Source organism: Canis lupus, chromosome 27 (assembly GCF_011100685.1).
Source record: "Canis lupus familiaris isolate Mischka breed German Shepherd chromosome 27, alternate assembly UU_Cfam_GSD_1.0, whole genome shotgun sequence".
NCBI lineage: Eukaryota > Metazoa > Chordata > Mammalia > Carnivora > Canidae > Canis > Canis lupus.
The window spans coordinates 8530346-8649933 of NC_049248.1; the positions used below are offsets into that span (position 1 = coordinate 8530346).

Consider the following 119588-nt stretch of genomic DNA (forward strand, 5'->3'; position numbering starts at 1 on the left):
ATCTTGCAATCTATAAATGTATCAAATCAACATGTTGTATACCTTTAACTTACCCAATGTTATATGTAAATTATATCTCAATAAAAATGTATGAATTGTTTAATTCCTATGTGAAATCCTATGTGTAGACAATGTGCATTTTTCCTTTGCTCTACTTTGTAAATTCAGGAAAAGGCTGTCAGAATTCCACGACTGCTCTTAAATCCAGGGTCTGTGGCCTTTTGATGGCAGACTCTGTGAAGGCCACTTTATTTTCTCAACTGCCTTTGGGAGAAAACCTACTCTCTAGTAAGGAAGCAAGCAGGAAATAGGGGGAAAATGGCACTAACCACTGAAATGAGAGGTCTGGGTCTTAAATCTTGTTCTGTCACTCAATATTTATGATCTCCAGCAAATAATCCCTCCTATTTGGGACATAGTATCATGTTTGTGAATGAATGTATATATTAGATCACTGCATTGAGCTCCGACATTCTCCTCCATTCCCTGTGCATTTGCCTTTCTCTTGGTAAATATCATAGAGCTCACATAGTAAATCTCAAACATTTAAGGCCACTGTTGATTATAAACTGAGGAAAAAGATGATAATTGAATTTGTGATAGGAAATAACACTTTCCTTTATTGAGATATATAAGAAGCACAAGGGCAACATTATCAACGTATCAAAGATAGCTTCACAGAGAGGTTCTATTGCCAGAGGAAAGAGATTTGATTTTTCAGCTGCCAAAATACAGTGAGAGCTGACTGAAGCCCAAAGCAGAATTTTTAGAACCAGAGGCAGTAGCATCAAATTGGGACCAGCATGGGAAAAAGCAAATGGATAACTTGTTCTTGTCCCCCAAATAGAATTCATTAGGCCTTAGAAGATGCTTGCTTCTTTCATGTGTTTTACATGCTATTCCCGTGACTTTGCTCATCTCTGACTGAGTCTTCAAGAGACCTGTAGCAGCCTCTTCCCAATCTGCTCCCAACAGAACTAAACTGAAAGGGAGGGGATGGGAAAGGAGAGGTTGAGGGGGAAGGGAGGGTCAGGGAAGAGATAGCCCCACTTAATTGAAGGCTTGGGACCTGCATGCCAAGTAATTCACTAAGGAATGTGCATTATGATCTAATCATCATTACAGCTACCATTTCAAATAGTTATATCTTCATAATCTCTCTTCTAAAGTTCTTTTTTTTTTTTTAATTAAAAAATACATAGGAAAGTTGGTAGTGAATACAAATACTAAAAAGGAGTGCAGATGTACCTGGGTGGCTGAGTTGGTTAAACGTCTGACTCGGTTTCAGCTTAGGTCATGATCTCAGGGTCATGAGATGGAACCCTGTGTTGGGCTCCCCTCTCAATGAAGAGTCTGCTTAAGATTCTCTCCCTCCCTCTCCCTCTGCCCCTCCTACTCATGCTCTTTCTCTCTCTCAAATAAATAAATAAATAAATAAATAAATAAATCTCTAAAGAAAATGAGGAGTACAATGTCTCATAGCTTTAATAAAATTTTTCAGAAAAATTTAAATAATATGCTTCACATACATTTATAAAATGTGAGCTAATAATACAAATGTAACAGAAATTAATTATAGCATTTAATCTTTGCAGAATACCTCTGAAAGACGTTAAAATCTTTAAAGATGAAATAAGTCATTTGTTTTGTTATTTAACTTCCATTTAGGTGACAGGTCTTTTAAGTTAAATTCTACATGGGAATTTTTCACATTTTACACAGATGAATTAACAGCAGAATATCAATTTTGCCATCTTGCAATTTCATAGGCAGAAAAGTTCCAAAATCTTGCTTAACAAAATTCATGGAAAATCATATTTGAAACAGAAAGAAATTCTTATTGTTGTTAAAGAGTAGCAATAAGAGATTCCAGAAGAGTAAAGTGTCCAAAAATATCTTGTTCTCTATTCTCCCACAGTGAAGAGGAAGTTTATATCACACAAAAATATAGCAGCATACTGATTGCATGAGTCATGTACCAGCTGCTCTGTCAAGCAATCAGTGCTCCCAAATGTAATGCCATTGTGTTACATTTACTTAATAAGGTTTAATATTCAATTGCAAAGAAAATTGCCTTCAGATAAAATTTTATATTTATGGTTATGGCTTATAATGTTATTCTATGATGAAAGCTCAAGTCAAATAATTATTTTTAACATTTGGCATGTATCATTGAGCCAAAAGATGTGCACCTGCAAATATATATAAAGGTAGCCATGACCTCATGTGTAAGAGGAAGGAAAAACTATAAATTATTTGTGCCTGGGTTATAGATTACAGAAAAAGTTTAAACAATAGAGTTAAGATAGATACCTAAATACATTGGTGACTATAAAAGTGATTTTTAAAACATAAAAATATTGCAGGTATGATCTCATTTGACCAAAAATAAGCAATATATTATATAAACTTGACTTAAGCTTGGAAAATGTCTCAAGGTATATACTTTAAGCATGTATACACATTGAGACATTAATGTATAGTATTAAGCTTGGTTGACTTTAGAAGGGTGCACTTAGCACAGATGGGAGTTCTTTTACTTGCCACATTTTTCTCGTACTATTGACAATAAAAATATTGCTTTTATAATTTGGAAAAAGTGACAAAGGATAAAATATACATGTATTTTGACTAGTAAGATATTAATTTGTTGATTATTAACATTAGTCAATTGCATGTTCATAAAATTAACATATAATTGTTTCTTGATATTTGTTATTACAGATTGATCATAATTAATAAATCATGGACTGTAGTCACTATGATTCATCATTTAATAATTCGTTTAACCCATCCACTAGATAATTTCTTTTTACCAGTCAAAAGCAATTGGCTGATAAAACCCATGTTAGATATGCATATCTTTTATAAAATATACATGTAGAATTTTTTAACTTTTAAAAAAAATCTACATAACTGTAAAATAAAGGATGCAGAAGAAATTGCGTAATACATCGAAACAATAAAAAGTCCCTTTGAGAACAAGGATATTTTCTAAGATGTGAAATCTGTGAGTCACAGTGTACTGATTACCAGGTCATATATGTATATTACTAATGCCTCCTGACACTTGTGAATTTTCATCAATAGAGACCAGTTTGATCCTGTTCTTAAGTATTTTTATGGAAGGGAGTGGAACACTACTACATCTACCTAACCTTCCAGAGAAACATTATATTTTCATGTCTAATTGAATTTTTTAAGATATAATTTATTTATTCATGAGAGACAGGGTGGAGGGGTGGGTGCAGAGCTATAAGTGGAGGGAGAAGTAGGCTCCCTGTGGGGTTCCTGGGATCATGACCTGATCCAAAGGCAGATGCTCAACCACTGAGCCACCCAGGTGCCCCCCTGTCTAATTGAAATTGCTTCTTCTGACATTCAAATTTATTTCTCCTAATATAGGCACCAATACAAAACAAAAATCCTCAAATAATTCAGTAGAATAGAATGACACTATCTGCTGAGTCTTGAAGTTTCCGGAAGCTGTGTTTTGACATAGGAATGGAGCTGAATTTCAAAGTAGTCACACCACATGAGGTGATTCAGCTGGGATGGACCTGTGAGATTGCATAGTGGTGAGCACTTTGATAGAAGAGATATAAATCCACAATACAACATACACAAGCGTGAGAGAAATCAAGAAGGTTCAAGAGATGCCAGTGAAGGAGAAAGAAAAAACAAAGCCATAAAATAGGAAAAGGAATTCACATGGCTAAGTTGTAAATGCATGTACTGTATGCCTAGCTCTGTGCCAAGTGTGGTTCTGTCCCTTGTTAACAAATGTGTGGTGGTAAGGATGGAAAGTGAAATTGGAAATGTAGAGGTCGGCCTCACAAATGTCAAGGACAAACTAAAGGATGGGTGAGGTCTGAAGGAAAGTAGAGACATTTTATCCACCAAAACAAAACAGTATTTTTAAGCCCTTGGTGTATCTACAGGCTCAGCCCATTTCTGATGCTACTTAACCACCTCACCATTTCCCCATTTTGTGTTTCCTAAAATGAGAAGACAGACATGTCATCCAGTAAGTTCCCTTTTCTTTTCATCCTTATGCAATAAAGGAAACACTGACTGAAATGCAAAACCACAGAACATGTTCATATTATTATGTCTTAAGGTCACACTTCCTAAAAAAAAAAAAAAAAAAAAAAAGAAAAGAAAAGAAAAAGAAAAAAGATTCGTTTTCCTTGAATCTTACTAACAAAGTACTTCTGGACTCAGAAACTGACAAGCGAAGGAGAGGGAGAGAGAGAGAGAGAAAATGAATTCATCCCAACCATCTATATCCCAAGGCACAGGTAAAATTTGCAACTCTCCCTTTCTATTGTAGATCTTTCCTTTGGGAAGAGGTGATAAATATTTTGAGGGATGGGACAATAGAAAAGTCTCCACCAGAGCAAAAGAAGGAAGACAGAGACAGAACCCAAGAGAGAAAGCTGAGGCAGTGGTCAGGGATGGTATATTATACTGAGGATCACTGACTGGATTCCAGGGAGAGCTAAATCAGACTGCTCTGCCCACCTTTTCCCTGTGTCGCCTTGGGCAAGTCACCTCACTTCTCTGGAACCCACTTTCCTTGTCTGTAAAATGTGTGTCAGGAAGGAGGAGGAGGGGAACCACTAGAAGATGGCCTACATTTTATCTGAATTGATTTACAGAGGGCTTGGGAAACGAGACACCAGGAAAAGGAGAGTAGGGAAGAAACAAGAAGAACAGAGAAGATGAGAGGGAGAAAGGGAAAGACAAAGAAGGGTCGAAACCTGAGAGGCTTAGGAAGGAAAAGTTGCACATCTCTCTCGGGTCATGAGTCTTAAGATTAGCAATGGTTTAGGGCAGCCTGGGTGGCTCAGCAGTTTAAGCGCCTGCCTTCAGCCCAGGGCATGATCCTAAGTCCTGGGATCAAGTCCCATGTTGGGCTCCCTGCATGGAGCCTGCTTCTCCCCCTACCTGTGTCTCTGCCTCTCTCTCTCTCTCTATCATGAATAAATAAATAAAATCTTTAAAAAAAAAAAAAAGATTAGCAATGGTTTATTCTAGTGGTTCCGAAAGATGGTTTCCAGACCAGTAGCTTTTGCAGCTTCTGGGAACTTGTTGGCTCCCTACCAGGTTTAATGAATTGTTAACTCTAGAGGTGAGGTGCCATCATCTGTGTTCCAACCAACTGTCTAAATGATTCTGATGCATGCTGAAGTTGGAGAATTACTCCATATAGAACAGTGCAAGTGGAAGGAAAGAAGTGGTTGAATAAGAATATCTTTTGTAAGGGCACCTAGGAGGCTCAGTGGTTGAGCATCTACCTTATGTTCAGGTTGTGATCCCAGGGTCCTGGGATCAAGTCCCGTATCGGGCTCCTCACAGGGAGCCTGCTTCTCGCTCTTCCTGTGTCTCTGTGCCTCTCATGAATAAATAAGGTTTTTTAAACTTATTTAATTTAAAAATTTAATTAACTTTTAATTTAATAATCTTAAAAAGAAAAAACAAATCTCTTTTGTATCTTGCAAGGGGAAGATTGACCATGTTTGCATATTTATTTCTACAGAGAGAGGATGCTTCTCTTCCCAAGTGCTCTTAAGGACAATTGCTGGGGTCTCCATTCTACTGCTAAGTGTCTGTTTTATCACCAGATGTCTTGGTGAGTTCTAAAGGGCAAGTTTAATCTCCCTGGTGAATATTAGGATAAACCTTTCTTGTTGCCTGGGGGTTCTTTTCTCCCCCAAAGGATATTTCTGTTCCACTTTCTTCCCTATTTCTCTGGAGATTATTGCTCAACTAGAATCCCAAATACTACAGAATGGTTACCCCATCTCAGCAACCTCTGACACATTTCTCATGATAGACATTTTTTTTCATCTCTTTGGTGGCCTTGAGTCTTCTCCTTTGTATTCCCTCCTATCATTAGGGTAAACTTCTCTATGGGATCCTAGCCAGAGACATGACAAAATCACTTTCTGAAAGAAAGGAAGGAAGGGTAGGCATAAGAGTGAAAACGTATTTGTTTTCTCTGGGTTTTGGGACCACAGATTGAGTACGTTTGTCTTCATAAATCAGGAAAACCATAAAATGTGAATTCCCTCAGGACGCCTGGTTGGCTTAGTGCTTGAGCATCTGCCTTCAGCTCAGAGTGTGATCCTGGAGTCCTGGGATCAAGTCCCACATCAGGCTCCTGCATGGAGCCTGCTTCTCCCTCTGCTTGTGTCTATGCCTCTCTTTCTGTGTCTCTCATGAATGAATAAATAGAATCTTTTTTTTTTTTAATGTGAATTCCTTCTTCTTTCTTTGAGTAAGTAAATCTCAGTGCCTCTCCATGTAGAAGGACAAAGAGTGTAAAAAAAGAAGGGAAAAAGAAAGAAGGAAAAGAAAAAAAATCATGATTATTGATACTTTTGTTTTAAATACAAAAATGATCAAATTTATTTTTTTTCAAGAGGAATGAACATTAACGCTGCCCCTTTCCTTACAGTGACATATCATAACTTTCAACTCTGTGACGAGAATAAGTTCCAGCTACATGAGGCTTTCATGGACTTCTCCTGCTCCAATGACGGATTGGGTATAATAGTCCTCAAATTTGAACATCAACATTTATATATCAACACTTTTTTTTTTTTGGCTTCTAGATTGATTTGAGGATGAGTAAAGTAGTTGGAGGATGTCCTGTTTTTCAAAAACAAAATGTAAAATCTTGCCTGTACTATATGAGAATGCCGAGGAATTGGTGGTAAGAAGTTCAAGGAGATTTGGGGGATATGATAGAAAACTTTTAGAATAAATTTGATGTATGTCTGAACAGAAAATCTAGAAGTGGAAGATATTATCTTCAGAAATGCACTTTCATTTTACTCCTCACTTGCTTCCAATGAGGTGAAGGAGAAAAAATATATATATAGAATAGGGAATTTGGAAATCTCAAAAATATACTCCCAAAGTTCCTATATATATAGTCTTGTTCCAAGGCTTAGAAGAATGCTACATGGCGCTCCTCTGGGCTAGGACACTCATGGAAACTTCTCTCCTAGGTTCAGTCAAGAATTGCTGTCCGTCAGACTGGGTACATTTTCAATCTAGCTGCTACCTCTTTTCTACTAATACTATGTCCTGGACATCGAGTTTAAAAAACTGCTCCAACATGGGAGCTCATCTGGTTGTTATCAACACACAGGAGGAGCAGGTAGTTGGAGTGCATTGACTCCTCTGGTGTCAGTGTAACCTTCTTCATAGGATCTATTCTTTCTTCGTACATGTATATAGTGTTTAGCCCGCAATTACTATTTGTTAAATAAATGTATTAAAATGTGTGCTATTCCTACTATTTCTGTAAGTAGATACTACTCTATTTTCATTATCAGAAGAGCTTTTTTTAAAAAAGGCATTTCTGTGTTTAGCTTCTTTATCAGTAAGATGGGGAAAAAAGGGCTGGCAGTTCATTTTATGTTTTATTTTTCTTAAAGATTTATTTATTTATTTATGATAGACACACAGAGAGAGAAAGAGAGGCAGAGACACAGGCAGAGGGAGAAGCAGGCTCCATGCCGGGAGCCTGATGCGGGACTCGATCCCGGGACTCCAGGATCGTGCCCTGGGCCAAAGGCAGGCGCCAAACCGCCGAGCCCCCCGGGGATCACCTGGCAGTTCATTTTAGAATGGCTATTACGTTGATGAACATATCATATGATTATGTCAGATATGTCAAGGATATGTCTACTATCTTTAAGCTGCGATTAATAATGTTTATGATGTATATATACAGTAAATTTTGCTACAAATAACAGTAGATAAACTTTGAATGAGATATTGAGAACCTCCTTCTCTGTTAAAGATGTACGTTATGTATGTTTTTACCACCATAAAAAAAATTAGGAGAGAATTCTCCATGATCTTACAATTTCAGAGCCACTTATCTATCATCTGTAGTCTGGGTCCTGCTTTATCACTTTTAATAACAATTACCTTCCACATTTGTTCAAAATTGAAACAATTGATCTTTTTTTTTTTTTTTTAATGTGTTGCTTCCATAGGAATTCCTTTTCTTTGCGAAACCTAAGAGGAAAGAGTTTTATATTGGACTGACAGACCAGGTGAAAGAGGGTCAATGGCAATGGGTAGATGGCACACCTTTCACAGAATCTCTGAGGTAATTTCTTTCTCGCAGAAGAATTTTAACGCTGTCTTAAATCTCGAAGTTAGACCATTGTTTAGGGTAGTTCTCAGAACCTCCTTCTGTTCCATGAGATATTTTCAGGTCAACTCTTGGTGATATTACATGCAAGAAGATAGATGAAGAAAGCATAAGGATCTAGTGCTCCCACTTTCTGAGACTATTTGAATAAAGGGTAAATAACAGATGAAAATAAGGAGAGGGTTAGAATTAAAGACTAATTCACTGGAAATGCAGCAGAGAGAAAGAGTGTAGTTCAGAGTCTTATGCCCCAAACTAGTAAATGAGACAAAAATAGTGATTTGAGAAAGCAGATTTATGGAGTGAAAGCATGGAAGCCCCTTGAAATAATGTCTCTTTTCTCTTTAATAATGACCTTACATCATTAGAGCACAACACTTTGGAGTTTTCAGTTTTTATCTCATTCATTATTTCATTTTTTAAAAAGATTTATTTATTTATTTATTCATGATAGAGAGAGAGAGAGAGAGAGAGAGAGGCAGAGACACAGGAGGAGGGAGAAGCAGGTGCCATGCCGGGAGCCTGACGTGGGACTTGATCCCAGGACTCCAGGATCTCGCCCTGGGCCAAAGGCAGGCGCTAAACCGCTGAGCCACCCAGGGATCCCCTCATTATTTCATTTTTACCTAAATTACACCATTCTGAGATACACTGACATTATCAATCTTCACTTAGCATTTGAGGAAATGAAAGGTCGAGATGGTTCAGGTCAGTCCTAAGAGAATAGTCCAGTTGGATGGAGACTTTAGAAAGTTGCTTCACAACAGCCCTGGAGCACCACTGAAGCATGTACCAAAGTTAACACCAACTTGATGTGTAATAAAGGGAACCAAATGTAAGATGTGATATTGAGTGCGAAGGAAACAAATCCATCAGAATATCAGTAACTTCTCATTATGAGCCTACATTCATGAGGGAGCATGACAAAATAGAAAGTCAGGAAGATCCAGTTCAGCTTCGCTACTCATAAACTCTATTGACTTAGACAAATGGTTCAGCTTTTCTGGGACTCCTTTTTCTCATCATTAAAATGGAGATTATAATGCCTAACTAACAAAACTGTTGTGAAGTTACACAGAACAAATGTAATTTGTCTAGCACATTAGGTCACTTGGATTCTTGTAGCTGGGATTTTAAATCTCCTGCATTACTCTCTTTTAGCTTCTGGGATGTAGGGGAGCCCAATAATATAGTTACAGTGGAGGACTGTGCCACCATTCGAGACTCTTCAAATCCAAGGAAAAACTGGAATGATGTTCCCTGTTTCTTCAACATGTTTCGGATTTGTGAAATGCCAGAAATAAATGTTTCAAGCAACAAAAAAAATTCTCTAAGAACAGAAAGCACAACTTAAATGCATAAATACGGAGGAAAAAGAGCATGAATATAACTCCAGCATGAGAGAAGTATGTGCTGCATGTGCTGCACTTAATGAGGACTTCATAGGGACTTCGTAAGGACTGTGTTGCTTTTGATATAAAATAAGTAGTTTTAAATGTTATAATTTGTGATACTGATTGACATGCATTTTTCTTCATATTAGTTTCAGGACTTCTCAAAACTCACCAAGCAATTCTCTAACAAATACTGGGAAAAGAAAAGAATGCTCCTTTTGGCAGGATTTGCTTCATTCATTTTTACCCCTGCCCAAGCATGTACCCTCAACTATGCTTTCCTGTACAGTGAGTAAGACTCCTTCAAGTCATGAAACTTACTCCTGCTCCAAAGACATGTGGACTTCTAGCTAAAGACCTTTACTGCGTCTCGCTAGGAGCAGGCCATGCTAAGCTTCAGCTCCAAACAGACTATTACTCAGTCTATTCAACACAGCACCTCCCTTTTCTCTTTATTCTCTTCCACTGAATAACTGAATCTCACCTGAATTTGTGGCTATTCCTCAGCTAGGGCCAGGGTCCAACAGTCAAATTGTTCTAAGAGAACATTCAGCTTGACAATTTCCTACCTCAAGCCTATTCACTTCTTGCATATTATTTTTTCAATACTGATAAGGTTACTCAAGAATATTTCAGGAACATAGCACCTTTAATAACCATGTTTCTTGCACACAGCTTGACAAAGAGACCCTCAAAATTCATACATCATTAATTCATGGACATTAATATAAAATATATTTTTCCTTACAAATGTTTATTCCTCTAAGGTATTAAGTGACCATATGTGGTTTTGAAACCAAAATGCCTTTAAACCAAAAGTCATTCAACCTAAAAGTAATCCAGTGTATGTATCTTCTACTTTCTAATTCCCTTTTTTCAAATTATAAACATCAATGAGGACACACTGAAAGACCTATGGAAATACTTTTGTTCACCATTGTTTCTCTGTAGGGTATAATTTGATATTTTAAATTTTACTTCAATACTGAAAGATATATGCAAGTATCAGTACACATTATTTCACCATACATTTATAATTTATTATACAATTAACTTTGTCTTCAAGTTCAGCAAGAAAAGAAACAATCAGAGTTTCGTGCTTAAAGTTATTTATCTGGAAAATTCTGAGGGGTAGATCATCTGGTTGAAACTATTTTAAAATATAATATTTTACAATAGGGCCTACAAAAATACTTAGATACCAGAAAAGCCAGAAGTTACAAAATATAAAAGAGTAAGTAATTATCTGTATTCCCAAGACAATATTCCCAAAGTAAACTATTGTTAAGATATAAATATTACCATTTGGGCCTCTGAATATTTTAAAGAAAAATCATTCTAATACATTTGGTAAAAATGATACATACTCATTATCAAAAATTTTTACAGATATGTTATACATATGTAAATATTATTCACAGCTGAATCTTGTACTGTATCATGATTATATTATATACTTCCTTAAAAACATTTTGCTTAGGGTGGGATCTGGAATGGAATCTTTTCTCTATGGAATCTTTTCTCTTAATGTATTCAAGAGGGTAATGTGACCTTGGCATCCTTTATTAAAAAACTGATTTTTGGTGCTGGAAAAAAAAAATTTTGCTTTTTGTATAGCTAATATTGGCAGTATTTGTTATTTATCCAGTTTTCTATGTACTGATTAATAATGCATCCCTTAACTATGCAGAATTGTACATCACCTCTTAATGTATTCAAATACAGTTTATCAGTCCCATATTTTCATGAGGAAAAGAAATCCTCTTGAAACTGTCTTCTTTTTCTGATCTGAACTAGGATTGTTCTCATGGTTTGTTTCACAGCCATTATTTTATTGATTTTTATTATATAATGGAAATATTTTTGCCACTTAAAGATTATTTCAGATTAGGATATACTAATATAATGAAATACTATTTGCTTATACGGAACAGGGTATAAAATATTTTCCAAACGGTATTTTTAAGTAAAAAATGCCAGATGTTTACCAAAAAAAAAAAAAAATCCAATTAAAAATGGGCAGAAGACATGAATAGACATTTCCCCAAAGAAAGAAGACATCCAGGTGGCCAACAGACACATGAAAATATGCTCAAAATTGCTCATCATCAGGGGAATACAAATAGAAAAAAACAATGAGATACCACTTCACACCTGTCAGGAGGCTAAACTCAAAAACAAAAGAAACAAGTGTTGGCAAGGATGTGGAGAAAAAAGAACACTTTTGCACTTTTGGTGGGAGCACAAACCGGTGCAGCCACTGTGGAAAACAGTATGGTGGTTCCTCAAAAAATTAAAAATAGAACTACTCTATGATCTACTAATCACACTCCTGGGTATTTACTCAAAGAATACAAAAACACTAATTCAAAGGTATATATGCATGCCTATGTTTATTGCAGCATTATCTACATAGCCTAACTACAGAAGTACCCAAGTTCTAATGGTACAGATACATTCTGCCCAGGTCTAATTATCCAGTGATAAATGGATAGTGAAGATGTGTCATATATACAACAGAATATAATTCAGCCATAAAAAAGGAAATCTTGCCATTTGCACAAGTGGATGGAGCTAGACAGTATTATGCTAAGCGAAATGAGTCAGCCAGAGAAAGATAAATACCATATGACCTCACTCATATGTGGAATTTAAGAAACAAAACAAATGAACAAAGGAAAAGAAAGAGAGAGAGAAACAAACCAAGAAACAGACTCTTAACTATAGAGAACAAACTGATGGTTACCAGAAGGGAGGTGGTAGGGAAAAGGGGAAAGAAGGGATGGGGATCAAAGAGTATACTTACCATGATGAAAAAACAAACAAAAACCTCTGAGATTTATGGGAGAAAAAAATGGCAAGATGTTTAAGATGATGTAGATAATGTTTCCATCAGTGTAAAAATAGTAGGTTATATACATACATACATTTATCTAACACATATTTAAACATATATGGAAATACATATAAGAAACTGATAATCAGGGGTGTCTGGGTGGCTCTGTGGTTGAACGTCTGCCTTTAGCTCAGGTTGTGATCCCAAGGTCCTGGGATCGAGTCCTGCATCAGGCTCCCCGCAGGGGGATCCTGCTTCTCCCTCTGCCTATGTCTTTGCCTCTCTGTGTGTGTCTCTCATGAATGAATAAATAAAATCTTTAAAAAAAAAAAACTATGATAATCATAGTTTCTCTGAAGAGGCATTTAAGAGACTGGAATTCAGTGTGGAAGATTTAACTTATACTTTTATTTATATTTTTTCCTGTTTGCCTTTTTAACACATCTTTCTTTTTCAAAGACAAAACCAGTTTTTAAATTTTGTAAGTGTTTCAAACTTCTAGGACTACCACAATGTCCTAATAAATTTTGCATTTATTTTTATGAAATTACTATCAGCTGCCTTAAAGAAATTATGAAGAATAGGAGAAGTGCTGTGAGACTTGGAAACATTGACAGGGGCTGAGGGTAGAAACAGGGAGACCAGTCAGAAGTCCACTGTAATAACCCAGGTAAGAAAGATGGTCTGTGCTGGTCACCATGAAGGTAATGAAAAATAATCAGACTGCAAGACATAGATTAGGGGGAGCCTGAGTGGCTCATTTCGCTGAGCATTAGACTCTTGATTTCAGTTCAGGTCATGACTTCGGGGTTGTGAGATTGAGCCTCACAATCCCATGTCAGGACTTGTGCTTGGTGGGGAATCTGCTTGAGATTCTCTCTCTTCCTCTGCTCCTCCTCTCTTTCTCTCTCTCAAATAAGTAAATATTTTTTAAAAATTTAATGAGTTTGTCATATTTGGAGTAAAAAAAAAAAGGCATACCACTACCAGTTGGAATACCTCATGTTTGAATCTTAAAAGCTAAGAATCTGAGTAGAGGAAAACAAAGACTAAGAGACTGCATCATTGGAGCCACTCTGTTCAATATGTAATTGATGCACACCAGTTGAAAAGTAAATGCTCTGATATAGTATCAAGAAAGCAAAGTTAATGAAAACAAATTCTCATAGTAAAGATGAGTCCCGCCACCATACCACACAAAAACACATTATCTTGAATGAACAGAACAAAAATAAATAAGGCTACCCTAACTGAAAATGTTCTACTCTCCCAGCATGTTTTCTCTGTTCCAATGGTACAGGTACATTCTGCCTGAATCTAATTGGTTCTTCTTTTCTGTCCCATCACAATGACTCCTTTGGAAGTTTTTAGTTGAATGCTGTTCCAGGTAACTTACAAATCCTTCTTGTCTCAAAGTTACAAGGAAAATCATTCAAGGCCCATTTGTCTTGAGCATTAACAAGGACAACACAATTTTCTTTCTGATTGTTGGGTTCATCCTCATGCCGAAATCTGAAATGAAAAAAAAAAACAAACATATATATGTGTGTGTGTGCGTGTGTGTGTGTGTGTGAGGGTCAGGGGACATGCATAGAAAATCCCTCTGGTGAAAATTTTAGAGCTGCACTGTCTGATAGAAGTATTGTAGTATATTAGTATAAAGGTTACACAACACATGGTGTTCTATTCTGAGTAAGCATTTCTACATCAGTATACTCCAGCCCAAATGATTTCTGCTTACTATTTTCTCACCTTTACCTATAAAGCTCTTTCACCCCAGTCAATATACTCACAAAATATCTGGTTTAAATGGTGTTTTGTCCACCGACGACCACAGGCCTTCATGGTTCTCATCTATAAGTCCCAGGAAATATGAAAACTGTCTATCCAAAAATTGAATAATAAAGTTCTGCATAAAAATAGAAATTTTTATAAGTATATTTGCATTTGTTATTTAATAACTGTTATGTTAGGAAAAGAGGGAAAAGATCTAGATTACCAGCTAAGCACAAAAGCACTGTCTTCAGTAAGATCTGCTTTCAAACCCTGCCTCTCCCATATATTGTGTAATGTTAGTAAGTGCTCTAATCTCACCAAACCCAACACTTCTCATCTTCAAAAGGGACCACTCTACTACTTCACAGAGTTTCTGTGAAGAGTTAGTGAGATCAGACTTGCAAATCCCTTAGCACAGTGCTTAATAGGATCCAAATTTTTAAACTTTCATTTTTAAAATTGCCTTCTTTAATTGCTTGTGTATTAAATTAAGTTCCATTTTATTCAAAGAGTCAGTGAGCCTATAGGTTGCAAAGCCATTGGAACAGAATCCTCCAGGAAACCCCCCAAACTTAGGAAAGGGTAGACTATGAGCTCTTGTTCATATATGGATGTATATTAGATGAGGAAACACATTTGTTTTTAAAGAACTGAATTAAACTTAAGAATTCTTTTAAATTTAGAATTACAACCATACGACTGAATTATTTTTCCTATGCTTTCTCCTAAGAAGCTATTTCAGTCCTGATTAAACCATTCATTTATTCACTTACTTACCAAACATTTTATCAAGACCTATCCAGTGTGCTTAGCACTGTGCAGGACTTTGGAGATGCAAAGATTAGAAAAGCAGGGCCCCACCCTCTACCAAGTGAATGGGCAGAGAACAGATAAGCTCAGAGCTATTATCACACAATGCACAAAGTACACGGAAGCATCTCCAAATTAGAACAGGGAGGATGGAGAAGGGAAGGTGGTCAGGATACTTTTCTGGAGGAAATGACACAAAAATCATATCTGGAAAGACCAGACATTGGCCAGATGAAGAAAAAGGAGAGAGAAAGATAAAAGAGATGAAGCAAAGGCATAGACGCAGAGCAGAGAAATTCCTTTTTCTCTGCAAAGAGATTCAAATGAACAGAGAGACAGATGGGAGCCTCCTAACATACCAGCTCAGCTTCTGTGCTGATGGTGGCCAAGTGAGCCCCCATACTCGTGCAGTTCCTTTCACTCTCAGCCCAGGTCTTGTTGTCATTAAGAGGAAGATAGCAGTTGGACTGGAAGGCTCTCCAGCCAAAAGGACAGCAACTGCCCCTGCTCCCTGGTGAGAAATTAAAACAAAAATCACTTACAAAGGAGCATTTCATCTGTAACAGATTGCATAGCTATGCTGTTAACTATACAGTTAATATTTTGGGGAATAATACCAGGATTCACAAAATCATTCGTTCCCCCTCTTTCAAAAATCCTGAAAATTACATTTCTAAATATTTTTTGAACAAAAGTATCTGAATCACATAGTGACTATAAGAAAATTACAAGATATTCTCTTAGAAGACATCATCATTTTTCAATGTCCCTACATCTATTTGCTTCATATATGAAGTGTTTCTAAAACAAAGCCTTTTGCAGGAAATTTTATCTAAAGGGGGTAAAGAACCTATAGAACTCTCAAGGGTTTCCTCATCCTCCCAAATGAGGTTTTACAAGTTCCCGCATAATAAAAGAGAGAAAGTCACTTCAGCAAAGCTCTCTATTCTAGCAGGAAACAGTCCTTAAGATACACCTGAATCAAAAGAAAATAGAATTAAATTAGTATTATGTTTTGGATTTCTGGAAATGGACCTTAGACGTGTAGTTATATTCTCCAGTTATACAACTGATTACAGTCATGAGAAATCTATTCCTATTTATTGACATTCCCTCTTGCACCAGATACTCATCTTATGATTTAATCTCTCTTGGTTTACTACTGATAACTTTATTTATTTTTTTTTAAGATTTTATTTATTTATTCATGAGAGACAGAGAGACAGAGAGAGAGAGAGAGAGAGAGAGAGAGAGGCAGAGACACAGGCAGAGGGAGAAGCAGGCTCCATGCAGGGAGCCCGATGTGGGACTTGATCCCAGGTCTCTAGGATCAGGCCCTGGGCTGAAGGTGGTGCTAAACAGCTGAGCCACCAGGGCTGCTCAGTACTGATAACTTTAAATCCAGATCATGAACCTGAATGGAAATGGAAGAAAGAAATAAATTCTCCTGTGCCCTTTGCTATCTGTACCTTTCAATTTTGATATCTCTCTGGTACATATCAGCTTCGTGTGGTACTCTGGTAACTTGAACACTCCCATGCCTTTACTGCAGCGTAGAAAGTTGTGATGAGTCACTGTCAAAAGGGAAAAGAGTTAGCTTTTTTGGTTTTGTTTTGTTGTTGTTGTTGCTTTAGTTTTCTTTTCTTCTATAACCATTTAATTAGGGAAATGGGAGTTGGTCACTCTGATCTTTCTCTTCTCCTGAGTTAAGGTAACTATCCCCTATTCTTACTTCCCAGGTCCTTTGTTCCAGCTCCAGGTGAATAGGTTGAAAAGAATTGTTGAAATTTAATATTTTTAGTATCATATTATCCATGTTGTGCTTTATGGTAGTAGTTCTGCAAACCTTCATGTGTATATGCTTTTAAGCATATTTTTCTATCAGAATATGTGTTCGAGTGGAGATTTTTAGTGAACACCAGGATAGTTCTGCCAAGTTTTACGAGCTATATACATTTATTGGTCTTTTACGTATTTTTACTTTGAGGGGTGCCTGGTTGGCTCACTTGGTTGAGCATCTGACTTGATTTTGGCTCAGATCATGGTCTCAGGGTTGTGTGATCCAGCCCCACATTGGGCTCTGTGCTGGGCATGGAGCCTGTTTAAGTTTCTCTCTCTCTCTCTCTCTCTCTCCCTCAACCCTCCACCTCTCCCCACTCATACACACTCTCTCCCTTAAAAAATATAAATAAATATTTTTACTTTGAAATATAACTGAGTGCAAAAAAAAAAAAAGAAATATAACTGAGTGCAAAGAAGTGAAAAACACAAATGTACAGTTTATCAAATTATTGAAAAGTGACCACTTCAGGTAACAACAACCCAGCTTAAGAAACACAGTATTGCCAACACCCCCAGATGGCCTTCACATCCCAAATACAACCCACTTCCTCTCTCTTAAAGATAACTATGCCATGGCTTTTAAAGTAATCACTTTGTGCTTTGCTTCACAATTTTACCACTTAATAACATATCCCTAAGCCATACAGATCACATTTGACTACTTTTGAACTTTAAATAAATAAAATCATAAAATATGTACTCTTTTGGTTCTGCTTTTGCTCAGTGTAATTTCTGAAATTTATCTATATTGTTACATACAACCATAATCCATTCATTTTTATTGCTATAAAGTGATCTACTGTCTTAATGAATTAAAATATATTTATATATTCTTCTGGTAGATATTTGCATTGCTCCCAGTGTTTGACTATTATGAATTATACCACTTTTGAACATTTTGACCATGCATCCTAGAGCACAGAAGCATGCATCTCTGTAGGATACATGCCTAGGAGTGGAATTGCTGGTTGTAGGATATATATATTGCCAACTATGATAGTGGCAAAGTTTTCTTTCTTTTTTTTTAATTGGAGTTCAATTTGCCAACATATAGCATATCACCCAGTGTGGCAAAGTTTTCCAAGCTGGTTGTACTGCTCTATGCTCCCATCGGCAGCAACTCATCAGAGGTCCAGTTGCTCCACACCATCATCAACATTTCATAGTACCAGACTTTTTAATTCTTGCCATCCTAGTATTGTGCAGTGGTATCTCATTGTGAGTTGAATTTTCATTTCCCTGAAACCTAATGAGGTTGACATTTTTGTATGTGTTTATTAAACATTTCCAATTTCTTTTCTATAGTACCTGTTCAAAATTTTGCCTACTTTTCTGCTGTATTGTCAGGAGTTTTTCCTATTGATTTGAAAGTATTGTTTATATATACTGTACACTAATTTTTAATCATTACATGCATTACAAACACCTCCTATGGCTGTTTTCCTTCTTGATATTTCTTTTTTTTAAATTTTTATTTATTTTTGATAGTCAGACACACAGAGAGAGAGAGAGAGAGAGGCAGAGACACAGGCAGAGGGAGAAGCAGGCTCCATGCACCGGGAGCCCGACGTGGGATTTGATCCCCGGTCTCCAGGATCACGCCCTGGGCCAAAGGCAGGCGCTAAACCACTGCACCACCCAGGGATCCCCTTTCTTGATATTTCTGTTGCACAGTATTCTTACTTTATTTTCTCCATTGGCTAGCACGAGTAAGAAATCATTCTCTGCCTTGAGGATAAATATATTCTCCATTTATCTTCTAAAAAGCACTACTGATTTGCTTTTCACATTTTGGCCAATAATCCACCTCGGGTTGATTTTGTACATAATACAAGACAGGAGACCAATTTCACTTTTTGAATAAGGATACTCAATGGTCCTCTAGCACATGAACTGAACAAAATTGTCCTTTCCTGATAACTGCAGTATCCCCTTCTGTTTTATATAAAGAGTTCATACATGCAGGATCTGTAACTAAGCTCTCTATTCCTCTCCTCTGGTCTATTTATCTGTACTTGCACCTATACAATATTACCATAATTATAATAACTTTATACAAGGTCTTGCTATTAGAAAGAACAAATCTTTCAATTGTTCTTCTTTTCAAAACCAGACTACAGTCCATCTGAAAACTGGGTTGTTGCTGGTTACTGTTTACTGATAAGATGCAGCCCTTTATAATCTCAGTCAAAATGGGGCATGATTTACTACAGTCACCAACCTTCGTATGTATAGAAAAGAGTTTGACTCCCATTTTTCATTCTCTGACACGAGACAGTACCATCAAAGGTTAAAAATGCAGCTCTGGATTTTAAAGTCAAGACCCTAAAAAGCAGTATGGATTGAAATATTGGGAGAAAATCAAAATAACAAAAGGCTTAGAGAAACTTTTTGAAAGTTGTTTGGGGAAATAATTCACAGAGTTTCATTTCTGTTAATAACTTACCCAAACAATTTGCAATAAAACAAGCACTGAGAAGTGAGATGAAAAAAACAGCAGTGGCCCAAGGGATCAGCTGCAGATGCTGGCCTCCTACTAGGATAAAAGGAAAGATAAATAAATATATTGTCTCCTCAGCCACAAGAACTCGGGAAAATATTCTACTGAAGAGCAAGCTAAATATGAAATCATAATACTTTAGATCTAGAGGAGAGCTTAAAGATTTCCTCCTGAATAAATCAATTTTAGAGCTTACTGATAAAAACATACATACATACATAAAAATATGAACAATTTTTTAGAATGGAAAGTCTTTATAAGACAGAAAACCTGAAAATCATAAAAAATTGATAATTTGGGTCCATAAAATTAAAACATCTATATAACACAAAAAAATGTTGAAACACAAGGGACATATGAAAGAAAAATTTGTCACAATATTAATGTCTAGACTGTATAGAGAATTTCAAAAATCAGTTTGAAAACTAAGCAAAAATCTGACCAGGAAATTTGCTGAAAATTTAATTTGCTAAAATTATAAACAGTCATTAAACAAAAAAGTATGCTCAAAGAAATGTAAACTACAATATTATGGTATAATTTTTCACATATGAGATTTTTAAAAGAAAATAGAAAATACACAGTGTCAGCAAGATTGAGGAGAGATAAACTCTTCTGGTGAGGAAATACATGCTTATGCTAAACTATAAATTAGAAAGCCGTTAGATCAAGTTAGCAGCACTTACCAACTTTTTTTTAAAGATTTTATTTATTCATGAGAGACACAGAGAGAGAGGCAGAGACACAGGCAGAGGGAGAAGCAGGCTCCATGCAGGGAGCCCAACGTGGGACTCCATCTCAGGTCTCCAGGATCATGCCCTGGGCCAAAGGCAGGCACTCAACCGCTGAGCCACCCAGACATCCCAAGCACTTATCAATTTTTAAATGAATTACATTTGCCACAACAATTTCAATTCTAGAGCTCTATCATTTAGAAATAAGTGAACTGAAAAAAATTAAAATAAAATAAAATAAAATAAAATAAAAAAGAAATAAATGAACTGGATGTCCGGGTGGCTCAGTTAGTTAAGTATCTGCCTGAATCTCAGGTCATGATCTCAGGGTCCTGGGATGGAGCCCCACATCAAAAGTCAAAAGGTGGGCTCCCTGCTGAGCAGGAAGTCTGCTTCTCACTCTCCCTCTGCCTCCCTCTCTCCCACTTGCTCATGTGTGCTCTCTCTCTATGTCTCTCAAATAAATAAATAAATAAATAAATAAATAAATAAATAAAATCTTTTTTTAAAAAAGGAATAACTGAACTTATTTATATGGAAGGATATTCAATGTAGCACTTTTGGAAGTAGAAAAAAGCACCAGAAACCAATTATTGCATGTGCATTATTAATAGTAAATATTCTGAATTATGATGAATTTCTATGATGGAATTCTTCACAGTGATTAAAATAATCCTATATATTTGTGTGTATTGACAGTAAAAGTCTTCAAGACATTTTATATTGTTACATAAAAAGGTGTATGTCAGGGCAGGCTGCGTGGCTCAGTGGTTTAGCGCCGCCCTCAGTCCAGGGCATGATCCTGGAGTCCCAGGATCGAGTCCCTCTGCCTGTAAATAAAATCTTTAAAAAAAATGTATTTCAGGACCAGTGTACAATGTGGTCCCATTGAAGGCTGCCATGGTGGAGTGATGAGGTGAAGCAAAAATATTAATTTAAAAATTACGTATTTCACATTTTTCCTATTTCCCAAAAATATGGCTTAATATTCTTGTAATACAAAGATATTGTGTCCTTTAAGTACAGCTTAAAATGGGATAAAGTCAGAGCCTCAGGTAAACTGAGCCTTATTCAGTGTGTTTTGTATATCTTCCTTCTTCCTCTTGCCTTTAAAAGAATCTTCCTAAATTACTCTCTTTCTTCCCATCTTTTTTTTTCTGTATAATTTATCTTCTTTCTTGGCCGAATTTATGTTTCACAAAGAAGTTTCTCTTACCCACCATATTTGAATCTATGAGCTTCCTCTTCACCAAAGTCTTTGACATTTCCTTTAACTCTTCCTCCTCATCATCTTCAATCTTCACAACTATTAACTACTAACAATTCGTATTTTTAAATCTTAGTTGTAATGATATTTGTCTCCTTAAAACTGAGAGGAGAGAATGTACTCACGTTTATTTTGAGGTTCTGCTTGCCCCATCATGGGTTAAATCTCTTGCTGTCCTGTGGTTGGGAGAACTAGAGCTTCTCTTACTTCTTCCCCAAGTGTGTGTTTCTGTGGGTAAAGGAGTAAACCATCAGAAATACTTGAGACCGAACACTAATGTTACTTATTCTGGTAAGATCAGAAAGTTCCCTAAATAAAAGACAAGTCAAAAGAAGAAGTATTTTCAAAGACAGGTTCCCTTGATTCACTCTGGGAGACAGCAAAGGCAAAAGGAAATTGGGAAAGCAACACCCAAAAACTGCCAGTAGAAATTTCCACTAAGTATGTTGAGATCACTAGATGAGTGTGTAATGTGACATTTCTCAATGTGTTTTCACTCATTCAAACAAAAAGTTTAGCAATTCAATACCCTAAGAGAATAATCATTATGCCTAATGAAACTTTAATAAGCATTCCTTCATCTCTCTTTTCTCATTTATGGATGCTATATTTTCAAAGGTAATTACAGGCTGGAGGTAAATTCTGCCTTAAAAAGTACTCTGAGGGATCCCTGGGTCGCACAGCGGTTTAGCGCCTGCCTTTGGCCCAGGGCGCGATTCTGGAGACCCGGGATCGAATCCCACATTGGGCTCCAGGTGCATGGAGCCTGCTTCTCCCTCTGCCTATGTCTCTGCCTCTCTCTCTGTGTGTGACTATCATAAATAAATAAAAATTAAAAAAAAAAGTACTCTGAAAAAAAGCTCTCTGAGCTGAGTAAGTTGTGTGCAAGATAGCAAAAGACAATGTGAGCATCGAGCTGAAGCTTTTATTTTTATTTTTTTTTTTGAGCTGAAGCTTTTAATGTACACAGTGTACATATATTGTATGGAAAGACACAGGAACTTTTGTTTTGGAATTGAGAAGAGGATGGTGGAGCTATTGATTAAATCCCCAAATCCTCCTACAGGAGAGAAAAATAAGCTTGTTAAGGCAAAGGCAAATGAAATGTAACATTCTGTGATAAAGACAGCATCAGGGTCCCTGACTTCTTCTACAGTACTGTCCTAGACTGAATGTTTGTGTTCCCATCCATGCTGGCATCATGATCTCAAATGTTCCAGCCTCTAGAACTGTGAGAAATAAATGCCTGTTTTTTAAGCCACCAATCTATGGTATTTTGTTAGAGCAGCCTGAGATCACAAAAACAAGTATCTAGCATCTTAGAGAGCCTTCCTAAATTCCGTCTTCAGAATATGGCCCTTCTCCTGCATTCTTGCTTAAGCTACAATATTACTTTAAGTATACCTACATATATATATTTAGTGAACTTGAATGACGTACTACTTTGCTATGTTAAGCTGGAAATAGGAGGAAGTAAAACTACATATTTGACAACACATATATTTTTCAACACTGTCACAACCCAAAGTATTCCCACAGCAATAACAGTATTTACCCACACACTCTCATAAACAACCCTAGAAACTAGATCTTTGTCTAAAGTAAAATGTGTTGGGACACCTGGGTGGCTCAGTGGTTGAGCATCTGCCTTCGGCTCAGGTCATGATCCTGGGGTCCTGGAATCGAGTCCTGCATCAGGCTCCCCACAGGGAGCCTGCTTCTCCCTCTGCATATGTCTCTGTCTGTCTGTCTGTCTCTCTCTCTCTCTGTGTCTCTTATGAATAAATAAATAAAATCTTAAAAAAATAAAGTAATATGTGTTTGTGGCACCTGAGTGGTTCAGTGGTTGAGCATCTGCCTCTGGCTCAGGGCATGATCCCAGGGTCCTGGAATTGAGTCCTGCATCAGGCTCCCTACAGGGAGCCTGCTTCTCCCCTCTGCCTATGCTCCTCTCTCATGAATAAATAAATAAAAATCTCTTTAAAAAAATAAAGTAATATGTGTTCTTTATTAAAAGAATCTAGAGTCCTAGAGGATATATAAATCCCACCTAGAACAAGAAAAAATAAACCACATCTGGCATATTTTGTGTCCCCAGAAAACAAACATGATTTCAAACACATGAGAGACACTCTGCTCTAGAAAGTTTCCTGAGCCAAATGAAACGCTGTGTCCAGATATAGTTAAGATCACAAAAATACAGGGTTGCCCACGTGGATCAGTTGGTAAAGCAAGTGTCCGACTCTTAATTTCAGCTCAGGTCATGACCTCAGGTTGTGGGATCGAGCCCTGCATTGGGCTCTGCACCCAGCAGGGAGTCTGCTTGAGATTCTCTCTCCCTCTGCCTCCGAGCTCTCTCTCTAAAATAAATGAATATATATATTTTAAATAGCTATAGCATCAACAACTTCTAAATCGATGGAGACACAATAAAAATGTAAATGATGACATCAAAAATGTAAAAAGAGGGAGAGTAAAAGATGGAGTTTTGGCATGGAAGCAAAGTTAAATTGCTATCAACATAAAATAGACTGTTATATATTCAAGATATTTTATGTAAACCTCATTGGAATCACAAAGTAAAAATCTAAAATATAAACTAAGATAAAGAGAAAGGAATCAAAGCATACCACTACAGAAAATCACTGATTGCAAAGGAAAGCATAAAGAAAGGAAGAAAAAAAATGGAACCATAAAACACAGAAAACAATAAGATGGCATTAACAAGTCCTTGCCTATCAATAATTACTCTCATTGTTAATGAATTGAGTTCTCTAATCAAAGGCATAGAGTGGCTGGATGGTTAAAAAACAAGACCTAACTATATGCTGAGTACAAGAGATTCACCTCAGCTCCAAACATATACAGAGATTCAAAATAAAGAGATAGCAAAAGATACTCTATGCAAGCAAAAACAAAAAGTATCCATCCTAATATAAGACAATATAAACTTTAAGCCCAAAATGGTAACAAGAGACAAAGATAGTTATTATATAATGGCAAAAGGTCAATACATCAAGAAGATAAAACAAACAAATATACATATATGCACACAACATCAGAGCATCTATAATATTTCAAGAAAGTATAAAAAGACCCAAAGAGAGAAATAGGAAATAACACAATAATAGTAGGGTTCTCAATTGCTCACTTTCAACAAGATCACTGAGACAGAAAATCAATAAAAAAACAATGTACTTGAAAATAACTTTAGAGCAAATGAACCCAAGAGACAAATCCAGAATTTTCCATCCAATAGCAGTAGAATATACATTCTTCTCAAGTGCAAATGGAATACTTTCTTCCAAAATTTAAAGAATTAATGGAAATCCTCAAACTTTTCCAAAAAAAATGAAAAGGAGGAAACACTCCCAAATTCATTTTATGAGGATAGCATTACTCTGATACAATAGCCAGATAAAGATACTACAAGAAAAGAGAACTATAGACCATTATCCCTGATAAATATAGATACAAAAAAACTCAACAAAATATAGCAAACCAAATTCAACAGCACATTAAAAAAAATCATTCATCATGATTAAATAGGAATAATACCTGGGATATAAGGATGGTTCAGCAAATGTAAATCAATAAATGTAATGCACCATATTAATAGGATAAAAGATAAAAATCATATGATAATCTCAATAGATGCAGAAAAAGCATTTGACAAACTACAACATTCTTTTATGATAAAAATGCTCAAAAATTAAGTATAGAAGGAATATACTTCAACACAATAAAGGTCATATATGACAAAACCATAGCTAACATCATAATCAATGGTGAACAGGTGAAAGTTTTTTCTCTAAGATCAGAAATAAGACAAAGGTACCCCCTCTTACCACTCTTATTCAACACAACATTAGAAGTCTTAGCCAGAGCAATCAGGGAAAACAAATCAAAGGTATCCAAAGAAAAGGAACAAGCAAAATTGCTTTTATTTATATTTGATCCCATATATAAAACAATCCTAAGAATCCCAATGAAAAACTTCTAGAATTAATTAACATATTCGATAAAGTTGTAAGATACACAATTATCTTACAGAAAATAATTGTGTTTCTATAGACCACCAACAAAACATCTGAAAAAGAAATAAAGAAAACAATTCCATTCACAATAGCATCAAAAACACTAAAATAATTAGGAATAAATCTAACCAAGGAAGTAAAATAACTGCACAGAAAACTACAAGACTTTGATGAAAAAAATTAAGGAGGACACAAACAAATGGAAAGATACCCTGTATTCATGGATCAGGAGAATTAATATTGTTAAAATGTCTACACACATTTTATACATATAAATCATCTATAGATTCAATGCAATCCTTATCAAAATCCCAATGACATTTTTCACAAAAATAAAAAAATTATACTAAAATTTGTATGGCACAACAAAAGACTCTAAATAGCCAAAGCAACCTTGAGAAAAAAAGAACAAAACTGGAAAATAACACTTCCTGATTTCAAATTATACTACAAAGCTAAGTAATGAAAACTGTGGCACTGGCATTAAAATAGACACATAGATCAATGGAGTCAGATAGGAAGCCCAGAAACTCCTGCACCTATGGTCAACAAATATTTGACAAGGAAGCCAAGAATAGTCAATGGAGATAGAACCATCCCTTCAAAATAGTGTTAGGAAAAGTGGATAGCCACAAGTGTAAGAATGTGGTTCTTACACTTATCTTACACTACTTATAAAAATGAACTGAAAATGGAGTAAAGACTTTAAGAATATCTGAAACTATAAAACTCCCAGAAAAAAAAACATAGGGATAAAATTCCTTGACATTGTTGTCAGCAATGATTTCCTGGATATGAAAGCAAACACACAAGCAGCAAAAGCAAAGGATAAATAAGTAGGATGACCTCCAATTTAAAAGCTTTCTGCTTTTTTAAAAAGCCTTTTTTTCAGATATTCAAAAACATTTATTAATAAAATGAAAAGGTAACTTACAAAATGGAGGAAAACATTTACAAAACACATATCTAGTACAGCATTAACATCTAAAAAATATAAAGAACTTGGGACGCCTGGGTGGCTCAGCAGTTTTGCGCCTGCCTTCGGCCAAGGGCATGATCCTGAAGTCTCAGGATGGAGTCCGCATCAGGCTCCCTGCATGGAGCCTGCCTCTCTCTTTCTCTCTCTCTCTCTCCGTGTCTCTAATGAATAAATAAAATAAAATAAATAGATAGATAGATAGATAGATAGATAGATAGAACTAATACAATTCAATAGCAAAAACCCCTAACAGTCCAATTTAAAAACAGGCAGAGGAACTGAATCATCTCCAAAGAAGACATACCGATTGCCGGGAGGCACATGAAAAGGTGCTCGACATCACTAATCATCAGGGAAATGCAAATCAAAACCACAGTGGAAAAAAAAAAAAAAAGCACAATGACATACCACCTCACACCTGTTAAAATTAAGGTTATATAAAGAAGACAAGAGATAACGACTGTTGACAAGGATCTGGAGAAAAAGGAACCCTAGAGCACTGCTGGTAAGAATGTAAATTGGTACAGCTACTATGGAAAAGTGTGGAAGTTCCTCAAAAAATTATAAATAAACCTACCAATGATCCAGTAATACCACTTATGTTTTCATATCTAAAGAAACTGAAATTAGAATATTGTAGGGATATCTATAGCATTACTCAGAACAGCCAAGATATGGAAACAACCTAAGTGTCCATCAACAGATGAATGGATAAGGAAGATATGGTATAAATATGCAATGGAATATTATTCAAACATGAGAAGGAAGGAAATCCTGCCATTTGCAACCATTCGGATGGACATTGAGGACATTATGCTAAGTGAGTTAAGTCAGGTAGAAAAAGATAAGTACTATATGATATTACTTATGTATGGAATAAAAAACTGACAAACTGAGGAACAGAGAGTAGAATGGTAGTCACCAAGGGTTGGTGAGTGGGGGAAATGGGGAGATACTGGTCAAAGGTACAAACTTCCAGTTATGAGATTAACAGTCTAATGTACAACATGTTAAGTATAGCTAAAAATATTATATATACTTGAATGGTACTTAAAAAATAGATTTTAAACATTTGCCACACAAAAGAAATGGCAAATATGTGACAGGATGCAGGTGGTAGCTAACACTACAGTGGTAATCATCTTGCTATTTGTAAATGCATCAAATTGTATACCTTAAAATTACACAATGTTCTATGTCAACTATATCTCAATAACACTGAGGGGAAATTTTTGCATCCATACAACAGAATATATTTGGCAATAAAAAGGAATGAAATACTGCTACATGCTACAATATGGATGAATCTTAACAACATTATGCTAAGCGAAAGCGAACAACAAAAGACCACATATTGTGTGATTCCATTTATATGAAGTGTCCAGATTGGGAAAATTCATAAATACAAAAAGTAGATTAGTGATTCCTTGGGCAGGGCATGGTGGTATAGATTTTGGAGTAATGACTAAGCAGTGTAAAGTGTCTTCTTGGGTAATGATATGTTCTAAAATTGATTGTGATGAAAGTTGCATAAATCTGTGAATATGCAAAAAAGCCACTGATCTATATACTTTAATTTTTTTTTATTTATTTATGATAGTTACAGAGAGAGAGAGAGAGAGGCAGAGACATAGGCAGAGGGAGAAGCAGGCTCCATGCACCGGGAGCCTGATGTGGGATTCGATCCCGGGTCTCCAGGATCGCACCCTGGGCCAAAGGCAGGCGCCAAACCACTGTGCCACCCAGGGATCCCTGATCTATATACTTTAAATGACTGGGTTATATGGAATGTAAATTATATCTCAATAAAGCTCTAAAGAAAAAAGATTTACTCTACATCTGAATGTCTACCGACTCATGAACAAATAAATAAAATGTGCTGTATTTATAAATGAAATATTACTTAGCAATAAAAAAGTATAAAATATTGACATATAAACAACCTCAGAAACACCATGCTAAGATAAAAAGTCAGACACAAAAAATACATATTGTTAATTTTTTAAAATGAAATATCTACAAAAGGCAAATCCATAGATTATATAGTGAGGAAATTAGTGGTTGCCAGGGACCAGGAGTGGGAATGAGGGGTAACTGTAAATAGGCACAAGAAATCTTTTTGGTGGGCAGCCTGGGTGGCTCAGCAGTTTAGCGCCGCCTTCAGCCCAGGGCCTGAGCCTGGAGACCCGGGATTGAGTCCTACATCGGGCTCCCTGAATGAAGCCTGCTTCTCCCTCTGCCTGTGTCTCTGCCTCTCTCTCTCTCTGTGTCTCTCATGAATAAATAAATAAAATCTTTAAAAAAAAAACTTTTTGGAGTGATGAAAAAGTTCTATATCTGTATTGTGGAAATGGTTTTACAACTCTACAAATTTTCTAAAAATCACTGAATTATATACTTAAAACACCTTATGGTATATAAAGTATACCACAATAAAGCTGTCTTATAATAATAATAATAACAATAACAACTTTAAATGGAATAGACTAAATTATCCAACCAAAAGACATAGGAGTAGCTAAATGGATAAAACAAAATTACATGCGGCCTCTAAGAGACTCCAGCTCTAAGGACACCCTCAATCTGAAAGTAAAGAGATGAAAAGAGATACTCCATGCAAATGGAAATGAAAAGAGAGTAGGTTGTAGCTATTCTTAGACAAAATAGTTTCTAAGACAAAGACTATAATAAGAAATAGCAAAAGTCAAAATAAAATGAATAAAGGAGTCAATTCAACAAGAGGATATAACATTTGTAAATATATATGCAACCAACACAGGCTCACCTAAATATATAAAGCAGATATTAACAGACCTGAAGGGAGAAATAGGCAGCAGTACAGTAATAGCTGGAGACTTCAATGCCCCACTTTCAACAATGGATTGCTTACCCAGGCAGAAAATCAATAAGGAAACATTGAACTTAAATGACACATGGACCTAGCACACATGTACAGAACATTCCATCCAAGAGCAGCATAATATACATTCTTCCCAAGTGTACAGGGAACATTCTCTAGGAGAAATCACATGTTAGGCTGGCTACAAAACAAGTCTTAATAAGACTGAAATCATATTAAGCATCTTTTCTGGCCACAATGGCATAAATCTAGAAATCAATTGCAAGAAAAAACCTGAAATTCACAAATATATAAGGTTAAACAACATGTTATACATACGTACTATTCTTTGAGCTACTCTATGTATTTTGATTGGGGAATGTAGTTCTTTTCTTTTAAAGAAATCGTTATTATTTGATTGTGGCATACTTCACATACCATAAAATAATGTTTTAACCAATGGATCAAGAGGAAATTAAAAAAAGAAATCAAACTAAAAATTAAAATGTCTTGAAACAAGTGAAAATGGAAATATAACATAAAAAACTCTTGGGATGTGCAAAAGCAGTTTTAATATAGGGAAGTTCACAGCAATAAATATCTACATGATAAAAGATATTATTTCTTGGAAGTAAAAGCAAGAACAAAAAAAGGATAAACATCCTTTAAAAAGTGATATGAAGGGGCACCTAGGTGGCTCAGTCAGTTGAATGTCCAACTCTTGTTTTTGGCTCAGGTCATGATCTAAGGATTGTGAGATTGTCTCACATCAGGCTCTGCACTAAGTAGGAAGTTTGGGATTTTCTCTCTCCCGCTCCTTCTTTCTCTTCCACTGCTTACACTCAAATAAATAAATAAATAAATAAAATCGGTTTTTTTTTTTAATGATATGAAAATCAAATCAGGCTACTAAGTTCATTAAGATGTTGGTCAGACAACCCTTCCAAATAAGCAAACCAATGTGTGGCAATCAGGCCCAGAAATGGAGATGAGTCTATGGAATGCAAGCCAGAGAAGTTTGTTAGAGTGAGGGATCCAGGATAATCTGTTATTCAGAATGTCACCATGCATTATTGCAAAGCCTGTTAGTTGAGAAAATTCTGAGCTGCACATTCTTTTGGGTTGTACAATCTCTTCCATACTATGGGTTTCAGTTTTTGCCATTTTCACTATAATGGCTTTAGTCAGACTGTCCCACAGTATCTCATAGATGAATTATTACTCTAAAGTGAAAGAAACATTTCAACTCCAAATCTTGTGTCAAAACTTAGCAAAGAAATAGTTGTTTGCATTCAAAGTGTCTGGACTCAGCCTGATGATGAAACCTGAAAAAGAGAAATAGGAAATACGTAACAGGGAAATTCCTGATGAAGAAACCAGGGCCAGGAAGGTAATGGAAATAAAAACGAATCAGTTGATTAGTTGCAAATATTTGGAAAGTATCTACTATGTGCTAAGCTCTTTGTAGTTTGTGGGAATACAACAGGGAATACAACAGGAATACAATACAACATTGTCTTTCACCAGTTCCACAGTGTACCTATTATGTACCAGGGACTTTTCTAGGCATTGGGGAAAAGGCCATGGGCAAAATAGGTCCAAATTGTCCATCCTCCTAATGCTGACACTGTATTATGGTAAAACAGATTTTCAACAAATGCTTATATATTTAATGAATACTGCCCAGAAAGAATTACCAGGTAATAATGAAGAAAAATGGGAACACATGGGATCCCTGGGTGGTGCAGTGGTTTGGCGCTTGCCTTTGGCCCAGGGCGGGATCCTGGAGACCCAGGATTGAATTCCACATCGGGCTCCCGGTGCATGGAGCCTGCTTCTCCCTCTGCCTAAGTCTCTGCCTCTCTCTCTCTCTCTCTCTGTGTGTGTGTGACTATCATTAAAAAAAAAAAAAAAAAAAATGGGAGCACATAACTCAGAATGGGGCTGAAATAGGGATGTAGAGGAAGGAAAGAAGGCACCCTGAAGGAAGGGATGATGTAGAAGTTTGAATAGGACTTGTCTGTCCCACCACATCCCACAAGTGCTGGGAGATTTAAAGACAATATGAGATTGCATAGTTAGTAATAACCCACTAATTAGATGAAACAGGATCTCATTCAAATGTGACAGAGACTCAGTATTTTTCAAGATATTTCTCTCATTCTTTGTCCTAAAATAATACAAGAAGTGAATACGTAAAAATGGCAAACTAATGCTCACAGACTCAAAGTATTTTTAAAAGATTGAGCATCAAGAAAGGACCCTAAACTCTACCAGAGAGAAAAAATAATGCAGATTTACTCAAAAGAAATACATAAAGTTGATCTTTGACTTCTTACCATTATAACTGGGTATTAGGAATAATGTAATTACACCTTCATAGGTCACTGGGCCTACGTTTTCTCACTTCAGGGAAGGTATTTGGTACAGGGACAAAAAGAAAAAAATCCTGATGATATCTCTTTTTCCCCTTTTTTTTCAGAAGATGGTGATACTTAGAGTGATTCATCTAAAAGGCAAATAAAGAGATAGAAGGGGAGATTTCCAAAGACTTAGATGTGAACACAAGTTGTCACATTCCAGTAACCCTAAGGACTTGTACTCTGCATCTTGACAGAGATACCCAAAGTGGATAGACCTCAGAGAAGAAAAACTGTTTAGTTCACTGAGAGAAACTGAACTGTTGTCACAGAAAATCTGATGCCATCCACTACCCAGATCCCAGACAGATTCAAACAATGGGACAAGCTGTGGTGACCCCATTGCACTACCGATTAAGAGTCCCTCTTTCTTTTACTGCACAACACATAAGCTTCCTGGATCCTTCTGCAATAGCAGTGAGGGAAAAGGAGCCCCAAGATGACTGAGACTGAGTTTCCTACCAGGCTGGCATACCAGAATCTCAGAATCAGATTTATTTGTACTTAAAACTGTGAAATTACTCACACATTTAAGTTTGTAGACAAAGAGTTATGACCACAACAACAAAGAAAAAGGCACAATGTACAAGAAACAGTAGGTCTAACCAGGAAAGCCAGGAAGGGAAGTCCTTGAATGGCCACTGTGAATAGCAATGGGTCCACTATGGGGCAGTAGGAGGAGGGCTCTGGAAACACCAGATTAAAGCTGAATGCCATGTAAGAGGCACACTAATTGGAAGGGTTGAAAAATAAGAGCATAACAGAAACAGGATATCTAATAAAAGGCAATTAACAATACTAGGGGGGAAAGCTGTATGAGAAAGTAGAGTCCAATTAGGAAGCAAATTAAAATGTAGCTCGAGTTAAAATAACTTCTAGAATCTAAGCAAGTAGAATCCATTTGACCTGGGTGAAAGGCTCAATCTCCTCTAAATAAATCAGAATTAAGACATAGGACCCATACATTATCTTAGCATTCGTCATGATTTACAAAATGTAAATGTAAATTATTCTTAATACTCTGTTTTGATGAAGATAGCCATTATAAACAAGGGAGTAAAACAAATTTGGCTTTTTTTACAGTCTTCAGTTATGACAGTTCAAAAACCACGGGCTTTTCACGTTAATGAAGAAGATGAACTATATCCACAGTTTCCAAAGCAGGAAATACCTCAGGGATTTCTCAAACAATAAAGTATTTTGGGCACCTGGGTGGCTTAGAGGTTGAGCCACTGCCTTTGGCCTGATTCCTGGGTCCTGGGATCCAGTCCTGCATCAGGCTCCCCACACAGTCTACTTCTCCCTCTGCCAGTGTCTCTGCCTCTCTGTGTGTGTGTCTCATGAATAAACAAAATCTTTAAAAAAAAAAAAAATTTTTTTTAAAAGAGCCTACTGTCAGAGCGTGCACGGTCCCAGCTGCCCCAACCAACATACTTCAGCACGATCCACATTGTGGCGGTGCCTGGAATACCGATGCATGCCAGAATAGGAGACTCATGTGGCTGTATCTCAAATGTTGGGAACTGATTGTTGCACAGAAGTGTAAGAGAGCGGAGAAAGCCATGCTAGAGAAGCTTCTCTAGAGAGCAAGAGTGAAGTCCGTCTGCAGCGATGCTGTGGCATGGACCTTTGCCTCTTTCCTTCTGCGACGTGCACAGGCGGCCACCTTTCAGCACAGCATTCTGCTCCGGCCACCCTCTGAGCAGGACAGGGGGTTTCTTCCTTGACCCTCTCTCTTTAGGTACCAAGGATGCAATTTCCAGGGAGGATTTTTTTTTTTAAGCTGTACTATTTTATTAGGCAGAACAATATAACCTCATAGCTGCAAGGAAAGATTGTTTTTAAGAAAGTCAACTACAGTATTGATCCTCGCTGTAAGTAGTTTTCTATTTTTATCACTCCCTAAATAAATTCCGGTTTTTTCCTCAAATTACTTTTCTCTCTCCTAGAATTATATTTAGAAGTTGACAGGTAATGGATAAAACTGCCTAAAGATAATAACAGAAAATAACAATATTATTGAGGTTTTGTGCTGGTGGGAGGGTCTCTCTTACCACAGGGGAAGGATGTGTTTTTTGTATCCAGTTGATACCTTGGTATGTGTTTGGGATTTGACTTGTGTCTGTACCTAGTAAGCACATATTATTTATTAGCAATGATATAAAATTTAAAAAAAAGTTTGCCATTTTAAAAGCAAAAGAAAAAAAACATAAAATATTTGTATCCATAAAATATTTATTTTTAAAAAACTTCCATAAAAGATTTATCCATAAAATATTTATTTTAAAAAATTTCTTCCAGCTGATCAATGACCATCGTTAACACTCTGACTGTGGTCTTGAAATGCTATTTTCCACTAAGAGAAAGCCGAGTTTCTCATAAGAACGGATGATTGCATGTCTGGGGGAAGGAATGTAGAGATGAACCTGGAACCATTCCAAATAGCAAGGAAGTTACCAAACAGTTCTCCACTCATGTTAAAAATATTCAGAAGTCAACCTAATGAGTCTTTCTCTGGTCAAAAGTTATTATTTGACCTTTAATATGAAGAATTCCAATGGATTGACACCCATCAAATATCTTTAAATCCATGAGTTTAAAATGTTAACATATGAACTAATTGAACTATCTTATAAGAGTTCCAGAGAACAAATTCATGAACGTTGATAGTAAGTAAATTGAAAGAATCAAGTATACATCCTGTGTTTCTTAGATGAAATGTTACAGGTACAATAGTTAAAAGGGAAAAATCTCTTACTAAAAGCATTCCAAGTGATAAAGGACAAAGAAATTATACACTTACAATATCAGCATTTTGGAACCCAGTGAATTAATGGATCTAGTCATCAACAGCCACCAGTGGCCACTAGTGACTACTAACATCACAAAAAGAGAAAAAATGTGATAGAGTAATGTCGCTGCTGGGTAATGAAATTCTTACTTTTGAAAAGAAAATAAGTCACAAAATTATTCATTTTGAATAGAATTATGGCTTTTGAAAGGGTTGATAGTATAATAAAAGCTAAAGATAGAATGACATATTAAGACAAATTACCATAATTTAAGAATACCAAAGATAGAAGGAGTATTTTTTAAAATCCCAGAGAAAAAGAACAAATCTCCTACAGAGGAAGAAAAGTCTGATTTACCTCATGTTTCTCAATAGTAACATTGGATGCAAGAAGACAGTGGAATAATATTTTTAATTTATTTTTTAAAAAGTATTTGGGGATGGGACGCCTAGATGGCTCAACAGTTAAGGATCTGCCTTCAGCTCAGGGTGTGATCTCAGGGTCCCAGGATCGAGCCCAGCGTCATGTTCCTTGCTCAATGGGGAGCCTGCTTCTCTCCCTCCCTCAGCCTGCCCCTCCTCCTGCTGTGCTCTTTCTGTCAAATAAATAAATAAAATCTTTTTTAAAAAAAGTATTTGGGATGCCTGGGTGGCTCAGTGGTTGAGTGTCTCTGCCTTTGGCTTAAGGCGTGATCCTGGAGTCCCTGGATCGAGTCCCACATTGGGCTCCCTGCATGGAGCCTGTTTCTTCTCTGCCTATGTCTCTGCCTCTCTACGTGTGTGTGTCTCTCATGAATAAATAAAATCTTTTAAAAAAAGTATTTGGATTCTAAAATTTATATCCAGCCAAATAGTCTTTTATATACAAGAACACTATAAGAATATTCTTACCCAAATACATCTATCACTGAAAATACTCACAAAGATACCCTTAAAATATAAGTAAATGCAGCCAAAGGCTGCCAGAGATATGAGAAGGGAGAATCAAACATTTTAATAAAATTTATTGTTTTATAAAATGACCTGATTTTAGTGAAGTTTGTTGTTGTCTCAGAAAAACCTAAGACCAAAGAAATTTTTAAAGGAATATATATCTGTAACAATCTAAAAGTTTAATTACAGACAATAGCAACATGGAGCCCAGGGGGGAAAAAAAGCTAGAATGTGCTGACATTGCTTGTCTTTTTAAGGAGAAATATAAAGACATTGATAAGTATGTTAGTCATTACTTACGTTTGTCAAATATTCTAGTTTTACTATCTTCTGATCATATGAGATGATTTTACTTCTCAGTCTCTGAAGGTAAGTGGAGCCTTGTAGCTCATTTTGGCCAATGATATGTGACATATGTCACTTTCAGGCCAAATATTTAATACTGATGAGAGACCCTCCAGAGCTTTCTTTCCCCAAGAATTATTGCCATTATTCCATAGAGTGGATCTTCTATCTGTTCTGGCTGCCAAGTGAAGAGAATGATAATGTAGAATCTAGCCAGTTGAAATTGATACATGGCATGAGAAAGAAACATTTTAGTTTTGTTTTGGTATAATTGTTTTCCACAGTATAATATTCTCTATCCTGACTAACACAATGTCTAAAAAATTAATAAGAGCAATAATCACAAGCATGAATCTGAGGTTAAGAGTATCCACCACAGGCCAAAAATAGAATGTAACTTTTTAAAATAAGAAAATATTTTGGGGCACCTGGGTGGCTCCGTGGTTGAGCATCTGCCTTTGATTCCAGTCATGATGCCAGAGTTCTGGGATTGAGTCCCACATCAGGCTCCCCACAGGGAGCCTGCTTCTCCCTCTGCCTATATCTCTGCCTCTTTTTTCTGTGCCTCTCATGAGTAGATAAATAAAATCTTTTAAAAAATATATTTTGACTAACCTAATGAAGAGCAGGAAGCACTTTTTAAAAAGAAATAAAATTGAAAAAAGTACACTGGAAATATGAAATAACAATGATAATTCAGTATCAAATGATCACAATAAATAGAAATGGGTTAAACTTACTATTTTTTTAAAAACAGAAAAAAGAAAGAAACGAAAAGAAAACTTCAAGTTGGATCTAAGGCTGATGTCTACAAAAGACATGTAAAACATCAAAAAATATTGAAAGAATGAAATGAAAGAAAAAAGACAATAGAAAGAAAGATATATTCAGGCAATGTGAACTAAAGAAAGTTTGAGTATCAGTTTTAAGTTCTAATAAAATAGAACTCAATACAAAATAATATTATAAGTGATAAAGAAGTGTTACAAGTGTTAAAGTGTTATAAGCATTAAAGGAGCCATAGAAGAAGATTTAATACTAATAGTAGAAAGAGAGAGACTCAAAATATATGACAGAACAACTGACAGACGTAGAAGGAGAAATAGATAAATCAAAACTTGTAGTTGGAGACATTAGCACGTTTTTCTGAACTGGTAGACTAAGCACACTAAAACTAAGCAGAGACATCAAATATCTAACCAATCCAAGTAATAAGCTTAAATATTAACCCATTCTTATTCACACACAGCAAAGAATTCTTTTTTAACTTCTATAATTTTTTTGTAGATGTTATTTTTTAAAGCAGTTTTAGTTTCACAGTGAAAATACACAGTTCTACATATTCCTTCTGGAAACATACATGCAACCTTCCCCATCATAAACATCCTACACTAGTGTGGTACATTTATTAAAATCAATGAGCCAACATTGCCATATAATAATCAATGTCCATAGTTTATATTAGGATTAGCTCTTTGTGTCATATACATTTAAAGGATTTTGACAAATGCATAATGATGTGTATCAATCATTAAAAGATGTATAGTTTCACTGCTCTAAAAATCTTGTGCTCCATTTATTTATCTCTCCCTCCCCTCTGCAACCATGGCAACCACTGATCTTTTTACTCTCTTCAAAGTTTTGCTTTTTTTCAGAATTTCATATAGTTGGAATCATATAGTATATTGTCTTTTAGGATTGGCTTCTTCCACTTAGTAATATGACTTCAAGTTTTCTCCATCTCCTCTCATAACTTGATAGCTCATATCTTTTTAGCTCTAAATAATATTCCATTCACTGGCTGTACCATAGTTTATTTATCCATCTGCATATTGAAAGGGCATCTTGACTACTTCCAGGCTTTGGTGAGTATGAACAAAACTGCTATCAACATTTGTGTGTAGGTTTTTGTATTCACAGAAGTTTTCAACTTATTTCAGTAAATAACTTGGAATGTAGTTACTGGATTATGTTTAACTTTATAAGAGAATTCCAAACTATCTTTGAAAGTACCCAGTAACAGGGTCACCTGGGTGGTTCAGTGGTTGAGCATCTGCCTTTGGCTCAGGGCATGATCCCAGAGTCCTGGGATCAAGTCCCACATCAGGCTCCCTACAGGGAGCCTGCTTCTCCCTCTGCCTATGTGTCTGCCTCTCTTTCTGTATTTCTTAGGAATAAATAAATTAAATCTTTTATAAAAGAAAGAAAGTGGGATCCCTGGGTGGCGCAGCGGTTTAGCGCCTGCCTTTGGCCCAAGGCGCGATCCTGGAGACCCGGGATCTAATCCCACGTCGGGCTCCCGGTGCATGGAGCCTGCTTCTCCCTCTGCCTATGTCTCTGCCTGTCTCTCTCTCTCTCTCTCTCTGTGACTATCATAAAAAAAAAAAAAGAAATGAAAGTATCCAGTAATAAACCTTTGTATATATAGTCAGATGATTATTAGTAAGGGTGCCAAAACCATTCAATGGGGGGGGGGGGGTTCAATTTTCAACAAATGATGTTGGGAAACTGGATATCCACATGCAAAAGAATGAGGTTGGACCCCTACCTTACACTGTACACAAAAATTACTCAAAAGTAATGAAAGACCAAAACATAAGAACTAAAACCATAAAACTCTTAGAATAAAATGAGGAAAGCTTTATGACATTGTATTTGGCAATGGTTTTTTTGGATATGACACTGAAAACACAAGCAACAAAAATACATAAATTTAAGACTATTGTACATTAAAAGACATAATCAACACAGTGAAAAGACAACCCATGTAATGGGAGAAAATATTTCAAGTCATATATCTGATAAGGGGATTAATAGTATAAAATACTTCCTTCAATTCAATAACAGAAAACAACCCAATTAAGGGATCCCTGGGTGGCGCAGCGGTTTGGCGCCTGCCTTTGGCTCAGGGCGTGATCCTGGAGACCCGGGATCGAATCCCACATCGGGCTCCTGGTGCATGGAGCCTGCTTCTCCCTCTGCCTGTGTCTCTGCCTCTCTCTCTCTCTCTCTCTCTCTCTGTGACTATCATAAATAAATAAAAATTAAAAAAAAAAAGGGTCATGTCCCCATTTAAAAAAAAAAAAGAAAGAAAGAAAACAACCCAATTAAAAAATAGTGGATGTGGATAGACATTCCTCCCAAAAGGATATACAAAGGATAAAGAAGCACTTGGAAAGCTATTCAACATCACTAATCATTAGGAAAATGCAAGTCAAAACCACAGCGAGGGGTACCTGGGTGGCTTAGTCTGTTAAGTACCTGCATTCAGCTCAGGTCATGATCCTATAGTACCAGGATCAAGCCTAGCATCAGGCTCCTTACTCAGCAGAGAGCCTGCTTCTCCCTCTGTCCCTTGTGCTCACTCACTCTCTCAAATAATAAATAAAATATTTTGAAAAACAGAAGCAAAAACCACAATGTAAAGTATCACTTTACACCCATTAGGACAGCTACTACCAAAAAAGAAAAGAAAAGAATATGTGTTGACAAGGATGTGGAACCTTTGTGAACTACTGGTGGGAATGTGGAAAATACATGGCAGCTTCTCAAAATATTAAAAATTGAATGACTGAATTATGCACTTATTTGACTTGTGAGCATATACTCAAAAGAATTAAAAGTAGGTCTCTAAGAGATACTGGTACACCCATGTTCGTAACATCATTATTCACAATAATCAAAAGGCAAAAACAACCCAAATGTTCATCAGTGTATGAATGAATAAACAAATTGTATATGCATACACTAGAATATTATTTAGACTTTAAAAAGAAGAAAATTCTATTAGGGCATCTAGGTGATTCAGTTGGTTAAGCATCTGACTCCTGGTTTCAGCTCAGGTCATGATTTCAGAATCCTGAGATCAAGCCCTGGTTTGGGCTCCATGCTCAGCAGAGAGTCTGCTTGAGATTTTCCTCCCTCTCCTTCTACCCCTCACCCACTCATGCTTGCTCTCTCTCTCTCTCTCAAATAAATAAATATGGGCTCCTGAGTGGCTCAGCTGGTTAAGGGTCTAACTCTTGATTTCAGCTCAGGTCATGATCTTAGTGTCATAAGATTGAGCCCATGTCCAGCTCCGCACTCAGGGTGGAGTCTGCTCAAGATTCTCTCTCTCTCCCTCTGCTCCTCTTCCTGCTCTCTCTCTCTCTCTCTCTCTCTCTCTCCTTCTTTCAAAGTAAAAAAACCTTTTAATTAAATTAAATTAATAAATAAAACTAAAGAAAGAAGAAAATTCTGACACATACTACAACATGGATGAAACTTGAGGCCATTATTCTAAGTGAAAATAAGCCAGTCACAAAAAGACAAATACTGTCTGATTCAATTTATGTGAGATACCTAAAGTAGTGAAATTTATATAGACAAAAAGTAGAATAGTGGCTCCCAGAGGTTGGAGGATGGGAGGAAGGGGAAGTTATTGTTTGATGAGTATAAACTTTTAATTTTGGAAGATAAAAAGCTCTGGAGATTTATAGTGATAGTGCAAAAAAAAAATGTAAATGTATCTAACACCACTGAACAGTACACTTAAAAATGGTTAAGATGAGGGGTGCCTGGATGGTACAGTTAGTTAAGTGTCTGAGTCTTGGTTTCCACTGAGGTCATTGATGTCAGGGTCCTAGGATCAAGCCCTGTGTTGAGCTCCATGCTCAGTGTAGAGTCTGATTGAGATTCTTTCTCCCTCTCCCTCTGCCTCTCCCACTTGTACACTCTGTCTAAAATAAATAAATAAACCTTTTCTTTAAGTGGTTAAGGTGAGTACATTTTATGATATGTGTATTTTGCCACAATTAAAATTTGTGGGGTTTTTTAAAGACTTATTTATTTATTATTTTAGAGAGAAAAAAGAGTAGGCAAGTAGGTGGGGGGCATAGGGAGAGGGAGGGAGAGAATCTCAAGTGGACTTCCCTCTGAGCACAGAGTCTGACTGGGGATTGATCTCATGACCCTGAGATCATGACCTGAGCTGAAATCAAGAGTCAGATGCTCAACCAACTGAGCCACCCAGGTGCCCTGCAATTTAAGAAAAAAAAAATCTAAATTACAATACATCTCAAAATTTATCCAAGGAAGTTAAAATGCACTTAAAGGAAAATTTATAAAATACTTAAGGTGATCATTAAGAGAAATTTATAATATAATGATTGAGAAAACAATTTGACACCAAACAACACTAACTGGACATCTTTGACTCTAATTAGCTTTACCCTGGATAATTTAAATATATTCATCAAAAATTCATTCATTCATTCATCAAGAAACTCAACTGAGTAAAACATTCTTTTTAACAAGTTGAAAAAATGAAGGAAGGAGGGTAAGAGAGAGGGAAGAAGGGAAAGAGAAAAGAAAGAAAAGAGGGAAAGAAGGAAGTTGGGAAGGAAGGAAATAAGGAGGGAGGCAGGGAAAAGGAAAGAAAAATACTAAAGATAAGGAGAGAAGTCCATACAATAGAAAATAAAAGTGGAGAAATTAGCGAAACTAAAAGGTTATTTATCCAAAAGGTTAATAAGATAGCAGAATTTCAGTAAGACTTATCAAGAAAGTAAAAAATTAAATTAAAATGGAATAAACAGGAAAAAAATAACTATTGATAGAGATTTCAAAATAATTGAATCTCTTTGGAGTAACAATTTGCTAAAGCCTTTTTTAAATAGATGAAATGGAAAAAATTCTAGGCAAATATAGGATGTTAAACTTGAGGCAAATATAAACAGAAAACTTGAATGGATAGATATGGACGTGCCCTACCAAATACTATGAATATGACAAAGCTGTAGGAAAACAACAACAGTATTTTATTGGCACAGAAAAATAGGGCAGCCTGGGTGGCTCAGTGGTTTAGTGCTGCCTTCAGCCCAGGGTGTGATCCTGGAGACCCGGGATCAAGTCCCACTCAGGCTCCCTGTATGGAGCCTGCTTCTCCCTCTGCCTGTGTCTCTGCCTCTGTGTGTGTGTGTGTGTGTGTGTGTGTGTGTGTGTATCTCATGAATAGATAAATAAAATTTTTAAACAAAAGAAAAATAGATGAATGGAACAGAATGGAAAAGGCTTTGAGTTACGTATATGAGAATCAATATATGATAAATGAGCCACCACATATCAATGGAAAGAACACAAGTTTTATTATAGACTATTGAGATACTTAGTTATCTAACCAAGTAATAAAGTCAAGTTCTCAAGATTAGATATAAATCATTACCTCTCCACAGGCCTGGAATCAGAAACCATGAAGACAAATTGCAGATAGGGAAATTGAAAAGACAATCATAGAGAGTTTCTAAAATATAAGAGGGAATTTTAAAAGATATGTATATTTAAGAGATAGGAGATGTTGCACATGCCCTAAAGAAATAAGTATGGGAAACATATGAAGCCAAATATCAAAGGCAATGGTTCCCAGACTTGCCTTCAAATTGGTAATAAGTGAGGAGCTTTAAAACAAAACCAATACTTGGGTACCACTCCCACAGATTCTGATTTAATTGGTCTGGGATGAGTATTGGACTTCAGAATTTAAAAAATATCATCAGGGGCAAGCTAAATTTGAGACCCACAACTCCAAGGTAAAAAGTGTGGAAGGACAATTTATGCTAATGGAGTACCAGGAAAGACAACAATGAGTGGGTGCTTAGAGGAAGGCAGCACTCATGACTCATTGGAAAAAACTCATCTGGTAGAACCCCACTTTCATGAAAGTGAAGTGAATACAGTTGTTATTTGAAAAAAATTCTATTGGACAAATGATGTATTTTTTCTATATATAAATCTTACATAGAGGAAGAAAGAATGAAGGGGAAAACACTTAATAGATATCAAACAAAAATATCCTAAGAAAATATGATCATTATGAGAGAACTGGAAGACTTTTTTTTTTGAAGACTTTCTTTAGAAACATGGAAATTCTAGAGATTAAAAAGATGAAATATCTGAAATAAAATTTTCATTGGATAGAATTAATACCATATTAGACAATGAAGAATAGATGAGTTAATTTGAAGACACAGCAATAGAACTTATCCAAAATGTTTTCACAGAGAGAAAAAAGACTAAAATAAATGAACATATCAGAGACTTGTGGAGTAATATCAAAAAGTCTGATACACATATTTGGAGTCCCACAAAAGGGGCCAGGAAAGCTATTTGACTAAAAATATAACTGAAATTTTTCCAAATTAGATTAAAACTATAAACATACAGATGCGAAAAGCTTAATGAACCCAAGCAGTATGAACATGAACACACACACACACACACACACACACACACAGATATACACACACAATCAAGGTATATCATAATCAAATTGCTTTTAAGAAAAAAAAAAGCACTATGGTCAACTAATATTCGACAAAACAGAAAAGACTATCCACTGGAGAAAGGACAGCCTCTTCAATAAATGGAGCTGGGAAAATTGGACAGCCATATGCAGAAGAATGAAACTAGACCATTCTCTTACACCATACACAAATATAAACTGAAAATGGGTGAAAGATCTAAATGTAAGACAAGAATCCATCAAAATCCTAGAGGAGAACACAGGCAACACCCTTTTTGAACTTGGCCACAGCAACTTCTTGCAAGATACATCTATGAAGGCAAGGGAAACAAAAGCAAAAATGAACTCTTGGGACTTAAGATAAGAAGCCTCTGCACAGCAAAAGAAACAGTCAACAAAACTAAAAGACAACCTACAGAATGGGATAAGATATTTGCAAATGACCTATCAGATAAAGGGCTAGTATCTAAGATCTATAAAGAACTTATTAAATTCAGCAGGAAAGAAACAAACAATCCAATCATGAAATGGGCAAAAGACATGAACAGAAATTTCACCAAAGAAGACATAGACATGGCCAACAAACACATGAGAAAATGCTCTGCATCACTTGCCATCAGGGAAATACAAATCAAAACCACAATGAGATACCACCTCACACCAGTGAGAATGGGGAAAATTAACAAGACAGGAAACAACAAATGTTGGAGAGGATGTGGAGAAAGCGGAACCCTCTTGCACTGTTGGTGGGAATGTGAACGGTTACAGCCACTCTGGAAAAGAGAGTGGAGGTTCCTCAAGGAGTTAAAAATAGAACTGCCCTATGACCCAGCAATTGCACTGCTGGGGATTTACCCCAAAGATACAGATGCAATGAAACGGCAGGACACCTGCACCCCGATGTTTATAGCAGCAAATTCCACAAGAGCCAAACTGTGGAAGAAGCCTCAGTGCCCATCGAAAGATGAATGGATAAAGAAGCTCTGGCCTAGGTTGTCTTTTAGTTTTTGATGGATTCTTGTCTCACATTTAGATCTTTCACCCATTTTCAGTTTATATTTGTGTATGCTGTAAAAGAATGGTCTAGTTTCATTCTTCTGCACGTGGCTGTCCAATTTTCCCAGCACCATTTATTGAAGAGCCTGTCCTTTCTCCAGTGGATAGTCTTTCCTGCTTTGTCGAATATTAGTTGACCATAGAGTTGAGGACCCATTTCTGGATTCTCTATTCTGTTCCATTGATCTATGTGTCTGTTTTTGTGCAGTACCACACTGTCTTGATGATCACAGCTTTGTAGTACAACCTAATATCTGGCAACATCTCCAAAGAAACAAGAGCTTTAAATGATACACTGGACCAGATGGATTTCACAGATATTTACACTACTTAACAAAAACACAACTGAATACACATTCTTCTCAAGTGCACATGGAACTTTCTCCAGAATAGACCACATACTGGGTCACAAATCAGGTCTTAACTGATACCAAAAGATTGGGATCATCCCCTGCATATTTTCAGACCATAATGCTTTGAAACTAGAACTAAATCACAAGAAGATATTTGGAAGAAATTCAAACATGTGGAGGTTAAAGACCATCCTGCTAAAAGATAAAAGGGTCAACCAGGAAATTAGAGAAGAATTAAAAAGATTCATGGAAACTAATGAGAATGAAGATACAACCGTTCAAAATCTTTGGGATACAGCAAAAGCAGTCCTGAGGGGGAAATACATCACAATACAAGCATCCCTCAAAAAAGTGGAAAGAACTCAAATACAAAAACTAACCTTGCACCTAAAAGAGCCGGAGAAAGAAAAGCCAATAAAACCTACACCCAGCAGAAGAAGAGAGTTAGTAAAGATTCAAGCAGAACTCAATAAAATAGAGACCAGAAGAACTGTGGAAACAGATCAACAAAACCAGGAGTTGGTTCTTTGAAAGAATTAATAAGATAGATAAACCATTAGCCAGCCTTATTAAAAACAAAAAGGACTCTAATTAATAAAATCATGAATGAAAAAGGAGAGATCACCACCAATACCAAGGAAATACAATTTTTAAAACTTATTATGAGCAGCCATACGCCAATAAATTAGGCAATCTAGAAGAAATGGACGCATTTCTGGAAAGCCACAAACTACCAAAACTGGAACAGGAAGAAATAGAAAACCTTAACAGGCCAATAACCAGGGAGGAAATTGAAGCAGTCATCAAAAACCTCCCAAGACACAAAAGTCCAGGGCCAGATGGCTTCCCAGGGGAATTCTATCAAACGTCTAAAGAACAATACCTAATTCTACTAAAGCTGTTCCAAACTCATTCTATGAGGCCAGCATCACCTTAATTCCAAAACCAGACAAAGACCCACCGAAAAGGAGAATTATAGACCAATATCCCTGATGAACATGGATGCAAAAATTCTCAACAAGATACTAGCCAATAGGATCCAACAGTACATTAAGATTATTCACCATGACCAAGTGGGATTTATCCCCGGGATGCAAGGCTGGTTCACACTCGTAAAGCAATCAATGTGATAGATCACATCAACAAGAGAAAAACCAAGAACCCTATGATCCTCTCAATAGATGCAGAGAAAGCATTTGACAAAATACAGCATCCATTCCTGATCAAAACTCTTCAGAATGTAGGGATAGAAGGAACATTCCCCAGCATCTTAAAAGGCATCTATGAAAAGCCCACAGCAAATATCATTCTCAATTGGGAAACACTGGGAGTCTTTCCCTTAAGATCAGGAACACGACAGGGATGTCCACTCTCACCACTGCTATTCAACATAGTACTGGAAGTCCTAGCCTCAGCAATCAGGCAACAAAAAGAAATAAAAGGCATTCAAATTGGCAAAGAAGTCAAACTCTCCCTCTTTGCAGATGACATGACACTGTATATAGAACACCCAAAAGATTCCACCCCAAAGTTGCTAGAATTCATACAGCAATTTGGCAGTGTGGCAGGATGCAAAATCAATGCCCAGAAGTCAGTGGCATTTCTATACACTAACAATGAGCCTGAAGAAAGAGAAATTAAGGAGTCAATCCCATTTACAATTGCACCCAAAAGCATAAGATACCTAGGAATAAACCTAACTAAAGAGGTAAAGGATCTATACCCTAAAAACTACAGAACACTTCTGAAAGAAATTGAGGAAGACACAAAGAGATGGAAAAATATTCCATGTCATGGATTGGAAGAATTGATATTGTGAAAATGTCAATGCTACCCAGGGCAATTTACACATTTAATGCAATTCCTATCAAAATATCATGGACTTTCTTCAGAGAGTTGGAACAAATCATCTTAAGATTTGTGTGGAATCAGAAAAGACCTCAAATAGCCAGGGGAATATTAAAAAAGAAAACCATATCTGGGGCATCACAATGCCAGATTTCAGGTTGTAATATAAATAGTTACCCTGCTTCTAAAGAATATAATCTGTGGTAGGAGGTGGGATTTGGGATAGGATGTTACCTTCGGAATTAATATACTTGGTTTTGTTTCTGGCTCATTCTGATCTTAAGGAAGTAATTTAATCTCCCCAGTAGTATATTCTTCATCTATCAAAAATAGAAATCATAATAAGGTCTCCAAATAGAACACAAGATTGTGTGACAAATAAGACAATGTACACTTAAAAATTTTTTAAGCAAAAATAAATAGTATTGTTATATTATTACCCTACCAGAATTGAACATAGATATTTAAATTTGTATTAACTGGAGAAAAATTTAATCGAAGTGTCTATATGTGTTTAGAGGCAGCAAAATGTAATGGCTAAGAGCACTACCCTCTTTGGAGTTAGATAGACATGGAGTTGAACATAGTTCATCTTATTAGGTTTTGACATTGGGAAAGTTATTCAATTTTTAACCAGTACAATGAGTTCTGAAAAATAAGTTTCATGAAGTGATATAATACATGCACTTAGTAGAGCTTAATAACTGTTATCATTATTATAATTGCTAAAATTAGTATTAATTGTCACTACTAATAAAATTTCCCTAAACTGAGCCACTTACATTGGCCAAGAAAACAAGCCAAAATACCAACAAGTTTCCAAGAGGGAGGGATTCCTAACCCACCCATCTCAGATAGTATTATTTTATCCTTTTTCTTTTCTTTTTTTTTTTTTAAAGAATTCTACCAGACATTTTTTTTTTATTTATTTATGATAGTCACACAGAGAGAGAGAGAGAGAGAGAGAGAGAGAGGCAGAGACCTAGGCAGAGGGCTCATGCACCGGGAGCCCGACGTGGGATTCGATGCCGGGTCTCCAGGATCGTGCCCTGGGCCAAAGGCAGGCGCTAAACCGCTGCGCGACCCAGGGATCCCCTCTTTTCTTTTTTTAAATCAAGAGACAGAACTCTTTTTATATTACACTATTTTTTTGCACTTTTAATCACTTTTTAATTTTATAATTTTGGATGTGTTTCATCTCATTTATGATTATTTAACAGTGAAATTGCATTTGGGTTATCAAATTTTAAATTTCCCTATTCTAAGTAGTATTTCTCTAAGAAGTAGGAAATTACTTGTAAAAGTCAAACATAAAGGAATGCTTATTAGATTTTAATGGTAGTGATTAATTTCTTTTAAAAAATTGTTAGTCTAAATTTTCATTTTGGACCTTTATATTACCTTTTTGATCAGTCTAGATCGTTTTCCCATAAATAATTTTACTGAGGTAAAGTGCAATTAATTTAGAATTAAATTTTAATTGAACCTGTAAGCTTAAGGAGAATTTTCTGTATAATATCCTGAGATTCTCTAATATAAAGCCAATATTCCAGGGGAGGAGGACTACTCCTCAGACAAGTTTAATTATATAACACATAGGTAAGTTTCCTATGCTTAGGAAACTTTCCTATGCTTTCCTATGAAACAATGTGAATATAGTTGACACTACTGATATGTACATTTAAAAACTGTTCAGTGGTGCCTGGTGGCTCAGTTGGTTAAAAGTGCCCAAGTCTTGATTTCAGCTCAGCTCTTGATCTCAGGGTTGCGAATTCAAGCCCCTCTTTGGGGTCCACGCCCAACAAACAGACAAAAAACAGTTCAGATTGTAAATACTGTATTTTCTTCCACAACAACAAAAAAATTAATGAAAAATAAAGAAAAGTAGCTGCTCTGCTTCTGTGATCACCACCAAATAAACGAGCACCCATTGCAACACGGTTCTGCTCATTCTTTGACCAAAAATTCTGTTCAGTAGAAATTAAGTAGCAGCGGGAACCAAAGGATTTCCAAGTACTTGGGCAACATGCCCAGGTATTTCCTGTGTTTCATGAAAGAGAAGATGAATGCAAGATGGCATAAATAAGATTAAAGTATATATTATACACAAAATTCCAAGGATCTGCATTTGTTTTCTAGAGATGGGTTTCTCATTTCATGTGTTTACTGTTTCCCTGGATTATATAATTTGCTTTTAAATATTCTTTAGCATTAAGACTTCAATATTTACTAGGGTTTACCTGCATAATTTCTCTGGATTTTTTGCTCAAGTTTTTTTTCCCAGTTCTTCAAGTCCTTTATACATTAGAAGCATCAAGTTCTAACTAACTCAAGTGATTAATTTTAGCATATATATATATATGCCTAAATAAGAAGTCATTTAGATTTGTTGAGGTTTGAGTATTTTTAAAGCTATTATATTATATTTGGTCTTCTTGGGCTTTATTTTTCAATCCACATTGCTAAGATTCATATATGTTGTTGTACGTAGGTCTATTTTATTTATTTTTTATTTTGTTATATCCTTATATATTAGTGATGAGAAACAATGTATAGACTTTTTTATCCTTTTTAACATTATGAATTGAATAAAATATATAGACCATATCTATTTCATTTTAATATTAGCCACTTTTAAAAATCTATCTCAATTATGTATTCTGTTCATTATTAAAGATCACTTTTCATAAAACTCAACACGTATTAACGTATTATTTTAATTTAAAAAGTTGAATTTGATAAACTGGGTTGTGGGGATAGTCTGTCAATTAAATTATATACTGCAAACATTTTTCATATGATGACCATGAAATCTCCAGCTCTGAGATTGACAAAAATATTGAAAGCTGTGATGAACAGAAGCACTTGTCAAAAAAAAAAAAAAGAAGCACTTGTCAAAAAGGTACACTCACATTAATAATATTTTATTTTCCCAATTGTTCTGAGAATAATGGCTGATCAAGGTACTTTGTAAGCATTAAAAAACAAAGGTAATTAATAGTTAAATAACTTACTAAAACCTTGCTTTAGTGTACCTCCTCGAAATTGAGAAAACAAATGACTACTGACTAGGAAATAACAAACCCTTTACAAACTATTCTATTTATTATTCTTTACCTTCAATAACATTGAAGAATAATCTAACTAAATTCGCTGTTAATACACCATTACAAATAATTTTTGATGACAGAATACTCTATGATTTTTGGCAAATAACTGAAAAAGTTCAAAAACTGGAGATAGTCTAATAAATCGCCTTCTATTCCTATCTATATAAGTAAGATTTATCAATATGCATCACTAAAAAGTAGGAATAGAATTGATGTTGAATTCTCTCTCAATGTAGTAATATTTGAATACACTGGATTAAGAGATGAGTTTCTGGGATGCCTGGGTGGCTCAGTGGTTGAGCATCTGCCTTGGGCTCAGGGCTGACCTCGGGGTCCTGGGATCGAGTCCCACATTGGGCTCCCTGCATGGAGCCTGCTTCTCCCTCTGCCTATGTCTCTGCCTCTCTCTCCGTGTCTCTCATGAATAAATAAAATCTTTTGAGGGATCCCCGGGTGGCTCAGCGGTTTAGTGCCTGCCTTCGGCTCAGGGCGTGATCCTGGAGTCCCAGGATCGAGTCCCACATCGGGCTCCCTGCATGGAGCCTGCCTCTCTCTCTCTCTCTCTCTCTCTCTCTCTCTCTGTCTCTCATGAATAAGTAAATAAAATCTTTAAAAATAAATAAATAAATAAATAAATAAATAAATAAATAAATAAATAAATAAATAAAAATAAAATCTTTTGAAAGAAAAAAAGAGAGATGAGTTTCTAACAGTTTTACTTTGTTGGTAATGATTTATCAAAATTTATAATAAAGATATATTTTGAATATTCTATCCTCATAATAATTTTGATGATAAGTCAATCCAGAAGAAATTTTATAACATGTAAAGTCCAATGTTCCTTAGGAAATAAAAGTATCAAATATATACTTATATTACATATTTTAGAAAATTGGGGAAGTATGATATAAATATTAGTTGAAGGGGAAAAGAATAAAACATACAACGGTTAAGGAATACATGTTCATTTTTTTATGAATGACGGTAGTAGGGGTAACACTTCTGTAATAGTAATTAATCACTAGTAGATAGGTTTTAAAAAGAGATATAAGAGTTCTTTAAATGTCAATATTTATAATATTTTAGAACTTAAAGCCTTTCTTTTTTAAAAAAGATTTTATTTATTTATTAGAGAGAGAGAGCAAGAGTGAGAGAGCACAAGCAGGGGGAGCAGCAGAGGGAGAGGGAGAATTTAATCAATACCCATCTCATTCATTTCAGAGCATTCCAAAAGCAAAAGCTAAAGCTCCACCTGCTGCTTGCAAGAAGGCATTCTTTAAAACTCTAGTTGCAAGTATGTCTCCAGAGGACAGGAGGAAGACTATCCTGATAGAATTTCATTCTGGCTCTTCAGAAGGGCCAGCTCCATAATCATTTGACAAAAGAACCCCAATGTGACAAGAGAACCAGACGTCAGGGAGAGTAAAGAAAATTATCCCTCTCCTCATACACAATATTCTTGCCAAATAGCAAAAAAGAGAAAATTGCCACATCTCACAGAAATAAAACTTCTGTCTTCTTTTAACCCCTCATAGGTTTCTCCATAGAGCAGAGGATCAGATTATTTAGTTCTTAAAGTAGCAAGAGTCTGAAATCTATTTGGATTTTTTTTCTTGGCAGGAGTAAGGCCATAAAGACTACTACCAACATGCACTTTGCCTCTCTTTGGCTTTTTTCAGTAGACGTAGTGTGAGGCAGACAATGATTCTGAAATGTCCTAATTCTTCACAAATGAAGTTACCAGGACTATATTTTAGAGTGAGGGCAGTTTCATCCTGAGCCATGTCCCAAGATCCAAACTGACAAGTAATAAAGCTAATACTTGGAATGGAGAAGGCTATTATTGAGAACCTTAGATATCAAAAAGAAGATTTTATCCATTTAATAAGGGTGAGGATAATGTGAAGCAAGAACTGTTATGAGGGGCACCTGGGTGGCTCAGTGGTTGAGTGCCTGCCTTTGGCTCAGGTCATGATCCAGGGGTCCTGGGATCAAGTCCCACATCAGGCTCCCCACGGGGAGCCTGTTTTTCCCTCTGCTTATGTATGTCTCTGCCTCTCTCTGTGTCTCTTATGAATAAATAAATAAAATGTTAAAAAAAAAAAAAAAAGAACTGTTATGAAGTGTGCCTGGGTGGCTCAGTTGGCTAAGCATCTGCCTTCCGCTCAGGTCATGATCCCAGGGTCCTGGGACCAACTCTACCCATGTTGGGCTCCCTGCTCAGGGCGGGGAGCCTGCTTCTCCTTCTCCCTCTGCCCCTCTCCACCAGTCATGCCCTCTCTCTCTCTGTCTCAAATAAATAAATAAAATCTTAAAGCAAAAAGAAATTAGGAACTATTATGAATAACTTCTAGTGTTGGCTTGAGTAAATTACATAGTGTATGTTGGTAGCATTATTGAGATTAAGAAGTGAGGAGGAAAAATTGTTTTGAGGGTGAATGCAGAGCCTGATATGAACATGTAAGTGTGGAGATATCTTAAAGCAGAGGCTTTATTAAAAAAAAAAAAAAAAAGAATAAACCAATATTGAGATCAACCCTGACCTCTCTCTGAGAACAGGGAAAGTCTGGTTAGACATCGCAACACCTTACCTGCTATGCTTGTCCCTTCACTGAAGCAGGTTAAATGTGAATGTTATGTTTGTAGTTCAAACAGCCTCTTGCCAGTTTTGCCATATGTAAAATGGTAAGTCACTGTGAAGGAAGAAGAAGGATTAGTATTCATCATTTTCTTTTTTTTACCATACAGCCTCATCCTTTATATATCTGTGCCAAGCTGACTTGCTTCCAACCACTACCATCCTCTCTCTAGGCAAGCTCTATAAAGACCATACTGAAATACTACCTGTTTGTATTCATCTATCTTGTTTGTTTATATGCCCACACACTTATTTTTGGTTCTTCCCCCACTGAAATTAAAGTTCCATATTCCAGGGCAGAGATTTTTATGTTTTCCACATCAATCAACTTCAAACACCTAAACAGTGATAGTCACAAAGTAACCAATAGCTATTTGTTAACTCTATTTGAAACATCACTAGCTCACGTGCGGCCCTGCATGATCTGTGGAAAGACCGGGTGGAGCGATAGGCCGGGGTCTCCGCGATGCCCGGACAGGCCACCAGGACCCAAGCCAAGCGCAGGGGGCTCGGGACCACAGGACGACCAGCAACACAACAAAACTGCTCCGACAGACGTTTTTTAAAGGAAAAAAATATGTGTATCTTGAAAGCTATTTAAAAATACACCTACTTAGAAACAAAAAAAATTTTTTTTTAATTTTCTCTTTAATTTTAATAATCCTGAATCCAGTTTACAGATTATTTTGGGTTCTTTTTTACAATAAATTTATTTTTTATTGTTGTTCAATTTACCAACATACAGTATAACACCCAGTGCTCATCCCGTCAAGTGCCCCCCTTAGTGCCTGTCACCGATTCACCCCCACCACCCCCCCCCCCCCGCCCTCCTCCCCTTCCACCACCCCTAGTTCATTTCCCAGAGTTAGGAGTCTTCATGTTCTGTCTCCCTTTCTGATATTTCCCACACATTTCTTCTCCCTTCCCTTATATTCCCTTTCACTATTATTTATATTCCCCAAATGAATGAGAACATATAATGTTTGTCCTTCTCCGATTGACTTACTTCACTCAGCATAATACCCTCCAGTTCCATCCACGTTGAAGCAAATGGTGGGTATTTGTCGTTTCTAATGGCTGAGGAATATTCCATGGTATACATAAACCACATCTTCTTTATCCATTCATCTTTCCATGGACACCGAGGCTCCTTCCACAGTTTGGCTATCGTGGCCATTGCTGCTATAAACATCGGGGTGCAAGTGTCCCGGCGTTTCACTGCATCTGTATCTTTGGGGTAAATCCCCAACAGTGCAATTGCTGGGTCGTAGGGCAGGTCTATTTTTAACTCTTTGAGGAACCTCCACACAGTTTTCCAGAGTGGCTGCACCAGTTCACATTCCCACCAACAGTGTAAGAGGGTTCCCTTTTCTACACATCCTCTCCAACATTTGTGGTTTCCTGCCTTGTTAATTTGCCCCATTCTCACTGGTGTGAGGTGGTATCTCATTGTGGTTTTGATTTGTATTTCCCTGATGGCAAGTGATGCAGAGCATTTTCTCATGTGCGTGTAGGCCATGTCTATGTCTTCCTCTGTGAGATTTCTCTTCATGTCTTTTGCCCATTTCATGATTGGATTGTTTGTTTCTTTGGTGTTGAGTTTAATAAGTTCTTTATAGATCTTGGAAACTAGCCCTTTATCTGATACGTCATTTGCAAATATCTTCTCCCATTCTGTAGGTTGTCTTTGAGTTTTGTTGACTGTATCCTTTGCTGTGCAAAAGCTTATCTTGATGAAGTCCCAATAGTTCATTTTTGCTTTTGTTTCTTTTGCCTTCGTGGATGTATCTTGCAAGAAGTTACTGTGGCTGAGTTCAAAAAGGGTGTTGCCTGTGTTCTCCTCTAGGATTTTGATGGAATCTTGTCTCACATTTAGATCTTTCATCCATTTTGAGTTTATCTTTGTGTATGGTGAAAAAGAGTGGTCTAGTTTCATTATTCTGCATGTGGATGTCCAGTTTTCCCAGCACCATTTATTGAAGAGACTGTCTTTCTTCGAATGGATGGTCTTTCCTCATTTATCAAACATTAGTTGACCATAAAGTTCAGGGTCCACTTCTGGGTTCTCTATTCTGTTCCATTGATCTATGTGTCTGTTTTTGTGCCAGTACCACACTGTCTTGACCACAGCTTTGTAGTACAACCTGAAATCTGGCATTGTGATGCCCCCAGATATGGTTTTCTTTTTCTTTTTTTTTTTTTTCTGGTTTTCTTTTTTAAAATTCCCCTGGGTATTCAGGGTCTTTTCTGATTCCACACAAATCTTAAAATAATTTGTTCTAACTCTCTGAAGAAAGTCCATGGTATTTTGAAAGGGATTGCATTAAATGTGTAAATTGCCCTGGGTAGCATTGACATTTTCACAATATTAATTCTTCCAATCCATGAGCATGGAATATTTTCCATCTCTTTGTGTCTTCCTCACTTCTTTCAGAAGTGTTCTGTAGTTTTTAGGGTATAGATCCTTTACCTCTTTAGTTAGGTTTATTCCTAGGTATCTTATGCTTTTGGGTGCAATTGTAAATGGGATTGACTCCTTAATTTCTCTTTCTTCAGGCTCATTGTTAGTGTATAGAAATGCCACTGACTTCTGGGCATTGATTTTGTATCCTGCCACGCTACCGAATTGCTGTATGAGTTCTAGCAATCTTGGGGTGGAAGCTTTTGGGTTTTCTATGTAGAGTATCATGTCATCGGCAAAGAGGGAGAGTTTGACTTCTTCTTTGCCAATTTGAATGCCTTTAATGTCTTTTTGTTATCTGATTGCTGAGGCTAGGACTTCCAGTACTATGTTGAATAGCAGTGGTGAGAGTGGACATCCCTGTCTTGTTCCTGATCTTAGGGGAAAGGCTCTCAGTTTTTCCACATTGAGAATGATATTTGCTGTGGGCTTTTCATAGATAGCTTTTAAGATGCTGGGGAATGTTCCTTCTATCCCTACACTCTGAAGAGTTTTGATCAGGAATGGATGCTGTATTTTGTCAAATGCTTTCTCTGCATCTAATGAGAGGATCATATGGTTCTTGGTTTTTCTCTTGTTGATATGATGAATCACATTGATTTACTGGTGTTGAACCAGCCTTGTGTCCCGGGGATAAATCCTACTTGGTCATGGTGAATAGTCTTCTTAATGTATTGTTGGATCCTATTGGCTAGTATCTTGTTGAGAATTTTTGCATCCATGTTCATCAGGGATATTGGTCTGTAATTCTCCTTTTTGGTTAGGTCTTTGTCTGGTTTTGGAATTAAGGTGATGCTGGCCTCATAGAACGAATTTGGAAGTACTCCATCTCTTTCTATCTTTCCAAACAGCTTTAGTAGAATAGGTATGGTTTCTTCTTTAAACGTTTGGTAGAATTCCCCTGGGAAGTCATCTGGCCCTGGACTTTTGTGTCTTGGGAGGTTTTTGATGACTGCTTCAATTTCCTCCCTGGTTATTGGCCTGTTAAGGTTTTCTATTTCTTCCTGTTCCAGTTTTGGTAGTTTGTGGCTTTGCAGGAATGCGTCCGTTTCTTCTAGATTGCCTAATTTATTGGCGTATAGCTGTTCATAATATGTTTTTAAAATCGTTTGTATTTCCTTGGTGTTGGTGGTGATCTCTCCTTTCTCATTCATGATTTTATTAATTAGAGTCTTCTCTCTCTTCTTTTTAATAAGGCTGGCTAATGGTTTATCTATCTTATTAATTCTTTCAAAGAACCAACTCCTGGTTCTGTTTATCTGTTCCACAGTTCTTCTGGTCTCGATTTCGTTGAGTTCTGCTCGAATCTTTATTAACTCTCTTCTGCTGGGTGTAGGATCTATTTGCTGTTTTTTCTCTAGCTCCTTTATGTGTAAGGTTAGCTTTTGTATTTGAGTTCTTTCCAGTTTTTGAATGGATGCTTCTATTGCGATATATTTCCCCCTCAGGACTGCTTTTGCTGCATCCCAAAGATTTTTAACAGTCGTATCTTCATTCTCATTAGTTTCCATGAATCTTTTTAATTCTTCCTTAATTTCCTGGTTGACCCTTTCATCTTTTAGCAAGATGGTCCTTAACCTCCACATGTTTGAGGCAGTTTACAGATTATTTTGATATTTTCTATTATTAGTTGTTACAGACAAATATATGAGGTAAATAACCAAGAGGAGCCTTTAAACATTTAGACATTTTAAATGTCTCAGATAAATATTAACTTTTATGCTCAAGGATGTGTTATTAAGCAAGACCTGTTCTCTCCCAGGTCCTGCCATGATTCTTCACTTACTCTTTATTGTCTTTCTACTACTAAAGCTCAATACTGTCAAACCTTTATGTCTTGGGGTCCTGAATATCTGCTTCCTTTAATGAAATAACTGTTCCTAAATCTCCTTCTCTTTTGCACTTGGTCATGAAAAGTAAAGCAGATTTTAACTTAGGTAATAATTGTGTTTTAATAAAGACTGTGGGGGAAAAAAAGATTGATTTGATTTACATCTCAGAAGGAACTTCAAACATAGCCCATTTGACATAGGAAGTCACTTTCACTCCCTTCCAGACTATTCAATACTATTTTTTAAAAGATTTTTTTATTCATTCATTGGAGAGAGACACAGAACACAAGCAGAGGAAGAGGCAGAAGGAAAGGGAGAAGTAGACTCCCCATTGAGCTGGGAGCTCAATGTGGGGCTCGGTCCCAGGACCTGGAGATCATGACCTGAGCCAAAGGCATATGCTCAACCATTTGAGCCACCCAAGTGCCCCCAATACTACTTTTAATTACCTTATCAGCAAGTAGAAAACCACACTGTAGCTTAAAAAGCAAAAAGATCTTTGTAACTTACCACAAAATGAACTTAAAATATTTGGAAGTAAATTGAACAATATCTTCAATATTTTTTAATTTAAATTCAATTTGCTAACATATTATCTTCAATATTTCATTTGAAAACCTTTGCTTCTCATGCTGGGAAAGACTCCCACATGAAAAATCAAGGAGCCTAATCTATATTATGATTATAAAATTAATTATAGTTGCACTCTCAAAATAGGGTTTTTGTACCTAGAGAACATGCAATCACTAGGGAAGCCAGTAGTGGAAGACAGTGTATTAGAGGGAGTCTACAACTAACACACATTCATATGTGAGGTCACGTGTGGGGAAAGTGCCAATACAACCAGTAGATCTGGATAAGGGAAGAAAACTTCATATGCCCTAAAAGAAATTTATTTGTGGATTTCAATTAAGTGTTCACAAGTAAACTTTCACATTGAATTTTAGGGAAAGCTTAATCCATGTATTGAACAGTGTCTTAGGAAGTAAGTAAAAGTCTGATTGACTAGATATAGCTTCAGTGATAAGGGTTAATATAGAAATTACATAAAGATCCACAAACATTGTTCAGGAATATGATTGCAAAATGGAAGATTCTGGAATCTATCTGCAAAAGTGGTGAAATATTCTTATTACATCAAGACCAATATTGGGAATAGTTTAGTAATCTTTTATTATCTCCCTGATTAGGAAAGAGGGAGCTTGAAAGGAGTATAACATCAGACACAGCCTTCATTAACATAGTCTCTAGAATGTAGATCTTTCTCTTTATTAATATCACAAATATCTCCACATTCTCAAGTGAGGAGTCTTAAACACAAAAAAATCCCTGCTATGGATAGATGCATATTGAATTCAACAAGCTTTTAAAGTTATGGGATAGATACAGCTAATGATAAAATTGATATTGAGAACCCCAGAAAATGTTCCCTGGGGCTGGTTAGAAATGCAACAACTCAAAGGGAGAGGGAGAAGTGGTTATAAAATATCTCCATCTGTTTCCAGTTCGCCTCAGATTATAGAAACACAAACCCAAGGACTAACTCACTTCATGCTCCAAAGAAAACAATTCTTATAAACCTTATATATATATAGGAAAATCAATTTAAAGACCTATTTGCTTCCTTGTCCATCTCAAATGTATGCTCCCCAAGTCACTTTTTACTCTTGACCATTGGCAACCCTGTGCTCCATTCTTTGGTCCTTATACATTTCTAGATTATAGTAGCAAGCCTTTGAATAAAGAGCTGAGTAGGAGGAAAGGCAAAAAAGTGTAATACACCAAAATAAAATGTAAAGCAAAAATTGATAGGGAGAGAGTGAGATTATACCAAAAGCAGACCTGTGGGTAGGTTCAGGTCAGATGTATAGACAAACACAGGACATTTCAGTCTAATAAGGGAGTAATGCAGTATCTAGCAATGGAAAAGATAATAACGGATTGAAAATAAAATCACATACTATTACAGTCAAAGTGCATATTGTTCTTTTGGCTTGAACTCCTTTAAAGGGGATATCAGGAGTCAATCAGCAATTTGAACCAAATCCCTTTTCAAGAAAGCAGCACTAGATTGCCCTTTTGAAAATTATTGTCCATGGTTGAACTAAGTAGACCCAGTTTGAGTCTCTTGTTTACAAATTGAGATAAAGACAATAAATCAACAGTTGGTGGCAAGCACTATTTTCTAAGAGATTTTTAGACTCAGATATTTTTCCACACAAATGTGTATATTTCTTATATACAGACGCACATGTACAAGATACATAGCGTCTCATTATTTTCAATTTATGAGATCATTATTGTTGTTTCTTATTACTACAGGCTGATAAGAAATTTTCTATAAGTCATTCCTGGGATGATCCTTTGGGATTATATCAAGATTCTGTGGATTACCTAATTACAAGAAATTGGGGGAAGAATGGCTGATCATTGTTCATGGATCCAGATTGGTTATGTGCCTCACGTCAAGTGCCATGATAGCTCCCCAATGCTTTGAAACCAACTTTCTCCAACTAGTTTTTGTTGTTGTTCTTGTTGTTACAAAGGTTGGTCTACAATAAAATAGTTCTCCATTACTAGAAGTGGAACAGTTTATTTGTGTAACCTTAAATGATTTTGTTTTTCTTTACCCCTTATCAGAGGACTATAGTAGTGAACTTAATGTGTTGGGAAACTGAAATCAACCCAGATGAATAATGAAACTTTTCTGGGCCACTAATCCATTTGAAATTCTAATGAAAATTTCAGATCCATTTAAAGAATTTTTTCACAAATGCACTAACAAAAATTGTCTATTTTTATTGAAAACTCATTTCGCTTGGCCAACAGACACATCAAAAGATGTTCAGCATTACTAATCATCAGGAAAATGCAAGTCAAAACCACAATTAGATACCACCTTACACCTGCCAGAAATGGCTAGAATCAGAGACAAGAAATAACAAGTGTTTGCGAGAACATGAACAAAAGGGAACTCTTGTGCACTGTTAGTGGAAATATAAATTGCTACAGCCATTGTGGAAAAAAGTATGGCAGTTCCTCAAAAAATTAAAGATAGAAATATCACATGATCCAGTAATTCCACTACTAGGTATTTAGCCAAAGAAATAAAAACACTAACTTAAAGGGACATAAGCATCCCTGTGTTTATTGCAGCATTATTTACAATAGCCAAGTTATGGAATCAGCTCAAGTGTCCCTCCATAAGTAAATGGATAAGGAAAATGTGGTGGGTGGGTGTGTACACACACACACACACACACACACACACAGAGGAATATTAAAAAGCCATAAAAAATGAAATCCTGCCATTTGAGACAATGTGGATGGACCTAGAAGGTATTATGCTAAGTGAAACAAATCAGACTGAGAAAGGCACATACCATATGAGTCCACTCATATATAGAATCTAAAACAAACAAAATCACTGAACTGTGCTCTAAAAATGTTAGCTTCTTCCTTTACACTATTGAATCTCAATAAAGTTTGGTCACTAAAAATAATATACTGTTTTATATCAGTCAAGATCTAATCAGGCTTAAATAATTAGAAAATTTATTAGCTTTAGTTATTAAAAAGCCAGAGTAGAATATGCTTCAGGAATAGTTGATTCAGTGGCTCAACAATACCCTTAAGAAACCAGATTCTTGGGATCCCTGGGTGGCGCAGTGGTTTGGCGCCTGCCTTTGGCCCAGGGCGCGATCCTGGAGTCCCGGGATCGAATCCCACGTCGGGCTCCCGGTGCATGGAGCCTGCTTCTCCCTCTGCCTGTGTCTCTGCCTCTCTCTCTCTCTGTGTGTGACTATCATAAATAAATAAAGAAAAAAATATTAAGAAAAAAAAAGAAAAGAAAAGAAACCAGATTCTTAAAAAAAAAGAAACCAGATTCTTTCCATTGTCTTACTTTGCCATCCATGGTGTTCCTGTCATCCTAAAGCTAATTCCCCTCATAGTGATAGAATGACTATCAGTAGCAGGCAGAACTACATATTTCTCTGTTCCTATTCTTTGGGAAATGAAGATTAGCTTCCTGAATCATCGGGGAACATGGAGAGGTGATTCGTTGACAAACTTGCAATTTGTGCCTTTTTCTAAACCAACCCCTAGGGTAACTGTTTTGATTGCCTTGGACTAATCAGTATGCACTCAGAGCTGAAAGGTCACAAGGTATCTGGGCTATATGAAAGTGACTCTCTAAACATCAAAGTTCTGTTTCTAAGGAAGAAGGTATAAATAGACCAACAATATACACCACAGTCCTAAACACAGGTTCTTTTATTATATAGTTCCATAATAAATTTAACTGGTGCAGTTAATAATTTTAACTGGTGCACAGCATTTCATTGTGTAGAGAGAATGTGATGAATTTAATCAAATACTTATACTGGGCTTAATACAGTTGGATTGTTATATTATTTCTTCCATCCTTGAGTCACTGAATTCATCTTTGACAAAGTAGGTACGATGGATGATTTCCACTTAGACCAACAGACCAATAGACCCTGAAGAGTTGTCATGTAGCAGCAGATTCCCACCTTCAGAGAAATCATCCAGGCTGATTGTTTTAACTCCAATGGGCAGAAGTATTTTTCCCAGTACTGAAGAGTCCACGGTTTCTGCCTCTTTTCCATTTACAAAGTGGCAGGTTGGCTAAAAGGGCTGTAAGTGTTGGTAGATTTGTTTATATGTTTATTTGGTTTTAATAGCAACCATAAAGTTGAAGATAGGGCCTAAAATTCTAAGTATATTTCACTCATAGTTGCTTAAATATATCTTCATAAACCAATATATAAACACACTTTCTTCAAATACTTTTGCCTGTAGCCAGTATTTTCCTTTTACCTCAAAGAGAACAATTACCTGAACTTTAATCAAGCATTTTAAAATCCACCTTCTAGAACAGTGGAAAACAATTTTTGGTCATCCTTAATATTTAATAATACTTCATTTTTGTTTGGTCATATTTAATACTTTAAGAACCACATATCCATGATGTAATATAATACACCTACTACATAAGAATTAAATTGTATAAAAAATAAACACTTCAATTTTGCATTTAATAATAAAATTAATCTCCTCTCACTTTAAAACTGTGAATCTTTTTAGAGACAGCAATGTAATTGAATATGCCTCATTATTTTGCAAAATCTGATTCAAAAATAATATAATTCAATGGTGTTTCTGGTATACCTTGCTGAATAATAAACCCACCCCAAAACTTAGTGGCTTAAAGCAACAATCTTATTTTTCACAATTCTGTCTACTGATTTGAAATCAACTGGATGGCTCTTCATTTTAATATCACTCCTTAAACACAAATCTTACATAAACTCTGTTACCTACAATCTTGATTTAGTGGTGCTTTATAGAAAATTAAAGAAAATAGGATCTGGATCACTTTCATAAAATGTAAGGTGGAGGTGAGAGAAAAGTTCCAGCAGTGACTTAATATCACCAATTCTCCCTTGCACTTCAGCTCAAGCACACCCTGTATCCGGTAATCAAAAGCATTTAATAAAGTGGTTCTCTTTGCCCTTCATTCTAACCCCATATTATTGAAATAATAGTGGGAAAAGCTCTTTGTAAGCAGTTTCCCTAGAATTCTTCCAGAATTGTAAGTTGCTCTCCAAGAAGTAAACTGGTAAATTCTACATACTATGGATAAGAACAGATCTGGATAAAAAGAACTTCTTTAGATACAGTCAGGAAATGACTGGCAAATGTAATTACTCAGTTGCATCAAGATAATCAGGGAATGATCTCAAGAAGTCACACTGGGAGAGCCATGCCTAAAATCAGCTTTATTCTGATCAATTATAATTAGCATATGAAAGTAATGAATAACAGACTTTTTTGTAAATTTGATATACTTGTATATTGTAGCAGAAACAAAATGATCAGTAAGAACTTCAGTGAAAAGGGGAACACAAACAAACCGTGAGCTATTTTGAGTGGCAATCTACACATAGAAACCTTATAAAACTTAAGCAAAGAAAAAAAACTATTAGAATACCTAACGACTATAAATCCATGTCAACTCACTAGTAATAACTTCTAATTCTAAATCTCTAATATTCAATTTCTGATTTCCCTTTGACTGTACCCTGATGTTAAATAAAGTCCAAGACTGATCAGAGAATGTTAAGATCTCCAAATATTCTACTGGGACAAAGCTGGAACTTAACTTCCATTGATGTGTATTATATCCAAACTGTCACATAATACGCTTCAGTTAAAAGTAATAAATATATCTGAGAGAAATGGAAAGTAATAGTTGGAATTATTTTGCTTTTGACCAACCTCATGAGAAAAAAAAAATCCAGACAGATGGAGGAACCTCATCATATATCAATCTCTAACTCCTTAGCACTCAGACAAAAATTAGAAAAGAATTTTCATGCTCCATGTGTCTGCAAAAGGGTCTCTACACACGAAGGAACAAATGAATGGATGTGCACACTGATTCTATCATAAATGGAATAGGTGACAGCCTACTGAAAAATGCTATGGAGATTCCTTACACAAGACTAACACATGACTAAAAAGAGCAAATTAGCTATCTCTGTAATGGTGGGTACCAATTCAACCACAGTTTTATGTAGAATGTTCCCATTCATAAGTAGATCTTCTTCATCTTGCAAAGCAACTTGTGGTGTCCATTACAAGGAACATCATTCCAGCCCCATTGTCTTGAAAAATAATGAAAATGTAGCATGACACAATGCTCATCAAGATTACTGGGTTCACCTGAGTGCCAAAATCTGAAAGGGAAAAAATGGATGAGGTTGTTTCTTCAAACAGTGTTTTGAAAAGGGTTAGAGGCACAGCAAGGGAGGGGGCTGGGACTGAACTGTGTGAAAGTCAAGGTCAGATATGCCCAAATCATTCACTTCTCCAATTCTCATGCAGTTTCTTCTCTACCAGAAGCTCTGGCATTTCTCTCAAAAATGTATATCACCTAGTATTGTGTCATCTTATTGCATTAAGCATTCTCCTAGCAGATAGCCCTTCTATTTGTCCGTCATTATGTCCTATTTCCAGGGGACTGCCAGTCCATAAGCTCCCTTAAATGATGAAAAAAAAAAAAAAGATTTCATCCCAGTCTCAAGTATCTTTGTAGTTTGTTTCCATAATACATATGTATATACATATATATGTGTATATACATATATATATATTGCTTTTGGAGTCCAAAGAACTAGTTAAAATCTCTAAATCTGCTAAAATCCCTGTTATCTTGGACATATAATTTAATTTCCCTGATTTCTATATCTAAAAAATAGAGACTCTAGTCATATTCCTATATGTGTCACACAGTGATATGAAGATCAAAGGTGGTATTGTACTAAAATGCACTAAAGTATTAAAAGAGTTTTTTAAAAAACCTACATAAATATGAGATATTAACTATCAGAATTTAGCTTATTTGCTTTTTGAGAAATAGTAAGTCAATAATTAGCCATGATCTTAATTGACATAAATTTTTATGTTTAGAGATATAATGTAGTGACTGAAAGTACAGATTTCAGCATCAAATAGGGCTGGATTTGAGGATCATTTGGTGCCAATGCTGGATAACATTTGCTGAGTTATCTAAACACTCTAAGCTCAATTTCCTCATATCTACAGTAGGAAAAATAATAATGTGTGTTTCACAGAGTTCCTGTGATGATTAAATGAAATAATAAATAAAATTATTTAACCCAAGAGTTAAAAGAAGAGTAAGCTATTTTATTTTCACATCTGATAGTTGGAACACTCTAAAATCCTTGCATGATCCAGCGCTCAGGGTTCCTTTACCTAATTCTGTACTCACGTGACACTTTCATTGTATGGTGTTTGATCAACCCATTGCTAATCTCTTTTTCCCTTTGGATCTGATAGCCCTATGTAATAAGCAGAATATATATATCCAGGTTCTGGGAGATAAATCCAAAGGAAGAAAAGAAAGGAGTTATATAGCCTTTAGAGCACTGAGGTAGAACTGAGTTCTTTACAACCTTATGGAGAAGAGAAGAAAAGGAAAGGATCCATGAAGAGCCATACTGGGGCCCTGCCCAGGAGCCTCAGTCCTCTCTGGCTAAACCAGAGCAGGATCAAAGACATCACTCGTAAGCACAATGCTTGGCTCAGTCTGCTCAGGCTGCTATAACAACATACTACAAACTGGATAGCTTATAAACAAGTTTCTTTCTTATAGTTCTGAAGGTTGGAAATCTCAGATCAGGGTGCTAGCATGGTAAGGTGAAGGCTCTCCTCCTGGTTCGTAGCTTTTTTCTCACTATGTCTTCACATGGTAGAAGGGGCAAGGTAGCTATGTGGGATCTCTTTTATAAGAACACAAATCCCATTCACGAGGGTTTCACCCTCAGTACCTAAGCACCTCTCAATGACCCTGCCTCCAGATACCACCATCTTTGGGGGTCAGGATTTCACCATATGAAGCTTGGGGGGGACATAAACATTCAGAATATAGTAACGTTCAACACAAATGGAAGCAATTTTCTAGCCATGATCATAGTGAATTTTCATCTCAGATTCACTTCCCTCTTTCACTAAGAGGTGGTATTCTTCAAAGTCATGCATTAGAAGATTTTTGCACATTAAATCATTTTCCTTTCATAACTTCTTTAACTTCATTCTTGATTGCCGATTGTGACCCTTCATTATTGAACTCCGCTCTGATATAATAATACCCCTTCTCAGTGAAATAGTTAATAATTTATAAAATATTTAATATAAATATATTTCAAACTAAAATATTTTCATTCTTCTATTCAAACCCCATATATTATATTTCAAATGCCCCAATTAATTTTGGGAGAGATTAGTTTTATGAAACCAGGAAGAAGGTGTAGCACGTGAAGGCTTAAGTAGCCTTTCCTATCAGTTTTACTAAAAGCCTTCTGCCACACCACCAATATTCCAAAACAGTGAAAACCTCCTTAGACAAGAGATGTATACAATAACCAGCGGACCGTTGACTCCATCATCTATTAGAAAGTACCTGTTCATCCTTGGTGTTAATCACCAGCAGGTCAGCCTTCATTTCTGAGCTGTTCCTCTCACTCTCAGTCCAATTTCTTGGTGTAGTAGAAATAAAAGTAGCAGTTGGAACTAAATGACTTCCAATCCTTTGGGCAGCAGCTCCAATCTTTCTCTGTATTGACAGAAGGCCAGAGATGTCCAATATAAAGGAAAAAATTTAAGTGTGTGTATTATTAAAATTAAGGACCAAGGAAGACCTCATGGAAACTGGAATTTGCATCTTCACCAAGAAGTGATAAGTAGCCCACCCATCAGGTGTCAAGGAGATCAAGTCTACCTACATCAGGCAGTAACTTCTCCCTTGCCAGAGTGGTGTCAGGAAAAGCCAGCTAAAACATAGGACTTAGGTAAGACGCAGACTCAGAATATTACACAAAAATGTCTAGGTTTCAATGGAAAATGATCCATCACACCATGAATTACAAATTCTCAAAATTAATTTTTTAAAAAAGAAAATAAATACATGCCAGTATCAAGATAAGAGAAATATTAGGATTATCTCACAAATATTTTAAAGAAATCATGACAAAGATGCTTCAACAAGAAAGTACAAACAAGTTTGAACCAAATGAAAGAAAAGAATGCCTCAGAAAAGAAATAGAAAATCTAAAAAAAAAAAAAGAAAAAAAAAAAAGAAAATCTCAGCCACAGATTACAGATATAAATGATAAAATAAAAACAAGGAAGCCACATGGGTAAAAGGCAATCATAGTTCAGCCACAAAAGGAGGGCACATGCAGCCCAGACAAAGGACATTCCTGGTATACCTGCTCCTGGTAACCAGGAGGTATTATGCTACAGGGAACAACAGGATCTCTTCTACACAAGGCCTGCTTTTAAGACCAGGAGACACAGATGGCCTACCTAACACATAGACACAAACACAGAGAGTCAGACAAAATAAGGAGACAGAGGAATATGTCCTCAATGAAAGAGCAAGACAAAATCACTGTAAAAGAGCTAAATGAAATGGAGATAAACAATATTCCTGGCAAGAATTCAAAGTAATGGTAATAAAGATACTCATTGGACTTGAGAAGAGTGGATGAGCTCAGTGAGAACCTCAACAATAAGACAGAAAACATAAAAAAGAAGCCATCAGAAATGAAGAATTCAATAATTGAAAAGAAAAATACACTAGAAGGGATCAACATATTAAATTATGCAGGAGAAGAAATCAACAATCTGGATGATAGGGTAATGGAAAGCAACCAAGCTGAACAGAAAAAATAAATAATAATAATAATAAATGAGAATAGGTTAAGGGAACTCCTCATCAAGCATAATAACGTTTACATTATATGGTCCCAGAAGTAGGCGAGAGAGAAAAGGGGGCAGAAAACTTACTTGAAGAAATAATGCTGAAAATTTCCCTAATACGCAGAAGGACATGGATATCCCAGTCAGGAAGCATACAGATCCCCTACAAGATTAATGTAAGATCCACATAATAATTAAAATACCAAAATGTAATAATAGAGAATATTAAAAGAGAAAAGAAAGCTAACATACAAAGGAAATCCTGTAAGGCTATCAGCTGGCTTTTCAGCAGAAACTTTCCTGGCCAGAAGAAAAGAGCATGATATATTCAAAGTGCTAGAAAGAAAAACACCTATGACCAAGAATACCCAAGAATACTCCATCATTCAGAATTGAAAGAGAGAGAGTTTCCCAGACAAATTAAGTTAAAGGAATTCATCACCACTAAACCAGCCTTAGAAGAAATGTTAAAGGGACTTCTTTAAGTGGAAAGGAAAGGCCATAACTACAAGGAAGAAAATTATGAAAGGAAAAAATGTCACTGGTAAAGGCAAACATATGGCAAAGATTTAATTAATAACCTATAAAGCCAGTATAGAGGTTAAAACAAGAAGAAGTAAAATCAATTATGAAAATCAGTCAAGGGATACACAAAATTAAAAGATGCAAGACATATCATATATATTAAAATGTGAAGGAGTAAAAATTTAGTACTTTCAGAATGTGTTTGAACTTAAGCAACCATCAAATTAACATAGGCCCCCTGCTCAGTAAGGAGTCTGTTCCTCCCTATCCCTCTGCCTCTCCCCTAGCTTGTGCTCTCTCTCCTGTCTTGCTCACACTCTCTTTCAAATAAGTAAAATCTTTAAAAAAATAAAGAAAGAAGAGAGAGAGAAAAAAAAACAGGGTATCAATGCCTATATGAGAAAAAGAGACTTGAAAACAAGTAGCAGGAGATAAAGAAGGGCATACTTCCACCATTATGTAACGATAAAGGGACCAATCCAACAAGAGGACATAGCAGTTGTAAATATTTATGCATCCAACATAGGAGCACCTAAATACATAAAGCAAATAATAACAGACATAAAGAAATTGACAGTAATACAATAATAGTATGGGTCTTCAACACCCCACTCACATCAATGGATAGGTCATCCAGATAGAAAATCAACAAGGAAACAGTGGTCTTAACTAACTTTAGACCAAATGAATCTAACAGATATATATAGAACATTCCATCCAAAAACTACAGAATATACATTCTTTTCAAGTACATATGAAGCATTCTCCAGAATAGATCACATGGCCACAGAACAAGATTCAATAAATTTCAGAAAATAAATAAATACATTTCAGAAGACTGAAATCATATCAAGCACCTTTTCCAATCATAACAATATAATACTAAAGATCAATTATGAGAAAAAACTGGAAAAAATAAACATGCAAAAGCTAAACAACATGCTACTAAACAATGAATGGGCCAATGAAGAAATTAAAGAGGAAATCTAAAAATGCAAGAAGACAAATGAAAATGAAACACAACCTCGAAAATCTTTAGGATGCAGTAAAAGCAGTTCTAAGAGGGAAGTATATAATGATACAGGATTATCTCAAGAAACAAGAAAAATCTCAAGTAAACAACCTAAACTTACCCCTAAAGGAACTAGAAAAAGAAGAACAAATAAAGCCCAAAAGCTAATAGGAGGAAGGAAACAGAGACTAAAAAAATAGAAAAGCTCAATAAAACCAAGAGCTGGTTCTTTGAAAAGATAAACAAAATTGATAAACCTTTAGCCAGACTTATCAAGAAAAAGAGAGAGGACTCAACAAAAGAAATAAGAGGAGAAATAACTGACACCACAGAAATACAAAGAATTATATGAGAATATTATGAAAAACTGCAAAACCTAGAAGAAACAGATAGATTCCTAGAAACATATAATCTTCCAAAACTGAACCAGGAAGAAATAGAAAATTTGAATAGACCAATTATTAATAACAAAATTGAATTGATAACCAAAAGACTCCCAAGAAAAAAAATCCAGGACCAGATGGCTCTATAGGTGAACTCCACCAAACATTTAAAGAAAAATTAATATCTATTCTTCCAAACTATTCCAAAAAATAGAAAAGGAAGGAAAACTTCCAAATTTACCCTATAAGGCCAGCATTACCCTGATACCAATACCAGACAAAGACACTTAAAAAAAAAATCACTATAGGCCAGTATCTCTGATGAACAGAGATGCAAAATTCCTCAATAGAATATTAGCAACCTGATTTCAACAATGAATTAAAAGGATCATTTACCACAATCAAGTGGGATTTATTCTAGGAAAGCAAGGGTGATACATGATGTTAATTAGAAGAAGGATAAAAGCCATATATCATCTCAACAGATGCAGAAAAAGTATTTGACAAAATATAACATCTGTTCATGACAAAACTCTCAACAAAGTGGGTTTACAGGACATGTATCTCAACATAATAAAGGCCAAATATGACAAACCCTCAGGTAACAACATTAATCAATGATGAAAAATAAAAACCTTTTCCTATAAGATCAGGAACAAGATGAGGATGTCCAGTCTCACCACATTTATTCAACATTGTACTGGAAATCCTAGCTGCAGCAATCAGACAGGAAAAAGAAATGAAAGGCCTCCAGGTTAGTAAGGAAGAAGTAAAACTGTCACTATCTGCAGCTGACATACTACATATGAAAAATCCTAAAGACCACCAAAAAACTATCAGAATCAATAAATAAATTCATTAAAGTTGTAGGATACAAAACTAATATATTGTATTATATATATGTTATATTTCTATACAATAATAATAAAATATCAGAAAGAAAAATTAAGAAAACAATTCCAATAACACTGGAACCAGAAAGAATAAATTATCTAAGAATAAGTTTAATTAAATCAGTAGAAGACCTATACGTAACTAGAAGACACTGATTAAAAAAAATGAAGATGACACTAATGTAGATATACTATGCTCATGACTCAGGAGAATTAATACTGTTAAAATGTCCATTCTACCCAAAGCAATCTGCAGATTCAATGTAATCCCTATCAAAATAACAACAGCATTTTCCACAAAACTAGAACAAATAATCCTAAAATTTTATGGAACCACAAAAGACCTGGAATACCCAAAACAATCGTAAGAAAGAAGAACAAAGCTGAGGGTGCCTGTGTGCCTCAGTTGGTAAGCGTCTGCCTTCAGCTCCCCACATCCGCTCCCTGCTGAGCAGGGAGCCTGTTTCTCCCTCTCCCTTTGTTGGTCCCACTTGTACTCTCTCATTCTTGCTCTCTCATAAATAAATTGAATGAATGAATGAATGAATGAATGAATAAATAAATAAATGAATAAATAAATAAATGAATAAATAAATAAATTTTTAAAAAAGAACAACAAGGCTGGAGGTATCACAATTTCAGATTTCCAGATACACTACAAAACTATTATAATAAGAACAGTATGGTATTGGCACAAAAATACCCACATAGGCCAAGAGAACAGAAGAGAAAGCCCAGAAATAAACCCATAGTCATGGGCTTATATTAATTATTATATTAATTAATTATTAATTGTTATTAATTATTAATTATTATATTAATAGTTATATTAATCTATGACAAAGGAGGCAAGAATATACAACGGAAAAAAGACAATCTTTTTAATAAATGGTGTTGGGAATACTGGACAGTTACATGCAAAAAAACAAAATTAGGAAAAAAAAAAAAAAAAAAAAAAACAAAATTAGGGACACCTGGGTGGCTCAGCGGTTTAGCACCTGCCTTTGGCCCAGGGCGTGATCCTGGAGTCCCAGGATCGAGTCCCACATCAGGCTCCCTGTGTGGAGCCTGCTTCTTCCTCTGCCTATGTCTCTGCCTCTTTCTCTCTCTCTGTCTCTCATGAATAAATAAAATCTTTTTAAAAATAAAATAAAAAATAAAAAAATAAAATAAAATAAATAAAATAAAATGAAATGAAATTTCAGTGGTTACCAAGAGTCTAGAAGGGAAAGTAGAGCACAGATTTTTATGTAAAACTACGTAACATTATGCATTTGTCAAAACCACATAAATTTACATATTTATTCCATGGAAATTTTTAAAGTTCATTTAGGAGGTCAGGGGATCCACTAAAGAATGAAGACTATGACAAGACAATCTAACTGTATTACAAGTGTTGGAAACAACCACACTGGGTGGAGGTGGGATGATGATCTCGATAACTTTGGAAATGGAATCTATAAGAATAAAAACAAAAAAAACTGCACATAGGCACTGTATTCTAGCTGATAAAGTTGTTTCCCAAGGTGGTTTGAGTTTACAATTCTGATACTGCTATATGTGTACATTGGGATTGAATAATTATGTAAATGTATTGAGCAGATGATGGGAATCAGATTTCTCTGTTGAAGTGATCATTAAAGATATCAAGGGGAGTAGGCTAGAAGCAATGTAATCAATGAAAGTTTCAGACATCAGTAAAAGCTGATATGTATCTTATTATATACACAACTGTATGTACAAATATTTATCAATATATTCACATATACAGGTTAGTACACAGATATATATTTCCTTGTTCTGTGAACTGAGATGACCTAAAAGAAATAACACCTCAGCAGCAATGAGTATACCTAGTACTCAAATCTTGGTTTCTAATGCCATTCAATAACAGAAGCCATGGCTCCACATAGAATTGATTCTAAGACTGAAACAGGAAACATACAGTATAAGCCCAGAGAAAATTACAGTCCCAGAAAGTAAACAAGTGCTCAAAAACAAAACATAACAACACATTGATGGGGGCAAGTCCAAGGGCCACAGGAACCAACTGAAAGAATTCCCAATGGCAAAGGTAGAACAATGTGAGCAACAAAATAAATATAGCACTGGATTACAACCCAAAGTATAAGATAAATATCCATGAGTACACACTAATATAGATAGATGATTAAGTTAATAAATAAGAAGAAACAAATATCATATACACAAGAATTTCCAATAAATTACATAGAAACTTGTTTTGAACTGAACTGTGTTCCCCCAAAAATTAATGTGTTGAGGTTATAATCCTCAATGTTACTATAGTGGAAGCCTTTAAGGAAGTAATAAAGGTTAAATGAGGTTATAAAAAAAGTAGGGCCTTATTCCAATAGGACTTGTGTTCTTATAAGAAGAGGAAGAGACCAGAAAGCTGTCTCTCCTTCCCATTCACAAAGAGGACTGGCTATGTGAGGACACAACAAGATGGTGGCTGTTTACAAGCTAAGAAGAAGGGCCTCACCAGAAACCAACTCTTGGGAAGCCCGGGTGGCCCAGCAGTTTGGCACCGCCTTCGGTCTAGGGCATGATCCTTGAAGACCCAGAATCGAGTCCCATGTCAGGCTCCCTACATGGAGCCTCCTTTTCCCTCTGCCTCTGCCTCTGCCTCGGTGTGTGTGTGTGTGTGTGTGTGTGTGTGTGTGTGTGTGTGTCTCTCAGGAGTAAATAAATAAAATCTTTAAAAACAAAACAACAAAAAAAAAGAAACCAACTCTTATGGCACCTGGGACTTCTGGCTTCCATTATTGTAAGAAAATAAACTTATTGTTTAGGTTGCCCAGTTTGTGATATTTTGTTATGGCAGCCAAGCAGGCTAATATGGATTCTGGTACCTAAGTGGGGTGTAACAAATACCTAAAAATTCTGGTTCCTTTCTGTTTAACACTTCAATTTATTATTATTAACACTCAATTTACTAAAAATGTGAAAGTGGTTTCAGAACTGGGTGATAGGTAGATGCTAGAAGAGTTCTAAGGTGCCTGCTAGTAAAAGCCTAGATTGCCTTGAAAAGGCTGGTGCTAGAAATATGGATGTTAAAGGTAATTCTGCTAAGGACTCAGAAAGAAAAGAGAGCTGTAGAAAAAGCTCCTATCATCTCAAAGAATATACATATCCTATAATGAACAGAATTTGGTAGAAATATGAACATTAAAGATGCTTCTGGGGGCACCTAGGTGGGTTGAGCATCTGCCTTCGGCTCGGGTAGTGATCCTGGGGTCCTGGGATGGAGTCCCACATTGGGCTCCCTGCTCAGTGGGGAGCCTGCTTCTCCCTCTGCCCCTCCCCCTGATCCTGCTCTCTCTCTCTCTCTCTCATAAATAAATAAAATCTTTAAAAAAAAATAAAGATGCTTCTGGTAAGGTCTCAGAAATGAGAAACATGTTACTGAAAACTGGAAGAAAGACAATTCTTACTATAAAACAGAAAAGAATTTGCTGAACTGTGTTCTAATTTTGTGAAAAATAGAATTTGTAAGTGACAGTGGATATTTAGCAGAGGAGATATCTAAGCATATTAATGCTGTGTACTGCTTATAGTAAAATGAAAGAGGAAAGAGATAAATTGAAGTGTTAAACAGAAAGGAACCAGAATTTGAAGATCTGGAAAATTCTCAGCCTATTCATATGGCAGCCCGGGTGGCTCAGTGGTTTAGCACCGCCTTCAGCCCAGGGCATGATCCTGGACACCTGGGATCGAGTCCCACGTGGGGCCCCCTGTATGGAGCCTGATTCTCCCTCTGCCCCCACCCCTCTCTCTCTCTCATAAATAAATAAAAATCTTAAAAAAAAAAAAAAAACTGAGAAAGTGTGTTCTGAAGAGAACATCAAGGATGTGGTTGGATAATTATTCCATAAAGAGATTATCCATGGATTTAAACAGCCAGTTCCACAACCAAGACTACTTCTTTATACAGATAAAGATATGCATATAAGAAGTTTAGGTCTTATGTATTTCTACACTTTAAAATGACCAAGACTCAACTGCTTAGTATGAGCTACCTGTGAATCTTATTGGAAATATTAACTTGGTATCCTTATACAGTATAGTCAACTACTGGATTATAAGCACATTAATTTTTACCTTCCATGGTCAAATTTTCTTTCATACATTCCAATGCTGTGTGAGTTCTTTTGTAGTCTTTTTTTCCTTAACAAGGTGAGAATATTTTTGAAAAAAAAACTGAAAAAAAAAAAGGCCATTCATTTACTTTGCCTTCTACTTTTTTGGCATTCTATTTTATAGCAACAAAATCTACCAATGCCCAATTGCTTGAGTAAAAGGATCTTGATTACAGAAAAGAGTTCTCATCACCCCACATTCAATGTAATCCTAATTCTACTGACTTTGAAACCATAATTTCTCCAGGAATAGCTAAAAGATAAATAGTTGAAAGAGAACATGACAGTTCCATTTGAATGACTGCAAAGGGATTGATCCATATTTTCCTTCAATACTGCAAAGCCTAAGCCTTAGGGGTGAGAGAATGGAGGGAAAACAAATGCTTCTATCTGAGGGTGTATGCAGCATAGGTCTTTGCAGGGCAATGAGGGATGAGCTAATTCTGAGGAGTTCTGGGTTACCTACAGAGTAAGATTTTTTTTTTATAATGTTTTTTAATCCAACATTGATCAGGAGCAATGGGCATTATTTTCCTCATCTTCTTTCCTGTATCTATTCCCAACTGGCTCTTATTCTTCAGCACACCAATATACTCAAGTACCTCACAATTTAAAAATACTTACCTCTCCCTCTAGAAAGTGAATTTTCTCTTTCCTCATCTCTCATTTGCTCTTTGATCCACCACATGCTGGCTTTACTACTTCTTATGCCTTTTAAAATTTTGATAGGGGATCCCTGGGTGGCTCAGCGGTTTAGCGCTGCCTTCGGCCCAGGGCGTGATCCTGGAGTCCCGGGATCGGGTCCCACGACGGGCTCCCTGTATGGAGCCTGCTTCTCCCTCTGCCTGTGTCTCTGCCTCTCTCTCTCTCTGTCTCTCTCATGAATAAATAAATAAAATATATTTTAATAAAGAAATAAAATAAAATAAATAAAATAAAATAAAATAAAATTTTGATAAATTCTTAAATCAAAGATATGAGGACATCCACTTATTTGCCAAATTGGCTTTTAGAGCTTACAGTCTTGAGCAGGACAGACAAAATTAAGGTGAAATTTCAATGGGAAACTCTTCCTGGAACATTTTTTCCCATTTCCTTTTGTCCACTTGTTCACCTCAAAATATGTGTGTGTGCACTGAAAAAAAACCTGGCCTTATAAACACTAATAGTCAAATATAGATTTGTCCTTACTTCCGCAACTGTTTAGGTTAGAAATGGTGCCTAATAGATGTCCCTTTACAACACAAACACATGTACACACATAAACTCTTCAATTTCTCTAAAGAGTGAATTCCATTATTTTTATAAATGAAATTCAAATAAACAATAAAATTCCTAACAGATTCCCATTAATTGTGTCAGCCCTTCATCCTGAAAGAAAACTTCTTTTCCAGGTTTCTGGATATACCCACTATTAAATGTCAGTATTTAATGGATGTCATCCCTTCATGTAAGGCATACATTCCTCATAGATTCAAATGGATACGTACTGATAAAAGCAATAAAAAATGAGATTGCCAATAGGAGCAGAAGTATCAGCAATGAGACAGAAAGTAGCTTGGGAAAACTGGGGTTACTTTTGTGTGGGCTAGTCTTTTCTTTGGGAGCTGAAGGAGAAATCAAAAGAGTTTCATCAGTAATAAATTCTGACTTTTACTTCCTTTCTCCTCTTCCCCTTCTCCCTTTTCTTGGATGACATAGTATTACCAACAACATGAAATTTGAAATAATATGAAAATAGGAAAAAAATAATAAGGTTCATTGTAGAAACTTTGGAAAACATATAAAAGCACAAATTCCTATCATTGAGGATAACTATTGTTAATGTTTTGGAAAATATCCTTCCAATAATTTTTAAAGTGTATATACATACATACATATTCATACATACATTTTCCCCACACGATTGACATACCATATATACTGGTTTTTGACCTACTATATTCTTATACACTATACCATGAACATTTTTTATACAGCCATATTTTCTTCTTTAACACTATTGTGGTTGCATAGGATTTCATCATATATGTAAATATTCTTCCAGATTGTTCCCAACTTTAACTACTTTAAATAATGCCATAGCACATAAACCTTTTTTAAAAAAAGATTTTATTTTATTTATTTATTCATGAGAGACACAGAGAGAGAGGCAGAGACACAAGTAGAGGGAGAAGTGGGCTTCCTGCAGGGATCCTGATGTGGGACTTAATCCCAGGACCCCAGGATCACGACCTAAGCCGAAGGCAGATGCTCAACCACTGAGCCACCCAGGTGTCCCATAGCACATAAATCTTAATTATAGTCATTCTCTCATCACATTCTTTTTTTTTTTTTTTTATGATAGTCACACAGAGAGAGAGAGAGAGGCAGAGACATAGGCAGAGGGAGAAGCAGGCCCCATGCACCGGGAGCCCGACGTGGGATTTGATCCCGGGTCTCCAGGATCGCGCCCTGGGCCAAAGGCAGGCGCCAAACCGCTGCGCCACCCAGGGATCCCCCCTCATCACATTCTTAAAATAAGGTCAGACATTTTTAGTCACTATTTCATGGTTAAGTATTATTTTCTCAATGGCTAGTGTCAAAAAGACAAGAAATATCAAGTGTTGGTAAGGATATGGAGAAAGGGGACCCTCAGGCACTGTCAGTGGGAATGTAAACTACTGCCACTGTGAAAACCAGTATGAAGTTTCCTCAAAAAATTAAAAATAGAAATATCATATGATCTATTAACTTCACTACTGGATATTTACCCAAAGAAAGACACTAAATCAAAAATATATGCACCCCTATGATCGTTGCAGCATTATTTAAAGCAGTTAAGACAGGAAGGCAACCTAAATGGCCATCCATCCATGAATGGATAAAGTAAATGTGATATTTATATTAGTAGAATATCATTCAGCCATTAAAAAAAGGAACTCTTATCATTTGTGACAACATGGATGAAACTTGAGGGCATTATACTTAGTGATATAAGTCAGAGAAAATAGCATATGATCTCATTTATCTGTGGAATCCAAAAAAGCAAAACAAAGCAAAACTCATACAGAGAACAAATTGGTGGTTCCCAGAGGTGGGGGAGGTGGTGGTAGGGAATGGGTGGGTGGAAGGGGTTAAAAGGTACAAATTTCCAGTTATAAAATAAAGAAGTCGGGATCCCTGGGTGGCGCAGCGGTTTAGCACCTGCCTTTGGCCCAGGGCGCGATCCTGGAGACCCGGGATCGAATCCCACGTCGGGCTCCCAGTGCATGGAGCCTGCTTCTCCCTCTGCCTATGTCTCTGCCTCTCTCTCTCTCTCTCTCTCTCTCTCTCTCCGTGACTATCATAAATAAATAAAAATTAAAAAATAAATAAATAAATAAAATAAAATAAAATAAAGAAGTCATGGTTGTAATGTACAGCATGTTGACTATAGTTAATACTATAGATTACAGTAGTATCAACTATTAAATATTATTACATCTCAGAAGTTGCTAAGAGATTAAATCTTAAAAGGTCTCATCACAAGAAAAAAAATTATATAAAAATTTATGGTGATGAACATTAACTAGATTTATTGTGATGATTTCACAAATATATACAAAAATAAAATCATTACAGTGTACATCTGAAACTAATACAGCAGTCCTCCCTCCCTTACTCAGTTTTGCTTTACATGAATTTTACAATTACCTGTGGTCAGCTGTGGTCTGGAGGCAGATGATCCTCCTTCTGATATATCCTCAGAAGGTGAAGAGCAGCCTAACGCTAATACTTATGTCATTCACTTCACATCATCTCATCACATAAGAATTTTATCATCTCACATAATCACAAGAAAAAAGAAAGGTGAATGCAGTTCAATATTTTGAGTGAGAGAGATCATATTCACCTAACTTGTATTATAGTATATTGTTATAATTGTTCTGTTTTATTATTAGTTATTGCTGTTAATGTCTTAGTGTGCCTAATTTATAAATTAAATTTTTATCATAGGTATATGTGTATACGAAAAAAAACACAGTATATAGGGTTTGGTACTATCCACTGTTCAGGCATTCACTGGGGATCTTGGACCATATTCCCCAGATAAGAGGGGACTACTATATACTGTTATTTGTCAATCATACCTCCTTAAAAAATTTTTTTGAAAGAATTGTTTTCTCAAAGTTACGGGGTATTGACAAGTGAGGTATGCAATGGATTTTCTGAATGCAGGGCAGTTTTTCCTGTAATGTAAGACACTCTCTGTAACTTTCTAGTCTTTCATCTGCATCAGTGTTTGGTTCCACTTTAGTTCAGTACTAACAAATACACCCACAACATTCTCTACTCAAACTTTTCCCCAAAAAAAAAAAAAAAAAAAAAAAACTTTTCCCCTCTAACTGAGCCCATTAATTCATCAATAGCCCCTGCATCTGGACTGATGGTTTCAAGATCTATTGCCAATCTCCTGACTGCATCTCACTCAGCTTCAAAAGGCACAGGAGAACAACTTCTCAGCATAATTATCACTCTCCTTAACTCAGGACTGTATGGACTTGTCACACTTCAATTCTGTTAAGAGTATTATCTTGGCAACTCAATCTTGTGTCCCAATTGCGGCCAGAGAAGCAGCAACTAACATAACCTATACTTCATTTATAGTATTCTCTCTTCATCCTTCATCTCATTAACTTTGTCCATCAGAAAATGCTTCTTACCTGCAGGAGGCCATCATTTGATGCCTGAGGACTTGGGTTCACTTTTGAAACTTAGTTCAGTGTAAGTGGTCTCTGAAGTCATATTGAAAAATCTGCTCTTTTCAAAAAATTTTCACCTCTTCCTTAAAACACTTTAAAATGAAACTCGAACATGGTGGCAACTTGTCATACTTCCAAGAACAGGAGCCCCAGATAGGCAATAACCCTGAGAGGAATCTCATGAAAATTAAAAACCTCAGAGAGTGGCCCAACCCCCAGGACCAAACACAGCGAGAATCAATGCATTTAAATATATGTCAGCAAATACAATAAAAGTAGGAACTTGGGAATTCAAATATAGATTTAAAAAAAAAAAAAAACAGGGGCATTCCAGATGGCTCAGCGGTTTAGTGCCGCCTTCGGCCCAGGGCGTGATCCTGAGGACCCGGGATCAAGTCCCACGTCAGGCTCCCTGCATGGAGCCTGCTTCTCCCTCTGCCTCTGTCTGTGCCTCTTTCTCTCTGTGTGTTTCTCATGAATAAATTAATAAAAATCTTAAATAAATAAATAAACACACACAGGAAGTAAAGAAACAAACTAAGCAATTAGAAAAATCTTTTCTGAGACCTGTATTATCTGAACTCATTAGCAAAAATGAAATTCTACACGCAAATATAATTATTTCTACCAACCTGGGCATATACTCATTCATGCTGTATTCTCCTCATGTGTAGCTGATCTGACAACTTTGGGGGATCACATTCTAAGAGGATCATTGACAAAAAACTCATATGTTAGCCTCTCCACTTTCAAGAGTCAGTGTCTTCTAATGTAGTAGGGAAGTCAAAGCTTAGATCATGTCTTCTGAAGCTGCTTCTTAGCACTCTCTGCTTTTCTCTGTTCTTAACTGACTCTCTCATGGATCTCCATTGATTTTGCTACAGTTATTTCCAGCAGCTCCTAAAAGCAGCTCTTTGTGCTGGATGTTAACAGAGTAGGCCAGCCTTTACCCTACCCATCTCTATCACTTTAATTCCCATAACACCACAACAAAAGAAAATACACGTCAATGTGACTATTTTTTAACAAGTTAGGATAATTTAATGGAATCACAAATTAGGAGATAAACTCAGTGATACATACGGCTTTTTCTAAAAGGCAAGAGGAAAACACTCCAAAAATTGAATCCTTCATACAGAATCTTCTCAGACATGCTCTTAGCTCACACCCTAGGTTCAGTTCTCTCTAAATGATCCTCCTTTTAATTTCCCTCACCAAACTCCTCCATCAACTGCATAACACTTAACCTTATTTATTTCTATATCAAGGTACATTGAAAACCATGCATTCACACTAATAACCTTCAATTCCAACTCAACACCAGAGTTCGTTCTAGTTTTCTCCCTTCTACATTTCTAATGTCCTTCTGTTACAGTAAGAAACCTGCTTCCTTTGTCTTTAACTTTTTTTTTTTTTTTTTTAGTAATCCCCTGAATTTAGTCAATTTTCTATCTTTTTTGTGATTTCCTTTCTGAGCTCTTCTCTCCCTGATTGGGCTCTGACCTCCCAATCTAGGCCACCATTAATTGTTAGAGCCTTTAATTTGCTTGGATATTTGTACACAGAACCAGCCAACCGCCATGGACATCATCTTCATCTTGCTCAGGTCCTACATCCCACGCTAGGCTACCCTCCATAGGAAATCCCTCTTTACTCTGCCTAGACTCTGATTGCTGATGCTGGCTCCCTAACCCCCATGGGGAATCCTCCTATCCCACTCAGGTTCTAAAACCCTATACAAGACCCCCCCAGTTGAGTGGAAACTCTCCTCAACCTTCCTGGGCTCAGAGTCCCCACACTGGGCTACCCTCCCACATGGACAACTTCCTTATCTTGTTCAGCCTCTATCTACGTTTTGCATGTACACTTCCCTCACTCTGCTTGGGCCATGAAATCCTATGCCAGGTCCCCCACCTCCCAGCAAGGATTATCCTGCTTGAGCTCCCTGCACCTGCCTACCCCACTACATAGATGTCCTCTCCACATTTCAGACACTAGCACACCAGACCAGGGTGCCTTTGATACCCTCTCCATACTAGGCTATTGTGATGTGTGGACACTCTTCTCAGTATGCACAGAGTCTGGTTCCCCATGCTGGAAATACTTTCCCACCCCTGCAGAGATGTTCTCATTCTTTTGGACTCCAACACCACTGTCAAGCCACCCTCCTGAATATCACCCTTCTGAATTCTGACAACCTGTCCCCGACCACTGTGGCTCTCCCATCACACCCTACAACAAACCTTTACTTTCTTCTGCTCCACCTAAGATTTTACTTAGAACTGAACTGTTTAATAAGGAAAGGGAAAGGGATATGAAAAAATATAAGAGGGGGGAGAGCTAATTCTTGCAAATTTTCTAGCAAATGACTACTAGACCTAACAAATACTTGCACATTTGCATGTGTGCATGCATACATCCTTCTCCCAAGAATAATCATTGATTATCAGAGCCTTAATAGTCTAAGTTTATAAAGAAAAAACAAAATATGTTCCTAAAGGTATCTCTTTCCCTGCAGTAAATTACATTATAACTAGATTGCACTATTATCACAAACAACCCAACCTGAGTGGCTTATAATGACAAACATTTATGTCTCACATAAATGGTCTTGATTGTAACTCTGCTTGGCTCTTAGTATATTCTCATTCTGGAACCTAGGTTCATAGAGCAGTTCCTTATAAGCTGAAACAAGTAGAAATATTCAAATCCTCTCTTCAGATAAGGCATTACATCCACCATGATCCCACTAGCCAATGGAAGTCACCTGGACTTAATATGAATAGGGCAGGGAAGTACCCTCTATCTACAGAGAGACAGGTCAAAGGCAGCAAAATTCCACAGACTGTGTGGCTAAAATAACTTATTTCTCAGTTCTGGAGGCAGGGAAGTCTAAGATCAATGTGCCAGCAGATTTGTTATCTGGTGAGAACCCCCCTTCCTAGCATAGATGGACATCTTCTCACTACATCCTCACATGGCAGAAGTGGTGTGGGAGCTCCCTGGGGTCCCTTTAATAAGGACACCAGTCCCATTCATGAGAGTTCTACCCTCAAGACCTATTACCTCCAAAAGGCCTAACCTTGTAATACCATCATATCAGTAATTAGGATTTTAACATATGAATTTTGAGGAGACACTTTCAGTCTATAGCACTCTTTATTTAGCCAAGGGATCTCTAGAGCAGTGATCTTTAAAATGAGGCACAATACCCCAGATGGTCTCTTAAAAGGATCTTCTAGGGCACAGAAATAAAATACTAGAACATCTATTAATAGGTATTTAAAATGTTAAGTAAAATAAGCTTTATGACTATCATATGGGTTCAGTGTTGGTTACAAGTCATGTGTGGTACAGGATCTATCATGAGGAAAGAGTGGAGGTTCCACAACTCTTAAGTTGATGGTGCATCTCCACTTGTTCATTCTCTCTGTATGTTGCATCATATTGTAATTTAAATACCTGTGTAATTAAGAATTTGGCTGCTTTTGTACCCAGTTCCTGGGAGGTAGCCTCTAAATCCTTAGAATCGCCTGAGTGATATGTCTTTGTTATTCATGGTGGGCCCTGATAGTTTATGCTAATGAAGTTACTCTCAGTGAGCCTCTCTTTTGTGCTAACATGATGATTCAAGGTAGGGACTGACCGAGCCAGAAAGATCAACCACAGAATTAGAGGTGTTGGGCTTTGAGCCATGAGATATCAGCCCAGACAGGGGAGAGATGAAGACTTGAATTCAACCTTGGCAAATGACTCAATGAAGCATTCCTATGTAACAAACTCTGATAAAAACTTTGAGCACCAAGACTTAGGTGAACTCGTCTGGCTGGCAATACTATGGCATACATCAATGTGCCATCCATGGGAACAATTAAAGCTTCATGTTTGGGACCCTCTCAGATCTTGCCTTATGCATCCCTCCCTTTGGATAGCTCGGATTTTGTATTCTTTTGCTATAATAAAACTGTAAGGATGGCTAGCATTTCTCTGAATCCAATGAGTTGTTCTAGCAAATTATCAAATCTGAGGGAGTCATGGGAACCCCCAAATTCGTAGGAAGTTGATAATAAGGGAAGCTGAAACCCCCCAGCTTGTGGCTGGTATCTGAAAGGAGAGCCATATTATGGAGGACTATGGCCTTAATCTGTGAAATCTGGTCTAACTCCAGGCAGTTGGTGTCATAAATCATTACAATTCCTCAAAATAGTTTCATGAAACAAGATATTAAAATATTTGTGATTTTTTTAATAAGATGGGAAGTGACCATCTTATTCACTTTGGAAAATTACTTAAAAGAATTCAGAAACTTGCTCAAATATTGCTATGTTTAAAAAGCAGAAAAAGACAAGTGTTCCAATTTTGCTCACTTTTTCAGTGCTATGAAATAGCTTCCAAAGCTATGCTTTAGCAAATACTAAAGCATATGAACACGTGTGTGTGTGTACGCACACAATCAACCTTTGCTTTCAAAGTAAGGGTGATGTTTTGACTGTAAGTGAGAAGACAATTATTTTATAAAAGAAACTGTTATGGAAAGAACAATTGGAAAATTGATGATTAGATAACAATATTTCCTTCACGTTGTGATTTTCCTTTTGCCAGAAATTATATAAGGACATGGCTTAGGGATCCCTGGGTGGCGCAGTGGTTTAGCGCCTGCCTTTGGCCCAGGGCGCGATCCTGGAGACCCAGGATCGAATCCCACGTCGGGCTCCCGGTGCATGGAGCCTGCTTCTCCCTCTGCCTGTGTTTCTGCCTCTCTCTCTCTCTCTCTCTCTGTGTGACTATCATAAATAAATAAAAATTTAAAAAAATAAAAAAAAAGGACATGGCTTATCCATCCTCCTTTTTGAAATCTTCAAAATGGATGGTTTTAGTGGGTTTTAAACTTATATTAATGAGTTCAAATGTAACAACACTTGTTAGTTTGTAAGTACCACTAGATTAATATAATGAAAAAAAGGTATCTACTAGGTGGTTTTAACAAAAAAGATTTATAGAGAGAATTGAAAAATGAGAATCATAACTTCCTAAGTACAGCTAATGATATTCTTCTCATTTGAGCCATATGTCATTACAAAGTATCTTTTACAACCCATATCTATTAAAAGCAAGAATTGAAATAAACCAAACTTATAACTAGTCAGATACTTTGTTCTAATAAGTAACATTAAATTTAAAATTGTTTTAAAATATTATTTACTAGTGAAAGGGAATAAAGGGGAAAGGAGAGAAAATGAGTGGGAAAATGAGGGTGACAGAACATGAGAGACTCCTAACTCTGGGAAATGAACAAGGGGTAGTGGAAAGGGAGGTGGGTGGTGGGTTGGGGTGACTGGGTGACGGGCACTGAGGGGGGCACTTGACGGGATGAGCACTGGGTGTTATGCTATATTTTGGCATACTGAATTCCAATAAAAAAATATACAAACAATTTTTTAAAAACACTTACTTTGTCTTTACCACATCCTTTTTATTTTTGTTTAATATACATAATAGGCTTGCGAGAATATTAGTTATCTGTGTAATCAACCATCTTAAATCTTAGTACCTTAACACTACAACCATTAATTTAACTCAAATTCCTGAGTTTGACAAACTGGGCTGGGCTCAGCTGGATAGTTCTGGTTTGAGTCAAGTGTGGCTAATCTCAGCTCAACCTGTTCATATATCTATCTATGGTCAGATACCAGATTTTTTTTTTAAGATTTTATTTATTCATGAGAGACACAGAGAGAAAGACTGAGACAAAGGCAGAGAGAGAAGCAGGCTCCCCACAGGGAGCCTGATGAGGGACTTGATCCCAGGACCCCAGGATCATGCCCTGAGCCGAAGGCAGATGTTCAACCACTGAAACACCCAGGCATCCCCAGATACCAGATTGATAAGGATTTATGTAAGATTGCCCCAACTGAGACAGCTCCACTGGTCCCTCATTCTCCAAGTAGACTAAACAGGGTTCCAAGAGCAGCAAGAGATCAAGTCCAATGCATACATATGTTTCAAATCCCTACTTGCATCACATTATGTAGTCTTTCATTGTCCAAAGCACTTCATGGTCAAGCCCAGAGTCAGTGCAGATGCTCTAAGACAAATACTACAAGAAGATATGGACAAATTAGTTATTGCTATAATCATTCTCTCTCAAATAGTGAATAAATCTGGATCACAAAATGAAGTAACTATTCTCATTGGGATTTCTTCTGGCTTGATGTTCACATAAGTGCTCTGGTTAAGACAGTAATAGTGATAGGTCCTGAGACCTATCCCATCCTTGGTTCCAGGACAGCAAAGAAACAGACTCAGAAATACTCCTTAATACATGGTACTAAGGGCACTGAGATGGTCAAAAAAAGGTGTCAGAGGGCTGATCTGTGAGAGACACCTCAGTTAAATATAAAGAAATACATCTAAAAGGGGTGGGATCCAATCAATGAATGAAGACTAGATGGCCATCTGAGGGACCATCATAAGAGATCAGGTCCAACGCATACATATGTTTCAAATCCCTACTTGCATCACATTATGTAGTCAGGAGCCAGGGCAAAGACAGTATACACAAAGAGCACACAACTCATTTACCAACCACTTTTAAAAAATGGAAGCCCAAAAAAGTACAGTAGGCAAACAAACAACACAGCCTCAACAGTTTTTCATATGACCAGCAACTGACAGACCCTCAAACTAGCTAGATTGGATAATCAATTACTGGAAAACACTGGCGCTCACTGAAAAGAACTAAGAAAACCTGGACTGCCAGATTTTTCTTCTTCTGACCCTACCTTTAAAAACAAGGATAAGTTAATACCAGTTTTTAGAAAAATAAAACTGCTGGTTTTCCATTGCAGGTTTATGATGCTTCCGTCAAAGCTACACAAATAATAATCAAGACTCCTAAGGCTTCTAAACATAATTCATAGAACTCCACAGCCAAATAACAGCAATCCTTGGACTGGTACCAGTCTATGAAGAAGTTCTTAATACCAATCACTCTAAAGACCATCGTCCACCCTCACCTTTTCTGATAACATTACTGTTTATTTTCTTATTGTTATGACTCAACCTGGGTTTCCTCCTGTTAAAAGCAACCAGCCCTGCTATTAATCATCAGTAGTGAAAAAGGATTACAATAATGGTTAACACATTTGAGTTTACTATTTCCTGCCCTATGATGAATAATATTGCTTTCATCAGCTCAATATTCAAAATAATCCTGAAAAATACGCATTGTACTCCCCATTTGACCAATGAGAAAACTGAGAGTTTGAGAAGTTATTTAATTGGCCAAGACCACAGAGCCAATAAAATTAGACTTTCAATTTTAATCCAGGCCTGCCTAATTTCCAAATTTGTTTGTATTCTAAAAGGTTATCTTTCAAAGAGCCACCTACCCAAGCAGATACTGGATAACTATCGTTCAAAGATGTTATGGATGTTTTCTGCAAAACTGTCATTAAATCTCTTTTGAATCAAAGGTTCTGATTCCTTGGAACCTGTAAGAATTAAGGATTTTGATTAAAAAGAGATGAGAGTTTATGTGGTTGCTGGTGAGAAATGGAAAGAAATGTGTGTCTCCATAATGAGCACTGGGTGCTATACACAACTGATGAATCACTGAACTCTACCTTTGAAACTAAAAAAAAAAAAAAAATTAAAAATTAAATTAAAATTAAAGAAAAATTTTTAAAGAAATGTGTCTCCAGTCCCCCTATTGCTGAATATTGTTTTTACAAAAGCTCCATGCAACTAAATAGAGATTGTGGCAACCTGTCAATGGTTCAGAAACTCCTTTTGCCAAGAAGGCATCTCAGAATCAGCCCCTTAGAGTTTCCCCTACTGAATCATTCCAGGATGACCTTAAACTACCAAGTGTGAAGCATGCTCTTGGCAAAAAAGTAGCTAACTTGGCAAGAACTTCCATATTGTAGGTTGAATTTACCATTGCATACTTGTTTCTCACTAAATTTAAAAACTTTTTTATTTTAAGATTTATTCATTTATTTTAGAGAGAGAGCGAAAGCATAAGTGGGAAGGGCAGATATAGAATCTCAAGCAGACTCCATGCGGGGTACGGAGCCTGACATGGAGCTCGATCTCATCACCTTGAGACCATCACCCAAGCTGAAACCAAGTGTTGGGCATTTAACTAATGCCCCTAAACTTAAAAGGCTTTTAAAGACCTGTCCAAACAATATTTTTTTAGATGTCATATTTCCCTAGCAAATGCTAACAAAATAAGAATCTGATTAACTTCACCAAGCTATGTCTAAGCTTCTGAGCATAGATTAACATAATAAGTCACCTTTATTTGTACTTTTCTTCAAGCTTTATGGAGTAAAATTGATATATAACACTGTATAAATTTAGAGAGGTAGTGGAAGGGGAGGTGGGCGGGAGGATGGGGTGACTGGGTGACAGGCACTGAGGGGAGCACTTGATGGGATGAGCATTGGGTGTTATACTCTATGTTGGCAAATCAAACTCCAATAAAAAAATACCAAAAAATTGTATAAGTTTAAGGTATACAATGTGATAATTTGATACATGAATATACTGTAAAATTATTACAATAGAATTAGTAAATATCTCCATGACCTCATATAATTTCCATTTCTTTTTTTGTAGTGAGAATATTTATAAGCTACTCTCCTAGCAAATATCAATTATTAAATACAGTGTTTAACAATACTAGATTATACTCACAATGCTATATATTAGATCCCCAGAACTTGTTAATCTTAGAGCTGGAAGTCTGCATGCTTTGACTAACCTCTCCTCATTTCCCTTGGCTCTTAGTCCTTGGCAACCACGACTCCACCCTATGAGTTCAATGTCTTTAGATTCCACATATAATTGAGATCATATGGTATTTGTCATTTTTTCCAACTTTATTGAGATATCAACACATAAAATACGTAAGCTTAAGATGTATATAGTGATGATTTGATACACATATATACTGCAAAATGATTACTACAGTACGGTTAGTTAACACATCCATCCCTTCATATGACTGATCTACACTCTCGACAACTTTTTTCTTTTTTTTTAAAGATTTTATTTATTTATTCATGAGAGACACAGAAAGAGAGGCAGAGACATAGGCAGAAGGAGAAGCAGGCTCCCTGCAAGGAGCTCAATGTGGGACTCAATCCCAGGACCCTGGGGTCGGTCACAACCTGAGCCAAAGGCAGATGCTCAACCACTGAGCCACCCATTTACCCCTCTCAACAACTTTCAAGTATATAATTAGTATTGTTATTTGACATAAAAGTAAAGGCAAAAAAAGCAAAAATAAACAAGTGGGGCAATATCAAACTAAAAAGCTTTAGCACAGCAAAGCACAAACTACCCATCAGTAATACCTCTCCCAAACTTTAGATTAAAAAGAAAAATCAGTAGGAAAGTACAAGGTGAATCTGGAATATCTTGTTCCACCAGATATAAAGGACTTGGATAGTTAATTTTCAACATCACCAAAATGGTGACATAGGAGATCCCAGTCTTTGTCTCCCCTCAAAGATCAATAATTAGACAGCTATCCATGAAAAAAAAAACAATTCTGGAGAGCTCTGGAATCTATTTCAGAAATTTTAGCAACACAGTGGAATAAAAAAACCATAGAATAAGCACACAAGAAGAGAAGAAAGCACTTTATTTTGCCTGTACTTTCCTACCACACCCCCCCTCCCTCCACCCAAGGCAACACTGCTCAGCACCAAGAGGGTTCTTCCTGGCTACAAAGAATTTCCCTTACCAGAAAAGAAAAAAATGAGGTAAGTCATAACCTTCCCTAGCCTTTCAGAGCACTTCAAGTTCTCACTGCAGTTTTATCCCAACCAGATTGGCAAAGCTGAGATGCACAGAGACAGCTGAGATGCACAAAGACTTGTGACAGGTCACAAGTCACATGTCATAAATCAATGACATTCTCTACAGACAAACGCAGATTTTGCCACTGCAGAAACTAATGACCACAGCAGATTCCCTACAGATTTCACCAACTTTTGCCTCACAGGTCTTCACAACTGCTGACATCAGCCACCTGAATCCCTTCCCACTCCCTCTAACACCTTTCTACACAGAGCCCCTGCCACCCTTCCCAGAGCCCTTGAACCACACCAGCAGCCAACCAAGGCCTCTGCAGCTGGCCAAATATAAGATGCTAGCATAACCCAAGATTAACCTAACAGCAGGTGCACACGTACGTCTAGCTATTCCAGCTATGCACCTGCACAACACCAGCCTAATGCTCATCACTACCCACCACTACAGTGCACACAACCAGAGAAAAAGGCCATGCAAATAGAGAATATACCAAAAGCCAAGGTTCCTGCAACTGCCGGTGAGCCCAAAGTTGGCTCCAGCCCTTGCTGCCTACCCTGACCCCAACTACTACATGTGTCTGCAACTGGCCCCTACCACCTAACAGGCACTTGCAGATGGTCCCCGCAGCCATGTGTGTACACACCACAAGGTCTAGCCACCACCACTGTCTGCCCTGGTCCCTAGCTACTGGACCTGTAGGCACCACTGAGGACTCCAAGAACCCTTACGGACTCTGCAGACCCCTTTTGGCAGTGCTTGCCAAAAACACCTGTCAGTGCTATAGACCCCCATGGTCTGACCCAAAGACACATCATGCCCCACCCCATCTATGGTACAACCACACATCCCAGCAGTTAGCACCCTGCACCAACAGAACTGGGATCATGGTATGCTCCAGCATGTGCCCACACACAGGTAAAAAAGCCTTCCCTTATGGAAGTTAGGCCATAAGTCTAGGAGAGGGACTGTCTCTTCAAAGATTCAGCCAACCATACGAGGCTACAAAAATAATGAAGGAACACGCAGAGAAATACAGTAAACCTCTAGTAACTAATCCCAAAGAAATGGGAGATCCAGGAAATACCTGACCAAGAACTCAAAATAATTGCTCTAAAGATGCTCAGAGAGCAGTAAGAGAATAGAGAGAAACAATTTAATGATATTAGAAAAACAATACAAGAAAATATGAGTTCAACAGACAACATAAGAAACCAAACAGAAATTTTATAGCTAAAGAGTACAATGACTGAAGAATTCAACAGGAGGCTTCAACAGCAGACTTAACCAGGAAAAATAATCAGTAATCAAGAAGACAGATTTAAAAAAAAAAAAAAAAAAAAGACAGAGTAATTGAAATTATCCAGTTAGAAAGCAAAAAGAAAAAAGAATGAAAAGAGAGGACAAAGTCTACAAGACTTACAAGAAACCATTAAGACAAACAATATACATATCATTAGAGTCCCAGAGATAAAAAAGGGAAAAAGGGACAGAAAACGATTTAAAGAAATAATGGCTAAAAATATACCAAACCTGAGGAGAGATTTGGACATTCAAATTCATGAAAAAAAAGAGATCACCACAAAATCTCAACCCAAAATGATCTTCTCTGAAGAAAAAAGCTATGGGCAGCCCTGGTGGGCTAAAAAAACAAAAAAACAAAAAACCTAAGGGGTGCCTATATCTTTTTGAATTCGTGTTCTTATTTTCTTTAGGTAAATACCCAGTGGTAGAATTATTGAATCATATGGTATTTGTTTTTAACTTTTTTTTTTTTTTTAAGATTTTACTTATTTATTCATGGAGACACAGAGAGAGGCAGAAACATAGGCAGAGGGAGAAGCAGGCTCTCTGTGGGGAGCCTGATGTGGGACTTGATCCCAGGGCCCTGGGATCATGACCTAAGCCAAAGGCATTGCTCTATTTTCAATTTCTTGAGGAACCTCCATACTGTTGTGCACAGTAGCTACACCAATTTGCATCCCCACCAATGGTGCATGTAAGGGTGCCTTTATATCCTTGCCAACACTTGTTATTTCTTGTATTTTTTATTTTAACCATTCTGACAAGTGTGAGGTACTATCTCATTGTGGTTTTGATTTGTATTTCCTCGATGATTAATGATTTTGAGCATCTTTTCATGCGTCTTTTGGCCATCTCTATGTCTTTAGACAATGTTCAGGTCCTCTATCCATTTTTAGTAGGATTATTTGTTTTTTGGGATGTTGTTATTTAAGTTCTTTATATATTTTATATATCAACCCCTTTCTGGATATATCATTTGCAGTTCAGTAGGTTGCCTTTTTGTTTTGTTGTTTCTTTCACTCGCGAAAACTTTTCATTTTGATATAGTCCCAGTAGTTTTATTTAATTTTAATTTTATTTATTTTTAAAGATTTTATTTATTTAGTTGGCAGAGAGAGAGCACAAGCAGGGGGAGCAGGAGAGGGAGAAGCAGGGAGCCTAAAATGGGGCCTGATCTCATGACCTGAGCCAAAGGCAGACACTTAATGGACTGAGCCACCCAGGTGCCCCTGGTGGTCCCCATAGTTTATTAGCTTTTGTTTTCCTTGCCTGAGAAGATGTCTATGATTTTTTCTGGAATTTTCTGTTTTTAGGTTTCACATTTAGACCTTTAATCTATTTTGAATTTATTTTTGTAAGAAAGTGATTTAGTTTCATCCTTTTGTATATAGCTGTCTGGTTTCTCAGCACCATTTGTTGAAGAGACGATCTTTTCCCCATTTTAGGTTCTTGCCTCCTTTGTCTTACATCAATTGACCATGTAAGTGTGGGTTTATTTCTGGGTTTTCTATTCTGTTTCATTGATCTGTGTTTCTTTTTTCATCCCAGTATTATACTGTTTTGATTACTACAGCTTTGTAGTATATATTGAAATCTGGAATTATATGATACTCTAGCTTTGTTCTTTTTTTTTCTAGCTTTGTTCTTTATTTTATTTATTTATTTTAAAGATTTTATTTATTTATGAGAGACACAGAGAGAGAGAGAAGCAGAGACACAGCAAAGGGAGAAGCAGGCTCCATTTAGGGAGCCCGACATGGGACTCAATCCCTGGTCTCCGGATCATACCCTGGACCGAAGGCGGCGCTAAACCACTAAGCCACCTGGCTGAGGCATTATTTACAATAGCCAAGAAATGGAAACAACCAAAGTGTCCACTGATAGATAAAAGGATAAAGAAGGGCAATGCTGGTGACTCAGCAGTTTAGCACCACCTTCAGCCCAGGGTGTGATCCCAGAGACCTGGGATTGAGTCCCACGTTGTGCTCCCTGCATGGAGCCTGCTTCTCCCTCTGCCTGTTTCTCTGCCTCTCTCTCTCTCTCTCTCTCTCTGTGTGTGTCCCTCATGAATAAATAAAATCTTTAAAAAAAAAGGATAAAGAAGATATGGTATATGCATGTATGTATATACATATATGTGTATATGTATATATGTATTTATATATGTATATGTCATATATGTGTATATGTGACATATATATCATATATATGTGTGTATACACACACACGTGGTAGAATATTACAAAGCCATAAAAAATGAGATCTTGCTATTTGCAACATGGATGGCCCTAGAGGGTATAGTGCAAAGTGAAATAAGTCAGACAGAGAAAGACAAATACCATATGATTCATTCACATGTGGAATTAAGAAAAGAGACAAAAAAGCAGACTCTTAAATACAGAAAACAAACTGATGGTTGCCAGAGGAGAGATAAGTGGATGAGTGAAGTGGATAAAGGGAATTAAAAAGTACAAACTTCACAGCACCTAGATGGCTCAGTCAGTTAAGTAACCAACTCTTGATTTCAGCTTAGGTCATGATCTCACAGCTGTGGGATCGAGCCCCTCATCAGCCTCCTCCGTGCTGAGTGTAGATGGAGCCTGCTTAAGATTCTCCCTCCCCCTCTCCATCTAACCCACCTCATACTTTCTAAAAAAAAAATAAAAGGTACAACCTTCCAGTTACAAAACAAATCACAGAACATTCCATCCAGTAAAAGCAGAACATTCTTTTCAAGTGCAAACATAACATTTTCCAGAGTAGATCATAGGTTAGATTAAAAACCAAATCTTAGGAAATTTAAGAAGACTGAAATCAAACCAAGATCTTCTCCGACCGCAATAGGATAAAACTAGAAATCAATAAAAGGAAGAAAGCTAGAAAATTCAAATATATGAAGATTAATAGGTTCTTGAACAACCAATACATCAAAGAAATCAAACAGGAAATTTAAAAAAACTCTTGAAACAAACAAAAATAAAAACACAACATACCAGAGCCTATGTAAGACTACAAAATTCTAAAAGGTAACTTTATAGTGATACATGCCTACATTAAAAAAAAGAAAGATCTCAAATAAATAACCTCACTTTACACCTCCAGGAACTGGAAAAAGAAAAACAAAGCCCAAAGTTAATGCAAGGAACAAAATAACAAAGGTCAGAGCGAAAATAAATAAAACAGAGACCAGAAAAACAATAGAAAAAGATCAGCAAAACTAACAGCTTGTGTTCTGAAAAGATAAAATCAACAAGCCATTATTTAGCAAAACAGAAAAAAAAGGAGGGAAGACTCAAGTAAAATCAAAAATGAAAGAGAAGATATTACAACCAGTAGTACAGAAATACAAAGGATTCTAAGAGATTACTGTGAACAACTATATGCCATTAAATTGGGATAACACAGAAAAATGGAAACATTCCTAGAAACATATAGCCTATGTAAACAGAATCAGTAAGTAATAGAAAATCTGAACAGACCAATAATAAGTATGGATTTTTAATCAAAAAACCAAAATCTGCCAACAAAGTCCAGAACCAGAAGATTTTAGAGGAGAATTCTACCAGACGTTTAAAAAAAATTAACACCTATTCTTCTCAAACCCTTTCAAAAAATTCAAGAGGAGGAAATACTCCCAAACTCATTTTAGGAGGCTAACATTACCTTGATTCCAAAGCCAGATAAAGACACTACAAAAAAAGAAAATTAACTCTATGCCAATATTCCTAATGAATATACGTACAAAAATTCTCAACAGAATATTACTAAACCAAATTCAACAGCACATTAAAAGGATCTTACACCATGACAAGATAGGATTCATCCCTGGGATGCAAAAATAGTTCAATGTATGCAAAACGTTAACTGTGATACATCATATTAATAAAATGAAAGACAGGGCAGCCCGGGTAGCTCAGCGGTTTAGCGCCACCTTCAGCCCAGGACATGATCCTGGAGTCTTGGGATCGAGTCCCACATCAGGCTCCCTGCATGGAGCCCATTTCTCCCTCTGCCTGTGTCTCTGCTTCTCTGTCTCTATGTCTCTCATGAATAAATAAATAAAATCCTTAAAAAACAATAATAAAATAAAATAAAATGAAAAAAAGTTACATTATCTCAATAGATGTACTAAAAGAATTTGACAAAATACAACATCCTTTCATTATAAAAACTCTAAACAAATTGGTTACAGAAGAGGAATGCCTGGGTGGCTGAGCATCTGCCTTTGGCTCAGGGAGTGAGTAATCCTGGAGTCCCAGAATCGAGTCCCACATAGGGCTCCCTGCATGGAGCCTGCTTCTCCCTCTGCCTGTGTCTCTGCCTCTCTCTCTCATGCCTGTCTCTCATGAATAAATAAATAAAATCTTTAAAAAAAAAATCGGTTACAGAAGAAATGTATCTTGGCGTGATAAAATTCACAGGTAACGTATTCACAATAGTGCAGAGTTGAAAGCTTCTTCTCTGCAATAAGAACTCTTAGAAAAGGAGGACCACTCAACATTCCTATTAATAAATACAGTCCTGGAAGTCCAAGCCAGAGTAATCAGACAAGAAAAAGAAATAAGAGTCATCCAAATCAAAAAAGAAAAAGTAAAATTGTCTCTGCAGATGGTAAGATCTTATATATAGAAAATTCTAAAGACGCCACCAAAAAAACTTAGAATAAACCAATTCAGTAAGGTGGCAGGCTACAAAATAAACATACAAAAATCAGTTGCATTTTTTACATACTAACAATGAAACAACTGAAAAAGTAATAAAGAAAATCCCATTCACAATAGCATCAAAAATAACAAAATACTTTAAGCATAAATTCAACCAGGAAGGTGAAATTTCTATATACCAATCACTGTAACTTTGATGAAAGAAACTGAAAACAAAAAATGGAAAGATATCTTGTGTTCATTAACTTAAAGAATAAATATTGTTAAAATGTCCACATTACCCAAGCCATCTATAGATTCAATGCAATCTCTATAAAAATTCCAATAGCATCTTTCACAGAAATAGATAAAACAATTCTAAAATTTGTATGGAACCACAAAAGTACATTCCAAAGTAATAACCAAAGCAATCATGAAGGAAAAAAGGACAAAGCCAGAGGCATCATATTTCTTGATTTTAAACTATTCTATAAAGCTATAGTATTTAAAATAGTAAAGGTATAAAAATAGACATATACACCAATGAAACAGACCAGAGAGCCCAGAAATAAACCCCTGCATTTATAGTATTTGACAAAGGCACCAAGAACACTCAGTGGGAAAAGGACAGTGACTTCAACAAATAATGTCTGGAAAACTAGATTACCAGTTTTATATGCAGAAAAATGAAACTGGACCCCTATCTTACACCACTCTCAAATATTAACTCAAAATAGGTTAAAGACTTAAATGTAAGACTGATACAATAAAACTCCTCTAAGAAAACAGAGAGGAAGCTCCTTGACATTGGTCTAGGAAACGATTTTTTTAGATAGAACCCCAAGAGCACAAGTAACAACAATAAAAATCATCAAATGGGGGGATCCCTGGGTGGCGCAGCGGTTTGGCGCCTGCCTTTGGCCCAGGGCGCGATCCTGGAGACCCGGGATCGAATCCCACGTCAGGCTCCCGGTGCATGGAGCCTGCTTCTCCCTCTGCCTGTGTCTCTGCCTCTCTCTCTCTCTCTCTCTCTCTCTCTCTGTGACTATCATAAATAAATAAAAATTATAAAAAAAAAAATCATCAAATGGGAATATATCACACTAAAAAGCTTCTGCATGAAAGAGAAACATTTTTTAAAAAAATGAAGATTGGGGTGCCTGGGTGGCTCAGTCAGATAAGCATCTGCCTTCAGCTCAGGTCATAATCTCAGGGTCCTGGGATTGAGCCCAGCATCGGGCTCTCTGCTCAGCAAGGGGGTCTGCTTCTCCCCCTCCCTCTGCCTCCCTGTCCTCCACCCCATCGCTCCTACTCTCTCTCAAATAAATTTTAAAAAATTGAAGACAATCTATGGAATGGGAAAAAATACTTGCAAACTATTTGAGGAGTTAATACCTAAAATATATAAAGAACCCCTACAATTCAGTAACGAGAAAAACAATTGAATTAAAAATGGGCAGAGGAACTACATGGACATTTTTCCAAAGATATAAAATGGCCAGCAGCCTTTTTTCTTTCATTTAAAAAAAGTAGGTTATATTTATTTAAAGTCACAAGCAGTTGACTATCTCCATGTGACTCAAGACCCAAAGATACCATTTCTATTTTACTCCATTTCAAGCCCTAGGGTGGGGCCCAGACTGGTAGGGGTGATGCTTGGGGCCCATTCACATAAAAAGATGCTCAACATCAGTCATCATCAGGGAAATGCAACTCAAAACCGCAATAAAATATCAACTCACACCTTTTAGAATGGCTGTCATCAAGATGACAAGAAATAACAAGCATTGGCAAGGATGTAGAGAAAAAGGAACTCTTGTACACTGTTGATGTAAAGCCAAAGTAGTACAGCACTATTTTTTTTTAGTACAGCACTATTGAAAACAGTATGGAAGTCCCTCAAAATACTAAAAATAAAACTATCATCTGATCCCGCAATTCTATTTCTAGATATACATCCAAAAGTAATGAAAATAAGATATCAAAGAAATATAAGCACGCCCATGTTTATTGCAGCATTACTCACAAAGGCCAAAATATGGAAAAAACTTGTCTATTTATGATAAAAAAAGACAAGATGTATGTATGTGTGTATGCAACAATGTAGATGGGCAATGCTAAATCAGAGAAGTCAGAGAAAGACAAATTTTATATGTTATTACTTACATATGAAACTGAAAAAAGCCAAACTCACAGAAACAAAGAGTAGATTGGTGGTTACCAGGGACTAGGGGGTGGGGATTGGGGAGATGTGGTTTAAGGATACAAACTTGAAACCAGTAGATAAGTCAGTCCTGATGATCTTAACACAAAACATGGTGATGACAATAATGTATTTATAAACTTCAAAGAGATGAGAGACTAAATCTTAATTGTTCTCACCAGGAAAAAAAAAAAAAAAGATAATTCTGTGATATAACAGAGTGTTAGCTAACAAGGGCACCTGGGTGGCTCGCTAGTTAAGCAACTGACTCTTGGGTTTCAGCTTGGGTCATGATCTCAGTGTCCGGAGATCAAGCCCCAGGCTGGGCTCCATGCTCAGCTTGGAGTCTCCTCGAGATTCCTCCTCTCACTGCCAACCATGAGTTTCCTTCTAAAGTAAATAAATAAATAAAATCTTTTTTAAAAAAAAAATGTTGGGACACCTGGTAGCTCACCAGTTGAGCACCTGCCTTCAGCCCAGGGCATGATCCTGGAGTCCCGGAACTATGTCCCACATCAGGCTCCTTGACATTGGTGCTTGCCTCTCTGCATGGAGCCTGCCTCTCTCTCTCTGTGTGTGTCTCTGCCTCTCTCTGCATGGAGCCTGCCTCTCTCTCTCTCTGTGTCTCTGCCTCTCCCTGCATGGAGCCTGCCTCTCTCTCTCTGTGTGTCTCTGCCTCTCTCTGTGTCTCTCATGAATAAATAAATAAAATTTTTAAAAATAAAATTTAAAAATTTAAAAAGTGCTAGCAACACAACAGTGGTAATCATATTGCAATATATAAATGTATCAAATCAATATGTTGCATACCCAAACTAATGTAATAGGTCAATTATATTTCAATAAAAATTTAATTTTCTTAAAAAAAAAAAAAGTCACATCATTTTGCCCCTACACTTACCATTTTATTGCACATCCTAATACCCAGCATTATAATAGCCACCAAGCAGTAGTAGTAGTAGTACCATGTGCCAGACCTTGTCCTGAGCACTTTGAAATTTTTTTATGGCAATAACCCTATAAATTAGGAACTATTATCCTCATATTGCACATGAGGAAACTAAGGCAAACGAAAGTTAAATAAGTTGTCCAAAGTTAAAAAGCCAGTAAGTGGCAGAGCAAAATTTTGTACCAAGGCAATCTGTTCCCTCCCAAATCCATGCTCATAACCACTACTACACTTTATTACCTATTAATCATCTATTTTGATGGGGAGAGGGCCATTACAATTAATAAGTATATTCCCCATCCAAATATTTAAATATTAAAGTCTAAAGAAGGTCTTATTCTGTACTTCATTTTCTTCCTAAACAGCTCTTTTTTCTACATTCTCAAAAATACTGCATCAAATGTATGTTTAAACTCCATAGATATGTCCCTTGAGTCTTCATTTATGTCTTTCTTCTTAAACACCTTCTCAGGCACCAGGTGTCTGAGCAGCATTTCCTACAGCTGTGCTGGAGTTGCTAGAGGGAGCCCGCCCTCTAGTGGTCCCATGCTGATATGCAGCCAGATTCAGCATTCACAGAAAGTGCTCCAACGTTCTCTTTCCTATTATCACAGGTTCAGTGGCAGGGCCCACGTAAGAAAAAATATTAAAAAGCAAGTAACCCATAATGGGTCTTAACCATTACTGTATTTAATTGAGGGGATAACACGATCCTCAGGCTGAGAGGGCAGAACAAGAGGTCACTCTGGACAATTATTTTACTCCCAGCTCAGATACAGGCAATTCAAGTATACTAGAGCTTTATAAAAACATACTACCCCTGTATCTTGATGTCTTTCAAAAGGGGACTGAAAATCACTACTGCAAAATCTGAAATAAATGCCAAACTATAAAATTGCTGTGAAAACAATCACAAGCCTCAGGTTCAAGGGACCTGGAAATAAAGATGACTCTCTTTGCTTTGCTTTTCTCAAGAGAATATGCTCCTGAGTAGATGTCCTACAGTCACAAACCATATGTATTCTCTTCGTGTAGTTAAGAAGCAATAACAGAAATGGATTTTCAGAAGCTAGAAGATAACACATAACCAAAATGTAATGTAATCTAAGTTACAATAAAATGAGACAGCTACCAAACCTACCCACAGCTGTGTTTTACGATATCATTTTTCTTTTCCCAGGTCATAGGGTTTATGTACCCAAGTAAAATTTTTCTTCATCACTGCTTTTCTGAACCCTAAAACTGACAGACTCTGGAGCACATAAAGATTTTCTGCAACTATGACAAGGCATATAAGGAATGCTTAACATCATGTAGCTAGAACAATCCTGAGAATGAGTAAAAGAAGGAATATACCCAACTTATTGATTTCTAGTCCTTCTTCACTGAAATCACTATTAATTCAACAAGTATTTAATGAGCACCGACTATACAAAAAGGTATTTGGAAAATACGGTGAGTAAAATGAAGACATGGTCCTTATATTCAAAGAATCTACAAACTAATAAGAGAATTTCAACAGCAACCCAAATAAAACAAAGAGATCATTTTTTCAGACCAGGAGGATAGGTAACATTTCATGAAGTAGTATTTGCACTAGCTTTATGAAATGGAAAGGATTTCAACAGGCAGGAAGATACCCTAGATAGAGGGAATTTTAGCAAGCATTCAGTGCTCACAGTGCTAATGGCATCTGAAGAATGACTAGTACCCTAGTCTCAGGAGCATACTGTGAGTGGAAGGGAAAACAGAGTTGAGGATGAAATCGTACTATGGGTTTTATTCTGTAAGCAAAGGAAAATCATTAAAGACAATGAGTCACGGAAGAAAAGGCACGAGCAGGGCTGGGTTTAGGAAGAGGATTTCTGGAGGCAACAGGTAAGCTGAATTGGAGCTAGAGAAAAAGAAAGGTAGAGGCAAGCCACCTGTCTAGAAGGTTATCAGAATGGAGGAAATGGAGTAATAAACGTTCACATTACAACTGTGAAGGGAGATACAAATGTTTAACTGAGGGGACTGAGCTATAAAAAAAAAAAAAAAAAAAAAAGATTGTCCAATTTTTCCCCAAATAAAACCTGAGGTTTATGATACACTTCTATCAATGACGGTGCCTCATAGCCTCAGTAATGATAAGAAAGGCCATGGTTAGGAAAGCCATCTAGGCTCTACTCTAGGAGAGCAAATGGAGGAGGTGCATCAGAATCTCTGGAGGGAGCAGCATGTTATTAAAAAAAAAAAAAAGGAAGAAAGAAGGCTAGCACATGTATCATTCTGATTCACCTTCTGTGAAAAATCACTGAATGAGAACTCCAAGATCCTTCTGGGTTCCAAAGTTTATGGTTCTGAATCAGTTCCACCTCTTACACTGATTCTCCTCATTTATGCTGATGATAGTTCTGAAATATGAGAGGTGGCCTAGATCATGAAGACAATCTGAAGCAAATGAAGTGAACTGTACCAGCAAATAAATAACTCATATAAATGATCTGTATAAGGAGTGCTCTGTGGGTTTAGAACCATGAGCGTACAAGTCTAACCCGAACTTAAAAGCCCTATTTCTTAAGAAAAAGAGTAATAGATATAAAATGTCTGTTTATTACCTACTGGCCCATTTATATTGGATCAGTTATATTAAAAAGGCACTGAAATAGGCAAACCAAAAGATAAAGGAGACACTACCTTTTTCCACATTTTTAATTACCATTATTGCACCAATACAGCATACGCTTTATATACATATATTTTAAATTTCATTTTTAATTTCAGCAATTCAAATACATAATATATTATCATCTTGAGAATACAAAGAACACAACATGGAGGAAGATTGAGAAAATAGGTTCCCAGTAGTTAGTCACTAGTGATTCTATAGAACTTTCCATTTAGTGTTTTCTATTCGAATTTTAAAATGTCCTGCCATGGCTCTGTAAGAATAGAGCTGCCTGGAACAGGAGGCAATGAAAAAAAAAAAAAAATGGACCCAAAGTTAAAAAGTCAAGAAAGAAATCCAGAAGAGAGAATGCATTTTGAAACTAAACATAAGACTCCCTTCAGTCCGAGTGTACACATCCAAAGAAGTTCTAAAGGAAGAAAAGATATCCTCCCAGTTCATTCTAAAATTGCCCATTAACGAACAAAATAGATAGTGCCCATTCATCTAAGAAAGGGAACTCTCTTCACAGCATCGTAAAAGGAATGGTGGGGTAGAGGGAAGGGAAAGTGGTGGGAGAGTAAGTTGCTTCTGAGATGCCCTAGGTGACAATGTATCAAAGCCATCACTCAGGCAAACCTCTCACAGCTAGCTTCATGGACTCTCCGAATTCCTTCATAAATGATGATGTATGGAACAGCAGCTTTCTACTATTGAAGAGCTAGATGGACTGAAAAATAAATGTTTATGGAAAGGGGCCAGATACCCAGGCAGCAAGGCAACGTGGGTACTGAAAGAGAGTTACGTGCTTTCAACCCCTCTGCTCTACATATCAGGTTAAAAACTCTAAACCCTTCAACTTCAGGTCAAATAATAGGGCAAATACAAAGTAATGCCACACTTCAAATGCAGCAACTAGATGGAGCTGCAAGAAAGTAAACACTTCTCTACAACCTAACTTGGGAAACATGGTCCCCTGAATCTCCTTCATCCAAGAGACCCACTAGTCAACGATGTTGCACCATTCAACAAACAAAAGAACAGTGAAAGTGCCACCGACAAAACCCTCTTAGCATAGGAAGAAACATGTAAACACATGACAGGGTGATGGAGCTGCACCCAGCACTGGATATTCACTGAGCAGGATAAGCCTGAAGGAGGATATATAACAGAGACCCAGGAAACGGGTCTCTCTTCATACCTATCCCAATCAAAACTCTGAATTTGTAAACACTGAGGTCACTCAGTCCATTTTTAGGGTCTTAGGTTAATGGAAAAGGAAATCTCAAGGTTTCTGTCTCCCCTGAAATTGCTAAATAGGGCTTCACAAAGAGGCACACAGGGTCATGAGATGATTCAGAATTAAGTTAAAGAATTGAAATGATGGAGAAAAATTTTACAGATGGTAGAGTTCATTCCCCCCTCAAAGAGACATGGCCTTCTGGGCCCTGCATAGTCAGCCACAAGTATGATAAGACCCACTATTCCCCTGCCTTACTAGTGAACAGGAGATAAGGACATACTTTCTTGGCTGTACAGCAAGTAACAACATAGGGGAGTGACATAAACCAATTTGAATGCAATGGAGAAGCTATGAAAAAGATTGTCCAGTAATTTTGGTTCTGGGGAGAGAAGGGGTTCCTAACTTCCCTCACAGATTGGTGCCCTCAAGGTCATTTTTTTCTTCAAGTCTGTCCTTAATGTCCTGCCAATGCTATTCAGAACTGGACCCAGTTGGATGGCTGTGGTGCCTGGTTTGGAACAGAGCTGCAAGACAGGAGAACAGAGAGAAAGCCAAAGAAATTAGGATAGCTACTCCATTCTTCAATGTAATAGCTTCCGAGAAATTGCTGCCCAGAATTTCTAAAACTCTATCTCCAGAAAATCTACTTATTGAGGCTTGATATCCCACTTCCAACTCCATCCTACAGCTTTCTTACCCCACCATCCCCAGCACTCCTCTACTTCCTTACCTAGAATTCCTGCCAAGCACTCTGTATGACCTGCAAATGCCCTGCTTTCCCAGAACAAGATTTCATTTGACTGTAACATATCCTCTGTACCCTGAATGAGAGTACTGTGGTTTCACTAGGCTCATACCTGGATGCAGTGCTAAAGTCTCCCCACAAGTCATTGCTTGCAGAAACTGGAGCTGGTGCTGATGTCGGGACAGGAGCAGGAGAATCCAAATCTAAGAGGATATCTGAACACACAGTAAAGAGAAAAAAAAAAAAAGAAAAAGGAAAACATAAAAATCTTAGAAATAAAAATGTATTATCAAACAAAAAGCTATATGCAAATGTTCACAACTTTATTTGTAATAGACAAAAACTGGAAATGACCCAGATGTCTTTCCATGAGTGATGGTTAAATATGCTGTTGTATGTCCACACCATGAACCACTACTCAGCAATAAACAGAAACTATTAATATACACAACTGGGATGAGTCTCAAGGAAATTATGCTGAGTGGAAAAAGCCAATCCCCAAAGGTTACGTACTCTATGATTCCATTTATATAACATTCATGAAATGATAAAATTACAGAGATGGAGAAGAGATTAGTGATTGCCTAGTTAGTGAGAGGGTGTGGGGCAGGATGCAGGAGGTAGGTATGGTTATAAATGGATGACATGAGGGATCCTTGTACTGATGGAGCTGTTCTGTTTTCTGATCATGGTTTGTACTGATGGAGCTGTTCTGTTTCCTGACCATGGTGATGGATCTAGGAACCTACACACGATAAAAGTGCATACAACTAAAAACACACACATACACACAAATGAGAATACATAAATCTGGTGAAATCTAAATAAAATCAGTAAATGGTATTGACATCAATTTCCTGGTGATATTTGACTTTAGTTTTGCAAAATGTTATCACTTAGGGGAACGAGGTAGAGGGAACAAAGGATTTGTCTTATTTTTTACAACTTCATGTGAATCTACAATTATCTTAAAAATAAAAACTTTAATTAAAAAAATAATAAATCTTAGACATTATCCCTAGAGAAACTTATGAAAAGTAGGATATAACCATTTTTACCTCAAAATTCCAGAAAGAGAAAGTTTATTCTTAGCAATCAATGATATAAATGCTCTGCATCCCCACAATACATTAGGCTAAAACTCCAGATTCTACTATCTACTTCTCTAATCTTTGAAAAATTTCTTTCCAAGTTCTAATGTTCTCATTCTCGAAACAGAAATAACTCTATTCTTTTTCCCACCAGATAGTACAGAAGAGTGAAAATATATTCATAAACCCAGGTGCTGTCTAATTTTCTCCCAACTGCCTTTGTGAAGAAACAGAAAAGATTAAAAAATAACATTTACTAAATGGCTACTATGTTTCATGGATCACGCTGGGTGCTGTCACATCATTTAACCTTTACAATCCTGGGGCAATTTTAAAGTCTCCATCTTGAGATAAGGATATTCAGACCAAAAAAATTAAATAATGTTACTAAATCCATTCAGATATAAAATAGCAGAGTTATGACCAAAATCTTAGTCCATCTGATTCTCAAGCCTACTAGCGTCTAACCAAGGTACAATGAAGAAATTAGTCTTTTTAATATCTATTCATTTTCTGACAAAGAACCTACCAAATACCATGACTCTCAGTTCATTAGAGAAGTTTTAATTCCTTACTAGAGGCTGCAAGAATCACCTTGTCAGTACCAAGTGCCATTTATTAGCAAAAACATCAACTCTCTCTTTGGCAAAGAGGTGCTACCCAATTAAAACCTAAGATACGATGATTCCTCAAAGTTAAAATTAATATAGATTTACCTGCATCACTACCTCCATGGTTAGATTTTGGAATGGGTGGTGGAGTGACATGATTGCTGATAGCAACTGAGGAGGATGGTGGGGGAATAGTGACTTTGCCTCCAGGTGGGGGTGGGAGCAAGCTTAAACCCCCAGCCCCTGTGGTCTTGGGCTTAGAAACACCTCCCTTCTTGGTTGTAATGTTCTACAAAGAGAAAACAGAGAAGAGAAAGAAAAAGTCACAAGCTTATTATAGAAATAGAGGGAGTAGGGGAAAGAAACCATACTTACCCCAATACTCAACTTGATAGTCTGTCCTTCCTTGAAGCCCAGATCCAACTTGGGACGATTGTCCATTTCCTGAGATTCTTTGGAAATCTCAGATTCCTGCTTTACCCACCTTCAGTAAAAGAGTAAATTATCTTAATTTGGGATCACCTGAAAGCAGAGTCCAACACACAAATTTGAGTGTAACTAACTTATGTGAAACAGGATTCCAGAAAGCAGAGTGAGGGAACATTAAGAATGAGGAAGGAAAGGAAGAAAAGCCAAGAAAGAGGGCAACAGGGTTCAGTATCACTGAGGAACCACATAGAATACATATTTAACCTGTCCCTCCAGAGGGCATTTAGTTGCCAATTCCCATAATCCATGTTTGAGGGCTGCCCCTGAGGAAGTATTAATTCCTCAGTCCTTCCAGGCTGCATCCCTGTGCCAACTGAGTGGATTTCCACAATTTCAGAGTTCTGAGGCAGAAAAGCAGAATTATGCCTATGCATGCCCTTAAAGTAGGAAGTTGACAGTGTGCATGGTGCTATGCGTTACCACTGTGCCAAAACCAGGTGGGCTGAAGAAATTTTATCACAGAAATAAAACATGTCAACTATACAAAGTAACAAAACTGGCACACAACTCCCCAGAAACCTCCCATACAGCCCTGTTTCTGTATGCTCCTCTCAGCCACTTAAAACCAAGTGCCAATTCCCCAAAGATAGAAGTAAAAGCATCTCAAAACACTGTACAAGGAACCAAAAACAGATTCCAGGCTACAAGGAAAGAACACATAAGATAATGTAAAGAAACAGTGAATGGGAAGTTCCAATGCATAATGAACTAGCTGACCAAATACAGAAACCAGGAGGTAAAAGAAATAGCGTCCATTCAATTGAGAAGGAGCAGTTCCAAAACCTTTTAACCAGGTAACTAAAGGACAAGTTTCACTCACTTGAAGTGATCTTGCAAGGAAACGTTAAAGTCAAAGGCATCACCCCGATCTGTGAAGCCAATGCCAATGAAAGCACTACGCCCTGTGAGAAAGACAGAAATACTCACAATAAGAAGTATGCCTTAGGGAATATTGCAACCCAGTGAAAATTAACAGTTGCCTTAACTAGATCAAGTCCGTAAATGTGAAACATTCTTTCACAGCCCAGGAGACCACGAACTACATGCATGCAGCCCAAGGGCCAAATGCTGCCATCTTTATAAATAATGTTTTACTAAACACAGTTACCCCAATCTGTATTAAATACTATCTATGGCTGCTTTCATACTACATCAGTAGAATTGAGTAGCTACAATAGAGAATGAAAATCTAAAATATTTACTATCTGTGTCTTACTAGAAAAAGTTTGCCAACCTCTGATACAGACTATGGAAAAGCGAGAATGATTGCCCTACACATAGGTGACTTAAGGCAATCCACCAAAACCCACTACAAACAATGAATGAATAGGCAATATGTATGATTTCTTTGGTTAGCTAGATATTTTGATTTATTTATGTCTACGTATTATCACGTCTTGAACTTGTGTTCGTATCTATTACAAATAACATGTTAATCCTTGTCCTTTAGCAGCTATAGTTAACTGTGGAGAAAGGGGAGGAAAAAATTAGTAAACTTAAATACGATAAATGCAACTGGGACACACTTTCATTGAAGTGTATTACCCATCTACCTAATCTCATGTCATTCAAAATCCCAGATTCCTTACCAGTACCATCCTGGATCCGGATTACAAAGTAGCGACTGGAATCTGTCACTGTCTCCACAGCAATACCAGGATATTGTTCTACTGGTGCCTGGGCAAAGAGTTCCCCTGATAGGTAAGTAAAAGACTTCTTTAAGCAAAGGAAGTAAAAATCTATAACTATTCTGTTCACAAGTATTTCCATTCCAATCCCAATTTAAATATACTTACAAAAGTGCATCAAACTAATACTCTTAATATGTTAGAGTCACCAGCACAGATTACCTGAAACTTTATCCTCAAGTTTGATATACGCGATCTTCCCTTTTGAAGTGATTCGGAGGCGACCAGTCCAATCAGGCTGATCTAATTTCCAGTCAGATGCCCTAGGATAGGAAAATAGGAAGCCTCCAATTCACGTCTTTAATTACTAAAAATCTATACAGAATCATTTGCCATATTTGTTTCGCTGTCCTGGGTTGCTTACTGTTTCTACCTGTTAATCAATAAGAATAACTCGCAATCCCCTCTATAGAGGGTCACTGTTACATATAGCCCAAATCAGATAAATCCTTACTACTTAAGTATTGGCCAATAAACATCAATAAAAACATGTTAAGTACAAACACAAGCAATTTTTTTAAATTACCATAATGATAACTATTTCCATACCACAGATAATAATTTATATAAACAGTATTTTACTGATCAGGTAACAACAAAGTCTACTAAAGGACTTATAGTGGGTAATAGAAGCCTTCCCAAATCCCTAAATGTATTATCTTTCACTGAATTCAACCAATATCTACAGAGTGAGTATTAAGTCAGAGACACTGTTCTAGGTACTTGGGATACAACAGTGAATGAACAAAATAAAAACTCGTATCCTCGTGAGGTTTACAATAGAAAACAAACAATAAAAAAACATTAAAAATAAGTAAGACAATCAGTATCTCAGAAGATGGTTAAGTGCTAAAGTAAAAAAATGTAGAGGCAGAAAAAGGATATTGGGAGGGTAGTACAAGAGCAAACAGGTTGCAGCATTCAAGAGGGTGGCTGGGGAGGACTTATTCATAAGGTGAAATGTGAGTAAAAATGTGAAGGAAGCAAAAGTTACTTATGCAGATATTGGAGGAGCGGGGAGATTCCATGATTGGAACAATTAGTGCAAAGGTGCTATGGTGGGAGTGTGAATGGAATGTCTGCCCTCAAAAAAAAGAAGCTGCTGCATAAGAATAAAATAAAGAGATGAGGTGGAAGAGGTAACAGGGCCAAATTTTATGGGCCTTACAAGAACTCTGGCTTTGATTCTGAGTGAAGGAGAAACCAATACAGATTTTAAGCAGAGGTGAAAGATGATCTTCCTTTTTATCTGAGAGTAATTATTGTTTTAAAGATTTATTTATTTATTTTAGGAGGAGAGAGAGAGGGATCCCTGGGTGGCTCCGTGGTTGAGCATCTGCCTTTGGCCCAGGGCGTGATCCTGGAACCCCACGATCGAGTCCCACTTCGGGCTCCCTGCATGGAGCCTGCTTCTCCCCCTGCTTGTCTCTCTAATGAATAAATAAAAATCTTAAAAAAAAAAGGGGGGGGGGGGAGACAGAGACAGAGACAGAGATAGAGAGAGAATGCACTCGAGGGGAGGAGCAGAGGGACAGAATCTCAAGCAGAGACACCCTACCCCCTGCTGAGCATGAAACCAGACACAGAGCTCCATCCCATGACCCTGAGATCATGACCTGAGCCAAAATCAAGACTTGGATGCTTAAACTACTGAACCACCTAAGCACCCAATCTTTTTATTTAAAAGGATTACTTTGTTGTGTATAGAAGCAATGTAGGGATGTAAGTGCTGAAGCACAGGGATTAAGAGACCACTGCAGTAATCTAGGAGTCATGACGGTGACTAGGAAGACAGAGCAGCAATAGAGGCTAGATTCTAGATATAGTTAAAGTAAAGAAGCAGGATTTTCTAATGGATTTAATGTGAGGTAGAAGAGAGAAGTTAAGAATGACTCTTAAGATTTTAGCCTGAGCAAAGGAGCTGCCAAAAACTGAGACAGAAAGGCTATAGGTATAACAAGATCTTTCTGGGAAGAAAGATCAGGAGTTCAATTTTGAATATGCAGTTTGAGATGTCAAATATATTTTCAAGCAACAATACAGAGAAGGCATCTGAATAGGAGTCTGGAGTTTAGGAAAGACGTGGGCTAGAGATATAGATGTGCATGGAAACACTATACAAAACACTAAATACTCCTTAAGGAAAAAAAAAAAGGACACCTGGGTAGCTCAGGGGTTGGGTGTCTGCCTTTAGCTCAGGGCGTGATCCCAGATCGGGGGATCAAGTTCCACATTGGGCTCCCTGCGGGGAGCCCCTGCTTCTCTCTCTGCCCATGTCTCTGCCTCTTTGTGTCTCTCATGAATAAATAAATAAAATCTTAAAGAAAAAAAACACACACTAAATGCTTATAATCTGTGTGATAAATGAATTTGAAAGAAATCTAAGACATTTAAATATGACGAATTTTACAAAGCACCGCATTTGTGATTTTGTTTTGTCAGCATGTGAAAAAAAAAAAACAAAATAAGTTATTAATAACTCACCCTGGGGCACCTGGCTGGCTCAGCCAGTAGAGCAACTGACTCTCGATATCAAGGTTATGAGTTTGAGCCCCACGTTGGATGCAGAGATTACTTAAAAATTAAATCTTAAAACAAAACAAACTTATCCCTTAGAAACCTGAAGACTAACACTTGCAAGTTAGAAAGGTAACAGTATATCTAAACAAGAATAAGTTTAACAAGGGGATCCCTGGGTGGCTCAGCGGTTTAGCACCTGCCTTTCCACCCAGGGCATGATCCTGGAGTCCTGGGATGGAGTCCCACATCAGGCTCCCTGCATGGAGCCTGCTTCTCCCTCTGCCTATGTCTCTGTCTCCCGAATGAATGAATGAATGAATGAATGAATAAATAAATAAATAAATAAATAATAAATAAATAAATAAAATCTTTTAAAAAAAGAGAGAGAAAAAATTTAACAATGTGGAAGGAGAAAAATGAAAATTAGCACAGGTTTTGAACAGGATTTATAAGATAAATCTTTGTCATGTCCTCCTCTCTTGATGGCATGCCTCAAAGACGCTAAGTACTTGAATCTGATCCAGACTACAACGCTTAAAGGTCCTGTATTTTAATTTTTTTTTAATGAGTCATTACTTCTATCATGCCACCATGAGCTAAACATAGTGTGCTGAATATATTACAAAGAAGCCTACTAGGTATGTTTCCTGGGACAGGTTCCCTGTCTTATAAGTATCTTGCATGTCTAGTGGCCAATATTGAACGAATTCTCAATAAGTGAATGGATATTCCCAGCAGCAGTTTCCCTCAGCCCTGAGCCTTATTTCCTTTCCCACTCCCAAGACTAGCCTGAGGAATTCTTGGTTTCACTGGTCTTCTGAACTGACTTCACAAATTTTCATTTACCTCAGTAATAAATCCTTACAACCACTATGAAGAATAGGCATGAAAAGCCTATCAGCTCTGTCTCTCTAAATGAAGAACATTTACACAGTAATAATGCCTAACTTCAAAATCTAGTGTTCCTCTCACTACATTAAAACAGACTGTTGAGTTTACTATTGATTTAGATGAGGAGGAGGGCAGTGATGAATATAAAAACAGTTTTATAGGTTGGGAAACTATTTCTTAATCATGCATAACTTTCTCATCGATCTAAATTGTCATTGAAAGCTGAGAAGCAATAGCTTACACTAGGTGATCAAAGTCGTTCATTCCCTCTAATCTTATTAGTCACTCAAAAAAAGTATTCATCCTGCTTCCTAAAAATCCTAGTTTTTCCTTTAATGGCAGCCTAAAGGAGAAGTCATGCTCATAATGTAAAATGGGTTCTGTAAAAAAGATCAGACAGACAAAAAGACATAAAAGTAACATTTATTAAGCATCTATTATGTGCCAAGCATTATGCCCATTTTTATGAAAATTGAGAGGATACTGCAAGGTAATTAGTAGTATATCCATTTTTACAAATAAGAAAACCAAGGGCAGCCCAGGTGGCTCAGCGGTTTAGCACCACCTTTAGCCCAGGGCCTGATCCTGGAGACCCGGGATCGAGTCCTACATTGGGCTCCCGGCATGGAGCCTGCTTCTCCCTCTGCCTGTGTCTCTGCCTCTTTCTCTCTCTGTCTCTCATGAATAAATAAAATAAAATCTTTAAAAAAAATAAGAAAACCACAGTTCAAGTTAAGTGTCTTGCCAAAAGCAAATAAACAGGAATCTTGCTGTAAACAGTGTTCTCTTCCTTCAGTGATAAAATGCCTCTTGGAGGATAAGAAATGTCAATAATAAACATGGAAAACATAGATAACAAGAAAAAGAGGAAAATTAAATTGTTTTGATGGCTCAGTGCAGTTAACTGATATAAGGATAAAAGGCTGTGGATAAACCAGGAAGTGAACACAGAGAATACAGATGGGTGAAAGAAAGAAGGTCTTTAAAAAAAAAAAAAAACCTGAAAGTAAACAGTTCAATCAATGCTAACCTATGTGATTAAATGTAATCTACTAATTTCTTCCATGTGCCAGATACTATACTAGACCCTGGTACCATAAAATTAGGAAAGATCTCAAGTTGTTCATAACTAGACTGGAGAAGCAGAAGATAGAGCAATTAATTATAATACAGAAAGAAGAGTACTAGGACAGAGATAAGCATAGGCACTACGGAACCACACACAGAGCATTCCAAAGCCAGAATGGAAGTGTCAAGAGGGGCTGATGTCTCAGCTGAATCACACAAATGACTACATGTAACTACCATCAAAAACCATGTTGATTCCTGTTCATGGTCAACTTGGGAATCCGAATGAAAGACTGGACTACCTCTTTGCCAAAAGGTATAACCTACAGGGTCTAATGCACAGGTCAGTAAGCACAAAGATACTGATTCATGATGAATGAACCTGCAGTAAGGAGGCAAAATAATGGACACAGGAGGAAGACAAGAGCCAAAATAATACTAAATGCCAAGAGGAAAATCATGATGGTGACGTGGGTCAGAGAACAATAAGAACAATATCTTATATCCTTATATGCTGCTTTACTGTTTCCTAAATTCTTTCACATTATATTATTTCATTTAACCCTTCAAAAACTTCTTTGAGGTACATAACTAGAGCAGGTTTTATTATGATTTTTCCCCCCTATTTCACAGATGAGAAAACTAAGGCTTGGAAAGGCGAAGAGATTTGCCCCAAATCATACAGCTGCAAAGTTTTCAGAGTCCATACTCATATTTTTTAACATGCAACCCAGTTAACATGTTAACTCTTTCCACTACATGACTTCACGACTTCCTACAGCATCCTCAGAACCTCATCGTCATGAGATGATTACATGGTGGTTATTTAGCCCTAGAGAGAAAATGCTGTATTAATTCGAGAGAAAAAGCTATGGGAGAGGTCAGGAAGGGAGGGTGGGAAGGAAAATAGGAAATACTATGTTTTCATCAAGAAAAGGTACTAAAAAGAAACACAATGATGGACAACCACTGAAAACCCTATAATCATAACCCCTGCCCACTAGGAAAAGAACTGAAGGGAAAACCAAATGGTGGATATTTGGTAGCAAGACAACAGCACAGAAGATAAACTATCACCTACAGAATGACCAACACAATTACCAACAAATGCGCACTGGGTACTGGAAACGTGTGTGAGTGGGAGGGCGGGAGGGGGTTACGACAAGGGTGGCAAACTGAAGGACGCAGGAAAAAAACGAACGAAAGATGATCGGCGATGGAGCAGGCACGGCTGGATGTGGACGAAGGGGAGCAGATGGGTAACTCAGAGGGGCCCAAGGGAGGAGCGGTGGGAGGATGCAGATGGTAATTCTTTTTTTAAAGCGGTAATGGCATTCCACAGTGAGGAAAGACCAGAAAGGCACAGTAATAACAACCCAGGTGGGGAGGCTAGCAAGGTGACAACCCAGAGACGGCAGTGACAAAGGACTCGCAGCGTGCTACCTGAGAAGAAAACTGTCATCCCCGACCCGGTATGCGTGTGCTGCAGTGCCTCGGGGTTAGTACCTGTAACCGCGGTTAGAGGCCCGGGGAGGAATCCGGTAGACGCTAACGTCGGGCTTCACACACAGAACAGACTCGTACTCCAACTCGGCCGCCATTTTGGCTCTGCACTCCGCGCCACCGGGGGCGGGGCATACGAACGGGGGCGGCCGTGAGGGGTGGGGGGAGTTGGGCTGTACGCAACTTCCGCTTACGCTACTTCCGGGCGAGTTTAGCTTGGTTCCTGAAATTAACCTCCAGAGGTACGGGTTGGGGAAGCCATATTGAAAGCTGGAAACCGTGAAGCTACACTGTTCGCCATCTTGGGTAATGGCAAAACTGCCTTTTCAGCGCGTGATGCACGTTATGGAAATCTCCATTCCCGAAAGGTGATTAGGGAAAAGCGCCATCTTGCTGCGGGCTGGTGCTGCAGTGCTTAGGGAAGAGGTGGGCCGTCTTAAAATCTGGAGAATTTTTTTCTGACAAGAACCACTTTTAACCAGAGGTTCCAGGCAGAAGAGAAGTATTTGCGGGCAGCCCCGGTGGCGCAGGGGTTTAGCGCCGCCTGCAGCCCGGGGGTGTGATCCTGGAGTCCTGGGATCGAGTCCCACGTCGGGCTCCTTGCATGGAGCCTGCTTCTCCCTCTGCCTGTGTCTCCGCCTCTCTCTCTGAATAAATAAATAAATATTGGAAAAAAAAAAAAAAAAAGAAAAGAAAAGAGGTATTTGCTCGTTGGTAATCCCGAACCAGGTACCTACAGTTAAATATATGATCCAGTTGTAGGCATGGTGGATTTTAACCCTCCAGCGTCTGAATGTTAAAAATGCCCAGCCTGAGTAGTTACCTAGTTGCATCTTTTAATCTCCGTTTTTACAGAACAGCGCCTGTTGAAAAAGTTGGCCGCATTTTCAGTGTGCATTTTGGAAATCTTTTTGGAAAATGTGAACCTCTTAAACTCTTGAATGGGACCAACTCAATTCCTGACAAAGTCGCTATTATTTTATGCCCGCTATTTGGCCCCAGTCCTATTATAAGTCCTATTGAGCTCTTTCCATAAATAAGTTCTTCGCACACTTCACATGTAAACTTGCCACAACGCTATCACTTAGAACCAACTTAATAAGCAGGGTTGGCGGAGGTCAAGACCAAGGTAAGAACTCAAGTCTGTCAGGCTACAAGAGCAGTGGTCTTAGCCAATGTGTTATACTGATTAGTTGGAAACCTGCGTTTAATGATTGCGTACCTGGCAAAGTGATAATCTTAAAATTCAAAAAGACTTATGATATATATCCCCGGCAAGGATGTGGGAAACAGCTACTCTCATCCATCAGTACTGAAAATGTACATTGATACAGCATTTTGAAGAGAAAGAATTGATCAAAATATTGTATATAACTTGCAATTTAGTAAGTCCACTAATAGGTATTTTAGACACTTTTTAAAAAAAGATTTTATTTGGGCAGCCTGGGTGGCTCAGTGGTTTAGAACCTGCCTTTGGCCCAGGTGATGATCCTGGAGACCTGGGATCGAGTCCCACATCTGGCTCCCTACGTGGAGCCTGCTTCCCCTTCTGCCTGTGTCTCTGCCTCTTTCTCTGTTTCTCATGAGTAAATAAATAAAATCTTTTTTAAAAAAGAGAGATTTTATTTATTTTGAGAGAGGGGGAGAGAGAGCCCACAAATGAGTGGGGTGCAGGGAGAGGAATCTCCAGCAAACTCCACCCTCAGTACTAGAGCGGAACGCTAGCTAGAGCATACCACCTGAGATCATGACCTGAGCAGAAGAGTCAGACTTTTAACCAACCGAACCACCTGAGTGCCCCAGAGACATTCTTATATGCACAGTAAAGTAGGTACAATGTTTATTACAACATTGTTTGTAATAGTAATACAAAACAACATGAACACCTATCAATAGAAAATATACATATTAGAATATATATAACATAAAAAATATTTTTTAAAAGATTTTATTTATTTATTCACGAGAGACACAGAGAAAGAGGCAGAGACATAGGCAGAGGAAGAAGCAGGCTCCCTGTGGGGAACCTGATGCGGGACTCCATCCCAGGACCCTGGGATCACGACCTGAGCCAAAGGCAGACGCTCAACCACTGAGCCACCTAGGTGCCCCATAAAAAATATTTTAAAATATATCTTGATATTAAGGCCATAGAAAAAGATCCAAGATTTAAAAAAACAAGAAAGCAAATAAACTTTCACTTAAAATTTCAGTATCATTAACATACAGTGTCCTATTAGTTTCAGGTGTATAATATAGTGATTCAACATTTCCATACATCACCTGGTGCTCATCACAGCCCCTGCCCCCCTTGATCACCATCACCTATTTCCCATCCCCCCATCCCCCTCCCCCTCTCAACCATCAGTTTATTCTCTACAGTTCAGAATCTGTTTCTGGGTTTGCCTTTCTTTCTCTTTTTTCCCTTTGTTCATTTGTTTTGTTTCTTAAATTCCACATATGCGTGAAATCATTAATTCTGATTGATTCTCTCTGATTGACTTTCACTAGGTACTTTAGATGAATTTTCTCTAATGCTTCCACTTGCTTCTGTTGTCCCTAATCTATTGATATGCTTCAAATATCTCTCATTAAACCATAAGCTCCATAAAGGCAAGAACTTTGCTTTTTTAGGACCCAGCACAATGCCATCTACATAGTAGGCAATACCAATTATTAAATAATATAAGATTTCTATTTAAGTATAATCATTTAAGTATTTAAGTATAATCATTTAACTTACTAGCCACTTCCCAACATTTTCAACTTCACGAACTTATAGTTTTCAAGGTATTCAGAGTGTAGAAGGTTTAAAATGAAAAAGTAAAAGTCCACATCTCTATATTATGAACAACTTTATGCCAATAAATTCAGTAACTTAAATGAAATGGTCATTAATGTGAATAAAGTACTTAAAATTATTCAAAAAGACATAGAAAATCTGAATAGCTCTGTATCTATTAAAGAAATTGAGTTCATAACTGAAAACCTTCCCACAAAGAAAACTTCAGGCCCAGATGGCTTCATTGTTGATCAAACATTTTAGGAAGAAATAATATAAATGCTTTACAAGCTTTCTGAGAAATAGAAGAGAAAAAAACAATTATTTTTTATGAGACAATCATTTACCTTGATACTGAAACCAGATAAAGCTATTGAGAGAAAACTATAGGCCAATGTTTCCTCATAAGCAATAATTCTTACCGAAATACCAAGAAATCAAATCCAACAACATGCGAAAAAAGGAGAATGCATCATGACCAATTGGGATTTACCCAAGAATTTAAGGTTACAGTATAGAGAAAAAGCACATAATCATCCCAATGAAAGCAGAAAAAAAAAAAAAAAGAATAGGAAAAACTTCAATAGTCACTCATCATAAAAACTCATAGCAAACTTGGAATAGAAAGGGAATTCCTCAGTCTGATAAAGGCCATCTATAAAAACCTACAACTAACATCATGCCTAATGATGAAATACTGAATGCTTTTCTGCTAAGATCAAGAACAAGTGAAGAACGAGAAAAGTTTATATGACTTCACCATTTCTGTTAATTATCATCCCAGAGGTCCTAGCCATTACAATAAGGCAAGAAAAGAAATAGAAGTACACAGATTGGAAGGGAAGAAATAAAACTGCCTTGATTCAGATGACATCATTATGTACATGGAAAATCCTAATCCATAATTCCATTATGTACATGGAAAACATACAATTGAGTTTGTTTAAATTGCAAGATACAGGGCAGCCCTGGTGGTGCAGCGATTTAGTGCTGGGTGGTGCTGGTGGTGCCGGGTTCCCTGCATGGGGAACGCTTCTCCCTTTGCCTGTGTCTCTGCCCCTCTCTCTCTCTCTCTCTCTCTCTTTATGTCTCTATGAATAAATAAATAAATAAATAAATAAATAAATAAATAAATAAAATCTTAAAAAATAAATAAATAAATTGCAAGATACAGATACAATAAACTAAAGCCAATTGTATTTCCATGTATTAGTAATAATCAGAAATTGAAATTTTAAAAAATTTACAATAGCATCAAAAATTATGACATACAATGGTATAAATTAAACATTGCTGACAGAAATTAAGGTGGATCTCAATTATTAGGGAAATATGCCATGTTTGTGTATTGAAAGATTAAATATTGTTAAAATGACAATTCTGCCAAATTGATCCATACATTCAATGCAATCCCAATCAAAATCTGAGCAGACATTTTTGTAGAAATCAACAACCTGATTGGAAATGCATGTGAAAATGCAAAGGTCCTAGAATAGCAAAAACAACTTTGAAAATTAATATCTAAGGTGGGAAATCTATGCTATCTTATTTCAAGAATCAATGCACAAGAGTCAAGACAGTACCATATTGGCATAAAGATCACATAGATCAATGTAACAAAACAGAGAATCCAGAATAAGCCTACATCTATAGGTTTAAATGATTTGTTACAAAGATGTTAAGATAATTCAATTAAGATAAACTTTTCAGCAAAGAGTGCTGAAACAACTGGGGAAAAAAAGGAATGACAACCCATATCTCACTCCATACACAAAAATTATCTCAAATAGATCATAAAACTGCACAGAAATGCTAAAACTGTAAAATTCCTAGAAAATATGCGCAAATTTAGGGTTGGTAAAGATTTTTAAGATAAAACACAAAAAAACACAAATCATAAAATATTTGATAAATTGGACTTAATCAAAATTTGAATTTTCTACTCTTCAAAGGAAACCATTACCATTAAGAAAATGAAAAGGCAAGCCACAGACTAAAAAAAAAATTCACAATACATATATCTGACCAAGAACTTGTAATTCAGAATACATATATACCATAAGATTACTTTACCCACCTTATCCTAAGAGAATGGCTTAAAAGAAAATTTGACAAAAGCAAAGTTCTGGCAAGAATATGGAGCAACATTCATACATTGCTAGTGGGGAGTTAAAACGGCACAACCATTTTGGAAGTCCAAGTTTTGTATTTTCTTAAAAGTTAAACATACATTTATCACAGGACACATCATTTCAGTCCAAAATATTTATCCCAGATAAATTAAAACATAGGTACCCAAAAAGGCATATATGCAAATAGTCACAGCAATTTTGTTTATAATATAGAATATATTATAGAATATAGAATCTTTTCAAACTATCTATAAATTAAATTAATGAGATTTACTTCCAAAGAATCACCCAATCATTAGGAGGTAACAGAAGTTTAGGAACTTTGAATTAGGAGAGATTTTTAAATATTATTTAACAGTCTTTTCTATGCTTCTTTTTTACTATGCCCAGTAAGAAGACATTTTATATTAGAACCCAGTGCACCTGTATATACTTGAAACAACGTTTTCCCAAAATGATAACCCTATTAAACATGATTGCAGTTTATAACTTTTATTGTGTTCTGATCTATTCTATTTTATGTTATTGTTCTCAATCCACAAAACTGATTTCAATACCTAGTAGCACATCCTGACCCACTGCTCACCATTTTACAGGTTAAAGAAAAAGTAATGAAGAAAGACCAAAAATATTTCTAGTAATTACATCATATACTAAGATTATTATTTACATTGTACTCTGATTTGGAAAGAGTCATTGAAAGTTACCAACTGTCCCCTGGCTGTACAATAAAGTCTGATTTTCTCAGCTAGATGTTTCTTCATAATCTTGCCCCCACCTTTCTTTTCAGGCTTACATAGAACCCCTCTGCTCACACCATCTTCTTCTCATTCTCAATGTGTTCTCTAACTTAATCACATTGATACAGTTTTCCAAACACACTATCTTTGTTCATGCTGAACATATTTACATAGACTTAAATTCCTTTCCCATTCATTCTTTGGTAAAATGCCTTCAGATGTAATTTAAATTTCAATTTATCTGAGAAGTTTTTCTCAACTTCCCTAAACCCTACTCTATGCTCCCACAGCATTATTTATACTTAGGTTTTAGTTCTTATCATTTTGCATTCAACTGTATAGGTACAAAGGCAAGAAACATGTTTGTATTTACCCACTATCCATCGCAGTTTTCAGAATGCAGTAAGAACACCATTTTTTTGTTAAATGGATGATCATCTCTATCCATATTTACTGGGATACTTTGTTCTTTCCCAATCAAAATGTTAAATGTCTTGCCTGGAATTCACCACTGCCCACCAGTAGGGGGTAGCAGCTACACAATTCAAAAATTCTAGGCTGGAGGCTAGAGTAACTGTCCTAGAAATCAAGCTAATTTTCTCCTGTGTGTGATTTCCCAAATATATATGATTTAACTGAGTTCAGTAAAAGCACTTTTATTAGAAATGACAGAGGCCTCGTCTATCTCAAATTTTGATTACTTTTAGATATATTTTAAACATAAAAATAAAAGTCAATGTTTCTTAACTATTTTCCACCAGTAACATGTTTTTCAGCTCTTTATTCTTTGAGCATATATATAAAGCTATTTATCACAAGGTTTTCAATTCTGATTTACCTTTGCTCAGGTCCTGTTATCTATCATGAAATAGTATTTGTTAAAGTATAATTGTCCTAAATCCTTGGGTTGCTACAAACGCAGTGGTAAAAATTTTAATGAGATTTCCATCATAGTTTATAAATCTTCCTTACTTAAAATGGACCTAGTGACCTTGTGGTTGAAATCTTGCACTTTACATATGACAAACTTGAATCCCAGACTTATTAAATCATTTGTCCAGAGACACAGTTGGCAAGGAAGTCAGGATTGGAAACTCATGTCTCATGATTTACAAATGAACATTCTCTTCACCACACCACACTATTTTAATACAAGAAGCACCAAAGATACTAGTTCAAAAATAGTACACTTGTGTGGTTTTGTATGACATCTATTTTTTTCATTTAATATAAATCATAAAGATAGCTTCACAAATGCACAAAAATAAATGGGATTATTGCAGATTTTTGTAATGAGGAAATGGAAATAATCTAAATGTCCATCAATCTGGAATTGATCCATTCCATAAATAAATAAAGTATATTACATCTATCAGTGAAGTACTATGCACCTATTTAACATTGATATTGGTCTATATTCTCAGATATGAAAAGTCAAATTAGTGAAAAACTAGAAGGCACAAAAAAAAGTGTACTACAAAGTCATTTGTATAAAAAATAAATATAAGGCCTGCCTGGCTGATTCAGTGAATAGAGCATGCAACTCTTGATCTTGAGATCATGAATTCAAGCCCCATGTTGGATCTAAAACTTACTTTAAAAGATAATAAATAAATACATGAAATCTAGACTCAATAGGTATAAAATAATTATGAAACTATAGCCAAGATCATTAATAGGGGCTGTTATTTCTGGTAAATGGAAAGGGTAAAGAAAAGGAAACTGTTCATTTTATACTTTCCTTGTAATAATTAACTTGTAACAGTAAATCAAGAACTATGTACATAAAATTTCAATACATAAAAATAAAACTACATATCACTTATGAAGTCATATTTATGTAATAAAATTATAAAAGCAAGTAGGGGAAAAAGTGATTATCTCTGGGGAGAGAGAGAGATAAAAAATTGGGGGAAAGAGTATATATCTTTTTAAAATATCTGAAGTAAATATAGAATACTATTAAAACTTTGATAAAGCTGATGTTAATTCTGTTCTTTATATACTTATTCATCTGCTTTATTTTTTTATTCATCTGTTTTAAATATGTTATTATAATAAAATAAAGAATGGGAATCCAAGAAGTAAAAATTTAAAATTAAATAATGAAGAAATGGCCTGGTAAATTACCGAGTGATATAAGTGAGTTGCAGAATTACATGTATAATTTAAAATGAACGTACACAATGCTCAAATATGCACACACACATACTTCACATACACTCACAGTTTTTCTCAAAGAA

General features: G+C 36.7%; 4 protein-coding genes across 12 annotated transcripts; 1 reads left to right on the top strand and 3 right to left on the bottom strand.

Moving 5' to 3' along the window:
- Window positions 1-4146: 4146 nt before the first annotated feature.
- LOC611538 (C-type lectin domain family 4 member E) lies at window positions 4147-11347 on the top strand. Its single transcript, XM_038576680.1, has 6 exons — window positions 4147-4301; window positions 5543-5635; window positions 6464-6553; window positions 7020-7171; window positions 8019-8134; window positions 9341-11347. The coding sequence occupies exons 1-6, from the start codon at window positions 4265-4267 to the stop codon at window positions 9531-9533; spliced, it is 681 nt and encodes a 226-aa protein (XP_038432608.1). The 5' UTR covers window positions 4147-4264; the 3' UTR covers window positions 9534-11347.
- A 1451-nt stretch (window positions 11348-12798) lies between these two features.
- Window positions 12799-52025, bottom strand: LOC611536 (C-type lectin domain family 4 member D). Of its 9 annotated transcripts, none has more exons than XM_038576686.1 (8): window positions 51920-52024; window positions 35638-35860; window positions 21464-21566; window positions 19284-19370; window positions 16465-16569; window positions 15355-15506; window positions 14203-14318; window positions 12799-13921 (listed from the first exon to the last, which is right to left on the bottom strand). In XM_038576686.1, the coding sequence occupies exons 3-8, from the start codon at window positions 21492-21494 to the stop codon at window positions 13777-13779; spliced, it is 636 nt and encodes a 211-aa protein (XP_038432614.1). In that variant the 5' UTR covers window positions 21495-21566; window positions 35638-35860; window positions 51920-52024; the 3' UTR covers window positions 12799-13776. The 9 variants fall into 9 exon arrangements, with proteins under 9 accessions (XP_038432614.1, XP_038432610.1, XP_038432616.1 ...); XM_038576682.1 differs by having other exon boundaries at window positions 19284-19373; XM_038576688.1 differs by lacking the exon at window positions 35638-35860 and adding an exon at window positions 46453-46538 and having other exon boundaries at window positions 51920-51948.
- Window positions 52026-62043: 10018 nt separating this feature from the next.
- Window positions 62044-78658, bottom strand: CLEC4A (C-type lectin domain family 4, member A). The gene is given in 7 exon segments (XM_038577896.1): window positions 62044-63023; window positions 64079-64181; window positions 64309-64342; window positions 65270-65365; window positions 65367-65422; window positions 75034-75150; window positions 78229-78658. Coding segments are annotated over 7 exon segments (636 nt in total). The 5' UTR covers window positions 78311-78658; the 3' UTR covers window positions 62044-62875.
- Window positions 78659-99870: 21212 nt separating this feature from the next.
- On the bottom strand, window positions 99871-111852 carry NECAP1 (NECAP endocytosis associated 1). Its single transcript, XM_038576681.1, has 8 exons — window positions 111695-111852; window positions 105872-105972; window positions 105611-105715; window positions 104842-104923; window positions 103908-104016; window positions 103638-103821; window positions 101943-102045; window positions 99871-101609 (listed from the first exon to the last, which is right to left on the bottom strand). Exons 1-8 carry the CDS (start codon window positions 111787-111789, stop codon window positions 101561-101563), a joined length of 828 nt encoding a protein of 275 aa, XP_038432609.1. The 5' UTR covers window positions 111790-111852; the 3' UTR covers window positions 99871-101560.
- Window positions 111853-119588: the final 7736 nt, after the last annotated feature.

Excerpts from the sequence above, each read along its gene's own strand:
- LOC611538 (XM_038576680.1), top strand. The coding sequence starts at position 4,265 with ATGAATTCATCCCAACCATCTATATCCCAAGGCACAG. Across the intron at positions 5,636-6,463 it reads TTTTATCACCAGATGTCTTG|TGACATATCATAACTTTCAA; the intron begins GTGAGTTCTAAA and ends CTTTCCTTACAG. Across the intron at positions 8,135-9,340 it reads CCTTTCACAGAATCTCTGAG|CTTCTGGGATGTAGGGGAGC; the intron begins GTAATTTCTTTC and ends ACTCTCTTTTAG.
- LOC611536 (XM_038576683.1), bottom strand. The coding sequence starts at position 21,494 with ATGATGGGGCAAGCAGAACCTCAAAATAAAC. Across the intron at positions 19,374-21,463 it reads AGCAGAACCTCAAAATAAAC|TAGGAGGCCAGCATCTGCAG; the intron begins GTGAGTACATTC and ends CTTTTATCCTAG. Across the intron at positions 15,507-16,464 it reads AGAGATATCAAAATTGAAAG|GGAGCAGGGGCAGTTGCTGT; the intron begins GTACAGATAGCA and ends ATTTCTCACCAG.
- NECAP1 (XM_038576681.1), bottom strand. The coding sequence starts at position 111,789 with ATGGCGGCCGAGTTGGAGTACGAGTCTGTTCTGTGTGTGAAGCCCGAC. Across the intron at positions 105,716-105,871 it reads ACTTGAGGATAAAGTTTCAG|GGGAACTCTTTGCCCAGGCA; the intron begins GTAATCTGTGCT and ends CTTACCTATCAG. Across the intron at positions 104,017-104,841 it reads TCCTTGCAAGATCACTTCAA|GTGGGTAAAGCAGGAATCTG; the intron begins GTGAGTGAAACT and ends CTTTTACTGAAG.